The sequence below is a fragment of the Eubalaena glacialis genome, chromosome 18, assembly GCF_028564815.1.
Source record: "Eubalaena glacialis isolate mEubGla1 chromosome 18, mEubGla1.1.hap2.+ XY, whole genome shotgun sequence".
NCBI lineage: Eukaryota > Metazoa > Chordata > Mammalia > Artiodactyla > Balaenidae > Eubalaena > Eubalaena glacialis.
In genome coordinates this window covers 33,715,223-33,843,778 of record NC_083733.1, presented here as the reverse complement: position 1 = coordinate 33,843,778, position 128,556 = coordinate 33,715,223, and the positions used below count along the sequence as shown (strand labels likewise).

General features: G+C 41.1%; 1 protein-coding gene across 5 annotated transcripts; it reads left to right on the top strand.

Moving 5' to 3' along the window:
• Positions 1 to 8,414: 8,414 nt before the first annotated feature.
• Positions 8,415 to 70,385, top strand: CYLD (CYLD lysine 63 deubiquitinase). 5 transcript variants are annotated; one of them, XM_061172332.1, is made up of 18 exons: positions 8,415 to 8,459; positions 9,090 to 9,167; positions 14,779 to 15,430; positions 16,591 to 16,893; positions 19,066 to 19,171; positions 40,528 to 40,626; positions 42,197 to 42,313; positions 54,793 to 55,172; positions 56,065 to 56,230; positions 57,216 to 57,357; positions 58,635 to 58,757; positions 61,433 to 61,524; positions 62,359 to 62,425; positions 65,646 to 65,778; positions 66,689 to 66,797; positions 67,637 to 67,755; positions 68,038 to 68,254; positions 69,916 to 70,385. In XM_061172332.1, exons 3-18 carry the CDS (start codon positions 14,927 to 14,929, stop codon positions 70,098 to 70,100), a joined length of 2,862 nt encoding a protein of 953 aa, XP_061028315.1. In that variant the 5' UTR covers positions 8,415 to 8,459; positions 9,090 to 9,167; positions 14,779 to 14,926; the 3' UTR covers positions 70,101 to 70,385. The 5 variants fall into 5 exon arrangements, with proteins under 5 accessions (XP_061028315.1, XP_061028313.1, XP_061028314.1 ...); XM_061172330.1 differs by having other exon boundaries at positions 8,446 to 8,551; XM_061172331.1 differs by lacking the exon at positions 9,090 to 9,167 and having other exon boundaries at positions 8,446 to 8,551.
• Positions 70,386 to 128,556: the final 58,171 nt, after the last annotated feature.

The window sequence follows — 128,556 nt, the reverse complement described above, 5'->3', positions numbered from 1 at the left end:
AGGAGAAAACTATTGAGTCACCGAAGCTATCTTTGTTGAGACCAAACATTTAAAAATATTCCTGAACATTGTCAAATATTAAAGCACAATTTCTACTTGAAGGGGGGAAACATGATGTTTCAACCAGATAGTTGATTGCTTAAGGCACAAGCAATTTTTAGAAATAGCCTTGCAATCAAAACACATTTGGCTTTGGTTTAGAAAAGTCTAATCCAGCATGAACTTTAGGCTGCGGCAAATGTGAGAAATGCGAGAAGGACCCCTGGGCCTCCCTCCATTCTCTCCCAGTGGCTCCGGGAGTCTCTAACAGGAGAAGATTTGGGAACAGTTCTCCTCGGCAAGCAGCCTCCTGAGTGGGCCTTGGCAAAATAATTCTTAGCTGCATTTAATTAGCAAGGACTCAGGTGGCTGCTCATTAAGGTGAACTCTGCTTCCTTGAATGGTTTCGTGTGTGTCTGGTTGGTTAAATGTTGTGGCATCTCCCTGGGCCCTTGCCCAGGGAGAGCATGTGTGTGGGTTCTCTTTGTTTGTTTGTTTTAGTTTATTTTATTGATGTATAGTTGATTTACAATGTTGTGTTAATTTCTGCTATACAGCAAAATGATTCAGTTACACATATATGTACATATTCTTTTGCACTATGGTTTATCACAGGATATTGAAATAGTTCCTTGTGCTGTACGGTAGGACCTTGTTGCTTATCCATTCTATAGATCTTACATCTGCTCACCCCAACCTCCCACTCCATCCCTGCCCCACCACCCCTCCCCCTTGGCAACCACAAGTCTCTATGTCTGTGAGTCTGTTTCTGTTTCGTAGATAAGTTCATTTGTGTCCTATTCTAGATTCCACATATAACTGATATCATATGGTATTTATCTTTCTTCACTTAGTATGATAATCCCTAGGTCCATCCATGTTGCTGCATATGGCATTATTTCATTCTTTTTCATGGTTGAGTAATATTCCATTGCATATATATGTGTGTGTGTATATATATATATACTGTATCTTCTTTATCCATTCATCTGTGGACGGACATTTAGGTTGTTTCCATGTCTTGGCTATTATAAACAATGATGCTTTGAACATAGGGGTGGGTTCTCTTTGTTGGTGGCATCAGGTTCTGTCCAGACCATTCTTTCAAATAGAGAAGATCAGGAGGAAGATGGAGGGGGGCCTGCTTTCTCAGAGGAGTAGACAGAGCAGCCTGTTTGCATGGCACCATCTTGGATTGCAAATTCATCTGAACAGAACAGACACCAGCCCTGTCATCAAGGCACTGATGGGGAGGGGAGAGGGAGAGGCAGGCGGAAAACAAGTAAACTGGAAAATATATAAAATAAGGTCCACTGTGGCAAGTGCTAGGAAGGAAATAAAGTTTCAAGATAGAGGGAAACCTTTGGATTGGAGGTTGTTCAGAGACAGGTTCTGTGAGGAGGTGACAGGTAAGGTGACAGGCCCCCAGATGAGAAGGAACTGGCCATGCAAAGAGGGAGGGGGATCTGGGGATGCATTCCAGTCACAGGGAACAAGCTGTACAAAGACACTGTCATGGAAGAGAGCTTGGTGGGTGTGGCAGGCTGAATAATCCAGCCCCCCTCAAATAGCCAGGTCCTGATCCCTGGAACCTGAAAATGTTACTTTACTTTATGGCAAAAGGGACTTAAAGATGTCATTAAGTTAAGGATCTTGAGATAGGGATATGATCCTAGATTATCTGGGTGGACCCTAAATGCAACCACAAGTGTCTTTATAAGAGAGAGGCGAAGGGAGACTTGACACAGAAGAAGAAGGCAAGGTGACCACTGAAGTAAGAGGCTATACTGCTGGCTTTGAAGGTGGAGGAAGGGACCTCATGGGCCAAGGAATGCAGCTCGAGAAGCTGGAAAGGGCAAGGACACACATTTTCCCTTAGAACCTCTGAAGGGAGTGTAGTCCTGCAGCTACCTTTGTTCTAGCCCCATTTTGGACTTCTGGCCTCCGGGACCATAAGAGAATTAATTTGTGTCATTTTAAGGCACCAAGTTTACAATAATTTGTTACAGCATCCACAGGAAACTAATACAGTGTGTTTGAGGCAAGCTAAGGGGAGAGTCCACCACATGGGTCTGCAGAGGTAGGTAGGGCCAGTTCATGAAGGGCCTAGTTGGCCATGGGAAAAAATCATGGCAGGCCATGGGAGAGTTCTAAGCAGTGCAATGCAACCCATTTAAAGAAGATCTCTCTTGTTCTGGGGTGGAGAAGCGACTGGAATGCATAAAGGTAAGGGTGAGGAGAAGAGGAAGTAGAGAGACCATCTAGGAGCCATTGCAGGGGAGAGGCAGCTGGGCAGCACCTGGGAGTATCAGTGGAGGTGGAGAGAAAAGGATGGATTCCAGAGATATTCTAGAGGTCAATCCCCAAAGGTCTACAAATGGAATGGATGAGAGGGATGAGGGAAAGTGAAGACTGAAGGATATCTGCTAGATTTTTGACTTGAGTAACTGGGTAGGAAACAAGTTTGGAAGCAGGAGAGACTTCTGTTTTGGATTTTCAAGTTTGAGGTATCTAAGTAGAAAGGTCAAATGGAGACGCCACGTTCTGGCGTGGGTCTGGAGCCCGTGGGAGAGGTCACCACCAGATATAACACCATGGGTGTCCTCAGCATCAAAAGGGGAATGGGGTCCTTGGGCCTGGATGATATAACCCAGGGAGAGATTGTGGAGAACGAAGAGCTCAAGAGGGCCCAGGTGGGACTACTCTGGTGGTGCAGTGGTTAATCCGCCTGCCAAAGCAGGGGACACGGGTTCGAACCCTGGTCTGGGAGGATCCCGCGTGCTGCGGAGCAACTAAGCCTGTATGCCACAACTACTGAGGCTGCGCTCTAGAGCCCGCGAGCCACAACTTCTGAGCCCGCGTGCCACAACTACTGAAGCCCACGCGCCTAGAGTCCGTATTCTGCAACAAAGAGAAGCCACCACACTGAGAAGCCTGCGCACTGCAACGAAGAGTAGCCCCTGCTTGCAACAACTAGAGAAAGCCCGCACACAGCAACGAAGACCCAACACAGCCAAAAATAAATAAATAAATAAATTTATTAAAAAAAAAAAAAAAAAACTTAAGAGGGCCCAGGTAAGGGTGGAACTGAGATCTTGACATGTGATTACCGTCAGAGCTCAGAGTGGACGTTTCCTAACTTGCAAAAGGCCAGTAGGTCCACCAAAGGCGTTGTAGGCTTCTGCAGGTAACTTGCGAATTAGGACTCTTAAAATTTTCCAGCAGGGAGGTTACCTGAAAGATGTGTGCTGGTGGCCAGTGGCTTATCCGGGAGCAGGCAGATTCCAGATCTGTAGCTCAGGATATTTAATTCTTCCACGCAGAAAAAAAAGGTATCAGAGCAGAAGAATTTTTTAAAGAGCTTGAGACTTTAATTAGATTCACCATCATCTTAGAAGAAAAAAAAATGTCAATCTGAGTGTTTTTTCCCCAAAACCTAGAGTGCCAAACCCAGATGCTGAAATGAATACACCCCACGGAAATGTGGGAGGCGGAATCCCATTCCAAGCGGGCTGCGTTGAGACTACATGCAGCATCATTTCATTATTGCACCAACACCTTCACGCCTCCTTTCCCACTCAGGAGATTGGCGCAGCACAGTGGGTGAAGCACACAGCTCTCGGGGCACACTCCCTGGCAAGGCCTTACGGGAGGGGACACAGGGCCTCGGGCCCTGGGTGGCAGGTTCCAGTGAGCAACAAGGTCATGAACAACATCGAGGACCGGCCTGGGCAGTTGCCCTTGGAGAATTACATAGGGGGAGACTGCAGCTGTGCAGACTGGCAATCCAAGCTCTTTGGATTCCCCAAGATTTCCTTTTTTAATTTTTTTCCTCTAAATTTAATCCCACCTATCATCACTTCCAGAAAAATCCACAAATCCAATCCCCTAAGCACTACCCCTCCCCCGTCAATCACCTGAAAATCCTTCCTCTCAGGAAGGGCTGCATCTCTTCTTTATCTGGACCTTCTTTCTTGACATCTTCAGTTCCACATTCCCCTCCTCCCACCTGCTCTCTCCCACCCCCCAAGAAACAAGGGGCTCCTTCGGGGCCCACCCTTGCCTGATTACTGACTGGTCTGTCTGCTTTTGCCCTTGTCCCTCTGAGTGAGCCCATTAAAACATAAGTCAGATGAGCCAGGGCTCTGATTTAAACGCCTCAGGACTTCCCATCTGGTGCCGGCTAAAAGACAAGGTCTGCTGCTGGCCTGGACCACCCCTGTGCTTTCTCTGGCCTCACCCTTGTCACTCACACCCCCATTCTCTGAACTCCAGCCACACTGGCTTCTTGGCTCTTCCTTGGCAATGCCAAGCACACCACTGCTTCCAGACCCTCTCACTTGCCTGTCTCCTCCTACTGGGACACTCTTCCCTAGACGGCGGCATGGCTGGCTTCCTAGTTTCCTTCGGGCCTTTGTTCGCATGCTACCACATCAAGGGAGCCGTTCCCTGAACAATCTACCTAAAATAGCAGTCCCCAACCACCTCTTCGCCCCTGCCCTGCTTAGTCCTCTCTTCTCAGCATGACCACCTGATGCACCCTTGTTTCTTCCTTCCCCTAGAATGTCAACTCCATGAGAACATGGGCTATGCTCACTGCAGCATCCTCAGAATCTAGAACGGTGCCTGGCACATAGTAAGTGCCCAAATATTTGTTGAATGAAGGGAGAATCCACCTACTTAAATGGGGCAGAAATAGAAGTTGGGGTAGATTCTGATAATGAGTCACTTTTTTCCGACACTGCTAGTGTCTCCTTCCTTAGGGAGGAAGGCTTCCTGGGACATGGGATCATTCCTAGCGTATCTACTGCTCAAAATGAGATTCTAGATGTAGCACAAAGATCCCAATGGAGAGCACGAAACCCTTTTTCTCTCTGTGTATGTTTTCTAAATCACACAGAAATCATTTGTCATTGATAACAGCAAATAGCTCAAACAGGAGAACATGGATTTATAGTTCAGCTGGATTAGTTTAAAGATGATTAAAGTAATCTCTTTTATCTGATCAAAAAGAGCTTTTAGGTGACCGGAGTACATCCCTCAGACAGAATGTTCAGTTGTGTTTAGAGTTTGCCCTCGCTAAGAGAGAAGCACATCCCGGAGATGGAGGGCTCTCGACTCAGCCATTGACTGAAACACCACACTGGTCTATCATGGAGAAAGCAGTGGTATGGTGTCCTTGTCTGTGGGGACGCCTGGTCCATTTAGCCTCGTGGTTTAGAGTTCACGAATGCACACGTTCCTAGGACTGGACCCACGGGAGGCTGGATGAAAAACTGGCAGTTGCCATTTACTGAGATGGGGAAGTGGAAGTGTGGAATATCAGGAGTTCACCTTGGGTTGTGCAACAGGGTATAAAATTAACACTGAATTTGGCAAGGCTGGAAGTAGGGGTAGCCTGTGGCAGTGATTTGGGGAGCATGGGGTGGGGTCTCATGAATAAGCATGACCAGTGCTGCTGCGAAGGTTTTGCTGAGACCTGACTGGGTGTCACTCCAAGTCATAGGCCTCTACCTATGGGTCCCAGCAGGGGACCAGCTCCTGGGGGAGAGAGCTCCATTCAGTTCACTGGCTTTCTGTTGGGGTCCTGCTATGTGCCATAAGAGAAGTATGCAAGGTAGTGTAGAATTACAGTTACTACCCTGCTTAACACCCTTCAGAGGGCTACCACTGCTCTTGGGATATAGACCACCCCTTGGTCCTTGCTCATCAGGCCCTGCCTGACCAGCCCTTCTGCGCCCACACATTCTGTGCTCTGCCCCTTCCAGTTCCTCCAATATGTCATGTAACATGTTCCCTTTGCCTGGGGTGCTCCCCTCACCCTGGCTGCCAGTCAACTTTCCTACCTCATCTTAAAGATGACTTCCTCAAATAGGCCTTCCCTGGGTACCCAGCTACCTTTGATGTGTGCTCAGAGCAGTTCTCTCCTTCTGAGGCTCCCTCTAACCTCCCCAGTTAAGTGATGGTATAATTATTCGTTTAAGGTCTGCCTTCCTTGCCAAAGGACAAGGGTGGCATCTCTCTCATACGCTGCCGTGTTTCCTGCTGCTCGCGCAGTAACAGAACCACCGGTCGTGTGAAGCCAGGGCCAGGCTGAGTGGAAGGGGCTGCGGGGTGGTGGGTAGACAGAGGGGATCAGTGGGGCCTGGAGCCATCGGCAAAGACCCTGGGAAGTGGGTGGACTCTGGCTGAGCCTTAAATGAAGGAGGATTTGGAAGGCAGAGAGGATGGGCATTTCAGTTGGAGAATCCACTTAAACAGAGGTAGAAAGAGCCCTGGCTTGCAATTAGGAGAATCAGGGTCCCAGCTCATCTCCTGGGTGACTGTTGACAAGCTGTTTTCCCTCTCTGGACCTTAATCTCCCATTTGTAAAATGAAAGGCTAGCTTACTAAGGACTGCAAATAATAGCACCATGACACCGTTTCCCATTTCATCCCCTGGCAGGCATCTCTCTTCCCTGTGAGCCTGAATACAGCTTTAGAATTGTTTTCAACACAGTGTTCTAGGCGGTCATTACCAATTGATAGGAGATGGTAATTGAGATAAGCCCTGTTTATCCCGTCTGGCTTGGAAGAATATCTGTTGGATGAATTTGGGCCCTGACACTGTCTGATTCAGGGAACCTGTGACAGGAGGGCTGACCACCGCTGGTAGGGAAGAAAGCCCTCCTGAAGCCTAGGGCTCAGCAGCACCAAATGCCATCATCAGAAAGGACACGAGGATGTTCTATGCCAGGGGTGGCAAATTCGAATGCCTTCAGGAGCCAGCAGCTAATGTAAATGAGAGAAGAGTTCCAGCAGGATAAAATAGGGAATGGTGAGGAGTGTGGCAAACTGGAGAAAGGGAGAGTGCTTGCCCTGTCTAAAAGGATTCAAAATCTTTCTCCCTCACCCCACTTCCTCCTCCTCACTGTATGGGTCAAGCAAAAACAGTCCTCAGGCTGAATTTTTCTTCCCGACAGCTCGACTGTGACTTCGGAGTCCTATTGACTTTTTTTGGAGAATCTAGATCTAGAAGGGAACAGTGTTGCCTAAGGCCACACTTAGAGTTAGGCCTGTTGAGTCCCATTTTATTGCTTTCTCCTGCAGTGTGATCATGAAGATGGCTAAGGATGGACTAAGGAGGGACAAGAAGGGATTGAGGTTTTCAAAAGATGTTCATTTCATTCTGGGCTCTTATGGCAAAGGAGATGGGTGGCCTGTTTACCAGTAATGTTAGTAATCACTCCTGTGACTTATTTTATGGACTCATTGGTTTAAATTCTCCAGATTTTCAGAAATGTCACTTTCCACTGAGGAAATTTTCCCTCTCATGGTTAAACACACACACACACACCACGTCTTCCTTCCTCAGTATTAATCACCTTCTCCTATAATTGGTACTTAAAATGTCAAAGGAGAAGGAATTAATTAACAGGAGTATCCGGTGCAGCAAGGCATGCTGCAAGGCTCTGGGACTGATTATAAAAAGCACTTCCTTAAATATTGTGAGCACTTTTGGGAATCAGAAATCTCCCTTCTAATTGAAAGATCCTTAACTACACCCCAAGTCCTGGCTGGTGGCCAGGGGTGCAGAGCTGTGGGAGGACTTATGTGGAAATCCTTTCTCCATCACCCTAGGGAGACCTCCCTCCAAACTGGGATAGGTGGCAACGGAGGTTCAGAAACAGCAGGGGTCCCACACAGAATCTGAGGAAGAGGAAAAGACTTAACATTACTGAGCTCTTGCTGTGTGTCAGGACTTTACATACGATTTTTCACAACAATCCTGTAACACGGGCGATCCGATTATCTCCATTTTACAGATGGGGAAATTGAGGCTCAGAGTGATTGAGCTCCCCATGTCACGCGGCTACTAATTGAAAGCGCAAAGGATTCAAACTTAGGTCTTATTCTAAAGCTTTGCTTTTTCGTGGAATCCTAAAATCCTATTCCTAGCTTGCGTTTAGGCTGCTCCCCACCCCAGCTCCGAACTCTCAGTCTACAGGAGTTTTGACAGCTAAGCCAAAAGCGAAGACCCGGGTGGAGGCGGGAGAAGCACAGCGCCCCGCCCCGGCTCTGTTGTTAGCCAATGGTGCCGTGGCATCCGCAATCGTTCGTCCAATCAGCCAGAGCTCCCCGCCCCCCATATCTCCTGTTCTCCTCCCCTCCCCTCCGCTTTCCCTTTGGCTCGACCGAGCTTGACAGAGCGGAAAGTCCCTTCAGTCCGCTCCGGGCCGGCAGCCATTGGAAGAAGGGCTGTCACAGGGCGGCCCAATCAGAGCGTGGTTAGGAACGCAGCTCGGGCTACGATTGGTTAGCGTCGCGGTTGCCCCCGCCCACCCCTCTCCCTCCCTCCTTCCCTGGGCGGTTCGGAGGCGGGGCAGGTGGGGGCGGGCCCAGGTAGCAGGTTCGGCTGCACTGGGGCTCGAGCGTTGGAGGTAAATAGTAGGGCGGTGGGTGTGGGGCGCCGGGGCCGGACCGGTACGCGGGCTAGCGAGACTGGGGAAGGGGTGACGCCCCGCCACCCGAGGTGAGTGAATGAGCTGGCGGCCGAGCGGGCGAGCGACTGGCGGCCCGGTCCCTCGGGCGCCCCTCCCCGGCCTCTGGGCGCCTCGAGCTGCCGCGGCGGCCGTCGGGCCTCGGCGCCGGCCCGTTACTTGCCCCGGCCCTTAGCCGGCCGGGCCCGCGGGGTGCTGAGCCCGCTGACGTCAGCCTGGACGTCCCCACTCCCCGGGGCTTCCCCACCGACACCCCCGCCCCCCCGACCTTCCTGAGAGGGCTCCCAAGTCGTGGGAGCGTGGTCACCACCGCCAGGACCCCGGGAGAAGAGAGGACTTGGGGGTGGGAGCAGCGCAGAAAACCGTCTGCCCCTTGGGCCCCCCATTTACAGATGGGGAAACCGAGGCACGGGCCGCTGGCTGGCTCCCGACAGCCCGGGTTGGCATCGAGAGCCCTGGGCTGTAATATCTCACATCGGTGCCTTGGGCTTTGGAGTGTTTGTGGCTCCCGTCCAGGAAGAGCAGTCGGGGTTCTGGCCTCGTTAATGGCGTGTTGTGTTTTTCTTTCAGTTTCTCCCTTTCCAGGGTGAGGATGGTTTTACACAACCCGGAGTTCTTTAGTTGAAAGGTGCGCTCTATTGAAGCAAGGTATTCATTCTTTTCTTTCTTTTTTTTTCTTTATTGTCATATTAAAGATCTCTGGGGAAATCGTGAAGTCTTGACGGAAGATGGTGTTCCTGAGTTTGGTTTTCAGCCGGCTCAGCTGCCCAGTTATTCATTTACTTGGCATCTTTTCTATTCCACCCTATGGCATTTGCATGTTTTAGGATGGTTGTCACCTTCCAGCCACCAAGCTTTTCAGTCCCCATCATGCCTGCCCCCTTCCTCTCCCCAGGTTCCCTGGAAAGTTGTATGCTTAGCTTAGCTTAGCTAAGGAGCATTCCCTGCCTTGCTTTTGATTTCGGGCTAATAGGGATCTTAATAAGATTGTTCCTTTTGCAGTCATTGGCTCCAGGAGAAAAATCCAGGCCTTGAGAGAGGGTGTTCATTCAAGCGTTGGTTTTCTGCACACCCCCTCACGCCCCAAGTAGATTGAATGGTCTAAGAATTTAGCTTGCTAATTCCCTACTGAGTAGTGGGTGGATTTGAACTAGCACAATATTAGGTGAAAATGATTTGCTGGAAATTCTTGTTGAAGTTCACGTACTGTGAATGTTGATAACACCTAGAATATTCTCTAATGTTCTGCTACAAAATTTTACAGTACTCTTTCGAAGAAGCCTTTCTTTGGAGGGTAACTTTAGTGAAGAGCTGATAAGACCAGGGCACTTGTTATATAAAACAACAGACATGCAGCAGGAATGATTTCTTGTGATCTGGCATGCCTAAACTGTGATTTTGTTCAAGGAAGTCTTTAACACAAGAAGAAAGACAGGAGTAAATTATCCTATTCATCAAACTTTTAGTATTTTGTTCCTGATTTTCACACTGTGATCTTAAATTTGTCAAGGTATTTTCATTGGTTGCGCAGAATTTATAGGCATCAGACATGGTGTGAGGATCTGGGAACCCAGTTTCAAATGAACCTCAGAACAACTTTTCGTAATTGTGAAATATTCCTTATTTGTTTCCTCTTATGTGTGTAACAATGAAGTGGTATAAAGACTGACCATTCCTTCATTGAGCCAGAGAATTAGAATTAGCATTTATTTAGGGAATTAGGTAAAAACCATTAAATACTCTCAACTCCTGAGTCTTTTCTCTTTTTCTTCTTTTAACCTAAAAGAAGCTTTTAATCACTTAAACGATTAGGATGAGGAAATGGAAGTTTGGCTTTCACTGTTATCACCTGAGTTAACCAAGTCATTCATTCATTTCTTATGTACTGATTGTCTAACATACTGTCAGGCTCTTGTTTGGGCAGTGGAAATATAAAGATGAAGGACTTAGAGAGTTCACAGTTTGGAAGTGCAGTGGCCAGGTTTAACTCCAGTGAGACAGGAGTGTTTCAGGTTCTTCGGAGGACGTGCATATGCGGATGTGGGAGCCAGACTTTCTTCTAAACCTCATAAAACCCACGTGTTTAGGGACTGAATATGTGTGTACTTGGGTCACAAATTAATCTATGAGGAAAACGGACTCTTTTCTGGTCTCTTTTCTGGAATCTCTGCTGTTTGGGAATATACAACCTTGTCCTTTTAATGGGAAATATTCTTTCTTAAAATGGTAATTATTCTAGCCATCTAGAAGCATTTGGAAAAAGTCCTGTGTATCTTCTTTTTTTTGGGTATGCACACTGACTTCCCTACCTGTTTGCCATTTATAATTATGGGCAATTTTTTAGTGTTGTAATGTTTATTCTGATATACATAGCCCCCTGTGGTTCTTAGAACAAGTCACGATATCTCAGGAGATGCAAAATGTTACTGAATTGCATCTGTTTTTGTTTTCTTTAGTGAAGTTCTTTGAACAATAACCTGATAACTTGAGAATGAAAATGACATTGTTTCTTCTAGATCAGTTAACCATTGTCACTTTTATGTAGCTAATGCTCTTCATCTGTACTATATATTTTAGAACTAATTTGGACCTTTAATATTTTCATATGAAACTTATTTCTCAATCATCTTTTCATTGCATTTGATAGGAAACTGATATTTGTGCCTTCCCACCCTCATCTTGGTTTAATGGCTTTATTGTAGTACAATTAAATTCTCCTTTACTCAGAATCCAGACCATCAACAAGCTTAGATAACCAGATATATTTTCAAATCTATGTGACCCTGAACCTCATCCGAAATGTTGTCAAAAGAAAGTCCTGTTCAGTATGATTTTAGGGTTAAAAATATTACTGTATTCCAACTCTTTGATAATCTTCATTCAGTACTTATAGTATTTATTAGGATATTCATAATAACTCAGTTTTTCGGCCTGAAATAAGTACGATGGTATTTTAAATGAATCGTTTGGATACATTTACACTCAAAGTAAAGTACAGTGTATTGTTAGAGGCAATTTTTAAACAATTAGACCTGGAAAGTAATAAAAGAACACAAATGATGGCAGCCATCAGTCTTAAATCTTCTGTATTTTTCAGTGTCTAACACTGTGCTGAGTCCATAAAAATACTAAACTAACAAACGTTGATTGATAAAGAACTCACTGACAATGTGATTTAAATCTTTCCCATGTGGTCTTGAGTCAGTTTTTACTGCTTGGGGTTCTTTAAGACTTAATTTAAGTGTTGTGCATATCCCAGTGAAAGAAGAATGTGGGCATCATATTCATTTCTACAGGGAGGAAAGTCTGTATTAGCATATTCTGCTGTAATGCCAGTAAGTTGAGATTTTAATGATCATTAAATTTGTCTTATATACCTGTAATAGAGCCATAAAGTTCCCTGTTCAACTTTCTCTGTCAGTTGCAATGAGGAGAATCAATTTTTAATATGATAATTCCAAACCTATTCTTTCTTCATGTATTCTTTTTCAAAGAGGAAAAACCACATCCTTTTTACTTTTTGGATAATGCTTTTTAAATATTTTATAACTTTTGTTTTGGCTATTCTAGTTGTCTAACATGACCCATCCTGTTAATGAGTTAAGCTCACTCTGACTTGTGCTAATGCAAGTCAGAAAAAAGTTACTACTCCTTGTGTAGTTAACTTTAAAATACAGTTGTTATTAACTATTATTAAATCACCCTCAACCTTTTTATAAACCAAAGTAGTTATATTTTACTGTGGACTGTCTCTTAAATGATTTGCAAAAAAACAATCTTGTAATCAAATTCATTTAAAATAGGGTGTCCTAATGCCTTCCATATAGTGATTTAGTTTTGTCTTGGTAATATTCCATTAGCACTGGTGGTGTTTATTTTAAATCATGACATGGATTGTTAAGCTACAGCATCAATAGAGCAGAAGTTGTTGGCATATACTAATTAAGATTCAAGGAATTTCTTAATTTTAATATTTGAAGATATAATTTGTAGGAACTTAAAAGATTTCTTTTCAAAATAGAATTGCCATACCTTAAAAACAATTTTTGGCCAAAAATATTTAAATATATTATAAAGAGAACAAAACAACTTCACTTTTTTAGGAGTTGCTTTTTGACCGTCTCATCCTTGCGGGAACAACCGAAATAATGTCTGTGCAATAAAGCCTATGCACTTCACTCCTAAAAGAGCTGTTCAGAATTTATGCATTCCTCTTTCTGTTATTGTTTTGTTTGTTTTTTTTAAACACACAACCATATTTCGTCACCTGGCTTCTCAGAACTGATTAGAAGCAATAAGTTGGAAAGCAGCAAGGCTGTAAAAGAAGTCAAATGCATGTTGCAGGAAACCACAGAAAATGGCTGATGGCAGGGGAAAACCATAGACTGTAAATCTACAGAAGGCAGATGAAGAACTCAGAAAGCATGATGTAAAGCCTCATAACAAAGTAACGAACACCCTTGCATATTGAGGGTCACACATAATAATTTATATTCATGTTGATAATTCAGTGATCAAGATAAAAATGAGGCTATTTCCTTGTTGAAAAATGCTGACATTTAAAAAGAATTTTAGTCAGCAATAACAAATACTTCATTTGAGGACTTTTAAGGAATAGAGCCAAATTACGGTTTGGGTCGCCTTCCTAAGGGGTTTTGTTTATACGGGGTTTCCACAGGTGTCTTATATAAGTAGCAAACATAAATTGATCCTATTCCTGCTGAAGAGACAGTGCCCTCAAGTGGAATTAAGACAAACACATTATAAAAAAAAAAAAAAAAAAAAGAGAACCACTTTATGCTGCCTGCCTTCACTAAATATTGTGCATATATTTGTTGTGCATATATTTCGATAATGTTGACTTGAGGAGGTGCCAAGCCCTTTACCCTGTCTTGGGTAATCTTCATGTCTCATTCTGGCTTGCAGAGGGACAGACTTTTAAAAACTTTACCATTATAGAGAACCTCACTATCTACCAGTGCGTTCTAAAAGAGATGTTATTCCGTGTGCAGATTTGCCAGATTACACATATAATCATTAAGTTAAATGGTTAAACTTAAAATTTGGCTCTTAAGTTTTAGGAGTATTTATTTTTTAATTCCAAGAATAAAATAGATAAATATGATAGTGCTATCATCTGCTGCTATTACCCAGAATAATGGAAATGGATATGGCTACCTCAGAGAAGGATGGAATAAATACCGTATTCAGAAACCAAATAGCCACATGCATGTGACAGAGAATACCTAAGAACTATTGTTTTCAGTAAGATAATTAATTAACAATGAATTAAAGTCTTTACTTGAATTGATGAAATTGTGTAGTTTTAAACCAGTGATTCAAGTAGGGTTGAGAAGGCTATTTTAATTGCAAAAGATTAGTATTCTTGTAAAAATTTTTAATGAAAAATTGAAACTGAAAAAGAAATAATCTTTCATGTATTCCTTTCTAGTATACATAGTTAAACTTGTGGTATAAAAACATTTTATATTTGATGCTGTACTGCAGTTATATTTCTTCCTTATGTAGTCCAAGTTTTGATGGCTACAAAATTGATTTTTAAGATATCTTTAATATAAGCAGATTTATAATATCTGATATTTATGATTGAGAGAAATTAAATGATAGCTATGATTAATACTATTAACATTTGCCTAAGGACAAAATGTACAAGATTAAGGAAATGAAACTGAGTTAGATAAAATGTTCCATTATCGAACTATGGTACACAGATAAATGAATTGTGGTTGAAGTTTCAGAATGTGATTTATGGTATTTTTATTGATAAAAATGTTCAATATAATAATTGTGATGGGTAACTTTTTACTTAAACTACCTGTACAGATATATATATATAAATAGCCTTTTTGATTTGTGTGTGTTACCCAAATATAACAGCTTATCCATTTAAGTTAGGCAGGATCTATTAAAACTTCTACTTTTGAAAGTTTGAAAATGTCAGAATATGTATATAAGGTTATCTTTTACTAGATGTGAATTCATAAATTTCAGTGCCTTGGAAACAAACATTATTGTATTGTCTTTGGAGATAATTTACAATTGAATCTCCTTAATTAAATATGCAAGATTACAGTAGAAACAAGTAATATAGTATATCTTTTAACCTTTTAAGATATTTTTGGAAGTATGTCATTAGTGTGTGTTTTTTACTAGTCCAATGAAGAATTTAAAAAGTCCTTGACCTTAATTTTAGTTCACGTAGAGTGAAGTGTAAAGTTTCTTTTTGCTTGTCCTCCAGGCGTTTTGATTTGCTGTCTTTTTACAGCATGGACACCAAATTGCTAAAAACATGCTTTGGGACTGCCAGTGAATTTATCTTTTGCGGTTTTACTACACACTTAGTAGTTCCCTTTTTTTTGAGTTAATGTTTTGGAGTTAATATCACAATGAGTTCGGGCTTATGGAGCCAAGAAAAAGTTACTTCACCCTACTGGGAAGAGCGGATTTTTTATTTGCTTCTTCAAGAATGCAGTGTTACAGACAAACAAACACAAAAACTCCTTAAAGTACCAAAGGGGAGTATAGGACAGTATATCCAAGACCGTTCCGTGGGGCATTCAAGGATTCCTTCTACAAAAGGCAAGAAAAATCAGATTGGATTAAAAATTTTAGAGCAACCACATGCAGTTCTGTTTGTTGATGAAAAGGATGTTGTAGAAATAAATGAAAAATTCACAGAGTTACTTTTGGCAATTACCAATTGTGAAGAGAGGTTCAGCCTGTTTAAAAACAGAAACAGACTAAGTAAAGGCCTCCAAATAGATGTGGGCTGCCCTGTGAAAGTCCAGCTGAGATCTGGGGAAGAAAAATTTCCTGGAGTTGTACGCTTCAGAGGACCCTTATTAGCAGAGAGGACAGTATCGGGAATATTCTTTGGAGTAGAATTACTGGTAAGTTTGATAAGCCATTTTAGTGGACTGTGTGTATGTGTGTCTGTGTCTGTGTGTGCACTCGTGTTTTTTCCCCTTTTAAATACAAAATAAGTTTTCCCCGAAATCTTCTGTAATTTTTAATATTCATAATCCTTAGGATTTACTTTCTAATGGTAACTTGAGATAATGCGAAGATGCTGCATTGAAAACTTTTAAAAACTACCTACTATAGTAGGAAATGCAAGTAGATGATGTAATTATTGAAGACTTTCGTATCTTAGAAATTTTAACATTGAATGTTAAAAATGAACTCTATCAGTTGTAAACGGATTCATTACTTAAAATTGTTAATTATCCTGTGATATTATCATCTCTAGGTTTCTCAGTTTTTCTTAAAGTGTACTATTAAGTAGTGAATTTTGGTTATATAAGTTGCAGCAGTTTCGACTTGCTTTTAGTTGTCCCTGGTAATATACGTGAAAATCATCTTGGAATTTGTTTCTACTGAAAAGAGAACCAAGAACTCTGTGATAATGTTTCCAAAATTAATATTAATTCTCAAGAACTTAAATGTCAGTTATATTTTGACATTCTTGCAAATAGAATTTCATGCCTTATTTGCTTTTTGATTTAATTTTTTAAAGCAGCAATTGTAAAACAATTGGAGATTTGAATCCTAGCTATGCCATTTACTAGCTGGGTTACCAGGTTATTTAAGCAAGCCACTTCTCTAAATCTGCTTCCTCATCTGTAAAATAGTAATATTAATACACAACTTGCAGTGTTTTTGTGATATATTGATTGAGGATTTAGCACAGTGGCTGGCACACAGTAAGCGCTCAAGAAATGGAGCTAGCATTACTGTCATATTAAAGGAAATTTTTCTTTTTATGACAAAATTTTTGTTAAAATCACAATGTAGAATCTAGCCCAAGCTCTCTCACAGTAGTTATGATTTGAAATTATCAAGTAATTTTATTTCAACATCAGATACAGTTTCTTCCTTATTTTTTAAACACCCTAAATTCAATATCAACTTCTAATAATTATATTTCTTATATGTGTCATTTAGAATTTGTTCAGTTATTTCTCTGAAGTCCCCAGAGTGGATCTTTTTCCTTAGGGATCATCTTTCTCTATCAGTCAATCATTTTTTTTTTCTCTCATTTAAAAACTAGGAAGAAGGTCGTGGCCAAGGTTTCACTGATGGGATATATCAAGGGAAACAGCTTTTTCAGTGTGATGAAGATTGTGGAGTATTTGTTGCATTGGACAAGCTAGAACTCATTGAAGATGATGACACTGGATTGGAAAGTGATTATGCAGGTCCAGTGGACACAATGCAAGTTGAACTTCCCCCTCTGGAAATAAACTCCAGAGTTTCTTTGAAGCTTGGAGAAACTATAGAATCTGGAACAGTTATATTCTGTGATGTTTTGCCAGGCAAAGAAAGCTTAGGATATTTTGTAGGTGTGGACATGGTAAGAAACTTTTGAATTATGTTATCTTTGTGAATATATCTATTAGTTTTATGACCAATTTAGGTACAAATTAAACACTTTGAATATCTAAAATGGACTAATTTGTAGTAATTTAAAGAACACTTTCTAATTTGTCTTTGGTAAAGGAACATTGATAGGGGACAGGAGTCTAGCTATAGATTTACACTTACTCATTTTTCCTGTTTGAATAAACTGGAATAATGTTTTCAGTCTTTAAATTTGCTCTATAATAGCTGACCAATAAACAGAAAAAAACCACACTGAAATATATTGCATGATGTCTTATTTTTCTTTATTTTGAAAAGGGTTTTTTTTTTTTCTGTAATCTGTGTTTCTCTTTTTGTAATATTTTACTGAATTTAATTGGCTGATCTGATTTTAATGAGTAGTGTGTAAAAGTCATTCCTGGAAAATATCAATACCTGAATAGAGGAAAGGCACATTGCTTTAGAGGAAAAGACAATTAGAGTGTCTTCTTAGGATGTAATTCACTCAAAAGAGGTTTTTTTTTTACTGTGGTAAAATATATGTGACATAAAATTTACCAGTTTAACCACCTTAAAGTGACATTGAGTACATTCACATTTTTGTGCACCCATCACCCCTATTCATCTCCAGCCCAAACTGAAACTCTGTACCTATTAAACAGTAACTCCCTATTACTCACTCCTTTCAGCCAGTATTCTGCTGGTAACCAGAATTCTCTCTGTCTCTGTGAATTTGCTCATTCTAGGTGCTTCATTAAGTGGAATCATACAGTATTTGTCCTTTTGTTTGTGTCACTTATTTTTAATGTTACCTTACAGTCATATTTGTTAATAATGGTTACATCCCAATATGGCAAATTGGACGATACCTGTGGGATTAAGAGAAGGAGAAGAAAAAGTCTTGAGAACATTTTTCTCATAGATTGAAAATTCGGACAAGAATTTGTTAGGTATAATGAAGGAAATTTGTGCGGGATTATTAAATACTAGAAAGAGTTGGGAGAGGATGTAATAGACTTGTACTTACGGTGTTTTTAGTGATTATTTTTATCAATTCAGGTACACTTTTTAGTAGGATATGAATGTTCTAGCGTAAGTTTCTCTTACGTTGTGCTTGGAAATTCTAGGAAATTCTCTTTGATACCCATTAGTTAGACAAACGTTACTATGTTGTTTAGACAAACACTTACTGAACATTTACCATGTGAGAAGTTAGAGCCAGCATAGAACATGTGGGTCCCTCGGGATAGCTAGAAATAAAGCACATCTTTAAACCATTATTCTTTAAATATTCAGAACTTGTTTAGAGAAGAGATTGTGGGCTGAGTGGAGGGAAGGTTGGAGAAAGAGGGCCACTGGTCATTGGGGTTAGTTTCCTCTTGATTTAGGTCATTTGGGCCTTAAACTTGGTAAAAGCCACTTAGGCCTGTCGCTCCTTAGATGGCAGTCTAGGGAGCATCTTGTTTACTTGGGGCAGGCTGCCTAGTGATTGCACCGCCAGCTTCTCCCCCTGCCTCTGTCTGTCTTCCAGTTGGCTTGTGCAAGCATTCATTCCAAACCCCTCTGGTGCACTCCTTGAAAGGAAAGTTCTGGCAAATGCAATAGTGTTCATCTCCTATTTCTGATGACGTTGCACATGCTGTCCATATTGGTGCACAGGGCAGTTGTCTGACTGGGCCGTCTCTTAATCTGGCTCCGTGAACAGCACTTGTACAGTGCTGTTCGTGGAGTACATTTTTATAATTAATATAAAGATCTCCATTTTGGAGGGAATTCTTGCATACCCATAAAATGACAAAAGAACAATTAAAAAAATAGACTTTCTGTCTACAGAAAGGCACACAGGAATTCAAATCGAATATTTAAGTGCTCAGGGAATGTGAAGTGACTAGAGCAAGCTAGGGTTAATTAGGGGCAGATTTCTGGCTGAAACAGTGTATGATTAATACATCTACCTATGTAGATGGATTGTTATTGTATAGATAAGTATTGTCCAGTGAAATATGACAAATGCTTTTGATCCCTTGCTCATCCATGTGTTTACTATGGCTTGATTGTTCTTGGATCTCATTTGTTGGAGGATCCTTTTATGGAAAATACAGACTGTCATATTTACGTTTTGTTGAGGAGGGTTTTAAAGTTTATTCTATTATTTAATTTCTAGGATAATCCTATTGGCAACTGGGATGGAAGATTTGATGGAGTACAGCTTTGTAGTTTTGCAAGTGTTGAAAGTACAATTCTCTTGCATATCAATGATATCATCCCAGGTATGTTTTCTTTGTGTTTTAAATATTATGAAGGCAGAGCTTCTAAGACATATTTCGTTATGAGGATGTAAATATAAGCTTCAAGATGCATTTTTGGAACTTGACTTTTATATTATGGAATTGTTATTACATAGACTATCCTTCCTTACCCCCAAATAAAAACAATATTTAAAGATTTGCATTTCTAAAAGTATATGAGTGTGGGGTAGCATTTATTCATTATTGTTCACTTTTTCATTACGTGTCCCTTCTAAGTGGGTGAAAAAAAACCATTTCTGATAATTACAAGGGTCAGAAAATGTAATAAACTGCTACCTGTTTGAGTGAGAGCCTGGTTTAAACTAGAAGCCTTTAAGCAGAAGTTGGTCATTTAATATAATCTAATATACTGTGGAGAGGATTCTTGCTGGATGCCCTACGATATCCCTTCCAGTTTTGAGAATGGCGTAATTGATCAGGCTTCATGACTCTGTAGTCAGAAACAGATCACTCAACTTTTACATCTTAAAAATAATCTTAAGCAACCTTTTATTTTACCCCAAACAAGTAGCACCTAATGGCTGCTGTCAACTAATTGATAAATTCCTATTGATAGCAGCATCAACATCACCTTCTCCCTGCTCTTAGTAGAATTCCAATTATAAGCTAGTGTATTGGTAGTCATGGAACTAACAGAGGCAATCAGAGGTGGTGATTCTTATTGAGCATTGAAAGTCTGCATTCAGTAGCCACAAATTATGAATCTCTTAATTAGATTGGACATTAATTCTTAATTAGTTTCTACATTCTTGACAAACTTATAAGGTAGGTCTTAATTGTCCCCATTTTGCTGATGAAAAACTGGGGCTTAGATAGAGATAAGACTGACGAGGATCAAGTAAGATCCTGGTTGATTCTGGTAGAGCGAGAATTCCAATCCAGACTTGTCTGATTATAAAGCTCTGCCCTTTCAGTACCTCCTCACCCCACATCCTGTGTGTACTTAGGATATGAAGCCCTGCATAGAAGAACATGATTCCCAGCCTGACGTGTATACTTGGGAATATTGTTTCCATGGAGATGTATTTTGTCTTTAATTCTTTAAAAGCTGAATTTTACTATAGCAAGGATCACAACTGAACAAAATGGTTTTTTTGCTTCCAGTGTTATTTCATTATTGTTGATTTTGACACATAACACTTTTGAGTTCCCCAAAACTCAAAAGGTCATTTCAGGTCCTCAGTTTCTTTTTTTGTAAAAATGAAGGAGCTAATACTAGGTGATCCTTGAGATGCCTTCTAGCCTGCCCTCTTTGTCCTTCCTGTTTCCCTGTTGGCTTGGCAAGTAATAAATGCTTGTTTTGCTGAGTTAGGAAATGCTTTCTACGTTAGCTTTTAGCTACAGCAAGAATACATTTATTTAGTTGGAGGTATGGGATTCAAATGATAGCTTTATTTCGATTTTGCTTTGTAAAACTCTGACATACTTTGTTTTCCTTGACTTCTTTAAAATCAGTTTTTAATTTCTTACACATTGGATTCTTAGCTATTTCTTTGCTTCCCTTTGGAAACAAATGGTTTACATTCAGTGGGAAGCATACATGTGCTTGACATTTTATCTAGTAATATTTAATTTACCTTTTCATCACTGCTTATGGAAAAACACAATTTGTGATCTTATAAATCAAAATACTTTTTAATGTTACAATAAATGCTTATTGTTTAAAAAGCAGTTTTGTAAAAGGTTGTTCCTTCATCAAATATTATTAAAGCCTTACTTAGGCTTCTTTTAGGTGTTGAGGATATAGTAGGAAGCAAAACAGGTAAAAGGTCTTCCCACATGGAGGTTTTATTCTAGTGAGTGAAGACAGACAATAAATAAGACATATGGTCAATTAGATGTTGATTGCATGGAGAATGACAAGGCAAGGTGGAAGGGGAGTGCTGGGTTGTGAGGGGTGGGATTTTTCTACTTTATATAGGGTAGTCCCAGTGAGCCTCTCTAATGTGGTGACATTTGAGCTCTTGACATGGAGATTTGAGGGCTTGGCCAGCTTGAGGAATGGCAAGGGGTTCATTGTGGCTTGAACGAGGGAGAGTGATAGGAGAGGTAGTGGAGCTGGACCAGGCAGGGCCAAGTGGGCTGGTGTATGGATTCTTGGCTTTACTCTGAGGGAGATGGGGAGCTCAGGTGGGTTTTGAATGAAGGACAACTTAACCCTAACTTACATTTTAAAATGATCGCTTTGGCTGAGTGTTAGAAGGCAGAAACGGGGAAATCAGGAGGAGGACTGTTGCAATTATCCATATGAGAGATAGAGGATGGTGGCTTGGATTGAGGTGGTATATTGGGGTGGTATGTAATATATTGTTTAGTTTAGCCTGTTTTTAAACTTAGTATAAACAGAGTCACAGTGATTGTATTCTTTAATGCTTGCATCATTTACTTAAAGTGTATTTTGAGAGTCTTTCCTGTAGATGATGGTATTAGTAGCCTGTTCACCCTCACTGCTTCATAGTATATTTCATTGTGTGAATACTTCATGATTTAATAACCCATTCTAATGTTAATGGATGTTTGGGTTTTGCATATTTCCGTATCCTCTTCAACACTTGGTACTGATTAATATTTTTGCCAATCTGGTGCCTTTGGGAAATGGTATCTCAAGGTGGTTTTAATTTGTAGTTCCCTGATTACAAGTAGGGTTGAATAACTTTTCATATGTTTATGGAACATTTGTGTCTTCTATTAAATACCTGTTTGTGTCTTTGCTCAGTTTTCTATTGATTTGTTTGTCTATTTATTGATTTATGAGTTCTCTATTTTAAACTTTTAATAAAATATTTTTTCAACATTTTATTATGAAATTTCAAACATATGGAAAAGTTGAAAGGATTTTATACTGAACATCCCTATTCCTACGACCTAGAGTCTACAATTAATATTTTTGTACTTGCTTTATCATCTATCTATCCATCCCTCTATCCATGCACTGATCCACCTTTTTTTTAATGCATTTCAAAATAAGTTACAGACATCAGTACACTTCCTCCTAAATACTTCAGCGTGCATATAATTAACTAGAAATAAGTATTTAGGGTTTTTTTCCTTTTGAGATAAAAGACATACATGTAATGAAATATACATTGTATCATTTGAGTTTTGACCAATACAAATACCCTTGAGTTTAATAACTATCAAGTTACTAAAATAATTTTTAATAAGAAATGCATTCACATAGCTCAAATCAAAATAATGAAACAGTATAGGAGGGTATCTTGTTTCCATTCTTATCCCCTCTGCTCCAGTTGCCCCCTCACTCCACTCCTTGCCTCCCACTAGTAACTATTTTTTTTAGTTTCTTGTATATCTTTCCAGAGTTTCTTTATACAATATAAATACATAGTCTTTCTTCCCTTTTTAGGCATGAAGCATAGTATTTACACTGTTCTGAACGGTGCTTTATTCTCTTCACTCTATATCTTGGAGCTCTTTGTGTATCTGAATAGAGAGGTTCTTCTCATTATTTACAGTGTTTATTTTTCCATTGTATTGTGGTTCCATAATTTATTGATTCTTATTGATGGATATTTGGATTGTTTCTAATTTTTTACTATTACAAACAATGCTGCATAGCCTTGTACATATATATTTTCCACATGTGCTTAACTTATCTATAGGATAAATTCCCAGAAGTGGGATTGTTTGGTGAAAAGCTGCATGGATTTGTATTGTTCTAGATACTGCTAAACTGCTTTCAGTAGTGGATATAACACTTTATATTCCTACCAGCACAGTGTGAGGGTGATTTATTTTTATTTTTTTATTTTGTTCTTTATTTTTTTATTGAAGTATAGTTGATTTACAATGTTGTGTTTCTGGTGTACAGCAAGGTGATTCAGTTTTACATATATATATATATATACATATATATATATATGTATATATATATATATATATATATATACGCATGTGTGTGTGTGTGTTTGTGTTTGTGTACACACACTCAAATTCTTTTCCATTATGGTTTATTACAGGATACGGAATATAGTTCCGTGTGCTATACAGTAGGACCTTGTTGTCTATCTATTTTATATAGTAGTTTGTTTCTGCTAATCCCAAACTCCTAATTTACCCCTTCCCCACTCCCTTTCCCCTTTGGTAACCATAAGTTTGTTTTCTATGTCTGTGAGTCTGTTTCTGTTTTGCAAATAAATTCATTTGTATCATTTTTTAGATTCCACAAATAAGTGATATCATATGATGTTTGTCTTTGTCTGACTTACTTCACTTAATATGATAATCTCTAGGTCCATCCATATTGCTGCAAATGGCATTATTTCATTCTTTTTTATGGTTGAGTAATATTCCATTGTATACATATACCACATCTTCTTTATCCTTTCATCTGTCGATGAACATTTAGGTTGCTTCCATGTCTTGGCTATTGTAAATAGTGCTGCTGTGAATATTGGGGTGCATGTATCTTTTTGAATTAGAGTTTTCTTCAGATATATGCTTAGGAGTGGGATTGCTGGATCATAGGGTAGCGCTATTTTTAGTTTTTTAAAAAAATATTTATTTGGTTGCACCGGGTCTTAGTTGCGGGAGGCAGCATGAGGGTTCCTTAGTTGCGGCATGCGGGCTCCTTAGTTGTGGCATGTGAACTCTTGGTTGTGACATGCATGTGGGATCTAGTTCCCTGACCAGGGACCGAACCCGGGCCCCCTGCATTGGGAGTGTGGAGACTTATCCACTGCACTGCCAGGGAAGTCCCTCTATTTTTAGTTTTTTAAGGAACCTCCACACTGTTTTCCATAGTGGCTGCAACAGTTTACATTCTCACCAACAGCATAGGAGGGTTCCATGAGGGGGATTTTTGATAGCCTTGTCATAAATTTTTTTTCCAATCTGATAGGTGAAGGATATATTTCAGTATAGTTTTAATTTGCATGTCTGTGATGAATGTGGTTGAGTATCCTTTCGTATGATTAAGAGAAATTTGTATTTCTCTTTCTGTGGACTGTTTGTACATATTTATTGTCTATTTAAAAAAATTGGATTATCGTTTTTTTTCTTACTAATTTCTTCTTTATGTATTAGGGTTGTAAACTCTTCTGTGATATGAGGTGCAAATGTTCCTGTCTCATTTGTCCCCAACCCTCATTTGTCATTAGTGTTTTTAATTGTTTGCTTATCTGATTGTCCTCATTTTTAAACATTGTGATAAAATATATATAATAAGATTTACCATTTTAACCATTTTTAAGTGTACAGTCAGTGGCATTAAGTATATTTACAATGGTGTGCAACCATCACTGCCATTTCCAGACCTTTTTCATAATCTCAAACAGAAACTCTATACCTATTTAGAAATAGCTCCCCACTTCTCTCTTCCCTCAGCCCCTGGTAACTTCTGTTCTCTACTTTCTGTCTTTATAGGTTTGCCTATTCTAGATACCTCATGTAAGTGGAATCCATAGAATATTTGTCCTTTGTGTATAGCTTATTTCACTTAGTTTAATGTCTTTTGACTTTGCTTTAGGTGATTTTTGTCACGCAGGATTTAAAATTTTTACATAGCTGAATTTATCCAATTTGTTAGAGGCATCTGGATTTTGTCATTCCAAGGTTATATAGGAATTTCCCCATGTTTTCTTCTGGTACTCTTGTGGTTTTATTTTTTACATTTATATCTTTGATCCATTTTTATTTTATATGGTGTATGATGTGAAATATGGATCTAATTTAGTTTCCACCCCCCTGCCCAGATAGTTAGCCACTTGTCCCAACACCATTTATTAAAAAGTCCATCTTTTTCTTCCTCCTTTGAGATGCCACTTTCATCATACTAAACTCCCACATATACTTCAGTTATTTCTGGACTTTCTATTCTGTCTGTTCATGCTTCAGCACTACATTGTTTTTAATGATTCATTATAATATGTTTTAATAAGAGCCCTAGTCCTGTCTCATTGCTCTTCTGAGTTTTCCTGTTATTCTATATTGTCTTCTAAAAGTTTAATAGTTTTGCTTTTCACATTTAAGTGTATAATACACCTAGATTTTATTTTGTGTAGGATATGAGGTACGTATACCCAATTTTCTCTACCATGCTTGCTGGGTATAAATCAAGTTTTAACATATGTATATATGGATCTCTTTCTGTGCTCTACTCTTTTTCTACATTAAGACCTCTAGGCGTTTATCATCATAGCTTTAGAAGAAGTCTTACAGCTGTAAGAGTACATTTCCCTTCTTGTTCTTTTTTTTTATAACTAAAAAGATTTATTAAAATTAATAACCAGGTGTTTTAATTGACATCAGAAGAGCAAAACAATAAACCCTGAGCTTGTTCTTTTTCTTAATGAGTGTCTTGGCTGTGATTGGCCTTTGACTCTTCACTGTAAATTTAACAGTCAGCTTATCAAACACTATGAGAGTTCCGTTGGGATTTTGATTGGAATTGCAGTTAAGCTGTGGAATAATTTGAGGAAAATTGACATTTCTATTATATTGAAACTTCTAATACATGAACAATGTGTAGCCTTTCATTTGTTTAATCTCTTTTTAGTAAAATTTTATAATTTTCTCCATTTCTTGCATGTATTCTGATACATTATAAAGTAAAACATATTTTCTAATAGTTTTTTGGTGATAAGTAGAAATATAGTCTACTTATAAAAACAGTTGTATTGAGATCTAATTCACATACCATATAATTCACTAGTTTAAGCCATACAATTCAGTGTATTGTAGTGTATTTACAGATACGTGTAGTTATCACAACAGTCAATTGGAGAACATTTTCATCAACTCAAAAAGGAACCCTGTACCTTTTAGCTATAACTCCATTATCCCTTCATCCTCCTCAGTCCTAAGCAACCGTCAGTCTACTTTCTGCCTCTGTATGTTTGCCTGTTGTAGACATTTCATATAAATAGAATAATATAATCTGTGCTCTTTTGTGACTGACTTCTTTCACTTAGCATAATGTTTTCAAGGTTCATCCATGTTGTAGCATATATCAGTACTTCATTCCTTTTTATGCCTGAATAATATTCCATTGTAGTAATATACCACATTTTGTTTATCCATTCATCTGTTGATGACACTTGGGTTCCCTCCATCTTTTGGCTATAATGTATAATGCTGCTACAAATATTCGTGTACAGGTTTTTGTGTGGATGTATGCTTTCATTTCTCCTGGGTATATATCTAGGAATGGAATTGCTGGGTCATATGGTAGCTCATGTTTAATCATTTATGGAACTGCCAGACTGTTTTCCAAAGTGGCTGCACCATTTCGCATTTTACAGCGGTGTATGAGAATTCTGATTTCTTCATCTTTTTGTTGTTATTTGACTTTCTGATTCTAGCCATCCTAGTGGGTGTGAAGTAGTATCTCAGTTGACTTTTGTGTGCTGAGTTTTGTTATAAACAATCGTATTAAAATCTTTTATTCACAGTTTATCTGTAGATTACTTTTTTAGTAGCAAGTCATTATCATCTGCAAATACTGTTTTACCTCTTCCTTCTAATCCTTATATCTTTCATTTTTAAAATATGGTTTTGTTATCCTAGTGTCCCTGTAAATATAATATTGGATAGAAGTGGTGATAGCAGGCATCTTGGCCTTGCTCCTGATCTTAAAGTGAATGCTTTCAGCATTGCACTATGAAGTATGATGTTCATCATAGGATTTTATTGTTGTTGCTGTCATTTATCAGGTTATAGAAGTTACCCACTATTCCCCATTGTCAAAGAGTTTTATCATGAGTGGATATTGAATTTTATCAAACTTTTTTCTTTATCTATTGAGAGAGTCCTGTGTTTCTTTTCTTTTGATCTGCTAATATTAAATTAGCCTTACATTCCTGATATAAGTCCAGTTTTATCATGAGTCATGCATTGCTTGGTCCAGTTTGCTAATTTTTACATGTTTCAAAATTAAAGAACAAATTTGCATTGCATGTTTAAAAATTTTTTTACATAGTGCCCTGGAATGGGCTTGCCTCAGGAAGGGCCTGTTCCTTGGAAAGTGTTGGGGTAAAATTTAAAAAAAAAAATTTTTAAATGCATGTGTTTAAATTAAAAAACATTTTTGTTTGGTAAAGTACATATAGCATAAACTTACCATCTTAACCATTTTTAAGAGTACAGTTCAGTGGTATTAAACACATTCATAATTTTGTATAACAGTCATCACCATCTGCCTCCTTAATGCTTTTCATCTTGTAAAACTCTGTACCCATTAAGCAGTAAACGCCCATCTCTCCCCTACCCTCAGCCTCTGGCAACTGCTATTCTATTTCCTGTCTCTATGATTTGGATTACTCTAAGTACTTCATTTAAGTGGAATTGTACACTATTTCTTTTTTAATGATTAGCCACTCCACCCCGCCACTCCATGGTAACCACCACTCTACTCTCTGTTTTTCTGAGTTTGTCCTTTCCAGATTCTACATATAAATGAGATCATACAGTATTTGCCTTTTTCTTCAAAAAATTAAAAATAGAATTACCCTGCAATCCAACAAGCCCACTTCTGGATGTATATCCAAAGGAAATGAAAACAGGATCTCAAAAAGATGTCTGCACTCCCATATGCATTACAACATTATTTACGGTAGCCAAGATATGGAAACAACCAAAATGTCCATCAATGGATAAATGGATAAAGAAGATGTTGTGGAATATTATTTGGCCATGAGAAAGAAGGAAATCCTGCCATTTATGGCAATGTGGTTGGACTGTGAGGGCATTATGCTAAGTGAAATAAGGCAGACAGAGAAAAACAATCTTGCCAGAGGATTCTCACTTTCATTTATTCAAAAAACCATCTTTTGGATTTCTTAATCCTTTCTAGATATATTGATTTTCTGTTTCAGTAATTTTTAAAATTATTTTTTCATTGACTTTTTGTGGATTTATTCTATTTTTTTCTAAACTGTTTAGTTTGCATGCTTAGCTTGTTAATTTTTAGTCTTTTTTTCTAGTGTAAAGCATCTAAGGCTATAGATTCTCTATGTACCCAACTACCTACAGTCCATAAAATTTGATATATAGTTATCTTGTTACAATTAAACTTGAAGTGTTTTGTAATTTCCTTCATGATTTTTTTAATGTAATTCATCAACTATTTTAAAATGTACTTTAAAAATTTTCAGGTGTCTGTTTTTATCGTTATTAATTTTCAATTTGATTGATATGGTGAGAGAATATGATACTAATCCTTTGACATTTGTTGAGGCTGGCTTTATGGCCTAGTATGTGATCAATTTTCAGAAATGTTCTGTGTGTACTTGAAAAGAATGTGTTTTCTTCAGTTGTAGTTGCATGTAGTTCATGCATATTTTATATGTCCCTTAGGTCAAGCTAATTTATTATGCTATTCAAATTTTATGTATCATTACTGAGTTTTTAATTGTGAGGTCTAACAGTTACTGAACAAGGTATATTAAAACATCCCCCTGTGATGATGGATTTGTTAATTTCTTCTTAATTCTATAAGTGTTTGCTTTAATTTTGAAATTGTTATTTGCTGCATCCAAGTTTAGAATTTTTAGGTACCTAGAATTTAGAATTGTTGTATCTTCTAAGTGATTTCTCATTATGTGGTGACTGCCTCCATCTCCAGTAATTTCTTTTTTTTTTTTTTTTTTTTTTGCCTTAAATTCTGTTTTGTATGATATAGATAGGTTTTCTTTTGGTTAGTATTTTCCAGGTATGTCTCTTTTTCATCATTTATGTTTTAGTTATGTCTCTTATAACCGCATATAGTTGGTTTCTTAATATAGTTTGACAATTTTTATATTTTAACTGAAGATTTTAATCTATTAATAGTTATCATTGCTGACAGTTAGATTTATTTCTACCATCTTGTGTGTTTTCTATTTGTCCTACTTTGTCTGCCCTATCCCCAATGTGTTCTTTTGGATTGAGATGTTTCCCCCCGCCCCACCTTCTTTAGTCCATTTTCCCACTCTATCCCACTTGTTTTTTTTTAGGCAGCATGTCATTTTAAAAAAAATCCATTCTGATGATCTCTGTCTTTTCGTTGTTGTGTTTAATCTATTAACACTTAAAGTAATTTTTGTTTTTTATGTTTTCTATTTGTCCCTCTGTTTTTCATTCTTCTTACAGTCATTTTCTACCTTTTTGGTAGATTATTTGAAAAATTTTAAGAATTATATGTTAATTAATCTATTGGTTTTTAAGCTATATTTCATTGTAATATTGCTTTTAGTGGTTTCTCCAGGGATTATAGTATATATCCTTAATGTTTTAGTTTAGTTCGGGTTAATATTGTGCCAATTATATACATCAGTTTAAGGTGTAGAAACCTTGTAACCATGTAAATCTAGTTACCTCTTCCTCATTATTTATGCTATTAATTGTCATGTACATTACATCTATGTACTTTAAAAATGCACAAGAAAATGTTATATTTTTTGTTGAAATAATCATTTATATGTTAAAGAATTAAAAGACCTGTGCATCTATTTATCATTTTCCTTCATCCTGAAGAACTTCTTGTGGTGTTTGTTGAAGTGAAGTCTTCTAGAAATGAACTTCTCTTAATTTTCTTTGTCTGAGAATATCTTTATCTTGCCTTCATATTTGAAGGATATTTTGGGTATATATAGAACTCTGCTTTAAAGTTGGTTTTCTACGATTTTCTGGCCTTCATAGTTTCTGATGAAAAGTCATCAGTAGCTTGAATCATTGTGACCCTGTATGTAATGTAATACGTTGTTTTTCTCTGGGTGCTTTGAAGACTTTATATTTGGCTTACAGCATTTAACTATGATGTGCCTAGCATGATTTTCTTCATCTTTATCCTGGTTGGCATTTGCTAAACTTCTTGGATTTGTAAATTTATATTTTTTAACAAAGTAGGAAACGTCTAGCCATTCTTCTTTTCCTTCAAATGTTTTTTCTGTTCCTTTCAGTGTTCTCTCTTTCTGTACCTTCAATTTGATATATGTCAAAATTTTTGGTATTGTCCCTTATCCTTAAGGTTCTGTTAATTTTTTTTTCAAATTTTAGTCCCTCTGTTCTTTAGATAATTCTATTATTCTACCTTCAGTTTTATTCACTTCCCCCTCTTTTATCTGCATTGTGCTTTTAACACATCCAATACATTATTTTTTGAGATATTGTATTTTTAAGTTTTTAAAAGTATTTTAAGACTTTCCATCCAGTTCCTTTTTTTGTTTCTCTAGTTTTTATTTCTCTGATGAGATATTCCTATCTTCTGCTTCACTGTAAGCATATTTTTCTTTACTTCATTAAGCATAGTTATAAAAGCCTCTTTACAATTCTTTTCTGCCAATTACAGCATCAGAATCATCCATGCATTGGTATCCATTGCAGTTTTTTCTTTTGAGACTGTCACAGTTTACTGTTTTGTTTTTTTTTTTTTTTGGTATGTTAAGCAATTTTTAAAGTTTTTTGTTTTGTTTTGTTTTAATTTTACTTTTAGCATTAGTACAAAACCTTCGTAAGAAGGTCATTTTAGTTGTAAGCCAGTAGTTCTCCACCTGTGGTGATTTTACCCCCAGAAGACATTTTGCAATGTCTGGAGACGTTTTTGATCATCGCATCTGGGGTAGGAGTACTGCTTGAATCTAGGGGATAGAGACAGAGATGCTGCTAGACATCCTACAGTGCAGCAAGCAGCCCTCCACAAAAAAAGATCTGGTCTGAAATGTTAGCCTTGCTGAGGTTGAGAAGCCCTGTCCTAATAAGCAAATTCTGTGAGTTATGCTAATTTTATAGTGTTAAATTGCTGGATAGCTAAGGGGAATCCCTTGTAAAATCAATTTTCTTTCATTATTTATTCTTACAGGGATAATCAACTCTATGCTAATATTGTCTCACCAGAACCACATGGATAAATGTAATTTAACTTGTCTTACCAAATCAAATATCTCTGTGGGTATTTCTTTTTCTTTCTTTCTTCCCTTTTTTTTTTTTTTTTAAATGTCCAAAGGGTACTTTTGAAAGCTCAAAACCTTATTAGTATAACCATCCTTTTTACCTACCTTAATTGAATTTCTTTGAATTTTCCATTTTACAACTAAATATAATTCATTATATCAAGTAAGTTGGGAGGCTGGGGAAATCATTAGTTCAGTATTATAATTTAAGAAAGAAAAAGATACCTGAAATATGAAGTTGGCTTATGTATAATTGATTGTGTTTTTCTCAGTTTGCCGTAGAATAAAGATTTGAAATGCCCCCACCCCCTTTTTTTCAAACTCCAGAGCTGTATTTCTTTCTGTATACTTTTTCCATATCTCGATTTGGTTTGAAATGTAAATGATCTTGGGTTCTACAGTAGCACTTAAGAAGAAAAGAAAAGAAAAAGCTACCATTTCTATTTTTCATGTGATGGAATTATATATAACCTCACAAAGAATTCATCTTTAGTAGTATTTATCTTCAAAAACATTTACAATTATATTTTATTTAAATAGTGATGTAGGATTAAAATAATCAAAATTAGTTACATGAATCTCTTAGGAATCACTTGTCAGGCAAACTTTGATCTTACAGATCAGTGACTATCATTGTCATTGTTACTGGCTCTCAGAGCAGTGACAGGCAAGGCAAAGAATGCTTTTTTTTTTCTTTTAAACCTTCATTTTCATAAACCATGAATAGAAGATAATTAGGAATGATACCAGCTTTTATTACATAGTACACCAATTATACTTTCTTGCCAACAAAATAAAGCCTGCAAATAGACTTTAAAAAGCAAAGTTGTCTAAACAAAAATTAATCTCATTTATTTAAATTAAATAGGTCTTCATCTATATTTCATGTCATCATTAACACCCATTTCTTGAGAAAGAAGAAAATAGTCATAATCTCATTTAGTTTCTTGGTTTTTTTCTTGCCCTATTACCTTCACTCATAGGACAAAATTATTTACAGCATTAAAAAAATTTTTTTGGAAGCAGTTGAACAGTTGATGAGATTAGGAAAGAATTCATCCTATTCAATTGCTTATTACAGTAGGCTTCTGAAGAATACCATTGACTAAAAATGCAGGAGTCTTCAACCTGTTAAGAGTTTTTCCTCTCTGTTACTGTTTTATTTATTTTTATTTTTTAATTAATTTATTTGTTTTTGGCTGCGTTGGGTCTTCGTTGCTGTGCACGGCCTTTCTCTAGTTGTGGCGAGCCGGGGGTACTGTTCATTGCGGTGCGTGGACTTCTCATTGTGGTGGCTTCTCTTGTGGTGGAGCATGGACTCTAGGCATGCGGGCTTCAGTAGTTGTAGCACACGGGCCCTAGAGAGTGCGGGCTTCAGTACTTGCGGCGTGTGGGCTCAGTAGTTGTGGTGCGCGGGCTCTAGAGTGCAGGCTCAGTAGTTGCAGCACACTGGCATAGTTGCTTGGCGGCATGTGGGATCTTCCTGGACCAGGGATGGAACCCGTGTCCCCTGCATTGGCGGGCAGATTCTTAACCATTGCGCCACCAGGGAAGTCCCGTTTGTTACTGTTTTAAATATTAAAAACCTCTAACATATCTAATTTGACATTATATTCAGGTTCTTAAACCTGTTGTGATGAAGCATATCAATTAGTGCCTCCCCTAAATTTCTGCTTTTTTTTAGTCCAATCTGTATTGTCTTTTTTAGTTTGGGGGGTTAGGAATGTAATACTAATTTTATTTTTTAGATTATGTAGTACATTCATGTTCGCACAGAATTTTCAAAGGGTGTATGAGACCTTTTCCTCCTAGCATTGCCCCCCAACTACCTAATTATCTTCTGTATCCTTCTTGATTTATTCGTTTCTTTGTTGTTCAGTGTTTGCATATTTTATACACTTTTTTGTACCTTCTTTTTATAATCTTAACAATTTTAGTGAGTTTTAATTGACGTATAGTAAACTGCACATATTTTAAGTATATAGTTTGTTATGTTTTAACGAATGTGTAGACCCGTGAGACCTTTACCGCAGTCAAGATAGTGAGCATGTCCATCACCCCAAGGTATGCCCCTTGTGTTTGCTTCCTTCCACTCTGCGTGTCCCATCCTCCAAAATCTAGGCAACCATTGATCTTTTTTCTGTCAGTGTACATTTGTTCACATTTTCCTAGAATTTCATATAAATGGAGTAACTCAGGATGTATTCTTTTTTTTTTTTTTTTTTGGTCTGACTTATTTCATTCAACGTAATTATTTGTTGACTCATCCACGTGTCCCTTTTGTTGCTTAGAAGTATTCCATTCTATAGTGAGAAATAATATATATATATATATTATATATGCATAATATATATTATATATATGCATTATATATATTATATGTGTGTATAATATATATATATAATATATAAATGTATAATATATATATGTCTCTGCCCCTGAGTCTTGCTCATGTTTGGTCTTTGACCCAGGTTCCTGACACAGAGCTCCTAAAATCCTTTGGAATTTTCTGGGTGATAGAAGTGTCTTTTGTTCTTATGAGGTGATTCTTAGTGGGCTCCTGGATGGAGGGCTGGTCACTACAGAGACCAAGCCATGATTAGAACTTTCAGCCACAGCTCCATCCCCTGGAGAGGGGAGAGGAGCTGGAAATTGAGTTAATAAGCATACCTATCTGATGAAGTCTCCATAAACATTCCCAAAGTATGGGGTTTTGAGAGCTTGCAGGTTACTGCAAAGCTTACGGTCTTTTGGGGCTGAGCCCTTAACTTGTGGGATTTGCCGCTAACCCCAGGTAGATAGCATCAGAACCAAATTGAATTGTAGGACACCCAGCTGGTGTCACAGGTTAGTGTGGGAAAACTCCTCACACACTTGGTGGCCAGAAGTGTCAAAATTGTTGTGAGCATGAGAGCAAAGGAAAAGACAGTGTGTTTTCCCTAGAAGCATAAGGATATACCAGTTTGCTTTTTCATTCACTTGTTGGTGAATATTTGGCTTGTTTCTATTTAGTTTGTGGCTATTATGAATAATGCTGCTATGAAAATTCACGTATAAGTCTTTGTATGGACTTAGGTATTCATTTCTCTTGGGTAAATACCCAGATGTGGAATGGCTGGTACTATTGTAGGTGATTGTTGAACTTTAAAAACAAAACAAAACAAAACAAAACAACAGCAACCTGCCAAACGGTCTTTCCAAAGTGGTTATACTATTTTACATTCTCAGCAGCAGTGTGTGAGAATCCCAGTTTTTGCATGTCCTTGCCAGCGCTTGGTATGGTCAGTCTTATAAATTTTAGCTATTCTAATAGCTATGTAGTGGCATCTAGTTGTAGCTTTAATTTTCATTTTCCTGATGGCCAGTGATGTTGAACATCTTTTTATGTGCTTATTTGTCATCGGTATATCTTCCTTGGTGGAGTATCTGTGCAAATCTTTGGCCAATTTCTTGTTAATTTATTTTTATTATTGGGTTTTGAGAATTCTTATAAATCTGAATATAAGCCCTTTGTCAGATATATGATTTAAAAATATTTGAGATTATTATATATTTGCATGCAGTTGTAATAAATAATACAGAGAGATCTTGTGTACCCCTTACACAGTTTTCCCCAAAGGAACATCTTATACAACTACAGTGTAAGATCACAACCAGGGTGTTGACATTGATATGGTCAATATACAGAACATTCCCATTACCACAAGGATACTTCATGTTGCCTTTTTATTGTCACACTGCCCATCTTGTCCCCAACCCCTCCTTAACCCTGGCATCCACTAATTTGTTCTTCATTTCTACAGTTCTGTCATTTCAAGAATCCTTTTGAGATTGGCTTTTTTCACTCAGCATAATTCTCTAGAGATTCATCCATGTTGTGTGTATCACTGGTTTATTCCTTTTTATTGCTGAGGTATAGTCCATGTTGTGGCTATACCACTATTTGTTTAACAGTTTTCCCATTGAAGGACATCTGATTTGTTTCCAGTTTTTACCTGTTACAAATAATGCTTATAAACATTTGTGTAGAGTGAACACAAGTGAACATAAGTCTTCATTTCTCTGGTATAAATGTCCAGGTGTGCAACTTCTGGTCATGTGGTATTTGCATGCTTTTTAAGAAACTGCCACACTTTTCCAGAGTGGCTGTACCATTTTACATTACCATCAACAATCTATGAGTGATCCAGTTTTTCCACATCCTCACCACCATTTGGTGGTGTCACTATTTTTTATTTGAGCCATTCTGAGATGCGTGTAGTCATATCTCACTATGATTTTAATTGAATTTCCCTGATAGCTCATGATGTTGAATATCTATTTTCATGTACTGATTGCCATTTATGTATCTTCTTTAGTGAATTTTGTTTTCATCTCTTTTGCCCATGTTTTCATTGGATTATTTGCTTTTTTACTGTTGAATTTTGAGAATTCTTTATATATCCTAGACGCTAGTCCTTTGTTGGATATGTGGTTTGCAAATATTTTTTTTCCCAGTCTGTAGCTTATCTCTTCATCCTCTTAACAGAGTCTTTCACAAAGCAAAATATTTTGATTTTTATGGAGTCTAGTGTTTCTGGCTGTTTTTGTATTTCTTCTCTGTTCCCTTCTTCTCTTGCTCTCTTCCTTTGTGGTTTGATGACTTTGTTTAGTGGTATGCTAATATTCCTTTCTCTTTATCTTTTATGTAAAAAGTTTTCTATTTTTCATTTTTTCCTAAGTGTGTTTGTAATTGCTTATTGAAGCATTTTTATCATGATTGCTTTACAGTTCTTTGTCAGATGATTCTAACATCTCTGTCATCTCAGTGTTGGCATTTATTGACTGTCTTTTTAAATTCTTTTTGGCATCTTCCTGGTTCTTGGTATAATGAGTGATTTTTATTTGAAACTTGGACAGTTGGGTATTATATTCTGAGGTTCTAGATCATATTTAAACTTTGTTTTTGCCGCTTCAAGGGTTGTGTGTGTCACCTCATTATTGTCAGGTGGAAGCAGAAGTACAGATTCCCCGCTTGGCCTTTGTTGGAATGGGTGTGGCCGCTGTGTTTGGCTGCAGTAGAGTGATTATTGTCTAAAAGTTTCTGTCTTACTAGGGTTTGTCTTTTCTCATTCTTTGACTAATGAGAGGATACCTTTGTTGGGAGTTTCTTTTGTCTCTCCCCATTGACATTTCCAGGTTGCTGCCTTCTTCAGCTCTAAGTCTGGGATATATGAGGCAATAAGAAAACCCAGGGAAATCTCGTGTCACTCCTTAGGTCCTGTGCTCCCTAGCTGATCTGCCTTCTCCTCTTTGCCTTTCAGAGGTTTCTCAGTTTTGTTTTATATGTTACATCCAGAGTTTTTAGCTGTACTTATCAGGAGGAATAGGAAAAAGTACACCAACTTATCTTCCCAGAAGAGTAAATTGCACCTTTTTAAAAAAAGCTAACAGTAGATCGATCATAGGGATCATTTTATTTTAGTACATAAATTGCATACTTAATCTTTTGCTTAAATTATTGCATTGTATTTCATTTTATAAATGTATCAATTTTTTGAAACCAGTCCCCTACTGATGGGCATTAAGGCTGTTTTCAGTCTTTTGCTATTATAAACAATGCTTCAGTGAGTAATGTCATATGTATGTTTCAGTTTGCATGTATCCAGTATAGCTAAAAGATTACTTATGTGTTCATTTGATAGAAGAGTCACTTTGTCCTGAAGAAAATTAGAGTATTTCATTTTAGACAGATCTAATTGTGAAAAAGTCACTCCTTGTATGATACGTGCTTACCTCTACCTTCCTATAACTTCCCTCATTGATTCTAGTTCTAACTGGGGATGAAGTTAGGACAAATCCAGCCCCTCTTCCTTGTAGCAACCCTCAGATATTCAAAGATGAGTGTCCTTGACACCTACATCTTCTGTTCTCCAGCCTAAATAGTTTGAGTTGTTTTAGCCGTTTCTCATATGGCATGCCTTCCAGATACTCTGAATAAGACCTGGTTTGTTAAAGACACCTTCACACTTGGACACCTAGAGGGGAACAGAATACCGTAGTCTGTATGTAGACTAATTATTGCAATAGAACAGGACTTTGGCAGAAAAGATTTTGGGACAGCCCTGTCACAGTTTGAATTATGTTCCCAGAGACACGGTAATGCCTTCCTTGCATGGAGTTGGTAGTATTTCTTGACTAAATGAATGCACTTATAAACTAATGAATTAATGATTCCTAAACTTACGCTTGACTTAAATCCCCCATTTTGTTCACATGTCCTTCTGCTTCTGATCTATATTTGTATGGTTGATTTGGGGGACATATGGCAGGACTTTACATTTGTCCCTGTTTAACTTCATGTCGTTAGAGCTATCCAGTCTTCCATTTTCAGATCATTTTGGATACTAATTCTGTCCTTTCGTGTTTTGTCTCTCTCAATATCATGTCACCTGTAGATTTTTCTTGTGTGCCGTCAATATACTTTTCTGAGTATTTAAATGGGATATATTATACTCATACTTACATTAAAATATTTATAAGATCTTAAAAAAAAGATAACTTCCTGGAAGTAGACTTGCTGGGTCAAAGGGTATGTGTACTTTACACTTTGATAGATAATGCTAAGTGGCCTTCTGTGGAGATTGTCAGCCTGAATTACCCTGAATGTTGTCTGTATAGGCAGGACTCCTCTCATATGAGACAATTAGAGCCCAAAAGGTTATTTTGAAGCACTAGATCACAGTGTGCAACCCTGATGTTATCTCTGTGGACCTTCCGGGATTTCTTGAACAGTTTTTCATATAAAATTGTCTAAAATATAAGGAAAATATTTATTTTGATCAGTAGTCTCACTGTAAGGAGATTTTTGCATTGTTGTTGTGTACAGTATGTTTGGTATTAGGTTTTATAATTCTTCATTCTACCCAAGTAAACTTACATTTTCTTCAATAGATTTCTCCATGGATATTAAATTCTCATTTGGGTTTGAATTATGCTCTTGTAGCTGATGATGTTAAGCAGTACATCAGTTAAGCAATTTTCTCAATTTAGTGGGTCATTCAAATTCACAGACATTTCTTGTGGTTTGTTATTGTTCACTGGTTTATTGTTACGATTTCCAACCCAAGTTTCTTCAAGGGATTTTTCTTTTTCTGATTAAGTCAATAAGAGTGATGGTCAGGCTGCTAATTTTATCATTTTGAATGCACTCCTGCTGTGTATATATAATGGGTACTTTTGGCTTCATTTCTTTTCTCAACACAGTGTCCATGTTGTTGTGTATATCAGTTGTTTCTTCTTTTTTTATTGCTATGTAATATTCCATTGCATGAACAGATCACAGTTTGTTTATCCATTCTCCTGTAGAATGCATTGTTCCAGCTTTTGGTTATTACAAATAAGGCTGCTATGAACATTTTATACATGCCGTCTGGTGGACATGTCTTGCTATCTCTTTTACTATCTTTTAATCAGGATTGTTTTAATCTCACAAAATTGCCTGCCAAATTTATTCCTTACTTTGTTTACTTTCTCATACTTGCCTTTTCCTGAGGTGGTAATCTCTTAAAATTCATTTAAGATAGAAGGCTTTGATTTTGGATCATGAATATAGTTGTGATAAAGAAAGAAGAATTAGTTGGTATGTAACTGCTGGAGGGCAAGTTAGATATGGCATGTGACCCTTTATCTGCATAGAATTCTGCAGGACTATCCTATTCCTCAGAGTTGATATTTGAGCGCCTACCTCCCCCATGACAAAGTCTTTGGCAGAAGATAACCACCATTTCCAACTCCAGTGCCCTGCATATTCCTAACCCTTGGAGCTCTCCCCTAGCATCACCAGCAGAGTTGTCACCACCGACTCATCCATTGGGCCTTTTGGTACTGCCAGGTGGCCTTAGTTAAGACCATTTTCTGCCTTTATTATAATCAGCACTAACTGTATAATGTATATAGATTATGGTATACATGTGAATATCTTTTCAAAATGTACTTACATGCAATTAATTACAGTTAATAGTGGGTGTTAGTTTTCTTTAGTCAATTTATATGCTGTAATTTGGAAACTTTTGCCAGTGACTAAGAAGTTTTACCTTTCACAGTAACTCTCACATGTGGTATTTAGAGATATTTGAATGGTAACATGATAAAAAATATTGGTAAATAGCCTTTCATTTACTATATCACTTGGTTAAACACATGGTTATTCAGTATTCATATTTTTGAATTAAAATAATATTCCATTTGATCACATTATGAGACAGTTAAGATATAGTTTAATAAGGCATTCTTCTCCCCCTCCAACTGTGGAAAAAAGTTACCAAGCATCATTTATATATAATTAATTCAGTATTATTTCCTTTTTCTTAAAAAAAATAGCCTTTTCCTTGTGTTTAAAATGTAAAACTTTCCCTCTTTTTCTCTTTCTGTTCTCAAAAATCCACTGTGGGTGATACTGTTTTTGCTGATACACAGCTTTATCAGGTAGGACTCTTAAGTGTCATGTTGGACTCCACGGATATGTTGAACTTCCCAAGGGAAAACTTTCCAGACTGACTTTTCTACATTTGTTTGATCAGTTTTTGTGAATATCTTATGAAAATCACTGGCCTTTAAGGTTTAAGGTAGTCTTTGTATCAAAAACAAAATTATTGCACCAATTTTTCAAAAAAGTTTTAAGTGTTTTCTTCAGAAATATTGTTGCTATTTATCTCTGGCTTTCTGCATTATTCATTTGTGTATTTCTCTGTGTTTTTTCTCTTATATGTATGTGTGTTTGTGTTATTCTTAACATATATATATATATATATTTTTTTTTTTTTTTAAACTGATACGTATACCAAACCAGACTTTTTCCAATCTGTGTCCCATGAAATATATTAATCTGAGATGCTAAGTAGAGTGGCACAAAAAACATTCTCAAATAAGTTATCAAAATTATCAAAAAAGTTTACTATATCCCTTTTTGAGAGATTCACAATGCATATTAGCATATTAAAGGTTCTGGGGTTATGCAGTAAAGAAGTCTGTTTATCTCATCATCTTCTAGAGATATTTGAGAGTGGGACACTTCATAACACACTGGGGTGTTCTGGGGATACAGATTTGGGAAATCCTGCAAAAAACTGAGTAAGGTTTTCTTGGTGGTGTTTCAACATATCAAATAAAATTGATTAAAAGTGGTTAAATTTTCAAGAAGTTAAAGCACTTAGCTGAATTGTACTTGGGGTGTATTATCTTATAGAAATTATGTTTTGAAATACAACGATTTTTTTTTTGGTATGATCTTTTTCAGTACTTTTTATGGCCTTGACGAATTTGTAAAACTACTCTGAAAATTCTGTTTTTTTGTTGGAAAGGGATTGTTGTTGTTCTTGTCAGTATTTGTTCAATTGTTTCTCTTCTACAAAAATTTGCTTTTATCTTTAAAAAACATGTTTACTGTTTCAGATAGCATTACACAGGAAAGGAGGCCTCCCAAACTAGCCTTTATGTCAAGAGGTGTTGGGGACAAAGGTTCATCCAGTCATAATAAACCAAAGGCTACAGGTATGGATTAATAGAGTACAGTTCTTAGTTATTTACATGATTTTTGATTTGCCATAGCATTGAAAAAAGGTTAAAACGTATTACTCCTTAATGTATACGTAGACTTTCTTCTTGCAAACATTTTTAGTAGTTTACTAAAAAATGTTTATAGATGGTGTTGCTTAAGCCAAGGGTTCGCAACCTTTTCTAAATGATGAAAAGTTTCCTGTGGGGACCTGTGTCTATTTCTGGTCCATATATACTGGTTTTTGGAATTCCCTACTTGTAACATTTGTATATATAGTTTAGAGCTGCGCTGTACAAAATAGTCATTTATGGATAATGTTTATAGGATAAAGTATACTAGAGATTATGTGGATTTTGCTAACAGAGGTGGCACAAATTAAATTCCAAACCACTAAGCAAAAATTTTTGTCTTTCTTCCAGAGACTCCCTTACAATACATGTGGAGTTTTTAGTTGTTTTTTGGTTAGCTTCCACATATTTCATAGTTGTATAGGGTGGTAGTTATACAAGCTAAACAGCTAATTTAAAAAGCTGCAAGAATTTTTAACTCAGATGTAGGTTAAGAAAAGAATATTTTTTCCTCAGTTATCTAGTGAAGAAAACTTTTTCAGCTTATTTAAAAGGAAATTGTACTTTAAGAAATATTTTATGTGACTTTGGACCCTGGGAGACGTAGAATTAAATAGAATATATAAGTGATAGATAGTATTTTTTATGTTAACCTATGGATCTAGATAGGCTAGCACCAATTTGCTACTCTCACTTAAATTATGAATAGCCTAAAGATTTTCTTAAGATATGTGTACTACTTATGTTGTAGCAGATCTTAGTTATAGGTATGAAGTGTAGAGTTATCTGCTTTAAATTGAAAAAGAAATCAGATTTTGTTGTAGGTTCTGGAGACCCCACTGCTCTCAACGATAGCATGTCCTCTTAGTAATGAGGCAGGGGAATGTCTTGATGTGTCTGGCATAGCTACACTAACATTTTCTTACATTTAATAAATCTAATGTATAAGAAATAATACTGCTTCACTTTTTCAGAGACATGAAGAAATTCAGCAAGGGATTTGTTGACTAACAATTCCAAAATGTTTAAACCTTAAATCTTTTAAACTTAATTTATGCATCTATTTATATACATTTGAAGACTGCCTTCTTTTGAGGGCAACCGTTTTAAAATAATATGTTAATAATATGTGAACCAAGAGGTTCGTCAAATGAAACTGGGGAATGGTGATTTTGACATTTGGAAATAAGCCATAGTACATGAAATGATTTTTTAAAGCAGTTTGTTTTAAAAAAAAAAAAAAGCAGGCTTTTCTTTTAACTTAACTCCTCTTCTCCTCTTATATTGTTTCTTGGGCTGAAGAATCTTTTTGACACTGCGAAAATGGTTACCAAAATTTTAAAAGCTGAAGGCACTAATAAAATATATTGTGTTTGTATACATCTGTTGGTTGTGTAAATAATTGTTAACACCATATACATATTATTTTCTCTTACGGAAAAACTTTCACACCATATTGACTTTATTTTTAAAAGGAACTTTTCTTGTTCCATAGGATCTACCTCAGACCCTGGAAATAGGAACAGATCTGAATTATTTTATACCTTAAATGGGTCTTCTGTTGACTCACAACCACAATCCAAATCAAAAAATTCATGGTATATTGATGAAGGTAATCTATAATTTTAGTGTTCTTTATAATGATTCTCTCCTTTTAACTCACTAGAGAAAAAATGGCCTTTTCACAAATATAGATAGTTTTTGGAAACAGAATGAGTAGACTATTCTTTATTAATATTGCTGAATTAAAATATTATACACAATTTGAACTGCACTGCTGTTAAGGTTAATGTAATATTTAGAAAATGTATTAGCAGCTTGTTCTCTGCACTTCATTGATCTGTTTAAGGTAGAAGATCTCTAGAATCAGTTGAATCATTTAAAGACTTTACTATCTTGATATCCTTTTTTTTGATACCACTTTTAAAAAACTCTACCTTCCCTTGGTTTGGGACATCACTTTCTTCTGGTTTATTCTTTTTTCTTTTGTTCATCTGTTCAACAAGTACATATTGAATGCTTACTGTGTGCCAGCAACAGATGAAGAATTGCAGTCTTGATGAGTGTAATGAAGGCATATGATGCTGTGAGAGTATATTAAGGGATGCTTTTACTTGAGGGGTTCAGGGATATTTCTAGGTGGAAGTGATATGAGCTTAGATTTACCAGGGGAGTGATAGATAACAAATTGAAATGGGGCAGAAGAACGTTTTAGGCAGAAAGAACAGCATATGTAAAGGCCTTGTGGTAAAATGGAGCTGGTGTTTGCCAAGGACTAAAGAGAGCCAGAGCAGCCAGAACAGAGAGAGAGAACATTTTATGAGATGAGAATGGAATGGCAAACAAGGCCAGGGCATGTGGAGCCTGGTGTACCCTATTAAAAGGAAATGGCAAGCCACTGAAGGATTTTCAGCAAGGGGTTTGCAGGGTTTGCCTTTTGAGAAGATGATTGTGGCTGCAGGGTGGACAGTGGAGTGAAGCAGGGGCTGTGTGAATGCAAGGACACTGTTGAAGGCTGCTGATAGGCTCAGCCGTAGATTATAGTAGCTGGGGCTAGACTTTTTGGGGAAGGGATGGGGAGAGGTGGATGGCTATGAGATATCAGAAGTGAATTGACAGGACTCACAGATAGATTGAAAGTGAGAGGTAAGGAAGAAAGAGATGTGAGTGATGACTCCTAGTTTTCTGGCCTGCATACTTAGGTGATGATGGAGGAAGGTGATGGATTAGGTGGTTGTGGAGGAAAGTGATGGATTTGCTTTGAATATGTTGAGTTTGAGGAGCCTTTTAAACTTCCCAGAGTTGATTTGTCAAGCGGGCAGTTGCATATGCAGATCTGGAGCTTAAAAGAGATGTTAAGAGCTGGAGAAATAAATTTGTAGGTTGCCTTCATGTATGTGGTGATTAAAATCCTGTGAGTAGTATCACCTACAGAGAAAGTAGGGATGGAGGGTGTGGCTTAAGTCTGAGCCTTGAGGAGCATAATGGCTGGGAGGGGGAGAAGTCTTCAAAGGAGACAGAGAAAAGGTAACCAGAGGATGTGGGCAAAACAAGAGGTTATTGGGTCAAGAAGCCAAGGAGCTAATAGACACCAGTGTCAAATGCTTCTGAGAGGGCAAATAAGATAAAGACCACACAAAAACCCACTGGATTTAGCCAGTCGCAGTCGCCAATGGCCTTGTGAGTTATGTTTTTACGGAGTGAGGAGATGGAGACATGAGTCCAGTTGCCTAAAATATAAGTTTTGGCTTCATCCTGGACCTCCTCTCTCTCTCTCTCATTAGTCACATCCAGATGTCACCAAGTCCTAGGGATTTCCTCCTCTTTAATATCACTAGAATCCTTCCCCTCTCTTCATTTCTGAAACCACTGCCTTAGTTCAGATCCTTCCCTTTGTTTTTTGCTGTCTGGATTAATATAGTGACCTTCTAACTGGTCCAAAAAGACATATGAAGTAATGAAATTTGTATGGAATAGGCCTGCATCCTTAAATTAGAAAATAGAAGCAATTTACTTGTAAAAGAACATCATATCTGTAGTTGTTTTACTTACACATTTTAAAGGCTATTCTTTATAACATTTGATTCATTTATTCAATTTTTTTTTTATTACAAATATTGAGTATTTTCTTGTGTTAGTGGCTATACCAAGTGTTGTGGATCCAACCATGGAAAAGACTAACAAAGTTCCTCGTTGTAGGGCGCTTATATTCTAGTTGGTATGATAGACAATAAATGTATAGACAGACAAGGTAACTGTGACATGTGCAATGAAGGAAATGAACAAGGTGATAGCAGCTGGTGGGAAGCTGGCTCCAGAGGTGGTTTGGAAGAGAGTCTTTGAGGAAATGATATTTATGTTGGGATCTGGATGATGTGAATGAAACTGCCAGAAGAAGAGCTTAAGAAGAGCCTTCTAGGCAGAGGAAATAGTAAAGGCAGAGGTCCTGAGGTGAGAAATTATATTTGGGGAACAGGAAGTAGGCCAGAGCGGCTGCAGCAGAGTAAGCAAGGAAAAGAGGTGTATGAAATGAGTTTGGAAGGGTAGGTAGGAGCCAGATCATTTAGGACCTAGTAAGTGTTGGTAAGAAATTTAGTATTTATTGTAAGAGTACTGGAAAGCCATTGACGGTCTTAAACAAGGGAATGATACAAGATCACGTAAGATCTTTAAATTTTAAAAAGATCTCACTAGTTGTGGTATGGTAATTAGATTGGAGAGGGGCGAGAAGAGGGACAGAGAGTCCAGGTAAGAGACTGGTTGCAGGGTGAAAGATGATGGTGGCTTTGAGCGGGGAGATGATGGGAGAGGGTAAGAGGGGTGGACAAATTTGAGGTATATTTTGGAGGTAGAAACAACATCTTGCTTTATGGAATTGAGTGTTGGGCTTGGGGGGTTGAGGGTTTGGGAAAGAAAATAATAACTTAAAAAATGTTTAGATTAAATATCATCAGTAAAGAATCTTAAATGGATAAGGTATAAAGTACAGTGAACACCCATGGAGTCACTACTCACTTTACGGCAAAGAACATTATCATTCCCTTTGAAATCCCCTCAGCGCTTCTTCCTATTGTTGCTCTCTTCACTCTCCTCTGAGCTACCATCATCTTTAACTTAGTGTTTATCACTCTCTTGGTTTTCATTATCGCTTTATGAGTTTGACCATCTAAACAGCATACTGTTAGTTCTGCATGGTTTTGAGCTTTATATACAAGGAATCAGACTGTATGTATATTGTGTAATTTCCTCCCTCAACATTATGTTTCTAGATTCATCCAAGTTGTAGTATGTGATGATGATTTATTTGTTTTCATTGCTGTATAGCATTGCATTCCATTCCATTTCATTTCTGTGAAATACGGTATTTAAATATACCACAATGTAACTATCCATTCGACCATTGATGGACATTTGAATTGGTTTTATTTTCTTGCTATTATTAATAGCTCTGCTACTAACATTCTTACCCATGCCTAGGGTATGTACCTAGGAGTGGAATTGCTAGATGTACATGGGATATGCACATCTTTCCTTTACTAAATAATGCCAAACTGTTTCCTGGAATAGTTATACCAATTCACACTCCCATCAGCTTTGTGTAAGGGTATCATTGACTCCTCATCCTCACCAATAGTTAATGTTCTAAGACCTTTACCTTTTGAAATGCTGTCTCATGTTGATTTTGACTTTCTTTTATGTATTTACTAGTGAGGGCAAGAATCTTTTTATTGATTTGTTGGTGATTTAGGTTTCTTTTTCTGTGAGCTCCCTTTTCAAGTCTTTTGTCCATTTTTTTTTCTATTTTTTTCTGGTCTTTTAAAAAATTGATTTATAGACCTTTTTCAAATTCTAATCCTTTGTCAGAAATAAGGATTACAAATATTTTCTCCTTGTTTGTGGCTCATATTTCTACTCTTGCTATGATGCCTTTTAATGGACAAGTATCTCTTAATTTTAATGTCGTCATATTTGTCAGTCTTTTCCTTTTTGGTCTGTATACTCATGTTTAAGATATTTCTCTCTACCCTAAAGTCATAAATAACATTCTTCTATATTCCCTTCCAAAATTTGTAGTTTTGCCTTTGACATTTTTCTTTAAGACATCTGGAAATTGTTTTTGTGTAGAGTATGACAGAGGAGTCCAATTTAATTTTTTTTTTTTTTTTTTTTATGTTTTGTTTTCCAACTGCATTTGACCTTGATTGTTTTACTTATTTATTTATTTTTTTAAACATCTTTATTGAAGTATAATTGCTTTACAATGGTGTGCTAGCTTCTGCTTTACAACAAAGTGAATCAGCTACACATATACATATGTTGCCATATCTCTTCCCTCTTGCATCTCCCTCCCTCCCACCCTCCCTATCCCACCCCTCTAGGTGGTCACAAAGCACCGAGCTGATCTCCCTGTGCTATGCGGCTGCTTCCCACTAGTTATCTATTTTACATTTGGTAGTGTATATATGTCCATGACACTCTCTCACCCTGTCACATCTCACCCCTCCCCCTCCCCATATCCTCAAGTCCATTCTCTAGTAGGTCTGTGTCTTTATTCCCATCTTGCCACTAGGTTCTTCATGACTTCTTTTTTTTTTTTTTTTTTTTTCCCTTAGATTCCATATATATGTGTTAGCATACTGTATTTGTTTTTCTCTTTCTGACTTACTTCACTCTGTATGACAGACTCTAACTCCATCCACCTCATTACAAACACCTCCATTTCATTTCTTTTTATGGCTGAGTAATATTCCATTGTATATATGTGCCACATCTTCTTTATCCATTCATCCGATGATGGACACCTAGGTTGCTTCCATGTCCTGGCTATTGTAAACAGAGCTGCAATGAATATTTTGGTACATGACTCTTTCTGAATTATGGTTTTCTCAGGGTATATGCCCAGTAGTGGGATTGCTGGGTCATATGGTAGTTCTATTTTTAGTTTTTTAAGGAACCTCCATACTGTTCTCCATAGTGGCTGTATCAATTTACATTCCCACCAACAGTGCAAGAGTGTTCCCTTTTCTCCACACCCTCTCCAGCATTTATTGTTTCTAGATTTTTTGATGATGGCCATTCTGACCGGTGTGAGATGATACCTCATTGTAGTTTTGATTTGCATTTCTCTAATGATTAATGATGTTGAGCATTCTTTCATGTGTCTGTTGGCAATCTGTATCTCTTCTTTGGAGAAATGTCTATTTAGGTCTTCTGCCCATTTTTGGATTGGGTTGTTTGTTTTTTTGTTATTGAGCTGCATGAGCTGCTTGTAAATCTTGGAGATTAATCCTTTGTCCGTTACTTCATTTGCAAATATTTTCTCCCATTCTGAGGGTTGTCTTTTGGTCTTGTTTATGGTTTCCTTTGCTGTGCAAAAGCTTTTAAGTTTCATTAGGTCCCATTTGTTTATTTGTGTTTTTATTTCCATTTCTCTAGGACCTGGGTCAAAAAGGATCTTGCTGTGACTTATGTCATACAGTGTTCTGCCTATGTTTTCCTCTAAGAGTTTGATAGTGTCTGGCCTTACACTTCGGTCTTTAATCCATTTTGAGTTTATTTTTGTGTATGGTGTTAGGGAGTGTTCTAATTTCATACTTTTACATGTACCTGTCCAATTTTCCCAGCACCACTTATTGAAGAGGCTGTCTTTTCTCCACTGTATATGCTTGCCTCCTTTATCAAAGATAAGGTGACCATATGTGCGTGGGCTTATCTCTGGGCTTTCTATCCTGTTCCATTGATCTATATTTCTGTTTTTGTGCCAGTACCAAACTGTCTTGATTACTGTAGCTTTGTAATATAGTCTGAAGTCAGGGAGCCTGATTCCTCCAGCTCCATTTTTCGTTCTCAAGATTGCTTTGGCTATTCGGGGTCTTTTGTGTTTCCATACAAATTGTGAAATTTTTTGTTCTAGTTCTGTGAAAAATGCCAGTGGTAGTTTGATAGGGATTGCATTGAATCTGTAGATTGCTTTGGGTAGCAGAGTCATTTTCACAATGTTGATTCTGCCAATCCAAGAACATGGTATATCTCTCCATCTATTTGTATCATCTTTAATTTCTTTCATCAGTGTCCTATAATTTTCTGCATACAGGTCTTTTGTCTCCTTAGGTAGGTTTATTCCTAGGTATTTTATTCTTTTTGTTGCAATGGTAAACGGGAGTGTTTTCTTAATTTCACTTTCAGATTTTTCATCATTAGTATACAGGAATGCAAGAGATTTCTGTGCATTAATTTTGTATCCTGCTACTTTACCAAATTCATTGATTAGCTCTAGTAGTTTTCTGGTAGCATCTTTTGGATTCTCTATGTATAGTATCATGTCATCTGCAAACAGTGACAGCTTTACTTCTTCTTTTCCGATTTGGATTCCTTTTATTTCTTTTTCGTCTCTGATTGCTGTGGCTAACACTTCCAAAACTATGTTGAATAATAGTGGTGAGAGTGGGCAACCTTGTCTTGTTCCTGATCTTAGTGGAAATGGTTTCAGTTTTTCACCATTGAGGACAATGTTGGCTGTGGGTTTGTCATATACGGCCTTTATTATGTTGAGGAAAGTTCCCTCTATGCCTACTTTCTGCAGGACTTTTATCATAAATGGGTGTTGAATTTTGTCGAAAGCTTTCTCTGCATCTATTGAGATGATCATATGGTTTTTCTCCTTCAATTTGTTAATATGATGTATCACGTTGATTGATTTGCGTATATTGAAGAATCCTTGCATTCCTGGAATAAACCCCACTTGATCATGGTGTATGATCCTTTTAATGTGCTGTTGGATTCTGTTTGCTAGTATTTTGTTGAGGATTTTTGCATCTATGTTCATCAGTGATATTGGCCTGTAGTTTTCTTTCTTTGTGACATCTTTGCCTGGTTTTGGTATCAGGGTGATGGTGGCCTCGTAGAATGAGTTGGGGAGTGTTCCTCCCTCTGCAATATTTTGGAAGAGTTTGAAAAGGATAGGTGTTAGCTCTTCTCTAAATGTTTGATAGAATTCGCCTGTGAAGCCATCTGGTCCTGGGCTTTTGTGTGTTGGAAGATTTTTAATCACAGTTTCAATTTCAGTGCTTGTGATTGGTCTGTTCATATTTTCTATTTCTTCCTGGTTCAGTCTCGGCAGGTTGTGCATTTCTAAGAATCTGTCCATTTCTTCCAGGTTGTCCATTTTATTAGCATAGAGTTGCTTGTAGTAATCTCTTATGATCGTTTGTATTTCTGCAGTGTCAGTGGTTACTTCTCCTTTTTCATTTCTAATTCTATTAATTTGAGTCTTCTCCTTTTTTCTCTTGATGAGTCTGGCTAATGGTTTATCAATTTTGTTTATCTTCTCAAAGAACCAGCTTTTAGTTTCATTGATTTTTGCTATTGTTTCCTTCATTTCTTTTTCATTTATTTCTGATCTGATCTTTATGATTTCTTTCCTTCTGCTAGCTTTGGGGTTTTTTTGTTCTTCTTTCTCTAATTGCTTTAGGTGCAAGGTTAGGTTGTTTATTCGAGATGTTTCCTGTTTCTTGATGTAGGCTTGTATTGCTATAAACTTCCCTCTTAGAACTGCTTTTGCTGCATCCCATAGGTTTTGGATCGTCGTGTCTCCATTGTCATTTGTTTCTAGGTATTTTTTGATTTCCCCTTTGATTTCTTCAGTGATCACTTCGTTATTAAGTAGTGTATTGTGTAGCCTCCATGTGTTTGTATTTTTTACAGATCTTTTCCTGTAATTGATATCTAGTCTCATAGCGTTGTGGTCGGAAAAGATACTTGATACGATTTCAATTTTTTTAAATTTACCAAGGCTTGATTTGTGACCCAAGATATGATCTATCCTGGAGAATGTTCCATGAGCACTTGAGAAAAATGTGTATTCTGTTGTTTTTGGGTGGAATGTCCTATAAATATCAATTAAGTCCATCTTGTTTAATGTATCATTTAAAGCTTGTGTTTCCTTATTTATTTTCATTTTGGATGATCTGTCCATTGGTGAAAGTGGGGTGTTAAAGTCCCCTACTATGATTGTGTTACTGTCGATTTCCCCTTTTATGGCTGTTAGTATTTGCCTTATGTATTGAGGTGCTCCTATGTTGGGTGCATAAATATTTACAATTGTTATACCTTCCTCTTGGATCGATCCCTTGACCATTATATAGTGTCCGTCTTTGTCTCTTGTAATTGTCTTTATTTTAAAGTCTATTTTGTCTGATATGAGAATTGCTACTCCAGCTTTCTTTTGATTTCCATTTGCATGGAATATCTTTTTCCATCCCCTCACTTTCAGTCTGTATGTGTCTCTAGGTCTGAAGTGGGTCTCTTGTAGACAGCATATATATGGGTCTTGTTTTTGTATCCATTCAGCCAGTCTGTGTCTTTTGGTGGGAGCATTTAATCCATTTACATTTAAGGTAATTATCGATATGTATGTTCCTATTCCCATTTTCTTAAATGTTTTGGGTTTGTTATTGTAGGTGTTTTCCTTCTCTTGTGTTTCTTGCCTAGAGAAGTTCCTTTAGCATTTGTTGTAAAGCTGGTTTGGTGGTGCTGAACTCTCTCAGCTTTTGCTTGTCTGTAAAGGTTTTAATTTCTCCATCAAATCTGAATGAGATCCTTGCTGGGTAGAGTAATCTTGGTTGTAGGTTTTTCTCCTTCATCACTTTAAGTATATCCTGCCACTCCCTTCTGGCTTGCAGCGTTTCTGCTGAAAGATCAGCTGTTAACCTTATGGGGATGCCCTTGTGTGTTATCTGTTGTTTTTCCCTTGCTGCTTTTAATATGTTTTCTTTATATTTAATTTTTGATAGTTTGATTAATATGTGTCTTGGTGTGTTTCTCCTTGGATTTATCCTGTATGGGACTCTCTGTGCTTCCAGGACTTGATTAACTATTTCCTTTCCCATATTAGGGAAGTTTTCAACTATAATCTCTTCAAATATTTTCTCAGTCCCTTTCTTTTTCTCTTCTTCTTCTGGGACCCCTATAATTCGAATGTTGGTGCGTTTAATGTTGTCCCAGAGGTCTCTGAGACTGTCCTCAGTTCTTTTCATTCTTTTTTCTTTATTCTGCTCTGCAGTAGTTATTTCCACCATTTTATCTTCCAGGTCACTTATCCGTTCTTCTGCCTCAGTTATTCTGCTATTGATCCCATCTAGAGTATTTTTAATTTCATTTATTGTGCTTGTCATCGTTTCTTGGTTCCTCTTTAGTTCTTCTACGTCCTTGTTAAATGTTTCTTGCATTTTGTCTATTCTATTTCCAAGACTTTGGATCATCCTTACTATCATTATTCTGAATTCTTTTTCAGGTAGACTACCTATTTCCTCTTCATTTGTTAGGTCTGGTGTGTTTTGACCCTGCTCCTTCATCTGCTGTGTGTTTTTCTGTCTTCTCATTTTGCTTATCTTACTGTGTTTGGGGTCTCCTTTTCACAGGCTGCAGGTTCGTAGTTCCCGTTGTTTTTGGTATCTGTCCCCAGTGGCTAAGGTTGGTTCAGTGGGTTGTGTAGGTTTCCTGGTGGAGGGAACTAGTGCCTGTGTTCTGGTGGATGAGGCTGGATGTTGTCTTTCTGGTGGGTTCGTCCACGTCTGGTGGTGTGTTTTGGGGTGTCTGTGGCCTTATTATGATTTTAGGCAGCCTCTCTGTTAATGGATGGGGCTGTGTTCCTCTCTTGCTAGTTGTTTGGCATAGGGTGTCCAGCACTGTAGCTTGCTGGTCGTTGAGTGAAGCTGGGTCTTGATGTTGAGATGGAGATCTGTGAGAGATTTTCGCCGTTTGGTATTACGTGGAGCTGGGAGGTCTCTTGTGGACCAGTGTCCTGAAGTTGGCTCTCCCACCTCAGAGGCACAGCCCTGATGCCTGGCTGGAGCACCAAGAGCCTTTCATCCACACGGCTCAGAATAAAAGGGAGAAAAAATGGAAAGAAAGAAAAAAAGAGGATAAAATAAAATAAAATAAAGCAATTATAATAAAAAATAAGAAAAAAAATTATTAAGAGTAAATTTATTAAGAAAAAAAATTTTTTTTAATTTTTAAAAATAGATTTATTAATTTTTTATACTAAAAACAAGAAAAAAATTATTTAGAAAAAATTTATTAAGAAAAAAAATTTTTTAATTTTTTAAAATAAAAAATATGAAAAAACTTATTAAAAATTTTTTTAAAAATAGAAAATAAGGAAAAAATTATTAAGAAAACATTTATTAGGGAAAAAAAAATTTTTTTAAGCCAAAAAAAAAAAAAAAAAAAAAAAAAACGGACGGACCTAACCCTAGGACTAACGGTGAGAGCAAAGCTATACAGACAAAATCTCACCCAGAAGCATACACATCTACACTCACAAAAAAAAGGAAAAGGGGAAAAGTTAATATATCCTGCTCCCAAAGTCCATCTCCTAAATTTGGGATGATTCGTTGTCTATTCAGGTATTCAACAGATGCAGGCACATCAAGTTGTTTGTGGAGCTTTAATCCGCTGCTTCTGAGGCTGCTGGGAGAGATTTCCCTTTCTCTTCTTTGTTCGTACAGCTCCCGGGGTTCAGCTTTGGATTTGGACCCGCCTCTGCATGTAGGTTGCCTGAGGGCGTCTGTTCCCCGCCCAGACAGAACGGGGTTAAAGGAGCAGCTGATTCGGGTGCTCTGGCTCAGTCAGGCCGGGGGGAGGGAGCGGTACGGAGGAGGCGGGGCGAGCCTGCGGCGGCAGAAGCCGGCGTGACGTTGCAGCAGCCTGAGGCGCGCCGTGCGCTCTCCCGGGGAAGTTGTCCCCGGATTACGGGAGCCTGGCCGTGGCGGGCTGCACAGGCTCCCGGGAGGGGCGGTGTGGAGAATGACCTGTGCTCGCCCACAGGCTGTTTGGTGGCGGCAGCAGCAGCCTTAGCGTCTCATGCCCGTCTCTGGGGTCCGCGCTGATAGCCGCGGCTCGCGCCCGTCTCTGGAGTTCGTTTAAGTGGCGCTCTGAATCCCCTCTCCTTGCACGCCGCGAAACAAAGAGGCAAGAAAAAGTCTCCTGCCTCTTCGGCAGCTGCAGACTTTTTCTCGTGCACCCTCCCGGCTAGTTGTGGTGCGCTAGACCCTTCAGGCTGTGTTCACGCAGCCAACCCCAGTCCTCTCCCTGGGATCCGACCGAAGCCCGCGCCTCAGCTCCCAGCCCCCGCCCGCCCCGGCGGGTGAGCAGACAAGCCTCTCGGGCTGGTGAGTGCTGCTCGGCGCCGAGCCTCTGTGCGGGAATCTCTCCGTTTTTCCCTCTGCGTCCCTGTTGCTGTGGGATCCGCGCTGATAGCCGCGGCTCGCGCCCGTCTCTGGAGCTCGTTTAGGCGGCGCTCTGAATCCCCTCTCCTTGCGCGCCGCGAAACAAAGAGGCAAGAAAAATTCTCTTGCCTCTTTGGCAGCTGCAGTCTTTTTCCCGGACTCCCTCCCGGCTAGCACCGAAGCCCGAGCCCCAGCTCCCAGGCCCCGCCCGCCCCGGCGGCTGAGCAGACAAGCCTCTCGGGCTGGTGAGTGCTAGTCGGCACCGCTCCTCTGTGCGGGAATCTCCGCTTTGCCCTCCGCACCACTGTGGCTGCGCTCTCCTCCGTGGCTCCGAAGCTTCCCCCCTCTGCTACCCGCAGTCTCTGCCCACGAAGGGGCTTCCTAGTGTGTGGAAACCTTTCCTCCTTCACAGCTCCCTCCCACTGGTGCAGGTCCCGTCCCTATTCTTTTGTCTCTGTTATTTCTTTTTTCTTTTGCCCTACCCAAGTACGTGGGGATTTTCTTGCCTTTTGGGAGGTCTGACGTCTTCTGCCAGCGTTCAGTGGGTGTTCTGTAGGAGCAGTTCCACGTGTAGATGTATTTCTCATGTATCTGTGGGGAGGAAGGTGATCTCCCTAATTTTTTTAAAATATGGATAGTTGATTATCTCAACACCGTTTATTAAGAAGTTTGTTCTTTCCACACTGATTTGCAGTACCTGCCTGGCAACTGTATTAGTTGTTTTAATGAAACAGCTTTTGGCTTTGGTTCTTTTCATTGGATGTTTGTTTTCTCTTTCATTAATTTCTGTTTTTGTGTTTATTCTTTCCTCTTGACTACTTTTTGGGAGGTTATTCTGTTGTTTTTCTAACTTCCTAAGTTGTATGCTGAGTTTATTAATATTACCTTTCCTTTTTTTCTAAAATGAACTATTAAGTCTATACATTTCTTTTGTAAGTATTACTTTAGTTGTGTTCAAGTGTTTATTTTTTCTTTATTTTAAAAATTTACATTATCATTTCTTCTTTGATTCATTAGTTATTTAGGAGCATCTTTCTTAAATTTTTTGCTCTCTTTTTTGTATAGGTTTTTGTAACTTAATTGTATTTTGGACAAAGAATATAACCTATACAATTCCAATCAATAACATATTTTATTGGTTTGAATAATTGGGTGCCATTTACTGAAGAAGAAAAATTTGGAGGTGGGGATGTGAATCTAGAACACTGTCTTGGAGGTAGTAAGTTTGTGATGCTTACGAGAATCATACTAGAAGAGGTCAGGTGGGCAGTTGGACTTATGTATATATTAATCTTTAGAGATGTAGGGCATATTTAATATTCTTGAATAAATTTCTCTAATTAAGAATAATTTCTTATAGTTGCTGAAGACCCTGCAAAATCGCTTACGGAGATCTCTCCAGACTTTGGACACGCTTCACCACCACTGCAACCTCCTTCCATGAACTCACTATCCAGCGAGAACAGATTTCATTCTTTACCATTTAGTCTGACAAAGATGTCCAACACCAATGGAAGTATTAGCCACAGTGCGCTCTCTCTGTCAGTTCAGTCTGTGATGGGAGAGCTAAACAATGCACCCGTGCAGGAGAGTCCACCTTTGGCCGTATCTTCTGGTAACTCACATGGCCTGGAAGTGGGCTCGCTGGCCGAGGTTAAAGAGAATCCTCCTTTCTACGGGGTGATCCGTTGGATTGGGCAGCCGCCAGGACTCAATGAAGTACTGGCGGGACTGGAACTGGTAATTCAATTTGACCTAAAAATTGCATTTCTTTTCTGTCTGGGGTTTTGTACAGATCTTTCCCTATTCTTTGCTTTTTGGTGAAATATTTTATTTATCCACAAAGCCATCACTAGAGAAAAATTTTATTACCACGTTGCCTGACATCCTTTGCCACCCATTAAGCATCTGATCCACTTATTCTTAATGTTAGTTGATCTATGTTCAAGGAATGAAAGTAGATTTTTAGGCTAATATGTTTAGGCTCATTATATTAAACAGAATGCAGTAAGGAAAGCAAACTGTTATCAGTTTTTCTTTTTTTTCTTAGCCTCCCTCCTGCAATCAGTTCTAATATTTCTATCATTGACTTTAAGATTAATCACCATTTTTAGTGACCTTTTGAGATCTTTGGTAGAGGGAAAGATTTTGGAGATTAGAAAGCATATTGTTTGACATTTCATAATCAGAAAGAGAATTTGAGTACATTTAGCTTTTATTTAAATATATTTCTTGTTTTTTTATTTGTTGGTTTACAGGCCATTGAATGCTGTTTTTCTCTTTGGGTTGTTAAAATAAACAGTTCCTTCTGGCCCCCTCTCCCCACTAGTTTTAATGCTTTTGGAAATGGTGCAGGGAAGTCAGTTAACCAGGGAAGGTTTAACATGTATTCTGAAGGGAAATACATTGAGGATTTTATGCTGGAATAAGGCATTAATTTCTCAAATCGTCAGCTGTGGGCTGAAACACTGATTAGTCAACCCCTTTTTCCTGATGGAGTTCTCAGTACAGGTGTGGCAACGGAATTCTAAGAAAGGGTAAACTTGAAACAAGTCTTAGTTCTTTGTATACCATCTTTGCAAGATGGAGAATAATGCATGTCTAAGCATTTTTTTTTTTTTGTCTTTTTCAGGAAGACGAGTGTGCAGGCTGTACAGATGGAACCTTTAGGGGTACTCGGTATTTCACCTGTGCCCTGAAAAAAGCGCTGTTTGTTAAACTGAAGAGCTGCCGGCCGGACTCTAGGTTTGCGTCCCTGCAGCCAGTTTCCAATCAGATCGAACGCTGTAACTCTTTAGGTATTTGTGTGCCTTTCATTTATTTATCAATCTGGAATGACTCTAGTTCTGACCTCATGTCATTTTGCAGTAGTTGGTAGTAAACAGTGTTTCTTTCTTTCCTGCCAGTGTTCATCAAGCTTTTAAATCAGAAAAAAATTATTACTTGGTGTATGAGAAAGTTACAGTTATCCTAAGAGGGGACATTTAAAAAAAGTATTAACCAGGAAACCATGCTTGAGACTTAAAAATTGAGAAATAGTGGGATTTATTTTCCCCTTCCTGTTGATTACAGACATTTAATTTTCAACAACCCAGGAGGTAGAGATTGAAATGTGGCCTTCTTTTTGGCACTGATTTTCCTCTCTCTATATTGTTCAAGTACATCAATAAGCATATCTTATCAAGAATGACTTCCTTCTCAGTGTCTTGTCTAGTACGTCAATGAGCATATCTTATCAAGAAGTCAGCATTATTATAAGAAGTAGTTTTAATTGCTTGATGAAGGACAGGTCTCCTCATCACTTATAGTAGGTGGCAGTTTCCTGATACTATCCCTTTCCAGTTTTGGATAATCGTGGTGAAGCATCTTAAGGGTTAAACAGGTATAAATAGGAAAGCCATCTTTATGAAAAACAATTTTTCTTACAGTTGAAGTAGTGCTTTGGAATTTTTTGTTTTCTTTTCCAACTTGGAAATGGAACATCTTCAGACAAATAAAATATTTGGGGAACAAAATATTTTACTTGGCAGATGCTTTTTTACGTTACTTGATACTCTAAAGTGTTCTTTAAATTGTGGAGGAAATAAGGTTGAAAACGAACATTAGCATTTTTTATAAGCCAAGCTGAATAACAATTAACCAAAACCTACCTTTAACTTAGTTTTAAGTTGGGTAATAAATTGTGCATCAAAATACGAAAAGATATTTTTAAGTGAAGAAATATGTATGGGAATACATAACTATAATAGTTTAAAATAATTATTTTCATTTTTATCTTTGCAGCATTTGGAGGCTACTTAAGTGAAGTAGTAGAAGAAAATACTCCACCAAAAATGGAAAAAGAAGGTTTAGAGATAATGATTGGAAAGAAGAAAGGTATCCAGGGTCATTACAATTCTTGTTACTTAGACTCAACCTTATTCTGGTAAGTTTAAAATTAATGCAGTAGGAATATAGTGCCGTGGGGGCAGGTGTGTGTGTTTCTGTGTGTGTGTGTCAGAGAGAGAGAGAAAGAGAGAGAGAAGGAAACTGCTAATTGCCTCTGAGTGGAGAAACTGGGGGCTGGGGTTCAGGAGAGAAAGGGAGATTTGCATTTCACTATATACTCCTTGGAAGCTACTGAATGTTGCCTCATGTGCCTGTATCCAAAAAATTAATATAAAAAGTAATGCAGTGAATGATGGATAAGAGGTGAATGATAGTGTTACAGGTGGTACAGATATTCTGAGGGTATGTGGGAAATCATAGGACTGAAGAGAATAAGTACAGGATCTTTGTGCACAAATCAAATAACTTGTCATAAGCCATTGACTGGCTTGTGTGTTTGTTTTACTAGGCAGAGGCAATCATAAAACTACTTTATTTTAAAGAAGTATTTTCAGCAGAAGCACAGTTGCCCTCGTATAAGTAGTTTGTTCCAAAGTAGAACGATTTAACATGGCAAGAATTTTTACACTCTGAAGCTTGAACCAAGAACATTGCCAGTTAAACTGAGCATAACCTGCCAGCTCTGTACAGCCATGTTGTAAGAATTAGGAAGTTAATGGGACGTTAAAATTTTAAAGACAGGGAGAAGAATAAAAGTGGTGGGCCCTTTTTTGGGCAGAATACTTTGTCTCTCAGAGGTGTTGACAAAAGCAAGAATTGATGTAATATTCTTCAGATTTTCTGATAAAAATCTGTTTAGCCAAATTTTCTTTTTCTTTGATATCAGCAAGTCACTGCTGTTAGTCACTCACAAGTGATTTTGACATTTAAAGGAATTCAGACCTCTGCAAAGGGCTGTGGAGAGAGAGAAGTATATCTAGAGTGGGTTACATATTGGCTATGTGTTTGCCTTGGGGAATTAGTTTCCAAACTTTCTCCTCTGTTGTAGTTTGACTCAGATTTGTAGGCCTTCTTTCAGCTTTTGCAAAGAAGTTTTCCAGTGTACTGAAGGCATATTTTAAATCCTTTAACACTGTCAATCTATAGTTTGCCTTCTTGATATTAGTATTCTCCTTAAGGATCTCTAGGCCCTGATGATTGAACCATGGGAACCTTGACAGGGGTCTTGGTTACCTGTATTAATAAAAAACACTAATTTGTATGTTATTTGTTCTCCAGAGTTTGTGATTTTTCTCTTCATATTCTTTTTAGTATGTGTTTCTCAAAAATTAGTACATTTACAGCATGAGGAAACATATTCTTTTTATTTTGCAGCTTGTTTGCTTTTAGTTCCGTTCTCGACACTGTGTTACTTAGACCCAAAGAAAAGAATGATGTAGAATATTATAGTGAAACTCAAGAGCTGCTGAGGACAGAAATCGTTAATCCTCTGAGAATGTAAGTAGAAGATAGTTATTTTTGCCTTTAGGTGGTATCCTAGGTGCTGTTTTTTGGTACAGTAATTAATTTATTCCCTGCTTTCCTTTAATGAGAAATGGGAGAGAATTAGTTCTCTTGATGATGTATTAACATCTTTTTTAACTTTCAGTCCTTGTATTATCTTTTTTTTTAAAGAAGATTTCTGTTCAGTCTTTGTTGCTACTTTTATTTATTTGTTTTAATTTTTATTTTATTTATTTATTTAATTATTTTTTGGCTGTATTGGGTCTTCATTGCTGCACATGGGCTTTCTCTGGTTGTGGTGAGCAGGGACCACTCTTTGTTGCGGTGCACGGGCTTCTCATTGCGGTGGCTTCTCGTTGCGGAGCACAGGCTCTAGGTGCACGGGCTTCAGTAGTTGCAGGGTGTGGGCTCAGCAGTTGCAGCGCACGGGCTCTAGGGCGCATGGGCTTCAGTAGTTTAAGCGCGCGGGCTCAGTAGTTATGGCTCGCCGGCTTTAGAGCACAGGCTCAGTAGTTGTGGCACACAGGCTTAGTTGCTCCGTGGCGTGTGGGATCTTCCCAGACCAGGGATCGAACCTGTGTCCCCTGCATTGGCAGGCGGATTCTTAACCACTGTGCCACCAGGGAAGTCCCGTTGTACTGTTTTTACTTCTTTAGCATTTTAAATCTGGCCAAGGTGTAGTACATAGTGTAAGCCATGAAATGATTAAACCATTTTGGTAGAGTGTACTACAATTCAGCAATTACAGTAGGTTTATAAAAGCTGATATAAGATATTTGGGATTCTTATCTTCTCCAATACTACCCCTAATATAATCATGCTTATTAGTTTAATCGGTATGATCTGGCTTCTTAAACTTAATTTTATCTGAATGAATAGCAGCAAGGGAAATTTTTATTTATAGAGTAGCAAGTATTTAATAGTTTTATGTTAGAAATAGATGAGATGTATTTTATTAACACATTTCTCGGTTAAAGGAAGATATTTAGGCCTCCCTCCACCTCTCTTAAAAAGGTGATGTTTTTGGTTATCTCCTAGTTTAAGAATTATAAGTATGTCTTTCTTTGGCCACAGGAAACAATTTGTAATGGTATAAGTACAAGACATCTAGTAAGGACTTTTGTTAAGTGGTAGGAGGAATGTGTGATAATATCACAGTATAAAGTTTAAACTATGAAGAGTCAGGGCCATAGATCACAAAACAAATATGTTCTTTTAGGAATATAGGGAGCAAACTATGTAATTTAAAGTCCATATTAGGATAAATTTAAATTTTGTGACATACTTTTATTATTTAACAATTAAAATAAAAAATAGTTTGATACAAGATTTTGACCCCAAAATTCAGGACACTGAAATATAATGAGCATTCAGAATGACCTACTATATAACATGACTAGGAAAGTATATTATAGGTGAATAGATTTCCCACTTGTATCTTTTGTTTTCTTTGAATTCTGTAATGATGAAAATAACTGTAGTTTTTACCCCCTTAAGATAATTATGAATCTTGAGTTTTACATCAGTTCTTTTGTATTATATTTGTATAAATGCAAAATTTAAACATACTGCCTATTTTCCCCCCAAGTGATTGATACTAGAACAAGACAGATTAAATCCAAAACTCTAAGGCATGTTACCACTTCCTTCTTTCCTTCCAAAACACCGTAAGTCCATTAATAAGCGTTCTTTGAATACTGTTGTCCAACCAGTTAAGAATCATGGTTCGTCAGACTTTGTCACCCTGTCCACAACAAGAAACTTGTCAGATGCCCTGTTTTGATCAAGATTCCCTGTGTCTGCAGCAGTCATATCTAGATTATAGCTGACTGGTTTTACTTGGTACGGAAACACGTGCTCTCTCCATTTCAAGCTTCTCGCAGGCAGAGACCCTGTTTTTTCACCTTATTCATTTTTGTATTCCCAGTGACTGAAAGGTTAGATTACTATGTAAGTGGTAGATGCTCAATATATGTTGGCTGCAAAGAGCTAATGAGTGAGTGAATAGCCGATATGAAAAATGGATATAAGATTAGGTGGTTCTGACTTGCTCTTATGAAGCCCATGGTGGCCTCTAAGCTGTCTTCTGAAGCCAGTTTTAGAATTAGAATTTTGTCAGGGATTGACAGGAAGCTTATTGAATGTATCCTGTATTCAGAGAAAGATAAGAGAAAATGTCATAATTACGATGACTGGTTTGATTGCATATTTTAGAATTTCAGTTTCTTATCACTGCCCTTTTCCATCCCCCTTGGTAGCTATTTCATCCTTTAGTACAACATTAAAAGGATTCTCTCTCAAAATTGTATATTCTGTTTTGTAAAGTAAATGTTATAATTCCTTAAGTAAAATAGTATTAAAAAACAGTCATAAATTAAAAATATTTTTTCTTTTATTAGTATATGATAGTTATTTTTAGGTTATCATAGTGTCTGGGATAATTCTGATTGTAGATTTAAAAATTTTCAAACCTCAAGAAGAAGCTTATAATTGTATTTTCTGAAATACTTATTAAGCTTACTAATTTATGACACACTGGAGTTACATAAGAAATACTTGATTATCAAAATGTGTTATGTTCATTGTAAGCCAACTATCCTTCAATAAAAAATGTGTTATATTAATTTAATATATATGCTAATATTAATTAATAGTTTTTACTAACATAGATACGGATACGTATGTGCAACAAAGATTATGAAACTGAGGAAAATACTTGAAAAAGTTGAGGCTGCATCAGGATTTACCTCTGAAGAAAAAGGTGACTTTTAATTTATAGGATATGCATTAAAATAACTTGAAAGCATAAATGCTAAATTGTTGGCTGAAATGTTATATCTGTGTAGTTTTGGGGATTTTATTTTAAAATATAATTTTTTTCTATGTGATGTACAATTTTCTTCTCTTTTTGTAAATGCTTTCTCTCTTCTAAAAATGAGTGATATGTGGAATAATGAACCCCTTTAAGAAGCTGACTGGTTTTAGTATATTACGAATAAATAAGGAGATCTTTCCATCCAGCAATGATATTCGGAGTTGTTTTCTTTTCAGGGGTGAAGAGTTGCACTGAGTCATCCACATTTCTCACTTAGCTTTCCTTGTTATAAAGGGAGTTACAAATGGCTGATTAGGATTAAGTTTATGGTCAGAGACAGTGTTTTAATCTATTCATAGCTAATGAATTTACTCAGAGATTCAACTCCTGACTTTGAATGTATTAACAGCATATTGTAACTAGCTATAATATTTACAGACTTGATAATTATTTAAACAGCAGGAAAAAATAAGGTCATACGTCAGGTTTTATTACACTTAAGCCCCCCCCCAAAGAAATTAAAATTATTTCCCTATATGTGAATTATTATACCCTTTGAAATATAATAAAGTTATAACAAAATTGTCACGTAATACTTTATCATATCATTTAAATATCCTTTGTAGTTTGTCTTTAGGAAAAATTGAGAACTATGCTTTTAATTGAAATAATATTGATTAGGAAATTGAATTCTGTATAGGAATATGACTGTTATAAAGAAAAAATAGAATGATTTAAAAATCTTGTCTGTGACTTATTTGATTTTTTATTTTCTCCTAGATCCTGAAGAATTCTTGAATATCCTGTTTCATCATATTTTAAGGGTAGAACCATTGTTAAAAATAAGGTAATTTTAAATTGTTACAGAAGCGTTGGAAAAATAGACAATCCTCATTTCCACTGCCATCATTCAGTAGAAATGATTTCCTTAATGATTACTTAATATTGTATTTATTTAGGGATCTTAATATGTTAGGTTCCCGCAATGCAAATTAATTTAAATCATTATCTTTGCCATAGTATCATACTTAACTTGAAGAACAAATCCAGTGTAAATTTGTGCTTTTAATTTTAACCCCAGTAATAAGCACTGTTGCAAATCGTTTTCTTATAAAACTGTATATAAATCTTTTTTTAATTTAAATTAATGAATCCTTTTAAGAGAATATTATTCGAACTCAGTCAGACACCGTGGGAGCACTGTTTTTGACTACCCATTAGTCAAAGAATTAATTTAGCCCTAAATTAGCTCTCTTGTTCCCAGTTTTATAACTTGGTCTTTTTTCCCCCCATCTTCAATGAAAGCCTTGAATCTAATGCAGTGAAGTTCTTAGTGAGATGTTCTAAATGGATGAACTTTCCAGATTGAATGCTGGGCCTTTTTACATTTTAGTCTGGGTTTCTTTGTTGAAAAATCTTGCTTATATACTATTTACTTCCCTAAAAGCTAATCACGGACAAGTATTCTTACTCATCTCAGTGTCTTAAGTGATGTTCTTTGATGCCAGTGTCGAATTGATGAGTAAGAAGGACGGAGGGAAGGGTGGACAGTACCGCAGTTATAGTTTGATATTGTTTTGGAAGTTCTAGCTAATGAAATAAGATAGTATATATTTATTATCTATTCAAATAAGGTCATAGCTATATGTATACCCAGAAAATCTGAGAGAATTGTTTAGAAACTACTAGTGTTAACACAAGAATTTGTAATTTGACCATGCAGGAAAAAACCATGGAGAAATCAGTCATATTCCTGTATCCCCACTAGCAAATATGAAAAAGGGATAATTTCATACTTCATGAAAGTATAAAATGCCAAGAAATCAATTTTACTGAGATAGGTTTTTAAAGAAGACTTGCACAGAGCTAAAAGGTGATTTAATTCATTAGTGAGAAAGATTGTGTTCCAGGTAGGAAGATTAAATAACTTAAAGATGTTAATTTTTACAAAATAACTTGTACATAATCAAGATCTTAACTTTTTTTTTTTTCCTTTGGAACTTAGTAAAATGATTTTAGAATTCTCTACAAGATGAAATGGGTGAAAACATTGCAGTTTTGTTTTTTTTTTTAAAGAATTCTATTATAAGCTATAAAGACAAAACAACAGACATTTAAAACAGTGTGATACTGGTATACAATTAGAAATTGGATAGATAGAACTGAATAGAAAGCCCGGATATAGAATTAACTATATGTGGTATTTCAGTATTTTATAAGTCAACCTTCAAACACAAAGGAGGAAGGAAATATATATTGAATACATGATGTAGGAAATCTGCCAGGCAGTTTGGGAGGAAAAAAATCACTTCTGTTTTTCATCTTGAAGAGATAAATTTCAGATGATTAAAACAGTTTTCATTCTTTTTTTTCATAGCCCAACACACCTTGGGTTGTAATACACTCCTGGTGTGTTACATAGGATGAATACTGTAGTGATTCTCAGAGTGGGTGAAGAAGGGTCAGTCACATATAGGAATATGTCTCAGTGTCTGAAGGTCTTGTGGAGTTTGAAGAGGGCCCTGGGAAGCTCTGCCTCTCCTCCCCCTTCAGCAGCCTCTTCAGATTGAGAATCACTAGTTTGAAGATTATAAAAAGATAAAAAAAAACAACTTTAAAAGTTAGCAGTTTTTTCCCAAGTGTCATTCTTCCCCTCCATGAGCCGGTCTTTCTGACTGAGGGAGCGTCAGCTGATGCAACAGATAGGAGGATGAGTACCTTAACACTTTGAAATAGTAAAGTAGTCTAAAAGAGACCATTCTAAAATGATATTCTTAATATGAATATTCTTAAATGGTTTAAGAGAAAAAAGGAGGACTTAGATACCTAGGGAGGATAAATGCAGATTTGATAACAAAGAAAAATAAACAAAAATAAAACTGCCCAAAATAGAATAAAAAACTATATATGTAGTTATATATATATAGCCATATATGTATATATGGCTGGGAGAGGGCACCTCACTGAATGCCGTATGCACAGCTAAAGAGAGAATTGCTTACTTGAAAGATAGATCTGAAGAAATTACCCAGAATGTAGCCCAAAGCAATAAAGAGTTAGAAAACAAGAAAGAGGAGATAAGAGACGTGGAAGACAAATTCTAATTGTCGTTGTAGGAGGAGACGCTAGAGAGAATAGGGAGACACTAGAGAGAATAGGGAAGTTGCTTTGGGAAACTGAGGGTTTCTGAGGTTGGCCTCTCAATAGCTGAGATTTTATTATGAAAACAACGTTAATATTTTCCCCTAAAAATCTTGAACTGTACTTATAAATCTAATTATAAACAGTCTGATTCTATATGCAGAAATTCTGCTAAAAAGGGTAAATAGTAAATTGAAAGATTATTGATTCTTTTAGTAGAGTTAGTCTTGAATTTTCATGCATTCTGAAGTAAAATATTTAGAAGGGAAAATGTTCAGTATAAGGGTAGCACTGTGATTGGCATATAGTGGGCCCTAACCTGGTGTTTGTTGAATAAATGAGTGACCATCTAAAGAGACAGCATGCTTTAGTGCCAAGAATAGTAAGCAGTTGTTAGGACACCTAGGTTTTATACCTGGCTCTGATTTTGAGTTACTGGGAAGGATTATCCTTCCGCAGATCTCAGGGCCTTCACTTTAGAAATGAAAAGTTGCATCTGGAAGGTCTCTTAGGGTCTGTCCCATTCAGGCATGTACAAATTAACTTTCCTGTTTCAAGCATTAAATGCAGTTCGCTCCTTTCTAGCTTCGACAGTTAAGTTGAACCAAGTGATGTTAGCTTCTGGCTTTTATTGTTCACACAGTGCTTCTTGACTGTGGATGTTATTGCATTATTTTTCTTCTAATCACTAAAGCAACTTTTCAATATGAGGACTTAAACAAGAAATCATTTGCAAGGTCTTATGCATAAGTACATTTAATTATTTTATCTAAATGATTGTCTTTGCCCCTGTTGTTCTGAGTGTCAGAGTTGCACCATCGGTTTCTGTTCTCAACAGTTTTTCCGTTCTCAAATGCCTCTGGGACCACTTCACTTTTTGATGCATTTCATAAATAAATTATCTGGGTTTTTCTGCATATTTTTAGATCAGCAGGTCAAAAAGTTCAAGATTGTTACTTCTATCAAATTTTTATGGAAAAAGATGAGAAAGTTGGAGTTCCTACAATTCAGCAATTATTAGAATGGTCTTTTATCAACAGCAACCTGAAATTTGCTGAGGTTAGTGATAATTACTTATTGTATTTTTTATGCAAGTCATTAGGGTTCTCCAGACAACTATAGCTTCTATAACTATTACTTTTAACCCACTGAGAACAGTTAGGAGCACAAATTGTTAAGAAAACACAAATTAAAAAAAAATATGCCATGCTTCAACTTTGTCCATGTGGAAAATACCTTAGAATTAAGATTGAACTTTTTAGATTTTTGGTGCCAAAGAAAATATCATTCTAATTTGTAACTTGAAAACTTTTAAGTAGCTTAAAGCAAAGAAGATTTGTGTTTTTTTGTTGTTGTTGTCCTTTCACCCAGCTTAACATTTTACCCAATTAAAAATTTTACCCAAGCATATTATCCAAATATATCAAAAAAAAATGTTTACTTTTCCTCCTTCAGTAAAAGACAAAATTCACTTACTGTAAATGAACAAGTGATTTAAATTACTTTTCTTTTACTGTTTACTGAGTATCTTCATGCTCTTAGTAGTACATGCTTGTGGTTCATTTTCATTGTATCCATCTCTGAAGGAATGTTCTGGTAAAACCTTAACAGCTGCCATTATTTATTTGTTGAAATATAAGGAATAGTGTCCTTCAGGTTTTTCCAAAGCCTTTTAAAAATATAAACCCAAAGTAGATGACTCTGCATGGTCATCATATTATTTGAGACCCAAGGTTGTTGAACTGCCTGACTTCCGTGTCCATGTGTCCATAGATCTTGGGCTGCTTGAGGCTTGTGGCTCCTTGGCGCTCTGCCTTCACAGTCCATTTCACATGTGGATCCCATTTGTGAACACGGAGTAGCCATCCACGTTATGGTGGAGCCGCTGCTTGGTTTGACAACCACGACTATTTCAGGGAAATTTTTTTTCAGCGTTTTGATTCTAAAATTATGTATCTTTTTTTTTTAGGCACCATCGTGTCTGATTATTCAGATGCCTCGATTTGGAAAAGACTTTAAACTATTTAAAAAAATTTTTCCTTCTCTGGAATTAAATATAACAGATCTACTTGAAGACAGTAAGTATAAGATTTTTTAGTTTGTTTTTCAGAAATAGTCTGTCAGGTCATTCACATTAATTGAGAATAAGAGTCTTAACAGGATACGAGTTTTCTAAAGGACAGTTTGGTATCGGAAGAGGCTGAAGAGCCTGGAAATACTACACTAAAATTTATTCTGAAAAAATAATCAGACATGTAAATCAATATTTCATATGTAAATATGTTTATGAGTAAGAAATTAGAAGCACTCTATATGTTAATGAGAGTAGTTAAGTGAATTATGGTGTATCTCTACAACAAAACTACTGCCATTAAAATTCATGTTTTTGAAGACCAATGTTATATGAAAGTGGTCATGATGTAATGTTAAGTGAAAAGGAGAGTGTGCTGATAATTTTCTATAAGAGGAGCTACACACACACACACACACACACACACACACACAGACACACACACGCCGAGTTATGTGAGTGTGCAGATACAAAATTACCTGAGAAAATTCACAGTAGTATTGACAGTGGTTATGTCTTGCTAACTGAAATTGTAGATGCTTTCAGTTTTCTTATTTATACTCTCTTGTATCTTTGCATATTCATCAATAGAAATTTTATAATCAGGGGAAACACTCTAGAATATATTATTTTTAAAAACTTGTCATTTGGTCAGAGAAAATGTCTTTAAAGATATCCTGAATCCAAGAAAATCCAATTTAAAGCTTATGGGGATGGGGAGGGGTGGACTTTACTGAGTCCATGAACATTATCCTTTTTAAAGCTTAACTTTTCTTTTTAATCTTTTTAATGAAAGAATGCATTTTTAAAGGCCCCTTAACTCCCCGCCACCCCCAACGTTTTCAGCCCCTAGGCAGTGCCGGATATGTGGAGGGCTCGCAATGTATGAGTGTAGAGAATGCTACGATGACCCTGACATCTCAGCTGGAAAAATCAAGCAGTTTTGTAAAACCTGCAACACTCAAGTAAGTTTGACTTCACTTAATGGATATTCTCTTAATAAGCAGTAAATCATTTGTAGTTGAAACAGATTTCAGGTTTTGAAAAGTTTTCAGAATCATAATTAACTTTAAAAATTCCATAATTAAATGGTATTGTTTATGCCTTCTCTGTTTATTTGATGGACTTCTGTCGAGTACTCAGTTGCTCTTTGTGGGGATGTATTCAATTAGAGTAAGTGGCATTCATTCCCTTCAAACCATTGTGTTTCGGCTTCTTAATGGCATTCTCTTCATGTTCCCTTTCAGGTCCACCTTCATCCCAAGAGGCTGAATCATAAATATAACCCAGTGTCACTTCCCAAAGATTTACCTGACTGGGACTGGAGACACGGCTGCATCCCCTGTCAGAAGATGGAGTTATTTGCTGTCCTCTGCATAGAAACAAGCCACTATGTCGCTTTTGTGAAGTACGGGAAAGACGACTCTGCCTGGCTCTTCTTTGACAGCATGGCTGATCGGGATGGTACTTTCCAGACCTTTTCTACATGTGGCGACATTTGAGTTTGTAGTGGGATAGCCATAGTGGGCTAGCCTGGTCTGAGTAATAAAATAGTGTTGGGAAAATCCGTTCAGGAATATCTTGGTGACATAGTCCGAAATCTTGAAATGCATTAACAGGCCTGCTACTAAACTAAGGGATAATATTGTTGTGATATTTTGACATGCATAGAGTCTTTTTTTTTAAAAAAAAAAAAAAAAGGAGCTGGAAATTTCTTTTTTTAGGGCTGAAAGGTTTTATTTTCAGCTTTGTCGTCTTTGACTTTCAGGCTTCTCTTATTTTCTGTACCATAGTCACCATTTCCTAAATACCTACGTGCCAAGCTCTCAGGGAGGTACTTTACGTCATTATACCTAAATCCTTGCAAGGTGGGAATGATTCCTATTTTTCCTCTTACTAAAGCTGAGATTTAAGGTGCCTAAGGTCTCAGAGCTTGTATTTAATTCAGTCTTTCTGACCTCAGTGCTTATGTTTTTTCTGTTGTCTTCTAGATGACAAAGCTAAGAATAGAAGTAAATGTCTTCTTTGGAAAAATAAGCTTATTCTGTGTGTAATGTGTCTTCCTTAAGTGGGGAATATACTGCACCTTCTAGGCTGCTTTCTAGGATGTTCAGTCATTATTTAACAGATACCTAATGAGTGCATGTGAAGTGCCTGGGGCTCTAGTAGGTTTCAAAAACGAAACCGTTGTCAAAACAGCTGTACCCCTGCCTGTATAGTTTACAGATCAGGACTGGTCCTAGGCAAGGTTGTGAAGTATGACTTAACGTTCCTCCAGTTCTCTGATACCCCGTTTTTCCTTTAGTCACTCTCTCACGCTCCAGACCCCGAGTCTTCTGGTGTGGCCCTCTGGTGACCTAGGATGCCACCTTGTGGCAGCCTCTTGATCAGATGCCCAAGCTGTACCCCAAGGGTTCTCAATGTTTTCTCAGCTCTCAGACGCTTGAGGGATATAGCACAGCCCCAGCTGTAAATAGGTCCTTACCCCAGTTAAAAATTTGCATTTAGCCATGTAACTCAAAAGCACAAGGGTTCCAGGCGTTTTTAGAAAAGCCACTGGGAGGCTAAAGCCTTTCCTGGAATCCCTAAGACCACGCCTCATAGCATCTTCATTCAGTCTAACGAAATGTAGAACAAAACCTTGCGAGAATCACACAAATACATATTTTAAATTTAGCGGAATAAAATGGTATTCATTTTACTAGATCTGCCCTAAACTGGACAGGCTCATGGTAAAGCATACAGGGAGGGGTGCTTGTGTCTGGGAAGGGATTTGGGAATGTGAAGAGTTGAATGTGTGTGCATATGTGTATGTAACATTATTCCCTGATTGAATACACAGAGAAGCCTGGGAAGTAGGTTTTGGACTTTGCTCAGGATATGTGTCCTTTTGTCAATAGTATTCACTGTTGGTCCCGGAATCCTTTCAGAAACCAAGAAATGAGACTGTCAAGAGTTAACAAGAGGATTTAACTTCTAGAAATCGGAAGTAAAATAAGGTCTTTCAGGTCCTGGGAATTAGCCTTAACTAAATTATGGAATTGTAAAATTACTTTGGTGGGGCAGGACAGCAAAAGAGTTTAGAACTTGACTGCCCTAAATACAGCTCTTCCTCTTTTCCGTAGGTGGTCAGAATGGCTTCAACATTCCTCAAGTTACCCCATGCCCAGAAGTAGGAGAGTACTTGAAAATGTCTCTAGAAGATCTGCATTCCTTGGATTCCAGAAGAATCCAAGGCTGTGCACGAAGACTTCTTTGTGATGCATACATGTGCATGTACCAGAGTCCAACAATGAGTTTGTACAAATAAACGGGGTCATCTGGACAGGTGCAGAAACCCGATGCACAATTTTAATGTTGCATTTCACGCAAGCTGGCAGTTTTGTTCAACGTCCATTGCCGGCAATGGATGTCTTTGTGGTGATGATCCTTCAGAAGAGGATTCCTGCGTTTAAAAACAAATTGCTTTTGTGTTACTAAAGTATTTAATAAGAAGCATTTTGCACTCTAGAAAGTATGTTTGTGTTGGTTTTTTAAGATGTCTAAATGAAGTTATTAATACCAGAAGCTTTAAGTTAAGTGCATTGATCATAAGATATTTTTGGAAGCTTAAAATTTTAATTGTGACAGTTTAAAACCTCTTCTAGTCCATTGAGAATGTAAATAAATGTGTCTTCTTTACGGACCAAGGATATGAAATCATTTTTCCTTTGTAGCTGATGGTTGCCTTGAGGAGGATATATTTTGGTTTTATTAAGAGTCTACTTTCAATCCAGTTATTAAAGTTGTACTGAGTTTGATTTGTTAATTCTTCCCTGTATAGTGCTGATTCCTGCATGTCTGAAATCTGCTGAGTTTCTGTGTTTCTGCAGTAGTGGTCAGAAAAGTATTTAAATTCCCTTAGTGGTGTTTTCTATTTGTTCTGGTTTTGAGATAAATGAGTGATTTTGTCATAAAATGTCCATTTTTGATGTAATTTTCCTGGAGGATTAGCGTATACAGCAAATGAAGCTCTACATTCATAGTAGTAACTGTCAGCTAACAGCTTTTTTTTTAAGGCTCTCTAACTATCTTATGCAACAGGGCACAGTAAGTTTTATTAAAACGTTGGGGTGATAAATATAACATATTCCTACACAAATATATATGGTTCATAAGAAAAAAAATTTGGCATATAGAATCACTCATTAAAATTTCCCTGAAGAGATGTATTGGATATCTAAACCTCTACTATTTTAGATAAGACTGTCCAGAACTTAGATCAGTCCCCGCATTAAATTCCATCTGATTTCCCTTGAGATAATGACAGTTACGAATCAGATATTTTATTGAAATGTTAGCAGTAGCTTTGCCTTCCTCCTGATTAAATAAGTAGAAAATGGATGTTTTTGTAGCTAATATCCGTAGTGTGTGTCTGTTGTAGACTAGAAGCATAGGCTGTAAATGTAAGTGCCCTGGGATGTGTTGTATGGCGTCATTGTCTCTCTGGAATGACTTCCTAACCACGCGGAAAGGCAGAGGTTGTCATGTGTGTCTAGCATATGACTTCATAAAACATTGAATGTCCAAAAAAAGGGAAAGAATCTTTGCAAACCCTGCAATTGTTTCTTTTTCAAGTCACATTTACTTTTTGGTTCTGTCATTCCATTTTCCTAATATTTATTAGCTTTATAAATCATAATAAGGTACAAAAAATTCTTTCATCTTGTGATTTTTTTCAGTTTTGGAATGAAAAAGTACGCAACTTGTGCATGAAGTTTTGCTCAGTGCCTGGGTGGGTGGTGAGATGGTTAGTAGATCCGGGGGTTGGGGGTGACCCCGCCCTATCACCCCGGGGTAGATGAGGAGCATGGGGTGCAGGATGTCTACGGTCCCATCTAGCCCTGACCTTCCACAAGTCCAGTCACCGCTTAATCAATACGTGTTGGGGAATAAATGGATGAAGGAGCTTATCAGTGTGATTTTAAAAGGCTGTCTGGAGGAGTGAGTAGGACTCTATATCTGGGTAAGACTGGATTTAACAGTTAAAAAAGAGAAGACAGTGCCTTTCCTGTAAAAATTACAACAAAGTACAAGTTGAGGAAGCTCTGTCGTGCCCGGCCCCTTGCGGCAGAAGACTTGAAGAGGACTTGTGAGGGCGCGTGTGTGGTGTCCCGAGGCGGGTGGAGGTGCTTTCAAGTGGGAGGGGCCTCATCCATAAATGATTTCTAAGGACAGACTCTTCGAGCATTAGCTGAAGAATGCTGACAGTTCTTTTAGCATTAGCTGGGGAGGGAGTACCCAGTAAAGGGAGGCAGGGCCTGCTGTGGTGGTTCCTGGGGAGGCAGGGTCCTTTCCGGCCCTGGGTGTCCTCCCTGCCCCCCCAGCAGTCCTGTCTTGTTCCTGGTCCAGCAGAGGCCCGTGTGTCAGGTGGGCACAGGCAGGGCTGGGCTGTGTGGCACCAGTGGCCCATGTGCCTGTTGATTTATTTACTTTTCAGCCTTAAATTTTCTTTAATATTTTCCTGTTGGCTTTTGAGATGTTTTTGTTATCCTTTCTTCCGTATCATATCTACAATCAAGATGGCAGTATAGTAGAATCATCTTATTTATAAAACAAGTCATGTTCCCCCACCTCCATTAAGTACACACGTGTAAGTGTGTGTGTGTTTGTGTGTGAGAAGTTATGTATGTGGGGTGGGGAGGGAGAGCAGCCATGTCATAATGGGTTCAGTCCCTCGCTGTCAGCTTTATGAAGGAGTTTGACTCCATCCACAAAAGAATGTTTTATAAGACCAGGAATACACATTGCAAACCAAGAGAAACAGTAATAAAACTCAATAAAATATAGTTGTTTCAGTTGCTAAGGATTATCTCCCTGGACTAGCTGAGGATTTTTATAATTCATATTTGCCAAATGTTATAGGTAAATAACTTCTTTCTATCCCATGGATTCATTTATTATTATTATTTTTACATAATTCACATAATTCAGGAACAAGGGGAAGACATGGTAATTCTTATGGAACTTGCATTGTCATTCAGATTCCTGTTGTGTGAACATGGCACCTTCATAAATTCGGAGGCGTTACTGCCCTCCTCAGGTGGATCTCCATATCCAGCTAGATGATTTTGCATCTGTGTGGACGATCGCAGACAGAGATGTGAGTGGAGAATACAGAATGAGGCCTTAGCTGAGGGACTGCCTGCCAACGAGTATTTCTTAGACACTTATAACCTAGGATTGTGTCAGAAGGAACATGAGACATGGTCCCTGCCCTCAAGCAGTTTACCACCTACTTCTAACAACAGAATGTCTACTAAAGGCTGCTTAGCCTAAGTGTAAGGGTACCAGGTCGGGGGAAAGCTCTGGGACGCAGTGAGGTGTGACAGAAAAAGTGATGGGCAAGGGGACAAGAGAGCTGGTGCTAGTCCTTTCTCTGTCGCTTGCTCTGTTAGTCTCGGGCAACATCTTGACTTCTCTGGGCCTTAGTGTCTTCCTCTATATAGCGAGAGGGTGGGACTATTGAATTTTATAGGAAAAAAAGACAAATTTCTGGGTCCCTGGCTATGCCTGCTGGATCTGACTCTTCATGAATGGGGTCTAGGAAATGTCAAAAGCCCAACCAGGTGACCCTGATGATCAGCCAGATTTGAAAAGCACTGAACTGAAAGATCTCAAAAATACCTTCTCTTTACGTGATTGTGTGATCATAGAATGTTATTGTGTTAATTACTCTACATTCATGTGGGTAATTGTATGTTTGTCATATTGTTTCTCTGTGTTTACATGTGAATTTATATAAGAAATGCATTTTAGTATCTATGCCTCAGCCCGCTGTTTCCTAGAGGTTTTAGCCATCTTTGGAACACACTTAAGACTTAAAGAGGATATTGGATGTTATTTACCTGGCTATTTGCATTTCATTTAATTTCTTGAGGGGAAATTGAGGCTCTGGGAACCAAAGAAATGGAAAAACAAAATTCTTATGCAAAGTTAAAGAAAAAAATGTAAACTAACTAGCTGCTACTTTATAATGAAAACTTTAGCCCTATATGAGAAGATTCTGGTCATAAAGTAAACTGTCCTTGTTAAAGTAGGGGGACTCTAAGGCTTATAATGAAGAAATAAGACTACCTTTTCTAGGGGTCAGTGATGTTAACACACCCACAATTCTCCTTCAGTGAAAATAATACTGGAATTTCCCAAGGCAATTTGGGGTGGTGGAGGAGGAGAGCATATTAAAATGGAAATGTGTGCAAGAGAGAGGGTGGAGGAGGGAAGGCCACCAGGTGTGGTGCCCAGCCTGTGAAGGTGGGTTCTCTGCTCGCAGGCTTATGTCACTGCTCAGAGACTGGGACTGCAGAGAGCGAGGCTTCCTGCAGGGACTCAGCACTGCATTGTCTAGTTTCCTTTCAGAAGCTTTATTGGAGGGAAAAGAGAGGAAAAAAGACTCTTCATCTTACTCTAAATCCTGGAACAGCCGAAGGGTCTTTCTTGAGTCAGAAAGTGGTGGTAAAAAGCTAACCAGCAAATATGGCCAAGGACAATGAAAAAGGGGGAAAGAAAGACATTCCTTCTTCCCGCTCACAATAAACATCAGTATTTGGAGCAGGTCACTCAAGAACCACATTTGCTTTCCTGACTCTCTGTCTTGTCAGTGATGCCAGTTTTTTTCACTGTATTTTAAAGTCTTTCTATAACGCATGTCGGGGGAAAGGCCAGGTTATGGAGGGTTCATCCATGGGAGCATCGCAGCCTCAGATGTAATTCTCTTGCACTTTTAAACCTGTCCACTTTTGCTTTTTATTTTTTCAATAGAGATTGTGTTGGAGACTCAACTGTCCTTGGTTTTATTTTCTAAAATGGCCTATAGTACTTCAGAAAGTCATAGTATCCTGTCACAAACATTAATTAAAAAAAAAAAATCCCATTTGGAACCTCCCAGGGAAGTCGTGGTTATTAGGAAATTGGTATAAAGGAGCACATTTTGTATTGCATTTCCCATATTTGGTATCTTGTTCAACATTTTTTTTTTTTTGGCCTGATGAGCATTCTATATTTATGAAGACATTCTTTAAAAATAAAACCACATAAAATATCCCCTTACTATCAGATTGCTCTGATTTAGCCTTAATTTTGTTAAATTTTTTAGAGATGATTGAAGTGCAGCTGTGGAAAGAAATGTACTATACTATTTCTGTATCATTAAAATTAAATTTGTATGGTTCCTTTTCCTTGATTTTTTTGGGGAAGGGTTTTGGGTTATGGGAAGACTAGAATTGAGTACAGCTTCGTAAGTTTTTTGCAGTGGTGCCGGGAAAGAAGATTGCTTTAGGAAAATGCTGTACCGGGCACACCTGTGTCTTCATCGAGTCTCTGCCATCATCACGATTGTTTTAGAAAACCTTACAGACTTTTCCTGTTGTGGGAGATACGCCAGTGGCCTCTGGGTCGCCTCCTGACATCGTGACTCCTTGTAGTTTCTTGAAATAACTTGGCACCTCCAAGCTCTGATCCACCAGTCTAATCCAGCCAGAAGCTGTTCATCTCTAAACATGGGCACAAAGCTGTTGACTATAGAATAGTGTGTCCTGGTCCCTCACAGCTGCCAAGGAGGCAATTAAACACTTTACTTTTCTGTATAATCCAGAGGCATGACTACATGATGCTATAAGGACCGAAACTTTTACCTTCTTTTAGGTAACTGATACAACAAGCCTTCTACAGGAATTAACTGCTTGGATTTTAAGTCACTTGTTATGCCAAGGTAAGAAAGCCAGAATGGTCTGAGTTGGCAATATTCGTATGAATATAGAACATTCAAGAACTTTCCTGTTTCAGAAATGCATAGCTGTATGACACATTGGTGATAATGAAACGTTGCCATTTTAACATCACTCAGGTTTTCCTTTGTTCAGGCTCAAGGGTTTTCACGCTTTTTCATAGATCCATTCTTTCTCTTTGTGGGTGTGTCAGTGAGACAGTGATAGTTTATACGCTTGTGTCCACCTGTGGATGTGGACAGTCAAAACCAGACCTTGTTGGAGGCAGGCTGCCCGGCTGGCAGACAGAGGACCACGGCCTCTCTAGGCCTCTCCTCCTGGGTCCTGGCTCCCTGCTCCTTTCCTGACTTGCTGAGGCCTCGTGTCCCTCACTTTCCCGAGAAGGGCTGTGCCGCCTACAGCAGCAGTTCTCAATCCTGGCTGCACACTGAATTCACGGATGGAGGCTTTTAACTCATGCCTGTGCCCATCCGAACCCACTGGAATCTGAAGATGGTGCTACCAAACGCAAGTTCCTGTGCCTGATGCACGGTGAGGCCAAACGAACCGAAACGGAGTTCAGAGCAGAGAAAGGTTTACTGCAGGGCCATGCAAGGAGAACTGGGGGCTCGTGCCCAAAAAGCCCCCAACTCCTCAAAGGGTTTCGGCAAAGCACTTTTAAAGGCCAGGTGAGCGGGGAGGGTCACGGGGTATGTGATCAGCTCGTGCACAATTCTCTGATTGGTTGATGGTGAGGTAACAGGGCCATCTCGCAGGGGTTAACATCATCAGTTCTTAGGTGCCAGAAGGCTTGGGGCTAATGCTCCTGATCAGCAAGTAGTAAATTTCTTTCGTTTGCTGGTGGTTTTAGCATCTGAAAAACTCAGGAAATATGCATCAGATACTATTATCTAGGGGCTTCAGAGAGGAGCTAAAGCAGAGGATATAGGGTAGGCATCTGTCCCAGGAAGGTTCCACAGGGTCCTGCTTGGTGACAATGGGGCCAGGCACGTGGCATTTTCCACAGCTCCTTACATTAGTCCAACATGCAGCTGGGATCGGGGGCCACTTGTCAGGAGGAATGCAGTTTACTGAGGGAAACATAATCCACCTGTCATTCCCTGGTGGAACTTCTGCTCTGATAAAGAGGTCTATGGACTTGGACAGGCTCCAAAGGGGAAGTAGAAAATCTGTTGTAAAGCTCCTGGCCCAGACTATTGAGAAAGAGCCTTGGAAATCTATGTGGGATGTATTCTAGAGGCCAGAGAAAGGATTTGGAAACAGGGTGAATGTCACTACTTCTAAGAGGGCTTGAATGAAGATATCCTTCAAGGGGCATATCCTGTTCAGGAAATATTCCAAGGTGTGTAGAAACTTAGATGTCATAAACAAAAAAGAAAACCCACCAGGTTGATTAGGTAAGAAGGTGGGAAAGCTCTTAGGAAGGGGCTCAGTGTTTTGGGGGGCAGCCTTTACACTGAACTGTGGACAGTCAGGTTTGTGCAAGTTGCCACTTTTGGGGGGCTGTTGTGCAATGCTGAATTTTATTGGAAGGGGGAGTAGTTTGAGGTCTAATTGAAGTAATTAGGTGCGTGAAGACTGAACTGGACATCATAAAGGTAGAGTAATTTACCCAGCAGTGACCTCCATTACAAAAGCGCCACAGAAATTTGCAAGTTGCATCCACTGCTTTGACCTTACCCCTTTCCTAGGAGTTTATGAAAACTCTTAAATTTTATACATCAAACCATCTCCTTACAAATAACACCCAGGTCTGTTTCAAATACTGCCTTTTCCAAAGCAGTTTGAGGTTGAACTCGGGTTTGAAGAGTTGGATTGAAATTGACTTCCCCAGGGAGGCCTCCTGAGTCCCTCTCTGCCATCCCTCCCTACTTTGTGAGACGTTGAATGTGACCTCCGAGGTTGTACCTATTGAATCCCATTTGACAGCAGGCAGAGTCTCACCAGCCTGTGGAATAAATGAGGCCAGGCCTTGGGGCATGATGCATGGCTTCTTAGCTGTGCGTCCTACATGGCTGAAGACAGACAAGCAAGGCTGCTCTGTGGAGTGTGTCATGGTGGGGTTATGACACTGGAATCTCTACGTTTTAAACAAGTGTGTGTTTTACTCTTTCTGGCCATCTCTGCGAACTTTAGACTGTTTTGTTCAGATCTGTTTCCAAGCTATGTCCTGTATGTTACCTCTGGTGGGTGGGGTGGGCAGCTGCAGGATAGAAAGACTGAAGTGCAGTTTCAGGTTCCTGTGCAGAGTTCACGTACCCAGAGAGGCCTTCTCAGACCACATTAGCCGCTGGTGTGCTGGTAAATGTTTAACAGCCAGCTCTCCAGGGAGAAAAAAAAGCCCTGATCTGCAGCGTTTGCCAATTTTGAGGTGTAAATGCTTTCACAGTGGCTGATTGCAAGCTGCCAGTGTGACATCCCTGAAGGTGGCACCGGGAAGAGATGCAGCTAGGATTAGCACACAAGTATCAATATATAGCATATCCACCAACCAGATACGACAGACAGAAATAGCTGAGCACAGACCGGGGGCTGCTGACTACAGCTGTGGGACCAAACCCAGCCCACCGCCTGTTTGCCTGTTTTTGTAGATAACATTTTATTGAAAGACAGTCACGCCCATTCATATTACATATCTATGGCTGCTTTCAAGATACAAGGGCAGAGTTGAGTAGTTACGACAGAAACTGTATGCCCCGCACAGCCTAAAATATTTACTATCCGGTCCTTTATGGAAGAAGTGTGCTTCCCATTAGATAATTGTAAAATGTAAAATAATTAGGAAGGAATAAGTTTTAAATATGACTTATTTAGTGATAACTTTTAAATATAACAATTGTAAGTTCATATAATTTAATATTCATAATGGATATGTTTAAGACCTGGCTCACAAAATTCCTGAAAATTAAACAATTGGTTCTGTGGGTCGGTGGGACCAGCTCCAGCTCACCACCAACATCCTCTAAAATGCCCCTGCAGGCACTTTCTGGACCTGGGGTTCTTCAATTTCTCCATGGCACCCCTCCTGGGACCTGGTGGTTTACTGCGCTCTCTTTGCACTAGAAGCAGGGGTTTTTCTCTGGTTCTTCAGTTCTCTTTCCTTAGCACCTTGAACAGGGCCAGGCATGAGTAGGCACTCAAATATCTGCTCAGTGAAAGAAGGAACTCTCAGCCTTTTATGCATAGATGTCACCCCATTCACTATTGTTGATGTGGCCAGAATTAGATCACTGTGCCCATTTCTTTTGAGAAAATACAAGAGGTCCCAGCCTCTGGTGCCCCACATAATGCTTCCTCTCAGAAGTGGAGACATCGTGGAACTTCCCTCATAAGGCTTGATGAACTTGAAATGAAACTGTGTATGTATGTAGAGTGCTTATCACAGCCTGGTACGTGGTAACCCCTCAGTAATGGCAGCCGCTGGTAGCAGCAGCTGTCGTGGTAATAACATAATCGTGAACTCTGAGAGACAGGCTGCAAATCTAATCAACATGTCTCTTTCCCCCCCTCTCTTCTCCCTCCATGATCTTATTTTCAAGACATATTCTCAAGCCTTCATGTTGCCTTTTAAGATTTAGATTTTCCTGTGCTTCTGGTCCTCCTGGCACAGCATCGCCATCTTGTGGTGATCATAGGTTATGTCAATGTCCTAGATCTTAACTCCCAGCTGGCTGTGCAGCCAGATCCCAGGTTTGGGAAGCAGCAGGTGATTTTTGAAAACAAGTGTGGCAATTAGTTAAGGCTACACACCAGATTACAAATTACATCCAGGAGGGTTTAAGCTCCCTCTGTGTCACTTCAGGATGTTTCTGCTTGTGACTGTTCTCTCACTGTCTGTCTGTCTTGCCCTTTCTCTGTCTCTCCATCTATCTTGAGCTTTGTCTCCTTTTACAAATGGTATTTAAAATGAGTTAGTGCCATCTGCTGGGTGAATGCCGTAAGGTCGGGTGTGATCGCTTCTCTCAGGGATCTGCTGAAGAATAGAGTACTAATCCCTAGCTTTATGAGAGGAAAGTAGGTAAATCATGGGATCCTGATGTCAAGCCCCTAAATTGGTATGCATTTCTCCCTTCATTAGAAACATGCTTTTCTGGCGTGGGCGGGGGGACAGGGTGTGGGAAAAGACTGTCAGGGTGAGCCTAATATCTACTAACTTTACTACAGCTAAAGTTGTCAGGGTCTCAGTATGAAAATCAACCACACCCTCATCAGTGTTTCCTAAAGAGTGGTCTGTGGACCGCCTGCATCTGAGTCATATGGGAGCCTTAAGAATGCAGGCTCAGGGACTTTCCTGGAGGTCCAGCGGTCAAAACTTCGCCTTCCAATGCAGGCGGATGTGCGGGTTCGATTCCTGGTCGGGGAGCTAAGATCTCGCGTGCCTCGCGGCCAAGAAACTAAAACATAAAACAGAAGCAATATTATAACAAATTCAATAAAGACTTTAAAAAAATGTGATGGGGCTGACACATCAGTCACCTCAAAAAAAAAGAATGAATGCAGGCTCAAGTGCCCCACCTAAAACTACAGAATCATACTCTCAGCATGGGGCCCTGGAATCTGCACTTTGCACACCTCCCCCTCCCCCCACCAAGTGAGTCTTGTACACTCTTTGTGTGTGTTTGAGAACCACTACCCTAGACTCTGCCACTGTGGCAAAGACTTTTTTTCAGCAAAATCCAGGAAGGATTTGCATGTGGACGAAGGCTCACATAAACTGCTTTTTGTGTGAGCGAGAGCTGGAATCTCTTGCATAGTCATAGCTCCTACCTTCACTCACTTTGTCATCACAGACCCAAACGCCTGGACCAGCGCCTGGCACATCACAGGTGCTGATGCTGATTATAGCCGCTGTATGTCCGTGACCCCGGCTCATACCCACAGTGTCTCCCTGGCTCTGCTTGGCAGGTTGGATACGACCAGTCCACGCTCCCACACCGAGGCGCAGCCTGCTCTTCCCCAGCAGGGCTCGCTTTACAGAAAGCACAGGGCTCTGTTGGAAAGACTCCGGAACTGGAGGTCGCCACCTTTCTGGGTGGTGTCTCTCTGGCCTGTTTCTCCACCCCTTAATATAGGGGGATTGCGCTAGCATCTCTGCTGTCCTCTGACACTCAGGGGCCCCACTGCTTTCTAAGCCCCCCTCCCCATATTCACATCTGAGGGTGCTTTGTTCTGGTGTGTGCTCAGACCCCTCCTCAGACCGCTGACTTCTCTCAGTTTGGTTCTTCCTCAGCCCCCTGACCCTAAACAATCACACACAGGTTGTGAGTCAATCCACATGTGTGGTTCAATCCACGTGTGCTTATTTTTCAAAAGCCTTGATGTTTTTCTTCTACCGGGCAATTCTATTGCTAGGACATTTTTCTAGGGACATGATCACAAGATTACAAGGATGCCCAAGATTAGCTGTAAGACCACAGGCAACATTGTTCACAATGTAGCTACACTTGAGAAACTTAAGGGTGCAGGACCTTGATCAATTTCTGGTATAGCTAGACTACGGAGTACTCGGCAGCTGTTGAAGATGCTTCTAGAACATTATTTTGTTTTAAATGACCTGAGCCAAGTTCCACAATATGTTAGGTGAAAAAAAGCAGATTATAAAACATGTTTCATAATAGATCTAACTTTGTTTATACAAAGTTTTGTATGAGTGTACTGAAAAGTTTACAGTGAATACACTGACTGCATAGATTACAGTGACGGCAAATGATTTTGATGTTCTCGTTTTTTCCCTTTGTCAGTATTATCCAAATCAAAACCCGTGTTTGACTGAATGACAGGATATGCAGGGAGGTGGCTGGGCAGGGGCCATGTATCAGAAGGAGATAATGGATGTGGGAAAGTCTGTGAGCTGTAAATCAAATACTGCTAGGATGTTTGGGAGTTTGGGCAGTGATTTTGGAGGTCATTTGGCATGATGAAGACAGGTGCACGTCCACCAGTTTTCAAGTTCTCTCCTGGCAGTCCTGGGGAGAAAAGACGGCTCCTGGGGAAAGGGAAGGGAGGTTGGAGGGGCCTCGGAGGTCAGAGGGCGTTTAGGACCCCAGGGAGGGAGGGGATTGCAGCTGGCATGAAGGGTGAGTCAGCGAGGGCTCGGGGGTGCTGCCAATGACCCGATCAAGACAGAAGCTATTCCCAGGCCACGATGAGCGTTCTGGGTGAGGGGGTCTTGAAGGTACAGCAGGAACTGCCAGGATCACACTGGGGAGACTGAGGCAGCCCAGCAGGCATGAGGTGGCCAAGGAAGAGAACCGTGTTCGGGGTGGTTTGGTGTAAACAGACTCGGCTGCGCCCGGCCCTTTCCTCTCCAATCTCTACTATTGTTCAAGCCTTCGTGTGGCTGCCAGAGCTCACAGCCTTCACCCTCACCCTCTGACCGCACAGAATGGAGAGGTGCACTTTGGAGAAACTGAGGCCAAAGGAGCTGGGGATTTGGCAGGAGTTACGCGTTAAGCAGACTTCTACTGTGGTGCTCGCGAACATATAAGCTGGCCTCTCCCGGGCGGGCAGGACCAGGAGAAGCAGGCTGAGTTCCTCCCCAGAGGCCATGGGCACAGAGCCTGCTGCTTGCTCACTGCGGAAAAGGGGGAGGGGAGACCAAGTGGAGCCCTGCCGCCCCCAAATGTCACTCCCCTTCCGGCCTTGCATGCTAGGGGTCTGGACAAGCAGGGCTGGGGAGGCGTGCTGGGCATCAGGGACACGCAAGGATGGAGGAGGCCAAGAGATGGGGTAGTTGGGGCCAACACAAAGGGCGGTGGTGGGCAGGACCGGGTGTCCCGTCACCCAGAGGAGGAGGGGACCAGGGAGGAACCGCAGGATTGAACGTGTTCCTGCTGGTGGCAGAACAGCCTGGGGGGAATTGGGGCTGCAGGAGGAGCCAGCACGGAGCTCTGCAGCCACAGGGTCCTGACACATGGAGGGAAGCATGCCTGTCTGTTCCCTGGGTCTCAGTTTCCCCAGCTGGTGAGCATCTGGCCCTGGGTTAGGTGCTTCCTATATGTTCTCTCCCATTCTTACAAAAACCTCACCCCAATTCCCAGATGAGGAAACTGAGGCCCAGGCAGAGCCAGTGGGACTTAAATTCAGGGCTGCCTGGCTCCAGAGGCCTAGCATTGACTCTAAAAGGAGGTAGGGTTGGGGGAGTTCTGCTCAAGACGGTTCCCTCTGGTCCCACTCGTTTCTGCTATCTTTCTGGACACGTCTGCAGGACCCTGCCCGATCCAGGTCCCCCTCTGACAGAGGGCCCTTGGCGGGGTTTCCGTGCCAACCAGGTAAGGGCTCAATCTGATGCTCTGTGGTGTGGCCCTGCGTTTGGAGTCGTGCTCTGGCCCGCCTGCAGAGAGCAAGCCATCACCCCTGCCAAGGAGGGGCGCCAGCGCTTAGGGGCGCTGAACTGGGATCTATTCAGGGGTCCGCGGGAGGGTGCCCGGAGCCTGGGGGATGCCCCGCCCACCGCGGCCATGACCGCGTGGGGCTGCGGCCTTTCTTATTGAGATGTACCTTGTTTAAGCACGCTGGTCTTCTGTGCAGGGTTCCATGAATTTCACGTGTCCGTACAGCCTTCAGGTCAACCTCCGGGGCTTTTCCAGCACCTGGTCCTGCTCCCTTAGGCAGCTCCTCCCCCTCCCCCAGCAATAACTACTGTTTTGACTCCTGTCCCCATGATTCATTTTGCCAGGTTTGTGACTCCATGTAAAGGGGGACAGGCTCCTGCACACTCAGTGCGGTGTCTGTGATTTTCATTCATCTGTGTGTATCCGTGGTTCTAGTTCACGGCTCTGTAGGGCTCTCACAGTCATCTGAAGCTTCCCAGTTTCCTTGCCAGCAAGGCCTCTGGGGCCTCAGACCTGCTCCAGCATCCCTACCTCTCGCTCCTCACCAACCTGCCACTTCCTGCAGGAAGAATTCAAGACTTTCCCTAGAGAAATGCTACTCTCACTTGCCTGAGTGCAGAGAAAGGCCCAGCCTCACCTCTAGAGCTTCTGCCTCCCTTATCCTCGAGGGGACCCCTCCCCAGGCACTTCCAAGACTCCTGGGACTTCCACAAAGCTTTAAATTCATCTGTTGGCTCTGGTAGGAGGGCGACCAGAGGGTGAGAGCTGCGTGGTCCCTCCTGCCTCAGCACCCATCCCAGGACGACCCAGCGGGAAGCACGCCATGTCCACTGCAGGACTGGACAGTTCACATGAAGGTCATTTTCATGGGCATTTCCAAGCGGAATATTCTTTTTGGCCCATGCCATTTTAGTGGTCAGGACTTTTCTCTTCCGGTCCCCTCCTTCAGCCACATGTCTCAGAGAGCCCAAGTGGGGGTAGGGAAGAATTTCCCCCATCCTTCGCCAGCCTGACTCAAAGAATCTGCGATTAGAGGGACTCAGTCTGTGGTTTCCAATTGCAAACATCCAACATGGTGGTGTTGGCCCATCTAGTCTACAGCAGGGAGAGGGTCCACTCGTGGCCAGGCCCACCTCCCCTTGGGCCCCCGGCTCCGCCTAGATAGTTGTGAAAGCAGCCACACCCAGACTGCTTGGAACCTGGTCACCACATGCTCCTTGATGAGACTGTCTCTCTGGGCCTCAGTTTCTTCACCTATAAAATGGGGAGATGTCCTAGACCTTGGCTCTCAAGCTCACTGCCTATAGGGACCAGGCAGGTAATGGAAGAAGGGAAGGAAAGGTGTGGGGGTGTTACAGGGAATGGGAGAAGCAGGCCCAGAGGATTCTGATTTTTCAAAATCAGGAATTTCCAGGAGATGTGAGATTTCCCAAATTTGTAAAATTCTGACCAAAACATGAGTTTTTGTAGTTAGTTTGTTTTTAAACACTGTATGGACCACCAGTTCATGAGCTCTGGCCTAGACATTCTGTCCCAGGCCCTCTATTCTGCCACTCTGAGTCTCCGTTCCTTCTGCACCGGGCTTTGGCTGGCAGTGGCGGGGTGGGAAGCACAGAAGCTCTCGGGGCTGGGATTCTGACTACGTCTCCTCCACCCCCAGCACGCCAGCTGTCACATCACAGGCACCCTTTGTAGGAAGATCGCCTTACTTTAGGGGCGCCCGAGCTAGCATATGAATTTTTGATCAGATTGCCTTTTGAATGAGTTGACTGTAATGAATAATAGGGCAAAGGGCGCCAGCATTGTGTCTTAACTATAACTGTTCCAATTAATTATGGGTTTAATTAGCATACATCGAGAGCAGCCATGGAAAATAATACTTCATGGGTTACAGATGCCCTGGCAGCTGCTACATGAAGTGTGATACCGGGCTGGGGTAGAGATAGTTATTAATAAATTACTCCCATTGTCAGAGACTCTTATTTATACAAATTAGCAGGGGATACATAATCAACTTTAACTGTATAATTTATAATAATTGATTTCATTTTGACTGACCACTAGTCGCTTACCAAATACCCTCAGAAGAAAAATTGCCCTATTAGGGCAAGTTTAATCCTAAACATAGCTAATGAATCCTATTACTTTAAGGTCATATTTGAAGCTTTTGTTAATTGTCAGAACCATTTTAAATTGATTAGAGTTAAATTAAATCAATGTAATGTTTAGAAAAACAATATTTCTAATGGATGAGGCCAGGCTGACCTCGAATAAACATATTTATCAACCGATTCTTGGTGACGAGCAGGGAAACAGCTGGGCCCATAATTCACATTTGTCTATAATATGGGAAATGTCACCAGGCAATTAGTTATGTCAGGTAATGAATAGGGAGCATGGGGACCCCCCTCTGACAGCTGGGGTGGACAGGGGTAGAATGTTCTGGACACAAGCGACTGCCCACCTCCTGATGGCTTCCCTTTCCCCAGCCAGAACTCAGGGCTCCCCAGCTCCCTCAGTCACCCATTCCCTGGAGCTCACCTGGCCCACAGGCCCCTCTGCCCCTCCACTTCCCTCTCTCAGGCACATGGACCTTCCTCCAGGAGCTGGGGTGCTGGTCTTTGGTCTGGTCCACACCTCCTCACCCCTCATCACCCCTCAGGTTTCACTTAAGCATCACTGGCTCATGGGGGAGCCTCACTTGACCCCCCAGACTCCACCAAGTCCCCCAAGTATGGGCTCTCAGGGCAACAAGGTTCACCCTCCCAGCTGTCATTTTACATGGTGTGACACTCTGATGGCACCTGGCACCTTGCAAGCTCTGTGGGAGCCACCGTATTGCTTTACTTAGCACTGGGTTCCCGGATTCTGACCCAGAACAGAAACTCCATGAGGACTTGATGGATGAATGGAGGGACGGATGATGCAGGACGAGGTTGTGCTATTATGTGAGTTCTGCTGTAAGGAGAAGAGTGTACCGTCTACCACTTTCTAAACGTTTACCAAAGCCAAGTGCTTTATATATATTCAGCTAGTTTTTGTGACATTCCCACGAGGTGGGTGCCTCCATTTCACGAAGTAGGTAATTCATCCAAGACGTCTCAGCTCAGGAAGCAGGCAATTCTCGCAAGATGTCTCAGCTAAGCAATAGGGAGACAAAATTCAAACTCGGGTCCAAGAGAATCCAGAGCCCTTTCTGGGATTTTCATCCGGTCAGTAGGGCTTCCTTTAGGAGGTAGTGTGGGGAGCCTTGGCGAAGGGTTTGGATTTCCAGAGGGGGCTGAGTGGATGCTCTAGGCTAACTCCCAAGGGAACAAGATCAGGGCAGGAAGAGCAGATGTGGAGGAAAGAGGTGGTTCGTTCCCGTGGCCTCCTGCTACTTCCCCAGCCCAGAGGGATGATGACTGCAGTGGGATGGTGGGCAGAGCGGAATCCGTGGGGGAAGTCTAGACCTGGGTTGAGTCCTGGATTGGAAATTTACTCACCATGTTGACTTGGGTGGTTCACTCTGGCCTCAGTTTCTAGGGCTGTGAAATGGGCTCCCAGCCACTCAACACTCAGGGGAAGGGCCTGGAGGGCAGCCCAGCTACTGTCACCCTGGCCTGGCAGGTCAAGTGAATTAGGTGTGGTCAGTGGGGATCTCACACTTTATTTAGCTTCTGTTTGGGACCCTGGGGGCAGAGCAGAGGAGGCAGGCAGGCTGGAGTTTTTCAAGGCTGCTGAAGCCTGGAAGAGGATCCCCTTGAACAGGCTAGGAAAAGCATCTGGACCCCCTGCCTGGGGAGACAGCTTTGAGAATCAACCGAATACAACTTCTTTGGGTCCCCTGAACTTGGCAGTTTCCAAAGCTCTTATGTATCCATTGTTGAGAAAGGCAGCCCAGCTTCATGAGCCCCCTCCCCACAGGTGAGAAAACTCAGGCCCAGGGGGGCTGACGCAGCTTCCACCCCAGCCCCCTGCGGTGGCAGAGCCAGAGGTGGGCTGCACTGGAATTCAGGCCTCCTGCCTCTGACCCTTCCATCTCTGCCAAGCCTTCCCTTCCTCCTGCGTGTGGTTGGCCCTCTGCCCACTCTTGCTGATGACCAGGACTGATGGGGAGAGATGAGTGTGCAGGGACCCCAACTGCACCCGGCGCCCAGCACCCCACACCATGCCAATGACAACCATGGCTTACGGTTACCGGGTGCTGTCCTGGTGCCAAGCAGTGTTCTGAATGCTTCCCAGATACTGTTGTAATTGTTTCTCACAAAAACTGGGGGGGTAGGAAGTATTATTATGTATCATAATCATCCCATTTTTTAATGTTTCACCTAAGGCACAGAGAGGTTACCCCTTGCCCAAAGCTGCACAGCTCCTAAGTGGCAGAGCTGGGATTTGAACTGTGGTTCTCACTCTGGGGCCTGAGCTTGTCATCCCTCCCCAGTACTTTCCCCTCTGGTATGGAAGATTGAGGCCCGGGAATAATTTCTGATGATCTCAAGCCACCTTATCCTTGATCACAGCCTTCTTAAATGACTGTAGGTTTTTATCATCAAAACCATTAACAAAACAAATGTAACCAAAGCTGGAATAATTTGGATGACAAAACGAACAGCTGCAGTATTGGATTATAACACCCCAAATAACCAAAATACCCATATTAATATAAAGAAATGATTGAATACATTAAAAAATGGGGGAAAGGGACAAATATCTCTTTTAGAAAATGACAAATATCACATGGAGCTGCTGCCGCGTCTGGAGGGGGAGCATCCCCTCTCCCTGCCTGCGGGCTGGACGCCGGGACCCCCGTCAGAAGAACAGAGTGTGGAGAGGAAAGAACAGCCATGTTAGCGGGGAAACTGACAAAACAGACTAACCAGCTGACCAAGGTTAACCTTACCAGGGGTGAGCGTGGCATCACGGACCCCGATGTGGTATGGCAGGGAGAGCGCATCGCCTTCGGGCTGTTTGTTCCCCACACCTACAGTCCAGACTAACCACGAGGAAACAGGAGAAACCCAGACTGAGGGGCACCGGGCAAAACATCTGACCACTACTCTTCAAAGGTGTTCAAGTTCATGAAAAACGGGGAAAGTCTGAGAAACTGTCACAGACTTAGACGAAGGAGACATGACACCTCAATGCGACAGGGAACCCTGGATGGGTGCCTGGAACAGAAAGAGGAAATTTGTGTAAAAACCAGTAGGACCCGGATAAAGTCTGTAAGATGGTACCATTGTCAGCTTTTTAGCTTTGACAAATGTGCCACAGTTAGGCTGACCTTAAGGGGAACTGGATGAAGGGTACACGCGAAGCGTGTTATCTTTGCAAATCTTCTGTAAGCCTAAAAAATATTCCCAAACAAAAAAAGTTTGTGAAAAAATCACTAAGATAACAGTAAGGTTAAAAAGATGTCAAACAGTATAAAAGGGAAAGGCAAACCTTCCTCCTACCTGGGCCTCCCTGTTCCCAATTCCCTTCCTTAGAGTTTAGCATTTTTACCAGTTTCTTATCTCCTTCCGGAAATATTCTTTTCATGAATCAACTCAGGCAATTAAATATCACCATTTTGTGGACAGAAATGGGACACACTTTGCACTTGTTTCTGTGCTTTGCTTTCTTCATGTAACCACATAACAGAGCTCCTTAGCTTTTCACACGGCTGCATAGTGCTCTGTTGTCCGGTTGTGCCATGGTTAATGTAGCCACTTAGGTTGTTTCCAGATTGTAGCGTTTTCTTCTTTTTTTTTAAGGATTGGAATATGGCAAGAGAGGAACTGCTTTTCTAGGTGTTTGATCATGTAATAAGCTCTCTCCAGGCTGTCTGGAAAGCCTGTCCAGAGGCCAAATGGTCATCAAGGGGAAAAGTCTTTTTTATCAACTCCGAGTCTTTTCATACCATACAGCTCTGTCACTGGGGGGACACGTGTGTCGCTTTGAGCAGAGCTGGCCGAGGTGGGCAAGAGCGTGGCTGGGAGAGCAGTTGCCACGCAGGCGGGCGGCTGGCAGGGCAGCGGGGCCTCAGGGAGGGAGGGGAGTCCTGTTTGTTGTAAGTGGCCCCCGCACGTGGCAGGCACCTTGCAGCCCCGTATTCATCTGTGTCTGCAGCAAAGAAAGGGCACTTTGGTCAACATACTCCAGAGGCAGAAAGAGCTGGGATCTGACATTTCCTTACCCAGGAGTGAGGGTATGGGGAACGGCAGTGGATATAACAAGCATATATTGAGAACTGAAGAGGCTCTGGTCGGTGTGGACTGTGGGCCCAGGAGGCTGTGAGGATGGGCTGGCCTTTAAGGATGAGGTCGGTCTGTGTCTCTGAAAATTCTACCCCTGTGAGGGGAAGCGATGAAGGCTGTGAACCACGGCCTTTTCTCTGCTGTGTAGAGGTTGCAAACTCAAAGTCTGCATGGTGTTTGGAATAAATGTGAAAAGTTGCCCTTGTTTAAAAAAATAGAAGCTTTTACAAGAAATCTGGACCTCCAGCTTTTCTTGAAAAACTGGGAAATCTGGCATGTTGGGGGCTGTTTTCTGGAAGGGCAACCAGGGGCTGAAGCTGACCACCGAGGACAAGCTCTGTGCTCTGCTCGCACCTGGTCACCTTCCCCAAGGCCTGGACACCAGAGATAATTGAGTTTGCAACCCCTGACATAAAGAGTGGGGTTGCCAGGGTCCACGTATCCTATTTCCCAGGGAAGGTTGACACCGGTCTCATTTTAAGGGAAAGGAAATCTCAGAGCCTGGTGTGCTAACAGGAAGAGAAGGGAACACAGAAGGGACATTTTCTGAGCCAGGCACCATACAGGGCACTTCATGAACACACACCTTATTCTGCCAACAGCCCATTCTACAGATGGGAAAACAAAGGCTCAGAGAGATCAATACTGCATACCTGACATCTGGCACAATGTCTGGCCCTTTAATAAATACTTTTCAGGATGAATGAATGAACAAATTCCTGAGTGCCTGAGAGTGTGAATCATGTGACAGTTGGACAAGTGAATATCAAAGATGGGCTGAAGTCCGTGCGTGGGGTGGGGCTGTAACATGTGGAGTGGGCAAGTTTGCTCTTGAGTCTTAATCAGAACCCCACCCACACAAAGAGCCCTCTCCCCCTACTGGTGTCCCGCCCTCTTTGGGCCATGGTGGGTTGTCAGATAACCTGATGTTGCTGAGGTGTTAACGGGTGATCCTGGCTTCCTGGGTCCTCTGCCAGCTGATGGGTTTGCATTTTAGAGGGTGGTGTCTTCTGGCTTTTCAGGGGCGACTTCTACTGTGCAAGTTTAAAGGGTTGGGGATAGATTCAGACAAGTGGAAACTCTGATTCCTGTCCAGTGAAGAAGCTGTAACTAGATAAAAATTTGCCCTATTAATAATGCTTTATACATAATTCTCATTTCGTAGGAATAATAATTCTATGAGCCAGGTATGATTAACATCATTTTACAGCTGAGGAAACTGGGTGCCCAGAAATTAACTACTTGACTGTCTCTTGTTCATATTTGTAACTAGTGAGGTTGGAGCAGAAACCTCATAACCAGGTATATATATTATGACTTTACCAAAGACTGGCAAAATATCTTCCAAGAGAATTCTGGTTGTTCCCCATTTTCACCATCACTTGGATTGTCAGTCTTTTTTAAAATTTTAGCTATTCTTGTACGGGTGTATCAGTATCTTCTTGTGGTTTTAATTCGCATTTCTTTAATGGCTAATAATGTTGAGCATCTTTTCATGTGCGTATTTGCCATCCATATATCTTCTTGATGTAGTATCTGTTCTGATTTCTGCCCATTTTAAAAATTGGATTCTTTGTCTTATTATTGAGTTGTAAGAGAGTTTTTATGTATTCTAGATACAAACTTTTTATCCAGTGTTTCTCAAGACATATTTTTGAATACCACACTTCCCCCAACCTCTGAGCCTTTTTAGACATTTTCCCCTAATGCCTGCACTACCCCTGCCCAAGAAATTTAATGCCACAGATATACTGCATATCTGTTTATGCACTATTGCTCTTTGGAGGGACATATACCATTGTGATATTTAAAAGTTTTTTAGTCTCCTGAGAACCAATTTTTGCCACTTTAGGGTGATATCACCTTCACTGAGAATGTATACTTTAGTCAGATATGTGTTTTACAAATATTTGCTCTCCATTTGTGGCATGACTTTTCATTCTCTTAACAATATCCTTTGTAGAACAGAGTTTTAAATTTTGATGAAATCTATTTCTTTTATGGTTTGAGCTTTTCCTTTTCTATCTAAAAAGTATTTGTCTAAACCCATGTCAAAATTTCTCCTATATTTTCTTCTAGAAGTTTTATGCTTATCTTTTACATCTAGATTTATGATCCATTTCAAGTTACTTTTCTGTATATGATACAACATAATGGTCAAGGTTCTTTTGCTTTTGAAATGGATGCCCAAATTTCAGGCATCATACGTTGAAAATATTATTTCCCTATTCCATTATCTTTGGCACCTTGTCACAAGTAGATTATCATGTGTGGGTCTACTTCTGGACTCAGTTCTGTTCCATTGATCTATCTATCATTATACAAGTACTATGCCATCTTGGTTATAGTAGACAGCTTTATAGTAAGTCTGAAATTAGCATGATTCCTCCAGCTTTGCTCTTCTTTTTCAAGGTTGTTTTGGTTATACTAGGTCCTTCATTTTCCATCTAAATATAAAACCAGCTTGACAATTTCCACAAAAACCTGCTAGAATTTTGATTGGGACTGAATCAAATCCATAGAAATATTTGGGGGAGAATTTTGACATTTCAAAAATATTGAGTCTTCTGATCCACGAATATAGTTTGTTTTTGCATTTATTTTGGTTTAAAATGTTTTTCTTTTAGCAATGTTTTATAGTTTTTAGCACACAAATCCTGCACTTATATTGCTAGATTTATCCATAACTATTTCATGTTTTTTGAAGCTATTGTACATGGTATTTTATTTTATTTTTTGATTTTTTAACATCTTTATTGGAGTATAATTGCTTTACAATGGTGTGTTAGTTTCTGCTTTATAACAAAGTGAATCAGATATACGTATACATATGTTCCCATATCTCTTCCCTCTTGCGTCTCCCTCCCTCCCATGTACATGGTATTTTAAACTTTCAGTTTCCAATTGTTCATTGCTAGCACATAGAAATATAATTGATTTTTGTATACCAATCTTGTATCCTGTGACCATGCTAAACTCACATACTAGTTCTAATAGCTACTTGGTAGATTTTATGGTAGATTTTTTTTTAATGTAGATGATCATATTGAATTTCTTCCTTTCCAATATATATGCTTTTTATTTCTTTTGCTTTCCTTACTGCACTGGCTAGGACCGCCAGTACAGTGTTGAATAGAGGTGGTACGAGTGGGCATTCTTTGAATCTCTGTTGTTAGATCGATTGAAATGACCATTTTTCTTTTTTCAGTCTGTTGATGTGGTGAATTTTTGAATGCTAATCAAATCTTGAATCTCTGGGATAAACCCCACATAATCATCATGTAGTGTTCCTTTTATATATTGCTGAATTTTATTTGCTCATATTTTAAAAAGTATTTTTGAGGTTATGTTCATGAGGGACATTGATCTATAGTTTTCTTTTCTTGTTAGATTTTTGTCTGGTTTTGGTATCAGGGTACTGCTGCCTTCAGAAAACGAATTGGAAAGTGTTTGTTCTTCTATTTTCTGAAGGAGTATTACTTCTTCCTTAAATGTTTAGCACAATTCACCAGTGAAGCCATCTGGGCCTGGAGTTTTGCTTATGGAAAGATTTAAAACTATAAATCAAGTTCCTTCATGGAACATTATCTATTTCTTTTCATATAAGCTTTGGTAGTTTGTGTCTTTTAAGGCATTTGTCCATTTCATCTGAGTTATCAACTTTATTGCCATAAATTCACTCTTAATATCAGTTTATCATTTTAATTTCCATAGGATCTCTAGTGAGGTACCTGCTTTCATTCCTGATATTGGTAATTTGTAGTTTCTTTATTCTTGATCATTCTGCCTAGAGGTTTATTGGTTTTATGGATCTTTTTAAAATTTATGTTTCCTTGATTTCTTAAAAATTGTTTTTCTGTTTTCTATTGTATTGATTTCTGCCTTAATCTTTATTATTTCCTTTCTTCTACTTTGGTTTAATTTTCTCTCCTTTTCCTAGTTTTTTTTAAGGTAGAAGCTAAGGTCATTAATTTGAGACCTTTCTTTTTTTCTAATGTCAGCACCATGGGGTCCATCGAGTCATATGGCGCAAGATGCAGGACTTGTAGCACAACCCAGACTTGGGGTAGAGCCCCTTCTTGCTTTGGACCTCACTTAAGACTAGCATCCTTCCGTATAACCCAGTGGATGGGCAGGAGCCGTCTTCCCAAGTGTGGGAGTATGCTGCCTCCAATATCCAAACAGGTCCTCCAAGCATCGGGCTCCTTTCTCAGTGATAGGAGGTACATGGTACCATCCTTTTTCCTTTACTTTAGAGGGAATGTTCCACTGCTCCAGATAACCCTTAAAAACTTTGCTGATGCATACCTCTGAATCCTTTCCTTCTCATCCTTTGGAAAGCATGTATCTTATGAGGCATCCAGAAGACTTGCCTCTTCTTTCTCACCTGATCCAACTGACATGACATCATTGAGACAGGGAACTAATGTCAGGTTCTGGGAAGTGTCCTGATGATTTAGGTCACTTTAGACTGTATTATGACAGAAATCAGAATTACCATATTCCAGGGCCAGGCTGTAAATGTATGCTATTTTTCATTGGATGTAAAGGCATCCTCATTTGTGATGGGTAGGTGTAATGGGTTGAATGGTGGTCCCTCCTTGCCCCTGCCCGAAAGATATGTCCACTTGGAACCTATAAACTTGACCTCATTTGGAATAAGGGTCTTTGCAGATGTAATTAAGGTTTCAAGATAAGATCATCTTGGGTTCGGGTGGGCCCTAAATCCAGTGATAAGTGTCCTGAGAAGAGAAGGGAAGACACACAGGGAGAAGGTGATGTGAAGACGGAGGCAGAGACTGGAGTGATGTGTCTACAAGCCGAGGAGTGCCAAGGATGCCGGCAGCCACCAGAGGCCGGAAGACGCAAGGAAGGATGCTCCCTTGAAGTTTTCAGAGGGAACACGGCCCTGCGCACACCTTGGTTTCAGACTTCTCTCCTCCAGAACTGTGAGAGAATAAGTTTCTATTGTTTTAAGCCACCAAGTTTGTGATAATTTGTTAGGGCAGCCCCAGGAAACTAACACGGTGTGGATTTGCTAGATCAGAGACTGCAAACCACATACTCGAGGTTGTGTTAAGCTGCCCTAGTAAATATACCCCATTCGGCACAGGAACTGCAATTCAGCTACTGCCTGCTTGAGCCTTTCCCCCACCATCTGCAAGGATAGTTCTGGCATCTCTACTTCAGTTAATGTGAGACATCACTTTTTCCAAGCTTTTTTTTTTTTTTTTTTAAATATATATTTATTTTTGGCTGCGTTGGGTCTTCGTTGCTGTGCGCAGGCTTCTCATTGCGGTGGCTTCTCTTGTTGTGGAGCACGGGCTCTAGGCATGCGGGCTTCAGTAGCTGTGGCTCGCGGGCTCTAGGGCACAGGCTCAGTAGTTGTGGCGCATGGGCTTAGTTGCTCCGCGGCATATGGGATCTTCCTGGACCAGGGCTCAAACCCGTGTCTCCTGCATTGGCAGGCGGATTCTTAACCACTGCACCACCAGGGAAGCCCCTTTCCAAGCTTTTAAGAGCCATCTCAGCTGTGTATTAGACCCAGGGTGTTAGATCCTATGTCAAAGGAGAGGGCTCCCTTATCAACAAACGATCCCTTACCCAGCATTGTATTCTATGTATTTCATCCAGCGTTGTAACCAGCATCCTCTGGGCACACTTTGCCAGTCCTGCTGGGACCCGTTCATGGGGTCTTTCAACTCCTTTGGCTTTTCAACCCCACGTTCCCTTTGCAGGCCTGGCACAGTTGAGTCATGCTGAGATTTGACCCTAGAAATTTTCTGATGGTCAGCAGATCATGAGGAGGACCAGCACAGTCTTCTAAGCCCCTATTTGAGGCTTTTCCAACAGTCTCCACACCAGGGGGGAGTGGGCCACTTCTGCAGATGCAGAGCCTTCCAAGTTCTCCAGTGCAGGTACTCAGATGACCCTAGCCCAAGTTTCAGAGTCCTAAATCTTCCTTTTCAGGGTCCTGACTTTGGTGTAGAAAACTTGCCTAGGCTGAGAATTGAGATTTCTCTGCAGTTCAGTTCCTGGTGGTCGGCTTCCTCTGCCCATAATGCTGTCACAGGGGCTCCCGGTCGTTCATGGTTTGCTCCACCTTGTGACTGATCACCCCGAGCCTGGCTTTCTGAGCATCAGTGGTGCTCGTCAATGGGCTCCCAGTTCCACAGTCTAAGTCCTTTTCCTCCCATACTGCGCCAACATCAGGGCTCTTGCACGAGGCAGTGCACCCCATCCACATGTGTTCCGTGCCCCAGGGGACCCACAGGCGGGAGTCTTGGTAACCGCACTGCCACCGCATGCTCCAGACGATTCCCCACTCCCGCCAATGATGGGGTCATCATGCTAGCCGGCTCGCGACTGCAGAATTCCATTCCCTGAGCCTGTTTCTGAGGACCACTCCTGGTCCCAACTCTGCTGGCTCAGGTTCCCTAGAAGCAGAGCCTGAGATGAGGATTCAGGAGCACAGGATTAACGAAGAGGGTTCTCTTCCGGAAAAACCTGTAAGGGAGAGAATTGAGCAGGATAATCATAGAGAAAAAGCAGGACAAGGAGGTAACCTCAGTGAAGCCCAGTCTTATCTGAGCCACGGTGACGGTAGGGAGCTCTAGACCATAAATCACACTGCTGCTGTCCCCCCTCAAGACCAGAGTCTTTTGCACCTCCTGATCAGCCAGTCATTTGCTATGGGCTGCCCTTGCCGCGTGCTGGGGTTTAACTTCCAGGGCAAAGACCTCCCATCAGCTGAAGGCAATTCTCCAGAAAAGGGGCCACTGGGAGCCATTACCAGCCTACCTCATAGCAGCTGGGGTCCAGAAATCTACATCCCAGAGATCTCAGCTGATTCAAAGCTAGCATCATTTAAGACTAATTGTTCCACGAGGTGGCGTCTATTGTATTCTTGGAACGCACAACTCTATAATGATGGTGAATTTTTTCCAGCAATGTTTCTGATAGTTTACAGAGCACGCACTCCTAAATTAACAGCACACCATGGTGATTGTTTGGTCTTCAAAATAATCTTATCCCCTCCATTCTCTAGCCCAGAGTTATTGATGTTTAGATGTGTGTGTGCGGGGGGCGATTTAGCACAAACCTAGCACTACCACTCTAATAAATGCTTGGAGGGTGTTGTTAAAGGATTAAACTATATTTTGAATCATAAGATCAGTTAATGTCAATGATAATGCACATTAGTCATCAAACTTACTGTTGGAAGTTGTGATTGGAGAACCACTGCTCAAGTAATAACAAAGGACAGCAGGTCCTTGTTTCTACCTGCTAAAGAGGCATCACCATGTGGCATTAATATAAATGTAGTTTCAGCTCACTTTGCCCTAGTTTTGAAATTCTACAATTCTTTTTTTTGAAATATTTATCTATTTGGCTCTGCCGGGTCTTTGTTGCGGCACCTGGGATCTTCGTTGCTGCGTGTGGGATCTTTTTTAGTTGCGGGATGTGTGAGGAATCTCGTTCCCTGACCAGGGATAGAACCCGGGCCCCCTGCATTGGGAGCGAGGCGTCTTAACTACTGGACCGCCAGGGAAGTGCCTTGAAATTCCGCAATTCTTGATTAATTGTTGCTGTTGGGCTGCATCCCGCAGGCCTGCAAACCTTGTAGTTGTCCAGCCTGGAGACCAAAGAAAGAGCCCAGGAACAGTGAGAGAGACAGCAATGGCTTATTGGACAGGGCATCTGAAGCAAGGTCCCGGGGTGACACCATGGACAGCAGACAGCAGGCAGGACACGGCAGCAATCTTCACTACCTGAGGGTGAAGGAGGCTACCATTTATAGGGGGAATTGACATCAGGTTGGCTCATCAGTTACCATGGAAACCAGAGGCTGGGGCAGGGGCAAGCATGTAGGCAGTTACTAATTAAGCCCTATAATTAAGAAGATTGGAGAGTCCTGTGAGTGAAGCAGGGCCTGGTCGAGCAGGGGATGTACAGAGAGCAAGAGAACAGCCATCTTGAGTGGCCTGACCACACGGTTGTTTTACTTGAGGGGAGTTTCAAACTTTGTATGTAACATTGAGACATTATTCTTTTTCATATTACATGATTTCAAAACCACATCATTCTAATTCATTTCAAATACAACACGTGGCATTGTCTAATACTTTTCTAGATTTGTCTTTCATGTTTAGCTTCTTAATCTGGTAGGAGTTTATTTCTATACACAATGTGAGGTAGGGATTTGACTTTTTTTCTTTCCAAATGAAGAGCCAGATGTCACGATCTCATGTATTGAAAACTCCATCATTTTCCTGATTTTTCTCTATATACATGTGTCTATTTCTGGACTTTCTATTCTGTTTCTTTGGTTTCTTTGTGTAATCCCATCTGCTTCATGCTCTTTCAAATACTTCATGGTCTGTTTTCATATTTGGTAGAACAAATGCCCAAACTATTTTGTTTCTTTTTCAAATTGTTCCTGGTTATTCTCTTGCATTTTCTTTTTCAAATGAAATTTAGCTTGGGCTTGTCCAGTTCCATTAAAAACTCCTGTAAGGATAGTGATTGGGATGGTAATGAATTTATAGTTTAATTTGAGAAGATCTGACATTTTTACAATATTGACTGTTTCCATCCAGGTCTATGGTTGTGCCTTTCCATTTATTCAGGTCTTCTTTTATGTCCCACAGTAAATTTTTATAGTTTTCTTCTCATAGTCCTGAACATTTCTTGGTAGGTTTATTCCCAGGTATGTTATATTTTTTGTTTTCATTGTGAACGATCCTGGAGGGTCTCTGGGATTGTACTTACGTCACGACAGAATTCTTTGGGTTTGGTGAAATGTCTCTAGCTCTGGAGTGAAGGGAGCTGTACCTCCACTTGGCAAATTAGAGGGTGAGATTGCCCGTAGAAGTGGGTTCACTTTCTTTAATGTGCAGTCCTTGGCTTTTGACCTGAAATGCCACTGCAGCCTCCTGTCTGATGTACAGGGACAGGCAGGCTCTATCGGCTCCAATGAAGACCAATTCTGAACACAGTTATTTTACTAATTTCTCTCCCGATCGCTTCACCCCTTGCTTTCTGTGTTTGTTTCCTCTGAACCCAAGGTTATTTTGGGTCTTTTTTTCCTTTCTCAGTGGCTCTAGCTCTGGTGGTTTTCATTGTGGTTTCCTCGACTCCTTCTGAGCCTCTCGTTCTCTCCTGTTCTGCTCCTGTCAACCCCACCCCATCTGCTTCCCATCTTCCAGGAACTGTGGACAAGTTCTTGTTTCTCCAGCCTGGTGACGGATTCACTCTTTCTTTTTAAAATACGACTTTTCTTTTCAGGGATTTGGGGCAGGAGGACAGGGAGATGGGAATGCTTAACTTGTCTTCTGAATCCTATTGTTTTGTGTGTTCGTTTTTCTTAAGTCAGGAGAATCTGAGATATGCTTTCATGGTGGCACAGAGGCCAACAGAGCAAGGAAAGGTGAAGATGCAGGGAAGAGGTGATAAATGATATGGTGCGGTCCCCTGGGGAGCTTGAGGGGCTGAGCTCAAAGGTCGGGGTTGGTTTCGGACAGGCAGGGTGGGTCAAGGGCAGCCACAGGTATAGGTGTGCCCGCAGGTTTGATGGCAGAACATGAACTGTGTTCTCATTGATTCCTTCTGTGTTTCCTGAGGGCCTGGACGTGAGGTTATCGTGGGGAGAGGGAGAGGGTTGCAGAGAGTTGCCAAGGGGTTCTGGGAGAAGGGAAGGTTTGAAATCATCACTGTGCAGAGCGTGAGAGGGAGTCGAATGGGGAAACAGGCTTCCTGGATTGTGCTGGGAACCAGCCCTCGATGGGAGGTCCAGCCCACAGGCGCTGCCCCCGGCCAGTCCTCAGTCACTCTGAGGAGGGTGCTTTTTTGGAACCTGGAGAACTTGGGAGGGACCTGGTTAACCTTTTCCACCTGTGTTTCTTTTCGCAGACCCAGGCGGACCAGGACTCAGAAGGTCTGGGTTCAAGTCCTCCTGTCACCTCTTGGAAGCTGTGAGACACTGGGAACATTGTCTCCCTTCTCTTTTTTTTTTTTTTTGAGGGTGGGGACATAGACTTTATTGTATCAAGATGTTAAAAGGACAATTGCCCGTAGCATGTTTGTCAGAAGATAAACTTCGGTGTAACGGAGAGCGGTTCATTTTTATAACAAAAGCAATTAGAAAGCTCCCCCTTCTTGTTCGTTGCTGTTTGGAGGTCATGGTGACATTGACCTCATGGGGTGGCTGTGAATGACACAGGGCATGGCATGGCATGTTCAAAAATTCGGGGGACATTGTAATGAATTGGGCTGTAATGACACTTGTAGCCGTGGCACTCCTTTCTAGTATAAAAAACATTGCTGAGGTTGAATCTGGGAAAAGCCAGATAGCAATGGGTACTAATGTTGCCCTCTGGTTAAACTGTGACACTGACTCTTATTTCCACCTACTCTGAGTCACTTTCCCCTAATTCCTTAGTGTCCCCTCAACTCCGTCATGTACAATTCTTCCATCCTCCACTTACAGATCAGTCATCTACATCTTCAGGGCATTTTCTTAGACACTTGGGTCTGGAAGGGACACAGAGGGTCTTCCTACTGATACTGATGCTGTAATCATTCTCCTGTCCCTGGCGTCCTCCTTTAACGTGGAAGCCTCTCGGGGCTGGGTTCCTTTGGAAGATAAGCTGAGCAATTTCAACCCAAGCAGAAGGCCATGCCGCCTCGTAAACGGCATTTCTGTTCTAGACAGCGTGGGTTCCCCTCACAGGCAACCATAGATTCCGCCAACCCCTAGGTGGGTGTCTGTGGGGGGCACCCAGGCCTGCACCTGTGTGTCCACCTGACAGGATCTGGCTGATCTGTGGTGACAGGGCCTTGTCTGCTTTGGGCATAACTAACCTTAGCCATAGAACCTTTTCTCTCCGTAGTTTTAAATCTGGAGAGGGCTCCAGAATAAACTTTCCAGATACGTTAGGAGCATTGCTGGCTGTGTCTGCACTTCATTCCTAGAAAGCAGAAGCTGTTCAAACAGAAGTTGATGCAATCGGCAGGGAAGGTGGGGTTTTGGCCAGTGCAATCTGCTGGTGCCGCTTGTCTGCACCAAGCCTGACCGCGGGGTGGGACTCCCTGGAGCGTCCCCGTGGAAGCTAAGACTTCCCTAGAGGAAGGAGAAAACTGTGCCCAGTGCAGGCAAGTTGGAAAACTTCAATGTGTGACTCGTTCTTTCCCCCAAATTCCTCTTTTCCCCTTATTTAATTTTTTTCCAGAAAACGTGGGATTTGATATGCTTTTCTCTGCATGTATTAAACAAATTGCACAGCTGAATAGCTTTTCTTAAAACCTGGACATTCACCAAAAAGAAGTTTGCCAGCACAGACAATTAAGCTTTCTTCTTTGAACAATGGAGTGACTGACTGGCACATTTGAAATGCAAGCCTGTTTTTTTTTTTTTATTCCACTGTTCATCCTTCAAGCTGATAAACAGCAACAATGGGAAACAGCTGGGACAGGAAAACATTTGAGTTTGTATTTTCAAAGCAAGCAAGAAAGAAACCCGTCAGTGTGGGCCAGATCCCGTCTTCCGCCTAAGGGCGAGCCGGCATTTGGGGAGGGAAAAATACTATACATATTTCTAATCAAACATTACATATTTATTAATGTGCAGCTGGTGCATTGTATTCCGGGAGTTGGGGGGTCTCCCCTCCCCCCACCCCATCCGCCTTGTCCCTCTAATGCGTCTTGTCTGGCAGGCTGGTATTGTTCTGTAACTGACATTGTAAGAATCCAGAGCTCGGTACATTTACCAGGAGTCGTGGAGACAGTTGCTCTCTGAGTGGTTTGGGTCCCTGTGACGTAGGTGCCATCTGAGCCTCAGTTTCTGTCCTGGGAGCCGGAGAGGTGGGCAATGGATGTATTTTTAGGCAGGTGCATCGGCGATACTGTATATGGGGATGCCCCCAGCACCTTTGCTGTCACCCCACACCACACACCAGGGTCCCTTCTATGAACGCCGTGCCTCCTGCCCACGTGTCTGTGTCCTTTCTAAACGTGGGAGCAAATTTCTTTTGATGCTCATGGAGATTAAACTTGCCGTGCATTTCATTGGGAGCAAGGGTTGCATCTGTTCATTAGGGGAGGAGGCTCACCTTGTCAATTTCCATCGAGCGCTGGCACGAGAGATCACTTTATCATCATTTGTCAGCAACCTCGACAGGTTTTACTCAGCTTTGATTCCTCCCGGGCCCTGCTGTCATAACTTCATTGGCTTTATGGTAGCAGCTGGGCTCCCTTGTGTAATCGTCTAATAGGTCGACTTTGCCTTAATATTGGTAATACGTTAAATGCAAAAGAACGCGGAAGAGAGGCTAAAACGTTAAACTCCAGACAAGCCATACCGTCCTGCAACAACCCCAGCTCCACCCTAAACTCGTGGCCCCATCCATCTTTAGAAATCCCATTATAATGAGTAACGGAGGGAGGCAATCGGTCTCTTAGAGCTTTGAAAAATTGGAGCTGAGATTTCAGCCTCCCTCTGGTCTTGTGACCCAGAAGAATTTAGGAGGGGAGGGTGGAAAGGGTTCTTGGCCAGGGGTTGGGTGGGTGCACTTGGCTGCTGGGGCCCAGCTGTGGCCTCCGTCTTCTTATCTGTTTACGAGGGGAGCGAGTAGGATGTCAAGGCTCTCGTACTGGGGCCAGGCAGCAGTGGAGATGAGCGAGCAGGCCGGGCATTGTGGCAAGCTGGAGGGCACTACCACTGCTCATCTGCAGCTGAATATTGCCAGGGGTGAATGCAAGCCTGGCAGACCTAGAGGTTTAGATTTTTAAAGAGGAACCGGAATTCTGAATTTTTATGTCAACTGTTTTAACTTTTAGTGTTGGCATTGAATTAAAAAAAAATTTTAAAACCCCACTCTGTCGATAAAATAAAGTGTCTGCTGGCTTCGATTAAGTATGATGATGACGATGAATGACGGCTAACATTGCTGAGTGCTTGTCACGTACCAGGGACTGTTTTAGACAGGTTTTATCCTCACAACAATGCTGTGAGACAGGTAGTGATGCTATCCCTGCTTTACAAGTGAGGAAGTGGAAGCACCGTAAGTAACTCGTCCAAGGTAACTGTCCTTGCCGTCCAGCTTGTCAGGTAATTTACTTCCTGGAACTTGGAGATATACTGACAAGGGACTCTGGGCCTGTGTGGAAATATGGATTGTGCCTGAAGATAGATCTCCTGGTAGAGGCCAACTTATTTCAGTGTTCCATTTAGGAAAAAAACCCCACGCTGTCCTTTTAAAAAAAACACCTCTTCTCTGAAATTTTCCACCTTTATGTTATCACTGCCCTTCAGGATCCTGGGATTTCCTTAAGTATCAGGGAACAACCAAGTTAATTTCAAAGTTGCAGGGCAGAGGTTAAAGGATGTGCTTATGATTTCTTCACTTTATCAAAACATACTCTTATTCATAGCCTAGAGCTTCTTCTTAGGTTTGATGAAAACTCCAGTTGCCGGCTCTACTCCTCATAACACAGCCCTTGGAAATCCTGACTGGACGTTTACCTGAAACTTATTAGATCCTTAATAAACATTTGTGGGATGGATGTTTGGTGAATTAAAAATCTGAATGTAGGGTGTTTTGAATAAGGATTTCTTTCTTTTTATTTTTTGGCTTTGACGGTGCTTCATTTTTTCCTGTTATCTCTGGTTGTCATCTTTGGCACTTATTCTCACAGACCAACGTACACGTGTACATTCACTTACCTGTGATTCAACACACACCCTAGCATGCACGATGCTTACATGGGGACCGATGTATACAAGTGCACACACATTCACACACATTTGTACACACTACACATTTGTAGTCCAACACAAATGTGTGCACACTTACATGTGGCCCAACACATACATGTGCAAATCCTCGTATGTATGTGTGGTTCAATATACACATGCACACACGTGGTTCAACATGTCGATGTGCACATGCTTACATGTGATTCGACATCCATGTGTGTTACATGCTTGGAGTGGTTCAGAGACACCTGTGAGGTGGGAGTTTCATTGTATCCGTGAGTGATCCCGAATCCTGCCCAGGCTTAGAAGTGATGCAATAAGCTTCTCTTGCACAGGGGAGAGGGTAGGGAGCTCTTTCTGTTCCTCACCTGAGCCAGCATGTGTGGCTCCCCCAGCGAATGTCTGATGTTGGCTGATACGCAACATTCCCAGAGGGTGGTGGAAAATATTTCCTGGCCAGTGTAACATTTCCCAGAGAACCCTTCGGCTGTACACAGTTCCACCCAGTGAGTCCATCAGGGAAGACCTGTCCCCACCTTGCAGGAGGGCAGATGAAAGGAGGTGGGGTTTTCTGGGGTGTGATGTGGAGGTGGATCACACAGGGGGTGTCCTCTGTGCCCGAGGGTGCGTGTAAACTCACGCGATGCAGTGGGTGCCCACACACGTGTGCAGGCCACTATGGGACACCTTGGGAAAGAAGGAGGGTCCCCCCGGACAGGTGTGATGCGCCCTCTGCTGGCTTGACCAGGGAACAGTGGCAGCCTCGTGCTGAACAGGGGTTCACACCTGCCTGTGAACCCCGCTTCAGGAGGCTGGCTTGAGAATGGCGTTATCTTCCTGGGGAAGCCGAGGTGGGTCAGAGCCTTGTGGACTGGGGGCCATTATCCTTTCACCGAGACTGGCATTTCATTCCAGGGACTTTGTGGAGGACCTGTCTTTTTGTAAAGAAGTGGCTGATATCCAGGCAGGTGGCAGGAGATTTTATTTGACTCAGACTGTGGAAGTTGGCAGGGTTGGGGATGAGGGAGTCTCCTGTCCCTCTAAACCCACTTCCAAGGCAAGGATGGAGAAATGGAAGCAGGGGCTGATGAGGAGGGGACAATAATTGAGGATAATAAGACTTGTGGATAATGCAATTTGAGCACTGACTGTATACATTTCTGTGCTGGGTGCTTCTCATAGATAATTTCTAATCCTGACAACGACTCTATGAGTCGAGATCGTTAACATCTAGGTCCATTTTTCAGATGATGTTAACAGGCTCAGAGACGCCAAATCAACCCATGCAAGTTTACACAGCGTGGACATGCAGAATCAGTTTTTAAAGTCAGGACTCCATGACCCCAAAGCCCGTTTCTGTCCCCAGAAGAACCACCTTCGATACTCCCCACCGCTGAAGGCTGGGGCGTCCTCCTGTTTCCTGGTTCTGAAGGCTGGCGGGTGGCGGAAGAGAAAACGTAGCTCAGTTACCAGTCCTGCTCAGGACCCCAGAAGCCAGAGTTGTCCCTCTACTGTTTGGGGAGGGCGGCCGGGCGAACCCAACCTTTTCCAGTACTTTGTCATTTCTGGGAGGAGAGAAGTGGGGAGAGGCCTTCGCGTACGGTCCGGCGTTCAAGGTTATCCAGATAGCTCGGGGCCTCATTTGCAATGCGGGGCGGTGCCGCGAATGCTCAAGCGGAGCCGGCCGGCGGGGGCACGCAGATAAGGTCTGGAGGCCCAAGTTTCGGGGTTGTTCTTGCATTATCACCGGCTTCCTTAAGCTCGGATGAATATGTAAATCTCTCCCCGCCGCCGCCTTGTTCCGCAGTAATGGGGACCGCCTCCGCCGCAGCAATTCCGAGGGTAAAATTGATTAATATTTGTTTTCAAAATGACACGCGGTGATGTATGGGCCCTTTTACAACTTAAATTAATACTTTAAAGAGATGAATGGTCTCTACAGAGGGTGTTAAAGTTCAAGCCCAGGGAATTTGCATATTTATATTACAGCCAACTGATAGTAATTGTGGGAACGGGCTGTAATGCTGTTCGTTTGTCATTTTCAGCGGGGTGTGCTGCAGCCTGGGACCTCATTAACTCCCGAAGCCTCAGCCCCTCCGCCCCGCAGGACACGGGCTGGCGGCTGGGCACTGAGGGCCTGTGTCCAGGCCACAGTCCGGCCTCCTGGTTCCCCAGAGGCTGAGCCCCCCTCAGGCCTGGGCGCCTGTTTTGGGGGGCAAAGACACACAGGCAGGGGTGAAGACAGGTGCCTTGAGCCTATAGACCCACGCCCTGTTAGTCTTAAATCTGTCCGCAGTGGAACCGGAGTCTGACCCCTTCTCAGCATTTGTGATGCCCTCCCTTCCCCAGCCTCCTTCCGCTCTCACCACGGTCCTGCCGTCCTTCCGTCTTAGCGAAAAGTCTCCCAGAGACAAGGGTTTAGGGGCAAGTGGTTTCTTTGGGAGGTGATCCAGGAAGCGATGGCAGGGAAGAGAAGGAAGACCCTAGGGGTATGTTATCAAGCAGGTGACCTCCATGGGCACCTGGGGTGCAGTCCTACTGGGGCACGGGGCGGGGGGGGGGCAGAGCTGTAGGGGGCGCTTCCAGAATGTCTTACCTGTAGATGAGGAAGCTGGCGTATTTATCTACAGCTTCATTTGTCACTGGCTGAGGGCTGCTTTTTGGGTAATTCCCAGTACCTCCTGCCCTCTAAGTGCTGGCTGCAGAAGCCACAGAGAGTCACAGGTGTGGTCACTGGGCCAACAGCCTGGGCTAGAACCTTGCATGGTGGGGGAAGGGCAGCCTCTCCTAACCTGCCTCCCCAGCCCCCATCCACTCTCCTCCACTCAGCAGCGAGTTCCATCCTTTGGGAACATTAGTCAGGCCAGGTCATTCCTCTGCTCAAAACCTTCCTCTGGCTTCCCTTTTCTCTTTGGAGTAAAAACCAAACTCCTAGCCATGACCAACAGGGCCCTGATCATCTGTCCCACTCCCGCCTTCCTCTCTGACTTCACCTCCTACTTTACCCCTCTGGCTCCTTCCTCCGCAATCACACCGGCCTCCTGTTGTTCTTCGAATACTCCAGCCATGCTCCTGCCTCAGGGCCTTTGCACTGCCTGTTCTCCTTCCCTGGAATGTCCCCCCACCCCCAATTCCATGGGCCTGGATCAGTCCCTCGCTTCCTTCAGATCCTTAATCAGGAGTCACCTATGTGGTGAAGCTTTCCTTGCCCACTCTATTTATTATCCTACCTCTTTACCGGCATTCCCATTCCCCGGCCCTGCCTCATACTTCATGTGTCTCTTCCTGCTTTGTTTCTGCTTCTTAGCCCTGCTCAGTGTCTGACATAGGACATATTGATTTTTCTGACTTGTCCGTCTCCCACTCCGGAATGTAAGCTCCATGCGGGCAGGGACTTATCTGTTCACTGCTGCATCCCCAGCGTGTAGAACAGTCCCTGGGGTGGAGTGGACACTCAATAAACCTGTACTGAATGAATGAATGAATGAAGGTGGGCCCAGCACTGTGGCGGGTGGCCAGGGTCAGGCCAAGTGAGGAGGCTTGGCTGGCAGGGCTGGCATCATGAGCATGTGACTTGTGCAGGGCCCATGCTCAGCAGGGCTCCACGCTTGGTCTGATGCTCTGCTGTCACTGTCTTGAAATTTTTAATAATCTTGGAATAAGGGACTCTGCAGTTGCATTTTGCACAGGGCTCCAGAGATTATGGAGCCAACCCTGCAGGCAGGGTTACTGGAGGTTAATTCATTCTACAACCCTGCTAAGCACTGGGTCTGGGCAAGGAGTTTCCGGATAGAGCTGCCACCAGTGACAGGACTCTGCCTCTCAGAGGGGTTTGGGAGGACAGAAGAAGCGACATTAACAATCCCTGAGTGTGGGAAGCCCACCGTGCAGTACAAACAGTTTGTTTATTTCTCATGTACATGCACTTCACATAAGCCCATGCCTTCAAACACACACGTAAGGGCAGGCCCAGGGGCACGCACACTTTTGGATAAATTGCTTGCAAAATTGGCCCCCGTTCTCCACCATTCTGGGCAATGTGATTTTTGCAACCCCTCCTGTCAATCTAACAAGTAACAAGGTCAGAGCTGGGTGGCCACAGCCCTGAGCACCTGCTCAGACCGACTGGGATAGGGTGAGTCAGTCCTCAAAGGGGTAGCCAGTGGGTGGGGATTGCCCATGTCACCAACCGGATGGTGAACACAACACACACATGCACGCACACACACAGCATGAACAGGACAGAAGGCAGATGGCAATTTTTATTTAAAAATACATTTGGGGGGAAGAGTTTCCTGCCTGTATAAGGTTGCAAGAATATACAGTGAATGCCTGTTTACTGTCACCCATATTTACTTACCAATTGCTAGCATGTTGCTACATTTGCTGTCTCTCTCTTTCTGTGTGTACATAGTATTCTTATGATTATTGCTGGCTCCTTTGAGAGAGAGTACAGGTATTATGACCCTTCACACACCTGCATATTTCAGGGAATATCTAAAACCAGGCACTTCCCCTTACATATCCAACTATAATAATCAAATTTAGGAAAGTTAATGCTGACAGCATACGGTTATCTAACATACTGTCCATATTCGAAGTTCACCCATTGTCTCAGTAAAGGTCTTTAAAGCATTTTCCCCCCCAATACAGTGTCCGGCTGAGAAGCAAGGGTTGCATTCACCCATGTGTCTCCTTTAATCCAGACAGGGCCTCAGCCCCCACCCTCCCTCCCCTTTTTGTCTTTCACAACGGTGATATTGAGGCATTCAGGGCAGCTGCTTTGTAGAACATCCCTCCATTCGGGGTCTGTCTGATCATTTCCTCCTGATTATATTCAGGTTATGCACTTTTGGCAAGAATACTGGATACCCGATATGGTGTGAGAGCATCCTTCAAGACTGTGGAGTGTTGGCAATGGTAAGGCTTTTTGATCATCATCTCAAGCATCACTCCCCCAGACCACCTTCCGGCCCCTGTCCCCCAAGAGCTTTTCTTCCTTTGAGTTCATTAGTAGAGTGATGTGGTTAAGAGGTCCAATTCTAGAGCCAGAGTCTTGGGCTCAAAGTCCAGTTCTAACATTTACACTGTGACCTCGGGTATATTACTTCATTTCTCTGGGCAGCACTTCCTCAATTTTATAATGGGGATTATAGTCCGTACCTCTTATGCCTGTTATCTGAATTAAATATGCTAATATATGTAATGCATTTGAACAGTACCAGAAATAGTGTTCATGGCAGTTATGAAGGTAGTTTAGTAAAGATTTCTGGCCCCCGCCTTGTGAAAGCATGGTAGAATTATACTTCCTGCCCCTGCCTCCGAAGATGAGTGCATGGAAGTAGCTGTGGCCATTGAATTACTTGCAGGAGCGATGGGTGTCACCTCCTGGGCTAGAGTATTTAACTGCAGATGTAAGACTCCCCTGAACTCTCTTTCTCTCCGGCACAGTGACCAGCAACTTTTGAGATGGAGGCTGCTTCACTTGCCTGGGTCTTTTAGTAACCAGGTCTTTTAGTAACTTAATAAGCAGCATCTCCTCCTGCTTGCCTCCCCCTCCTCCCCATGCCAGCATGCAATGAACAAGCATGAGCAAGCAGTAGACCTTGGCCACTGAGATTGCAGGTTTGTTTGTTACTGCAGCATATTCTAGTTTATCCTGACTAATACATGGATGTTGGACATCATCCCCATCATTATTCTTCTTAATATTACCATTATTATTTCTTGTGCCCATCATGCTCAAAGTCTTGCTACTCTGTTATGATGATCTGTTTAGGCTCTAGCTCCCCCTTCCCATCCCTGATTGTGAGTTTCTCAAGCACAGGCTCCATGTCTGTCTCCAGGGTCCTAAAATCCTAGCTCAGGACCAGCCAGAGACTTGCTGCTCAGGGTTCAGTGCGTGATTGTTTAAATCTGAGTTATGAGTAGCCTTAACCGGCTTGGCTTTGATTTCAGCATTTCTAATTGCACAAACGATACTGTAGCAACAGCCATAGAAATAAAAGACAAAAAAGTCATTTACAATCTCTCAAATTTTAAGGGTCTTTCCAGGCTATCTCTCGTCTGTCCTTGTGAAGGTATGGTTTTTAAAGTTGCTCTTTCAGCCAGATAGCCTTTTGTATCCTGCTTTTTTCTCCACTTAGAATACTACCAGGAGAACACATTTCCACAGTTTATGAGACCTTTATTCTAGAGATTGCCTATATTCCATGGAGTGGATGAAGCCCCGTGGCTTACAGGGGCTTTGTTTTTTTTTTTTGACATTTAAACTTCTCCAATTCTTTGCGGTTTCAGGCAATAGTGCTATGAACGTCTTTTCTATGGGTTCTTCCCTCTCACCCCCTACACCTTCAGGAAGGATGCATCATTTGAGCACAACATTCTATGGGGGGTGCCATAGCACAACATTTCTTATGGGGGAGTGCCACCCCCCCCATAAGAAAAATATAACGGAGTCATTTCAGTGACTGGTCAGTCACCAGATGATTGAATAATGGTATTGAAACAAATTCTGCCCCTTTTAAACTTTGCCTCAAGTTTTCTTTCTTATTTAATGAGCTGTTTCCCCATCTTTGGAGCCCTTCACCCAAAGAGCCTTGTGATTTGCTATTTCCTATCTCCATTTGGAGCAATGGTGGACTCAACACTGCTTCCTGCCTCGATTCATGTAACATTGTGCCTTTTAACTTACCCCATGTTTTGCTTTCTTAAACTGCTTCTTGGTCTTCATTCCCACCCCAGCATTAGCAGTTGGCTTTTTACCTTGGGGCTCTCTGTTATGGAGAAACAAGCTTTTATCTTTTCACTAGAATTAGCCTGTATGGGTAAATGAGTAGCAAGTAAACCAGGATGAGTGTCCTGGGGGAGCCGGGCATTCACTCTGCTCCCTTTTACTCTGTGTGCTGGGTGACACAGGAGGCCTCTTTATGTCCCCGCCAAATGGCAAGTCAGCCACTTTGTGGCTCCCGGCCGCTTAGTCCGGTAGAAGGTGGTGTGAGGTGCTGTCCTGAACGTGCAGAGCAGAATCCGCATCGCGGCGGGAAAGGGTGAGGCTGGCACAACTGTGAATGCTCTGAGCACAGGATTCATGTCAGTCCTGCCTTCTGCTGTGTCCCCAGCACCCAGCTCAAAGCCTGGCCTGCAGCCAATGCTCAATGCTGGATTGCAGAATAAATCATTGGATGAGAGGAGAAGGCTTCCAGAGAGAGGGGCTTCTGCACTGGTTCTTGTCAGGTGGAGTCCATGGAATGCAGAAAAGATGAAGAGTGAAAGAGCTTTCAGTAAGGACCTTGTTCAGCCCACAGCACTGATGGATATGCGTGTGTGTGTGTGTCTTGGTCTCAGTTCCATTTGAGGTTGGATAGAGAGATCATTCATTCATTCATCAAACATTATTTAAGTGTGTAATACATACCTGGCTTTATCCTAGGCAAAAATTCCAGCCCCCATGAGGCTGATATTCTCGTGGGGGGACAGACAATAACTAAGGCAAGAAAAAGTTCTGCACAGAGCATGTTAAGTGAGGAAAAATGCCATGGAGAAAATGAAGCAGGCACCAGCCATGCTCCCACTCCTTGTTTTCTTTTTGCATTTTAGTTTGTTTAAAAAATTTATACGGAAAAAAATGAATACCTTTGCACAGTAAGAAATTCATACAATACAGGAATAGTGTAGAGGCCATCAAAGGAAAGAGCCCACCAGCAACCTGCTCTGACCTGCTCCCTGCCCCAGAGGTTAGGTGTCCGTCCTTCCAGACCTTTCTCTCTGCATTTATATCAATATCCATATACACATGCATGTCTTTAAGTGTTTCTCCCAATACAAATGTGATTATACTAAACGTATTGCTCTTGCTTTTTTTCACTCAACAATATTTTGATGACCTCCTTTTCATGGCAGGACATACACACCCACCCTTTCTTGTGAAATGCTGCAGAGGATTTCAGAGGAGGGATGTCTGTGATTGATTTAACCACTTCCCCATGGAGGGACCTTCTGTCTATTTCCAGCCTGTCAAGATCACAGATGATGATGCAGCAGTGAGCATCCTTGGGTGTGTCTTGGTGGGCGGGTGAGTGCATTCTGGTAGGATGGAGACTTAGAAGGGGAATCGGTCTTGCATTTTGATACATGCTGCAAAACTGTACTCCAAACAGACTGCCCTAATTTCCTCCTCCACCCAGAGGGCCTGTTTGCCCAAACTCCCACCTAGCCTGCACCTCTTTGTTCCCCTGTGGGCCATCCTGCCAACAAAGATTTGTTTCTCTTAAGTCAGCATCGAGGTGGGACAGTGCAGCTAACAGGGCTCTTTGTGGCCCTGAAGGCTCACGTGGGCTCCTGTCCACTTCACAGAAGCTCAAAGTTGGAAAGGCCTTCTGAGACTATCCAGTCCAACCTGCTCACTGTTGGGATGGGGAAACTGAGGTCCAGTGAGGAGACAGGACTTCCTCTGAATGCCTAGTGTGTGAAGGGCAGCCTGGGACCAGAACCCTGATCTCCTCTCTTTGCTTGGAGGACAAGCATCTAGACAGGCTGTGCAGATTCCTATTTTTGTGAGAGGTGGTAGAGTATGATGTTGGAGAGCATGGGCTCCAGAACCAGATGGCCTGGAGTCAAATTCCAGCTGTCAAATCTGTGTAACTCAGGGCAAGTTGCTGAACTCCTCTGATCCTCAGTATCCTTATCTGTAAAGTGGGTCTAACAGTAGCCCCTATCTTAGAGGCTCTTGTGAAGACTGTCTGAGTTCATACATGCAGAGCACATGTCAGGGCGGGGGCTGTGGGTTCTAATTATTCATCTTACTCCTGGAGGGAAACGCTGTCATTCAATGATAATTCTCTTGGTACTTACCCTATGCCATGCACTGTACCAAGCCACATCAGAGAGGAGAGAATGAGAAAGGGCAGGAATTGCTAAATCCAAAGTCATGAGTATTTACCCCTTGTTTTCTTCTGAGTTTTGTATTGATAGTTTTGCCCTTACATTAAGATTTTGATCCATTTTGAATTAATTTATATATATAGTGTGAGGTAAGGGTCTAACTTCATTCTTTTGCTTGTGGCTGTCCAGTTGTTCTAGCACCATTTGTGGAAAAGACTATTCTTTCTTCATTGGATGGTCTTGGCACCCATGTTAAATATCAGCTGACCATAGATGTGTTGGTTTATTTCTGGACTCTCAATTCTATTCCGTTTGACTTGTATGTCTATCTTTGTGCCAGTACCGTGCTGTCTTGATTACTGTAGCTTTGTAGTAAGTTTTGAAATCAAGAAGTGTGAGTCTTTCTGTTTTGTTCTTTTTCAAGATTGTTTTTGCTATCCACCATGGTCCCTTGCAATTCTATATAAATTTTAGAATCAGTTTGTCAATTTCTATAAAGAAGTCATCTGGGATTCTGCTGGGGATTGCACTTCATCTGTAGATCAGGTTGGGAAATTGCTGTCTTAACAATATTAAGTCTTCCAAACTATGAACATGGGTTGTTTTTCCAATTATTTAGATCTTTTAAAATGTTTTTCAACAATATTTTGTAGTTTTCAGTGTGCAAGTCTGTACTTCTTTTGTTAATTTATTCATTTTAATGCTATTGTTAATATAATTGTTTTAAAAATTTCATTTTGGATTGTTCATTGCAAATATATAGTAATACAGTTGATATTTATGTATTGATCTTATTTCCTGCAACCTAATGAACTCTTTTATTAGTTCTTATAGTTTTTAGGGGATCCCCTAGGATTTACTACGTTCAAGATGATGTCATCAATGAATAGAGTTAGTTTTTACTTCTTCCTTTCCAATCTGAATGCCTTTTATTTCTTTTACTTGCCTAATTGCCTTCGCTAGAGCCTCCAGTACAATACTGAATAGAAGTAGTGAGAACAGACATCCTTGCCTTGTTCTTAATCTTAGAGGGAATGCATCCAATATTTTACAATTAAGTGTAATGTTAAACAGTGAGTTTTTTGTAGATGCCCTTTAATAGGTTGAGGAAGTTCCCGTATATTACTAGTTTGTTGAATGTTTTTACCAAGAAAAGCTATGGGATTTTGTCAAAAGCTTATTTTATGTCCACTGGGATGATCATGTGATTTTTGTTTTTTATTCTGTTGATATGCTGTATTACATTAATTGATTTTCAGATGCTGAACCAACCTTGCATTCCTGTGATAACTCCCACTTGGTCATGGTGTATAATTCTTTTTATATGTTACTGTATTCAGTTTGCTAATATTTTTATTGAGGATTTTTAGATTCGTGTTTGTAAGAGATATTGTCTGTAGTTTTGCTTTCCTGTATGTTCTTTCTTCCTCTAGCCTTCTGAGAATGCCCCAGAGTTCAGATCAACCATCAAGGCCCCCATGCTTGGGCCAAATTATCAGCTGGCCCCTGGGAGGGGCACCAAAGTATCTTTGCAAACATCTACACAAGTGCCTGGGGAGATAGGGCTCACTGACATTGGCTGAGTGCTGGGCTCTCTTACAAGTATTCTTTCATTTGACCTTCTCAACAACCTGTTATATGTATTATCACTATGCCCATTGTATAGATGGGGAAACTGTATGTGGTGGATCTATGGACTGCCCTCATAACAGATGCTTTTGATGACATCTCATTATATAATGAATGTGGAACGGACTGAATGTTTATGTTCCCCTCAAATCTATACATTGAAATCCTAACTCCCAAGGTAATGATTTTAGGAGGTGAGGCCTTTGGGAAGTGATTAGGTCATGAGAGTGGAGCCCTTATGAATGGAAATCGTGCCCTTATAAAAGAGGCCCCAGAAAACTCTCATGTCCCTTCTGCCACGTGAGATTACAGTGAGAGGACAGTGGTAAATGAACCAGGAAGTGGACTTTTACCAGACTCTGAATCTGCTGGTGCTTTGATCTTGGACTTTCAGCCTCCTGAACTGTAAGAAATAAATTTGTATTTTTAATAAGTCATCCAGTTTATGGTATTCTGTTACAGCAGCCTGAATCGACTGAGAATGTATAGTTAGATTTATTTCACTTTCTTGTTTTTATTTTAAAGAATAATGTAGCAAACATCCCTACTCTCACCACTCAGCTGTTAGCATTTCTCATATTTGCTTATAGTTTGCTTTTCATCAAAGAAATAAGGTATTACAAATAAAGCTAAATGTCATTTAACCGCCCCTTCCCCAACTACTCAGAGACCAGGATTCTCACTATTTTGGTGGTTAGTCTTCTAGACAGAACATGTTTATACTTTTCCATGTGTAAATATGTATCTAAAAATAGCATATGCTTTTTTGCATTTATGTTTTTAGTAATTTTTATTTCATAAACACAAATATTTACATAGCTGCATGAATTTGGAGTTTGTATTTATTTTACCAAAAATGGGATTATTTTTATACATATTTTCCTGCTTTTTGTTTTCCTTACTCTTCAGTATCTTGAATAAATCCCTCTAATTTTGCCACGGCTCTAATCCATTCATTTTTATGGCTGCATAAGATGGATATGTCCATCCATTGATGATTTGATGGGCAGCTAGTGTCTTGTCATGGTGAACAATTGTGTGACAAACACATGTATATTCTTAGGTACCAGAGTTTTTATTTTATAAGGTATATTTCTTGGAGAGAGAGTGCCACATCAAAGAATATATGTATTTTTACATTATTATGACTTTTCTGGAAATAATTCTCATAAAGCCTGAAATAATTCTCATTTTCTAGATTTGAACAAGGGAACCCATTTTCTCACAACTTTCTGGAAGTAGATGTTACATCACTTAAAATATATAATCCAGTCTGATGGTTGAAAGATAATATCCTCTTGTTATTTCAATTTACATAGCCCAGAGTTTGAACATCTTTTCATATGTTTGTTGACCTTTTGGACTTGCTCTCCTGTGATTTGCTTATTCATGTACTTATCCCAATTTAAAATTGAAAAATAATTCCTTTTAACAGCTCATTGGTATATTATAAATATTAACCTTCAATTTTCTGTATTGCAAATATTTCCCCAAATCTATTATTTGTCTAAATTGATTTTGTTTATCTGATGCCAAAAAACAAGTTTTAATTTTCATAGCATCAAAAAAATTTTGATGATAAAAAATTACTTTTCTTTTATAGCTTTGGGATTTTTAGACTTCAGAAGATCACCTACATTTATTTTTGGAGTGGTTCAAAAGATCAATGGAATAGTGTACTTCTGGGTTTGTTATGTAAAACTGTCAGTAGCCACCAATCCACTATGGCGTGTTAGGACCACTTCAAAAATAATGTAATTCATTCTGTAAATATTTATTCAGGCCTTGCTGTTTATCAGTTTCCAAAGAACTATACATGTATTATTTACTGACCTTTCAAAACATTCTGTGACGTGGTACCATTATTATTCCCAATTTATAGATAAGGAAACTGAGGTACAGCGTGGTTACGTACCTTAAGATTACAAAGCAGGTAAGTGGCAGAACTGGCTTCCAAATCCTCATCTCCCCCTGCTCTGGAGCCCATGCTCACAACCACTGGGCATGTAGCTACAGAGAGAGGCTGAGTCTGCACAGGCCCAGAAACAGACTCTGATTCTAACAGAAAACAGGTACCCAGAGGGTGGTCTCTGAGAATGATCCAGAAGGCAGCAATTTTTGCACTTAATGATGTGGCCCCTAGAAAGGATCATGTTTTCCTTCCAATTCTCAAGACTCAAGCCTCCTGCTAAATTCCAGAGGTGGAGATGGTTTCCCAGAGTCATGATCAGATGGGATCACCAGGCTTGGGGTGTGCTTCCTGGGGTGGACCCTTCCTCAGTCTTGGCTGCTGCGGACAGTGAGATGGACACGGACTGAATGTTTATGTCCCCCAGTGTCAACCCTCTGGCGGCTGTTCTGGATGCCCGGAGAGGCTCAGGACAGGGAAAAGGAAGGGAGAGGATTTTATGTGCCTTGAGTGAGAACTCTGTGCCAGGCCCAGGGTAGGTGCTTTTCCTGCAGCGAGGTTGTTAATCCTCACATCATGTCTTTGAAGTGGGTGTTGCTGTCACCATTTAAAAATGCATATTTGTTTGTATTATTATTGCAGATTTAACTCTTATTACTTATATAACTTGGTTAAACAACGTATAGGTATATAAAGTAAAAGATGCCTCCCATTCTATGCCCACTCTTTATTCCCATCCTTGACAATACAGAATGCATCCTTTTAAGCTTTCCATAATACAGGTACACACATAGGGTGTTTAAAAAATTTTTGGTAGAATATATGTAACATAAAATTTGCCATTTTAACCATTTTTGAGTGTACACTTCAGTGACATTAATCCTTTCACATTGTTGTGCAACTATCACCACCATCCATTTCCAGAACTTTTTCATCATACCAAACAGAAACTCTGTACCCATTCCATTCCATGGTAACTCCCCTCGCCCCCTCCCTCTACACCATGGCAACCATCATTCTACTTTCTGTCTCTCTGAATTTGACTAGTATTATTCCTACTATATTATACCTATTACAGGCAATTCATTTAAATGGAATCATACAGTATTTGTATTTTTGTGACTAGCTTATTTCACTTAGCATAATGTCTGAGGTTCATCCGTGTTGTAGCGTGTGTCAGAATTTCCTTCCATTTTAAGGCTGAGTAATATTCCATTGTATGTATAGACCATATCTTGTTTATCCATTCATCTGCCAATGGACACTTGGGTTGCTTCCAGGTTTTAGCTATTGTGAATAATGCTGCCATGAACATGGCTCTACAAGCATCTGTTCAAACCCTTCTTTCAATTCTCTTGGGTATCTACCCAGAAGTGGAACTGGTGAATCATTTGGTAGTTCTATGTTTAATTTTTTGAGGAACTGCCATATCATTTCCCACAGTGGCTGCACCATTTTACATTCTCACCAGCAACGCATAAGGGTTCCAATTTCTCCACATCCTTGCTAACCCATTTTCTGGCTTTGTTTTTTGGATAATAGCCACTCTAATGGGTGTGACAATATATCTCATTGTGGCATCCATAAGTTTTAATTTCACAAAAATGGTGCCATACAATGCAAATTGGTCATCGATTGTTCACTTAGAAACACAGCATGGTACCTTTTTATGGCAGCACATGCCAGCTGCCTCTTTATTGTCACTATTCTCATGTTTCAGATGAAGAAACTGTGGCTTGGGGAGTTCAGAGAAGAGAGCAGACCCCTCTGGGAAGGGGGTGGGGGAGATTCTGTTCCAGTTACTAGGGCTGCGTGATAACAACCTGCCCTCAAACACAGTGCCATAGAACAAGCATTTGCTCACAGGAATGGGGCAGTTTGCCTCTGCTCCGTGACGTCTGGGGCCTCAGAAGCAAAACTGCAAGTCTGCTGTATTTTCTACTGCTGCCAGAACAAATTACCCCATATGTAGAGGCTTAAAACCACACAAACTTATTATCGTACATTCTTACCCATCAGAATTCTGGTGGGGACAGCTAGGTCTCCACTTGGAGTGTCCCAAGGCTGAAATCAAGGGACTGCAGGGCTGTCTGTTGTGTTTTGGAGGCTCTAGGGGAGGATCTGTTTTCTTGCTCATTCAGGTGGTTGGCAGAATTCAGTTCCTTGCGATTGTAGGACTGAGGTCCCCGTTGCTTTGCTGGGGGGCTGCAACATCTAGAGGCAGCCTGTATTCCTGGCCGGTAGCTCTTTCCTCCATTTCCAAAGGTATGGAAAGGTATTTCCAGCAGGCTCACCCCTGTCTTGCTTTAAATCTCTCCTACCTCTTCCTCTGCTGCATGTCTCTGCCAGTCTCTCCTTGAAGGTCTCTCCAGCCACTGGGGAAAGAATCTTTGCTTGTACAGGCGCGTATGATTAGATGGGGGCGCGCCTGTGTAATCCAGGCTGCTCTCCCTCTCAAGGTCCACACCCCGAATTCCATCTGCAGTTCTTTTTGCCATGGAATGAAAAATATTCACAGGCTCTGGGATTAGCACATAGAGATCTTTGGGGAGCCATTCTTCTGCTGGGAATTGGTCTCATTTGAAGGCTCATTCACACACGGGTCTGCTGGTTGATGCTGCCTGATGGCTGAGATGTTACTGGGGCAGTCGGCTGGGACACCCCCATATGATCTCTCCATGTGGCCTGGGCATCCTCACAACACAGTGCCTGGGTTGCAAGGGTGAGTGAAGAGAGAGAGAGAGAGAGAAAGACAGAGACAGAGACAGAGACAGAAGCTGTATCATTTTTACATCCTAGCCTTAGCAGTCATATAGCATCATTCTCTCCCCTCCAACCCTTGGTGGGAAGTGACAAGTTCTTCAAGAGCACATGGACCGAAAATATTTTGGAAAATGCAGTCAGCCATCCCCTCCTAGATAGAAGTAGTAGTAACCACAGTACTAATAATAGTAATAGCTATAGTAGAAGTATTTATTGAGTTCTTACGAAGTGTCGTGCTCTGTTCTAAGCAATTTACGTGGCATCATCTTATTTGAATCCTCACAATCACCCTAGGATACAGTTACTATTGATATCATTATTTACATTTGCAGATGGACACGGAAATGAAATTCTAGTGGAAACCGACACACAGATGGGGAACTGGAGACAGTTCAGGTAATAGCTGGGTTTGGGTGGATGGATTTCTGAGGAAGCAGACTTGGTGATGGAAGCTAGGCTTGGGGAAGTGGAGGAGAGAAAACATGCTGGGCAGGGTCTGGGTAAGTCCTTGCAGTCCCAACTTGAGCCAGGCTTTGTGGGGCAGCAGTGGTGATGGGAAGGGTGTTCTATGTTTAGGGCACAGGCTGAATCAAAGGCCTGGAGGCCAGACATCCCATGGTGAGTAGGGTGGTGTGGGTATTTTGTTCTAGGGTAGAGATGGGAGATGGGGGATGTTGAGGAGAAGCAGTGAAGAGCCATGAGGTCGGCTGGGATGTGTATATTTCTGCTCTGGACTGGGGAGCTCTGGTGGGTGTGAGAGTGGACATGATGGCAAGAAGGGCTTTTCTGATCTGGAGGGGCGGTCTTAGGGGAAGGGACTGAGGCTGGACCCCTGGCTGGCCTGAAGTCTGGTCTTTATCTTCAAGCAAGCACTCCCCCTCTTCCGCCCCTTCTCCTCTGTCCTGAAGAGAGATCTATCCCCACAGTGACCTGCTGAAGGCCAGCTGGATAGTGGGCCATCAGGGAAGGCACGGGAGCTGCGCTGCAGAGACCCAGCCTGGGGTTTCCTCCCTCCCCTGCTCAGCTGGGAGACCCCCGCCCCACTGTGCTCTGGGGTCGGCAGCGAGGCTGTGTGCGTCCACCCGGGTTCCACGTGGTTCTCTCTCCTTGTGAGTCTCTCTTTGGTGCTGTGTCTCTCTTTTCCTTTATGGCTCTCATCCCCTTTTCCCCTGTCCTCAGGCAATAACATATTTCTGCCCCAGGTTTGAGGCCCTTTTACAGATGAAGAAACTGAGGCACTGAGAGAGGCCTCTTCAGAAAAGTTGATGTCAGGGCTTTGGGGCAGTTGGTGTGCTGAATTCTCTGCGGGGCTTTCTGCTGCCAGAATAAATGCCATTCAGCAAAAACTCACAGTACCTGCCTGGGCTACCATGGGCCTGGAAGGCAACCAGATACATCCCTTAAGGAGCTTGGCCAGGCACTGGTATCATTTGCTTAATTTGTCAGTGCCTCTGTTTCTTTAGCTGTAAAATGGGAGTAACAAAAGTATCTACTTCATGGGATTACATGAGGATTAAATGGGATGGTGCATGTAGAGTGAGTGCTCTGGAGAGTTCCTGACCCCAACCACGAACTACATAGGTATTTGTAAATAACTATGAGATTTTATACACAGCTGAGCCTGGTGGTTAGAGCATAGGGCTTAGAGTTTGATGCACACTCACTATTTCCTTAACTGTGTGGTCCCAGGTGGGTTATTTAACCTTTCTGAGCCTTGATTTCCTTTTCTGCAAAATAAGGATAAGTCAGATTTGGAATAAGGATCTAATGAGATTGTGCAGCTAAAGTGCCTAGCAGAGAGTGAGTGCTCAATAAACTGGCCCGTTGGGACCCTCTTCCACCCCAGGTCAAGGTCAGGAATAGCTGCAGCAGAGAATGGGGTAGTGGTGGGAAGAGTCCTATTGGAGCATCAGGGATAGCCTTGTCCTCCTATCCCCAAACCTCATTCCCAGGTTAAGAACCTTGACACTGGTAGTGGCCTTCAGGTATTTATCCTTCACTGCCCTCTCCCCTTTTCTCTCTTTTGGGGACTGCTTTTCCCCCCCTCCACATGATTCCAGTGGCAACTGTCAATTCCAGGTCCTGCCTCTCTGCCCCAGAGCAGATCATGTGATTCCAGCCAGCTAATCAGGAGACCTCACCTGCCTGGAAACAGTGATTGGTCCAGAATTGGGCATGTGATTCAAGGAGGGTCAATCAGAGTTCCTTTGGGGGAAAGTGGTAGTGGTGCTGGGAGAGAAAGGATCTTGTGAAATCAGAAGCTGTAAGACCAGGAAAGACCATCCTCCCCATCACTTGGAACAAGCCTCCCTGATGTTTTAACTGACACAGAGGAGAGCAGAACTGAGACCTGGAGAGAGAGACAGGTTTCTGAGGATAGAACCTCTGGATCCAGCCATGCCTGAAGATGGTATTGGGCCCCCAGTTAAATAAGCCAATCAACACTCTTTTTCACCTGAGCCAGTTTGGATCGGGTTCTGTGAGTCAGCCCAAAGGGTCTTGATTAACGCAGAGTCACACTTGGTGCCCCTTCCTCTTCCATCCATCCACCCATCATCCTCCTGTTCATCTCCCTGCCTAAGCCTGCTCCTCTCCATCCCCTGGTCTGTCACTGTAGTTCAAGCTTTTAATCTACTTCTTTCCAGTGGTCCCCCAAAGTAGGGGAGGAGACGAGAGGAAGGAAGACACAGTGGAAGGAGGCAATAGAACGTGGAGGCAGAGATGCACCATTTGAGTTGGAGCCTGAGAAATGAGGATCCATCTGCAGCAACCCCATAGATTTACACAACCCCACGGACTTACACAACCCCACGGATTTACACAACCCCATGGATTTGCGAAGCTAAGCCACTCTCATACCCACTGTCCTCCACTGGATCCCCGTGGTGACTCTGCAGTTAGCCTGCTTATTTTAGAGAGGAGAAAAACTGACACAGAGAGGGTGAGTGACTTGTTCAAGGTCACACAGCCAGAACTGGGAAGAGAATCTTGGTCTTCTGGCTTTAAACTTCATCCTCACAAAGCCTCAGACTGTCAGAAGGGAAAGGCCCTCACTCAAGCTTCCAAATATGATGATAAGAAAACCTGAGTCCCAGATGAGAAAAAGTCTGGGTGGTTGTCTGCCCAGTAGAGCGGTGATTTACGAGATGCACGGAACAGGTGCAAACGTGTATACGCGGGCACACATACACACACACATGCACACACACACACGCACACACACACGCACAGAGGCAACAGCCCCTCTCATTCTTGTGCCCAGGGAATGACTAAAACCATTCAGGGTGACGAGGATGCGTGAAGCGGAGCCGCTGCCAGGAGTATAAGCGACAGATCTTTAAGAAAATATTTCAATCAATAAATAGTGCTGCATGGCTTCCCACACAAAGCCCAGCCTCCTTCCTTTCATGATGGTGCAGGCCTGCTCCCCAGAGCCTCCACACTCACTCCGTGCCTGGTGTCCTGAGCACTGCCCATATCTCTAAATAATGCACGTCTGCCACTATTTCCTGATTCATCAGTTTTAGGCATTATCTATTGACTCTCTGCTGTGATGGATGAGGACCGCACTCACACTCACGCCGCCCCTGCTCACCACAGCATCCCGGTGTTAATTTCCAGCGCTTCCGGTGCTTACCTTCCTAACCTTGAGGACACTACTTCCTCTTCTGTTTCTTGGTTCTGCAGGGCTGGCTGCCCCTCCTGTGGCTCCCAAAGCCCTTCTTGGTCAGAAGAGGCTCTCCAGGCCCCTGCTTTCCCTGCAGCTCCACACGCCGCCCTCCCAAGGTCCAATTGAGTGCCTGTGGGGACCAGCGGTCATGGCTGTCCTAGGATCCTGGGATCCTGGGCCTCGTGTTCCTCTTCCCATCACTCTATCCTTACTCTTGTGTTCTGTCCCCCACCTCAGGCTCTGCCATGATCCCCTGCAAGGCGGTGGGTGTCAGCGTGGCCAGAAGTCCTTCCTGTGGACATTCAGCTTCTTGAGGTCCTAAGGCCAGATGGTCTCTGATGTCGCCTCCCCATCTTCCCCATCAGCACTTTGAAACAGAAGTGAAGGTCTCCAGGGGGCTTTCTCTTATGAAATTATCTGGCTTCATTATGTCATTAGAAAAAGAGAGGGCTTCCTTGGTGGTGCAGTGGTTAAGAATCTGCCTGCCAATGCAGGGGACATGGGTTCGAGCCCTGGTCTGGGAAGATCCCGCATGCCGCGGAGCAACTAAGCCTGTGCGCCACAACTACTGAGCCTGCGCTCTAGAGCCTGCATGCCACAACTACTGGGTCCGCGTGCCGCAACTACTGAAGCCCACGCGCCTAGAGCCCGTGCTCCACAACAAGAGAAGCCACCGCAATGAGAAGCCCACGCACCGCAACGAGGAGCAGCCCTGGCTCCCCGCAACTAGAGAAACCGGTGCGCAGCAGTGAAGACCCAACATGGCCAAAAATAAATAAATAAAATAAATAAATTTATTTAAAAAAAAAAAGGAAAAGAGAGAACCCAAACACACCACGGACCGATGGGCATTTGCCGAGTGTTAGCAGCCAGAGCCAGAGTTTGCGATTGGGTAGCCCTCCTCCTTTACCTTTAAAATCTGAACAGCGGGGCCTTTTGTGGGGTTTTTCTCTTCTGCTGGGCCCTTCTGAGTCACTGCATGTTTTTATGTGTTCAGTAATATACAGTGTGAGTCATTCTCCAGCTTGGGGGTATTTCGGGACTTGTGCTGTTTTACTTACAATTGCAGAAAAAAAAATCAAATATTACAGAGGTGATAAAAAATACAGCAAATTCATATGACCCAACTCAGTGTGTGCACAATGTCAGGGCTGGGAAGGGAGCTGGGGCATGAGGTCATTGTGAAAGGTTCTTGGGTAGGGGTGAGTGAAGTTGAATGCCAACCATGACCCCTTTTTGCTGAAGCTGGAGAAGGGGGCGATTATGACATCCCTAAGAAACCTTCTTGTGTGGAAGGCAGAACGTGCCGGCCTCTTGATCCAGTTCCTGAGGGTTCAGGGAGAAAGCAATGGTTCCTCCCTCAATGACAGCTGTGCCTTCTAGATTCGGTCGTCTTTAGACTTGGTGTGCGGGGTGGGAGGGCTTCGATGGAAGTGGGGATGGAGGGAACGGTGCTGAAGTTCTGCTTTCTCCAATGGTCCAAGGCTTCAGTCTGCAGTGCCCCGACAGAGCCCCCTTCTTGAGGAGCTGGGGGCTAAAGTGGCTGGCTTCAGCTGGGGAAGGGCTGAAGCAGGTGCATTTGCTCTGATAAGATTTATGAGGACAGGAAGGGATGCCGAGTGGACCCACGGGCCTTCACAATAATGGAGAAACTGAGTCACAGTGGGAGAGGCTCCTGGGAGGTTGTCATGGGGCCAGTCCCTAAAACAGGGATGAGCATCACCTCCCCTCGCCTGAATGTCCCCCCTGCTCCCATGCTGCCTCTGATGTCACTGACCTTGGGTCAGCCACTCCGTGGAGCTCAGTCTCCCCATCTGTAGCCCACTACGAGATTAGGAAAGGCTGATCCAGCTTGGATGCTTTGCTTCTCTGATGGGCATCTATGTATCAGGCTCTGGGCCACCAAGTTCAGGGCCCCTGTCCCTCTGGGAGCCCAAGTCTTCAGGGCACTGGGGGCCGGTCCTAAGAAGCAAGGCGTGGCCCAGGTACGAGGGATTCCAGCATTAATTGCATTCCGAGCACATGCCTACCTCTTGGAGCTGCGGGGCCTGTCTCTTTCTATTAGTTTAACAAGCCCTGGTATTAATGAGATTGCTCTATAATTGAACCTCTTCACGGGTCCCTCGGTAATGAAATTATGCTAATTTCATTCAGCACCACCAGGCATCCATCACGCGGGATCAGCCGGGAGCGGCCAGTGAGGCGGCGTGAATGCACCGCTAATTATCACCGAAATGAACAAACCCAGCAGTATTATTATTTCATCTTCTGCCCCTTCCCTTCCTCACTACCCGCCTCCCCCGCCCCATCCATAGTTTTGTCTTTTCATCCACGTGACTGCCCTGGCAGAGGTGGGGAGGGTGTGCGGGGCCGCGGGGAGGATGCCGCATGCATCTCCACTGTGTGGCAGCACGGGCCCGGGAAGCGCGGGCTGGAGACGCTGCCTGCGTGCTGGGCGCACCCGTGTGTCTGCGTGTGTGTGCGCATGTGCGTGGGAGAGCACAGTGTTTCTCAGCACATGTGCAGCGTGCGCTGGTGTCTGAGTGTGCAAACACATCCGCGTTCGTGCGGGCGGCTGGGTGTGTGGTTTGTGCTGTCTCTGCAGGTCTGTGTGCTTGTGTGGGAGTGCGTGTGCCTGTGTGACTGTGGTGCCTGTGTCAGTGTCGTGGCCAAGGGGGGACAGTGTGTGTCTCTGACGTCTGGCTGAGTCCTTGTGCGCATGTCTTTGTGGGTGTACGTGTCTGTTTGAGCAGGAACCTCAGCGACCATCTGTGCCTGGATCATTGTGTGTGAGCGTGTGGTGCAGACATAAGTACATTTGCACGTGGGGCTGGGTGTACCAGTACGTGTCTGGAGGTGTGCGTCTGGGATGCCTGCTGTGGTGTATATCTAGTGTGGCCTGTGTCCGTGTGAATGGGACTGCCACACTGTCTCTGTGTCTGTGTCATGTGTGAATTTCTGGGATTGTCTAGATGTGTGTGAACATGTGCATATATATGTCTGGCCACGTGTCTGAGTGCATACAGCTTTCCTGGAAAAGCTGTGGCCTGGGAATGGTGGCCGGCTGGAAGATGCCACACCCAGAGGGGTTCACAATGAAGCTACCGGGCAACCATGATGAGGAGGAGACAACAGGACCTCCTCACCCCCGCTCCATTTGCTGGACCCCAGGGAATCCTCCTGGGCTCCAGCTTTCCCAGCTATAAAATGGGAGAGGGAGAAACATGCAGCTAGTTTGCTGCAAGTTTTTGAATGGGTGTTAAATTTTGTCAAATGCATTCGATGAATCTATGAAGATGATACTATGGTTTTTCTCCTTTTTTTTTTTTTTGTTAATGTGATAAGTTACATTGTATGCCTTTCAAATATGAAATCATTCTTGCATACAGAGATAAATCCCACGTTGTTGCCATGATGCATTATCCTTTTTACAAATTGCTGGATTCTATTTGCTAATATTTTGTTAATTATTTCAGCGTAGAAGAGGGAGATTGTACATATTGCACAATTTTCTTTTATTGTAATATCTGTGTCTCTGGGGTTTTTTTTGGTAGTATCTTATTGTTTTTATTGTGTTAAAATACATATAGCATAAAATTCACCATTTTAACTGTTTTAAAGTGTATAATTCAGTGGCATTAAGTACATACACAATGTTGTGTGACCATTACTACTATCTAGTTCCAGAACATTTTCATCACCCCAGAAGAAAACCCCGTATACATTAAGCATCCACTCCCCATCCCCCTCCTGCTCCCTGGCCCCTGGCAACCAGTAATCTGTTTTATGTCTCTATGGATTTGTTTATTCTGGATGTTTCATATAAATGAATTACACATTAAACCTTTTGTGCTAGGCTTCTCTCAGTATAATGTTTTCAAAGTTCATCTCTGTTGTAGTGTGTATAAGTACTTCATTCACTTTTCTTGGCTAAATAATATCCCTTTGTATGGATATACTATATTTTGTTTATCCATTCATTAGTTTATGGACATTTGGCTATTTCCACCTTTTGCCTGTCATGAATAGCGCTCCTATGAACATTCGTGGGCAAGCTTTTGTTTGAACACTTGTTTTCAATTCTCTTAGGTACATACTTAAGAATGGAATTTCTGGGTCATATGGTTTAATAGTATGTTAACCACGTTTAACTTATTGAGGAACTGCCACACTGATTTCCAAAGTGGCTGCATCATTTCACATTCCCACCATGTATGAAGACTCTAAGTCATCACCATCACTTGTTATTTTCCAGTTTCTTTTGTTGTTGCTGTTAATTATAGCCAAGCTAGTGGGTGTGAAGTGCTACCTTATTGTGACTTTGACTTGAGCTTCCCTGACAACTAATGATATTGAGCTTCCCTGACAACTAATGACATTGAGCTTCACTTTATGTGCTTATTGGTAATTTATATATCTCCTCTAGAAAAGTAACTGTTCAAGTCTTTTTTTTTTTTAACATCTTTATTGGAGTATAATTGCTTTACAATGGTGTGTTAGTTTCTGCTTTATAACAAAGTGAATCAGTTATACATATACATATGTCCCCATACCTCTTACCTCTTGCGTCTCCCTCCCTCTAACCCTCCCTATCCCACCCCTCTAGGTGGTCACAAAGCACCGAGCTGATCTCCCTGTGCTATACTGCTGCTTCCCACTAGCTATTTTACATTTGGTAGTGTATATATGTCCATGCCACTCTCTCACTTTGTCACAGCTTACCCTTCCCCCTCCCCATATCCTCAAGTCCATTCTCTAGTAGTTCTGTGTCTTTATTCCCGTCTTGCCCCTAGGTTCTTCATGACCTTTTTTTTCCCCCTTAGATTCCATATATATGTGTTAGCATACGGCATTTGTTTTCCTCTTTCTGACTTACTTCACTCTGTATGACAGACTCTAGGTCCATCCACCTCACTACAAATAACTCAATTTCGTTTCTTTTTATGACTGTAATATTCCATTGTATATATGTGCCACATCTTCTTTATCCATTCGTCTGTTGATGGACACTTGGGTTGCTTCCATGTCCTGGCTATTGTAAATAGAGCTGCAATGAACATTTTGGTGCATGTCTCTTTTTGAATTATGGTTTTCTCAGGGTATGTGCCCAGTAGTGGGATTGCTGGGTCGTATGGTAGTTCTATTTTTAGTTTTTTAAGGAACCTCCATGCTGTTCTCCATAGTGACTGTATCAATTTCATTCCCACCAACAGTGCAAGAGGGTTCCCTTTTCTCCACACCCTCTCCAACATTTATTGTTTGTAGATTTTTTGATGATGGCCATTCTGACCGGTGTGAGATGATATCACATTGTAGTTTTGATTTGCATTTCTCTGATGATTAATGATGTTGAGCATTCTTTCATGTGTTTGTTGGCAATCTGTATATCTTCTTTGGAGAAATGGCTATTTAGATCTTCTGCCCATTTTTGGATTGGGTTGTTTGTTTTTTTGATATTGAGCTGCATGAGCTGCTTGTAAATTTTGGAGATTAATCCTTTGTCAGTTGCTTCATTTGCAAATATTTTCTCCCATTCTGAGGGTTGTCTTTTCATCTTGTCTATGGTTTCCTTTGCTGTGCAAAAGCTTTTAAGTTTCCTTAGGTCCCATTTGTTTATTTTTGTTTTTATTTCCATTTCTCTAGGACCTGGGTCAAAAAGGATCTTGCTGTGATTTATGTCATAGAGTGTTCTGCCTATGTTTTCCTCTAAGAGTTTGATAGTGTCTGGCCTTACATTTAGGTCTTTAATCCATTTTGAGTTTATTTTTGTGTATGGTGTTAGGGAGTGTTCAAATTTCATACTTCTACATGTACCTGTCCAGTTTTCCCAGGACCACTTATTGAAGAGGCTGTCTTTTCTCCACTGTACACTCTTGCCTCCCTTATCAAAGATAAGGTGACCATATGTGCGTGGGTTTATCTCTGGGCTTTCTATCCTGTTCCATTGATCTATATTTCTGTTTTTGTGCCAGTACCATACTGTCTCGATTACTGTAGCTTTGTAGTATAGTCTGAAGTCAGGGAGCCTGATTCCTCCAGCTCCGTTTTTCTTTCTCAAGATTGCTTTGGCTATTCGGTGTCTTTTGTGTTTCCATACAAATTGTGAAACTTTTTGTTCTAGTTCTGTGAAAAATGCCAGTGGTAGTTTGATAGGGATTGCATTGAATCTGTAGATTGCTTTGGGTAGTAGAGTCATTTTCACAATGTTGATTCTTCCAATCCAAGAACATGGTATATCTCTCCATCTATTTGTATCATCTTTAATTTCTTTCATCAGTGTCTTATAATTTTCTGCATACAGGTCTTTTGTCTCCTTAGGTAGGTTTATTCCTAGATATTTTATTCTTTTTGGTGCAATGGTAAATGGGAGTGTTTTCTTAATTTCACTTTCAGATTTTTCATCATTAGTGTATAGGAACGCAAGAGATTCCTGTGCATTAATTTTGTATCCTGCTACTTTACCAAATTCATTGATTATCTCTAGTAGTTTTGTGGTAGCATCTAGGATTCTCTATGTATAGTATCATGTCATCTGCAAACAGTGACAGCTTTCCTTCTTCTTTTCCGATTTGGATTCCTTTTATTTCTTTTTCTTCTGTGATTGCTGTGGCTAAAACTTCCAAAACTAGGTTGAATAATAGCAGTGAGAGTGGGCAACCTTGTCTTGTTCCTGATCTTAGTGGAAATGGTTTCAGTTTTTCACCATTGAGGATGATGTTGGCTGTGGGTTTGTCATATATGGCCTTTATTATGTTGAGGAAAGTTCCCTCTATGCCTACTTTCTGGAGGGTTTTTATCATAATTGGGTGTTGAATTTTGTTGAATGCTTTGTCTGCATC

Excerpts from the sequence above, each read along its gene's own strand:
- CYLD (XM_061172332.1), top strand. The coding sequence starts at position 14,927 with ATGAGTTCGGGCTTATGGAGCCAAGAAAAAGTTACTTCACCCTACTGG. Across the intron at positions 42,314-54,792 it reads TTCATGGTATATTGATGAAG|TTGCTGAAGACCCTGCAAAA; the intron begins GTAATCTATAAT and ends AATTTCTTATAG. Across the intron at positions 62,426-65,645 it reads GAACCATTGTTAAAAATAAG|ATCAGCAGGTCAAAAAGTTC; the intron begins GTAATTTTAAAT and ends GCATATTTTTAG.